General features: G+C 44.1%; 3 protein-coding genes across 13 annotated transcripts in view; 2 read left to right on the top strand and 1 right to left on the bottom strand.

The window, feature by feature from the left end:
* The window catches only part of LOC144276020 (N-acetyllactosaminide alpha-1,3-galactosyltransferase-like), a 63,564-nt gene extending 19,332 nt beyond the window's left edge, over positions 1-44,232 (top strand). For 3 of the 7 annotated variants that reach the window (XM_077835830.1, XM_077835831.1, XM_077835829.1), the window contains exons 2-7: positions 16,089-16,177; positions 16,536-16,606; positions 18,605-18,640; positions 19,532-19,597; positions 34,657-34,794; positions 43,470-44,232. In XM_077835830.1, coding sequence (XP_077691956.1) covers positions 16,172-16,177; positions 16,536-16,606; positions 18,605-18,640; positions 19,532-19,597; positions 34,657-34,794; positions 43,470-44,163 — 1,011 coding nt within the window. In that variant the 5' untranslated portion in view covers positions 16,089-16,171 and the 3' untranslated portion in view covers positions 44,164-44,232. Of the gene's footprint in view, positions 1-5,170; positions 5,200-6,058; positions 6,079-10,133; positions 10,298-16,088; positions 16,178-16,535; positions 16,607-18,604; positions 18,641-19,531; positions 19,598-34,656; positions 34,795-43,469 lie in introns of those variants that run through there. The other 4 variants (XM_077835832.1, XM_077835834.1, XM_077835833.1 and 1 more) reach the window with 4 other exon arrangements.
* Positions 44,233-58,567: 14,335 nt separating this feature from the next.
* On the top strand, positions 58,568-87,341 carry STOM (stomatin). Of its 2 annotated transcripts, none has more exons than XM_077836069.1 (7): positions 58,568-58,708; positions 69,316-69,416; positions 70,355-70,427; positions 72,018-72,100; positions 81,086-81,289; positions 82,044-82,178; positions 85,361-87,341. In XM_077836069.1, exons 1-7 carry the CDS (start codon positions 58,648-58,650, stop codon positions 85,553-85,555), a joined length of 852 nt encoding a protein of 283 aa, XP_077692195.1. In that variant the 5' UTR covers positions 58,568-58,647; the 3' UTR covers positions 85,556-87,341. The 2 variants fall into 2 exon arrangements, with proteins under 2 accessions (XP_077692195.1, XP_077692194.1); XM_077836068.1 differs by having other exon boundaries at positions 58,574-58,708; positions 69,313-69,416.
* Positions 87,342-90,256: 2,915 nt separating this feature from the next.
* On the bottom strand, positions 90,257-143,605 carry GSN (gelsolin). Of its 4 annotated transcripts, none has more exons than XM_077836012.1 (17): positions 143,519-143,605; positions 109,716-109,917; positions 108,635-108,789; positions 106,982-107,143; positions 106,405-106,554; positions 105,728-105,817; positions 104,365-104,497; positions 102,023-102,111; positions 101,032-101,247; positions 100,146-100,279; positions 99,377-99,467; positions 97,784-97,954; positions 96,664-96,838; positions 95,399-95,523; positions 92,173-92,250; positions 91,387-91,447; positions 90,257-90,646 (listed from the first exon to the last, which is right to left on the bottom strand). In XM_077836012.1, the coding sequence occupies exons 2-17, from the start codon at positions 109,906-109,908 to the stop codon at positions 90,477-90,479; spliced, it is 2,193 nt and encodes a 730-aa protein (XP_077692138.1). In that variant the 5' UTR covers positions 109,909-109,917; positions 143,519-143,605; the 3' UTR covers positions 90,257-90,476. The 4 variants fall into 4 exon arrangements, with proteins under 4 accessions (XP_077692138.1, XP_077692140.1, XP_077692137.1 ...); XM_077836014.1 differs by lacking the exon at positions 143,519-143,605 and adding an exon at positions 140,941-140,988; XM_077836011.1 differs by lacking the exon at positions 143,519-143,605 and adding an exon at positions 131,043-131,176.
* Positions 143,606-144,179: the final 574 nt, after the last annotated feature.

Below are 144,179 nucleotides of genomic sequence, written 5' to 3'. Positions count from 1 at the left end.
ATATTGAACAAAACCGGCCCCAGGACCGACCCCTGGGGCACTCCACTTGACACCGGCTGCCAACTAGACATGGAGCCATTGATCACTACCCGTTGAGCCCGACAATCTAGCCAGCTTTCTACCCACCTTATAGTGCATTCATCCAGCCCATACTTCCTTAACTTGCTGACAAGAATACTGTGGGAAACCGTGTCAAAAGCTTTGCTAAAGTCAAGAAACAATACATCCACTGCTTTCCCTTCATCCACAGAACCAGTAATCTCATCATAAAAGGCGATTAGATTAGTCAGGCATGACCTTCCCTTGGTGAATCCATGCTGGCTGTTCCTGATCACTTTCCTCTCATGCAAGTGCTTCAGGATTGATTCTTTGAGGACCTGCTCCATGATTTTTCCAGGGACTGAGGTGAGGCTGACTGGCCTGTAGTTCCTAGGATCCTCCTTCTTCCCTTTTTTAAAGATTGGCACTAACTAATGGGGTTAAAGCTAGCAGGAAAGGCCAATTAGCCGTAAGCTGCACCTGCTGGGGATCTAAGGGGCAATGCTGCTAACTGAGAATGAAGCTCACCAGGGCAGGAACAGGTGAGGCTTCTATAAAGCCTAAGAGTTGAGGCTAGCTGCTGACTGCAGTCACACTCCTTAATGCAAGGTAGAGCCCATTTAAATCAAAACCCAAACCCAAGTCAACCCTATTGAAGTCCTGGGAAAGAGCAGTAAAGGCAGAGAGTACAGAGCTGAACTGCTGGTTTGAAGGTCCTTGGATTGGAACCCAGAATACAGGGTGGACCTAGGTTCCCCTGGAGGCGACTCAAGGAACCTTATTCCTCCAGACCTTCTCAACGTTCTGTGCCAGCAGCTTACTTCTACTTTAGTGAAGGTTCATTAGCTCTGTATGGGCCAGGGGTGGGCAAACTGTTTGGCCTGAGGGCCACATCAGGGAATAGAAATTGTATGGTGAGCCACAAATGCTCACAAAATTGGGGTTGGGGTGACAGAGGGGGTAAGGGCTCTGGGGTGGGGCTGGGGATGAGGAGTTTTGGGTGTAGGAGGGAGTTCTGAGCTCAGATTGAGGGGGATCGGGGCTGGGGTAGGGATGCGGGAAGGGGTGCAGGTTCCAGCTGGGGTTGTGGGCTCTGGGGTGGGGCTGGCGATGAGAGGTTTGGGGTGCAGGAGGATGCTCTGTGCTGGGATCAAGGGAGTTGGAGAGCAGGAGGGGGATCAGGGCTGGGGCAGGGATTTGGGGTGCGGGGAGAGACTATGGGGTGCAGGCTCCGAGGGGCGCTTACCTCAAGCGGCTTCCCGGAAGCAGTGGCATGTCCCTTCTCCAGCTCCTAAACGAGAAACTGCCCCAACCCTCGGAGAGGGGCCATGAGGCTGCTTCCAGGAGGTGCGTGGCGTGGCCCACAATCCGGCACCCCAGCTGGAGCACCGGAGCGGGGCAAGCCCCAGACCCCGCTCCCCAGCGGGAGCTTGTGGGCAGGCTTAAAACGGCTTGTGTGCCAGAACCGGCCCAAGGGCCGTAGTTTTCCCATCCCTGGTATCCATAGGCTGTCCCTTCCCCACAAATCTCCCCAGTGCCTAAATAATTTAATCCAGACAGGTTCTGCTGTCTGATTGCAGATAGTGGGTCTGACCAGCACAGGGGTATACTTCCTATGTCTACTTCTACACCATGGATCCATCCTTCGATGTGACAAGCTATACATGTTTTAGTTTGGCAATCATCTGTGTGACAGCGGTTGAAGGAAGGCATAACTTCACAGCAACCTGTGCCAGCAAAGCGATAGAATTTCTATAAAGGGCCCCATTACTGTGATTTCGGAGTGGCTCACAATCTTTATTGTAGTGAACCTCATAATACCCCAGTGAGTTAGGGAAGTACTATTAGCCCCATAGCACAGATGGGAACTGGTGAATTGCCCAGTGTCAGACAGGAGAGCTGTGGTAGAGCAGGAGATTGAACCTGTGTCTGCCAAATACAAGGCTAGCCCTGGAACAACTGGATCGTCCAGCCTTACACTTTTGGCTTGTGTATAAAAATGAATGTATCTTCCTTGTTGGGAAAGCTTTACAATATTTTTTAATTTTTAAAAATGGAAATTATAGTGAATTGTGAAAATCAGACCTCTTTTAAAAATGGCCGGTAGTTCTACCAGACAGAGACTGAATAATGCTGCATCATTAATGAAACATTGAGCTTGCCTAAAATGAAAATGAGTGGTTTCTATGACACCAATAGGGGAAAAAAATTAAATAACACAGATATCTGGGGTTTTATTAGCTAAAAATATAGAGACACAAACACAAAATGAATATGATGGTAATCCTCAAAACTATGAATGTACTGGCTTTCAAAGAAAGAATGAGACAAAGTCACTTGATATGGTATACATCTTCAAAGTACATTAGGACCAGCACAGAGGACGCAGACCTGAGGTCTCTAAATCAGTGGTTCCCAAACTTGTTCAGCCGCTTGTGCGGGGAAAGCCCCTGGTGGGCCACGCCGGTTTGTTTACCTGCTGCGTCCACAGGTTCTGCCGATCACAGCTCCCAGTGGCTGCGGTTCGCTGCTCCAGGCCAATGGGAGCTTGGGAACCACGGCTCTAAATCAATAGTCTTCATTTTCAGCAGAACAGTTGTGACTTCTCTTTGATAAAAGGATACCTAGGTGCGACAGCTATATTTTATTAATTCAGAGGATCATTTAGAGACTGGGAGCAGGAGGAAATTTTAGTACAAAAATGTTAATATATGGTTGTAGGAATTTTGTTAATTGAACCTTCTGATCTGCTTGCAGCATGCAAGCCAATAATGTGTATTGAGGCAGGTTTTATTGTTTTTATTTCCTGATAACAGCATGCTTTTTTGTTCTCTCATTAATAGTCTGTATTTGTATAATGGTCTTATGCTGTAGATTTTATTTTTGGGAGTTGATGTCTAAGGTAAGGCTTGGGAGGTGGATAGATTAGATTTGTAATGACGTGAGATTCTGGGCATTTCTGTATCTGTGGTGAAATTCACACATCAATGTGCAGGGGCTCTGGCACCTTCCTCATTCCCGTACAACAGAAGTGCAGTCTTTGTACTGTGTGGCAGACGGCCTGCTATGAACAGAGGGCCTCCACATCTTCCCTGTGTGTTTTAGCAGGGCTCCTATGCCACTTCCACACAGCCCAGCACAGAAGAGGCCTAAAGTGAGGGCTGCAAACCCCCAACAGGGGTCATCATGTCATTCCAGCATAGGGCCCAGAATAGCTGCTGAACAGAGGCTGCAGAGCTATTCTATTTTATATAGGTTCTGATACCCTACACCCTGCTCATGTGTTGGGGTGGATTCTCTAACCCTCAAGCACCATATATAAGCCCCTTCATTTTCAGTTTAAACCGATTTTTACCAAAAAAATTCCCAGGTTTCAGAAAAAGGATTTAGTTTTTTCTGATTTTCACCCTACTTTTGCATCATTCCAATATATAAAAATAACTTGTTTTATTAGGAAAATACAATCCACTGTGTGAGATCTATGTATTATAATATATTAATCTGTGTGTACGTGCAAAGCTGCCTGTTGAAGTAAGGCTATGTATTAGTTTAGAACAGAGGTGGGCAAACTACAGCCCATGGGCCGGACCATTCTGCCCGGCCCGTGAGCTCCCTGCCGGGGAGGCTAGTCCATGGCTCCTCCCCTGCTGTCCCCCCTCCCCTGCAGCTATGCCGCCACGCGGGCAGCACTCTGGCCCGCTGCTCCTGTCGGGCAGCGTGGCTGGCTCCAGCATGGTGAGGGGGTGGGGAGCGGGGGGGTTGGATAAGGGGCAGGGGGTCCCCAGGGGTAGTCAGGGGTCGGGGAGCAGGGGGAGTTGGATAAGGGATGGGGTCCCCAGGGGCGGGGGTGTGGATAGGGGTCGTGGCAGTTGGGGGACAGGTAGCAGGGATGGGGTTGGATAGGGGGGTGGGGTCCCGGGAGGGGTTAGGGATGGGGGGTCCTGGGAGGGGGCGGTCAAGGAGCGGGGGGGGGGGTTGGATGGGTCAAGGGTTCTGAGGGGGGTGTGAAGTGGGAGGGGGTGGATAGGGGGTGGGGGCCAGGCTGTTTGGGGGGGGTACAGCCTTCCCTACCCATCCCTCCATACAGTTGCGCAACCCCAATGTGGCCCTCAGGCTAAAAAGTTTGCCCACCCCTCGTTTAGAAGATACACACAATAAACAAACAGGTACGCATGCAAGTTCTGAAGTGCATATGCAGCTGAATGTACTGATTAATTTCACGCCTATCATGTACACATTTCAAGCTGTTAGCAGATAACGATTTAAAGATTTTACACACTAAAATGGGAAGAAAATGAAAATCTGTATGAGAATATGTTTCAGAACACAAGGAAGTATTCGAAAAAAATTAAAAAAACAAACAGGCGAAAAGGATGAAGTTGAGTGTATGAGCGGCAAATGGTGGGGCCCAATTATTAAATGTAAATATTTATAGGCTAATAGTTCTAAGTCTACAACAGTAAACTGTTTATTAAAATGAAAAGTTTTATTTGGGGATTAGAGATATATTATTTTCTTCAACTCAGAGGTGGCCTTGTGGTTTGAGTTCTGTTTTAGTTCTGCAGCAAACAACACTGATAAACAGAATTTAAAGCATTAATCTACTGAATACTTTTTTCTCCTGTCTTTCTGTCCACCAAAATAAACCCCGATATTTACCCAGAAAAATTATTAATAGACTTTTGCACTGATTTTCACCTGTTTTTGGTGTAGTGGTAACAAACACTGATAAATTCCCAGGAAAAATTAAATAAAATCAAAACTTAAAATGAAGGGCCCTAACTACATAGTTTCATGAATAAGACTCGTATAATCGAGTTTGTGGATTGTGTGAATTCCACCCACAGGATATTAGTTACTGTCTACTCTCAGACACCTGGTGCTATGCAGCGTGGGGCTTTTTCCAAGATTTTATTTATTGATGGGAAATTATGCTCTCCAGCATAGCCTCATGAATTACATCTCATTTTCATTCATGAGGAGCAGCCAGTAGCCACACCTTCCCGGGGGAAGGATTAAAGGCAGGATCCTTGGAATCCAGGCCTCATCATCAGAATATAGACAGAGCTGAGCCGCAGAGGCAGAGTAGCAGGCCGTAGTACGCGGTCTGCGATGGGTTGGGCTGCTTCATTTAGGAGGAAGATCAAGGATTCAAGAGTGGTAGGAAGAGAAGTCTCTGCTCTGGGGCATGGGGATTGGGGTTTGAAGAGTCTGTCAGATTGTGTGGGGGTGGGGGTAAGAGAGAGAGAGTGTGTGTGTCCATCCCTGACATTGCTTATCTACATAAACACAGATGATACCATGCTTTTCAGGCAAAATATTGTTGTTAATTTACATAATACATTCATGTTAGAATCACTCAATAATAAGGCTCTTTGCACGGTTTCATTCTGAAGTAAAAATAGACTTCTTATGAAAATTCTAACCAGGTTAGGATACACCTGATAACACCAATGCTCCCCCACAAAATATATATTTCTCCATTGGATAGATATGTTGGCTGAGAAAGATGAGAGAGAGAGTGCATTGCAGATTGGCAGCAATGGCTGCTTATGGGAGAGATCATTTATATGCTAGTAAACAAAGCAGAAGGTTTTGATGAGCTCTGGAAAAGGGTTTTAAATGATATCAGAAGGGAAGTAGCTGACAGAAATAGAAGCAGATGAGCAGGGCCCCATAGGGGTGTATTAGAGCCAGGGAGTGACCCAGCAACCAGGCATGCTTTTGCTTTATATTGGTGTAAAAGGCTGGCAGTGTTTGACTGAAATGATCAGTCCTGTTGTCAGGTGTGCACCCGGCTGGGAAAGGGAGAGAGGGTATGCTGGCTGAGCAATCTTGAGGGAGGAAGCATGTCTAGGAGCAGCCAAGCCCAAAGAGAAGGGGAAGTTTGAGCTGACCATACATAACAGTGTGGCCTGCCCCTTTAAGGTCCTGGGGCCAGCCAGCCTGTTCAATTATCAGACGGAGCTGGAAAAGGATTATATAATTTCTATAAAGGGCTGAGAGCCTGCACTTGAAGGGGAAAACCACAGGAAGCAGGTGGGTGCCTATTGCTGATCCTGGAGTAAGGGGGCAAAGATGCCACGGGAAGAGGCCTTGAGGTTCCTGCAATCTGATTTTGCCAGGGAATAGTTCTGTTATGTTGTCAGTTTTGTGTGTGAAGAATAAAGTATTGTCCTGAGAAAAGGGCCTGAAGTGACTTTTAGGTGTGGTGTTAGTCTTTCCTGAGCTGGGGAGGCACGCCAGTGGTTTACGGATGCATCTGATGAAGTGAGCTGTAGCTCATGAAAGTTTATGCTCAGATAAATTTGTTAGTCTCTAAGGTGCTACAAGTATCCTTTTCTTTTTACACTTGCTTAGTTATACAGTGACTTGGGAATGGAAAATACTGATTAGAATATTTAACTAATCCCCTTTATCCAGTACAGGAAGCTTCCTTGCACTGTTTTTTCTAGTGCCCTCTAGCTGTTGTTGCTGAAAAATAAAATTCCTAATTAGAACTAATAAAATATCTCTACTTTATGAAGTGCCTTGTGAACAGGTGCCTCTGAGCACCCAGCATACTGCAAATAAACTATACAAATCAAAAGACAACATGACACAATATCTAGTACACACGGTGCAGGAAATAAGACAATCCCACTATTAGTCCTAATGAAGGAAAAACAGCTCTTCCAATAAATGTTAGTACAGAGAAAAAGTCATTTCCCTTTAACTTTGGGGCTTTTCCCAAGCCAAGCATGAGGAATGTGAAGCAAATTGGAATGGCCTAGTGATTCAATATGTGTTGTGCTCTCCTGCTCACATTGAATTTACAGAGAGAGTGCCAATGGAAATATCTACACAGAGAAATTAAGCCGATTTTACTAGTCACAATAGCCAGAAGCAAATATATGAGGAAACAAAGCCACAAATCTTACTATACACAGCCTGCAGTTAGTAAACTGCAGCCTTGTGAAATATCAGGTAATTAATTAAGACAAAGGAGAAGACTTTTGGGGGCTGCATCTTGCCTTTGTAAAATCAGAAATGGGATAAGTTGGATCTGTGTTCAGTTGATTCAAAACCCCAGTGTTGAGGTGGGTTTAAGTAACTGGTTCCATGTTTGGCTCCTTGGTGCTCAGGCATTCTGTTCACCAGGATATGAGAGAGAGGACCTTGCCTTTGGATGTTTGAGGCCACAATCCTGCAAAGACTTACATACATGCTTAACTTTACTACCATGAGTAGTCCCACTGAAATCAATTAAACTTACTCATGGTTGTAGAGTTAAGCATCGTTGTAAATCTTTGCAGGATTGGGGCCTCAGATCTCTGTTGCTGTGCTCTTGGGCTTGAAAACTTCTTTAAAAGGTGCAGTAAAATAAAACCTACGATATCAGCTTCTAGTATCTATCTACCTGTGTGTCTGGCAAAATGATATTCTGTAGGGTTTCCTCAAATGGTTGTTTCAATTTTTGTTTTGTTCAGTGGACTCTATCATAGAGGAATCAGTCCCCTCTGTGAGGGTTAATTCATAATAGAAAAGGAGCAAAAAATGCCCTTCTCATTGTGAAGTATTTAGTCTACTGCCATTTAAAGCTTTCCTTTAATGACTGCATCATATTTCTGATATCTAAATTGACTATATTTAGCTGAGAGTGGAACCATGTTCTTTTTATCCCAATCCAAGAAGCACTGTGTTGTGGCAGAGTTTCATTTTCTGAAGCCATGGGACAGCTAAGAAAAGTTACTGACTCTAAGTGACTTTTTGGTCCCTTTCTACTTAATTTATTTGTAGTATGACTGCCAGTTTAGCACTATTTCTTGCTTTGTTCTCTTTCCCTGCTCCATCCAGTAGTCACTTTCAGGATCCTTCTGTGTGGAATACGCTATGTTCTCCTTTGTACAGGACCAGAACCTGGAACACCTTGATTAGAACTTTGCTACCATGATTTATAGACTCTTAAACGTTTTTGTGCCAGAGAAGGAGGAAAAACAATAACAAAACCAATTCTATGCAGCCAGCCAAGACACATTCTGGGGAAAATATGCAGGAGCAGTGGAAAAAGTCCTTCAGTTGCAGATACTTAATTTCAAGCATAAAACTAGCTGATGCTCTAATTTATTAAAGTCCACATAATCATCCCATGTTTGTTAAAATATTTAAACACTACGTATTCTACACTGTGTGGAAGGCCTTTCCACCTATTTGCTATCAATATAAAATAATATATTTCAAGATCTTAAATGTATTACCTCTTCAATTAAACTTACTCTTGTTCTACTCTTCCCAGTAAACTCTAATCACTGAACAGTATACATCACTACCAAGTTAAAAATCATTTTCTGTTAAATAACTCCTTTTTGCTTACACCTTAGATAATATACATTTTAAAATGTAATTTGATTTCATTATTAATGTTCATTTAATTTTTTGTACTTCTCATAGGTCTTGGTCCTGCAATTGGATCTGTACGGTTGCTTTCCCTTCCTCTCCTAATGTGTCCTTGGCTGCATATGGGCAGACTCCTGTACTAGCATAGAACCCTAATAGCATTTTATGCCAGAAAGAAAGAGTGCCTTTGCAGATCTGACTATAGGTCTTAGCAAGGGCAATGGAAAAAACAGACCCGTCATCTTTGCTTTCTAGCTCTTGTGCTTTAGCACAATGCTGTAATGTTTGGGTTACAAATCCTGCATGGAAATATTTACACTCAAACAGAAAACCTGCTTCCACTAGAATTTTAAGAGAAACACAGGATAGAAACCTCTTTTGATCTTAGATTTTATAAAACGTAAATTTACTTGGCAGTGTCCCTTTAGTTTTATAATAATCCTTTACTAGTTTATGATGGAAGGATTATATACCAGAACAGAAATCCAATAAAAATTCTTAGAGATATAGGAAGCTTTCCTGGAAGTATCTGAATGATCCTATTAAATGCATACTCCGCCCCTTGCCATCCCTTACCTCCCCCTCCTTTCTGCCCACTTCTTTCCCTCCCGGTCTCTATCCCCCTCCTTTGAATTTTGCATCTATTATTTTTCTTCATAATTTTTCATTAACTAATTGGATTTTTAAACACATTTTGATTGTAAATTATGTAATATAAATTGATTTATATTTTGAACATTTATGTGAATTGTTTCAAGTATAGCTAAGGCTAGGCAGAAAATGGGTAATATGGTATGAAGTTTATTATAGTGTTTTCAATTTATATTTTAAAAATTAATAAAAAGTTAATAGAAAAAATCCTTTACTAGCTTAAATTTGTGTCCCTTTTAAAGTGAGATGATATTAGAGTGTAAAAAGCTTAAGTTTTAGAATTTTTTTGTCATGAGTGATAACATGTGAGATCATGCTGTAGTTTTAGTTGTCATCGTAAATGGGTTCACAGCCAGAAATATATGTCTAAAGCTCCCCCCAATTTGTCTGAACTTTTGGGGTTTGGATAAAACAGAATCCAGTGAGGAATCACTTCATTTGAAAAACCAAACAAAAGAGATTTTGCAAAAATAAAAAAAGCCCAATTTGATCATTAATATTTTTCTTTTTTAATGATTAAATGTTCTTTTGACTCTTATCCTGGGAGTTACTGAACGTCTCTTATTTAATTGGCACCAAGGGCCCTCCATTCCTATTTAAATCATTGAAAGCTGAAAGTGCTCAGCACCCAGAGTCGGAGGTGCTCAGAACCTTGCAGGATTAGGCTTTTTAAGATTGTTGTTTTATTCTGTAAATAAAGTTTTAAAAAGAATGAATAGGCAAAAGCAAAACCAAAAGCATCTCTTGGAAAACAAGCTAAAAGCACCCCCTCAAAACTTATTTTCTAGGAGCTCATCAAAGCGTACCAGCCAATGTAATATTTTAGGTGAGAAAGGAAGGGTGCCACCTTCAAATGGTTGTCTTTTCCGCCTATCTTATTTGCATTAACAGAAACATGACATGTCACTTTTTGCAAGCAAAAACCAGGAAATGTGATATATAAAATACCAAAAAATATGAAGCTCCTATGCCTGTTTTTTTTCATTATTTTGTATCAAGCAAGGCAGCGTGGCTAATCTTCACTTCACCATTCTGCAGCACAGCAGGTTACTGTAGAAATGTTCAAAATCCTGTGTTGAGAGAAATTCCCCCCTCAAACAACAGAACGGGGCTTATTTTTGTCAGAAAGGACTGGAACTTTGTTTCCTTTTATTTCCGTCCTGCCTGGTTCAGGAAGTGCAGAGCTCAACAGGTTATTTTTTTTGCACAGAAAAGTCCAGCCATGTGATATGTATGTAGTTGAACTGCTAAATTCTTCTGCCTTATAGGGAGATTTTAATGTTGCTATTTGTTCTGTTAAGAGCCTAGTTTTGCTTGTGTGTGTGTGTGTATGCTGAGCTATATACTGCTTTCTCGCTGTGCTGTTAAGGGGAACAATGTAAGCCTTCAAGGTCTTTTTTTCCCCAAGCCTTAAAACTGACTCATTTGATAGAGACAAGGTGGGTGGGGCAATATTTTGTAGAGATGTTTTTAATAGCCGTAGAATTTTTTTGTTTAGCCTGCTAGTCTTGCTGTGAACGGAATATGGCCATTGCTTGCTGTACTGACTTAATATTAAGAATACAGATTCTGGGGTCTAAGTTAGAGCCTTTCCTTTCTGTGGAAAATGCACGTATTTATTATTTTATCTGGAAGTACAAACTCAGTGAGATGAAAAAGTTTCTTAAAACAACAGTATAAAGAAATGGTGGCATCAACATTCTTTGGGCCAGCTATCAGGCAACAAAAGTCAGACAGATATCTGTCCCAGAATTGACTACATTTGCAATCATTTCAGTGGCATTAACAGTTATCAAGATTATCATTCACATTGATATACCTTGCTGCTACTTTGAAAAGCAGCAGCTGTATTCACCTCATCTAGCCCTTGCTGCTGACAACAGGAGATACTCTACATTGCTCTGGGCATGCTCTTAAACTCCCTTGGAGACATGGTACATAGCCGATTAGATGGCCCTCTCCCTAGGCACTCTTCTGAGAGCTAAGGAGGGATTCTTGGCTGGAACATGACAAGAGAGTGAAAACTTGCTATGACAGGTCAGAGTCTAACCCTCACCAAACTAGAAATGCAAACACACCAGTTGCAACAGAAAAAGCCATCAGCACAGATGTGTACAGCAGTGAAGAAACAATCCAAACCACAATATTAGTGTGGCCATTGGACTGTGTGTTTGCAAAGCAGTTATGGGTGTGTTTTATGTTCTGTCACGTAATCCCTACTTACAGAAATACAGCAGAGCTTCTACTAAGAGGAAAGGACTTTTTTATTTTACAGATAAAATCACTGTAAAAATGAACTGTAAAAGGTCTGTCACTACATGTAAAATATCAATGAAACACTAATTGGTATAGATTGCCATATGCTGATTTAATAGTCTTTCAAATCTATGATAGGTTTGATGTATAGGATCGAAGATGCCTTTATAGATAGGTTATCAATGTATGATACTTTACTGTTTCTATTAGGTAGGACACCTTTCTCCCTGTCAAGATATTTTTGTTTCTATTCTGATTAAGATGGCTAGAGACATCCCAACAATGCAAGCATTTGTTTCTCCCTTAAAACATTTTTTTTAATAATTAAATTAAAAATTCTTTGGAGTGATGCAATCCTAAAAGGAAGCTTTCAGAGTAGCAGCCATGTTAGTCTGTATTCGCAAAAAGAAAAGGAGTACTTGTGGCACCTTAGAGACTAACCAATTTATTTGAGCATAAGCTTTGAAAGCTTATGCTCAAATAAATTGGTTAGTCTCTAAGGTGCCACAAGTACTCCTTTTCTTTAAAAGGAACCTGTGACTTAGTTCCGTTGAAGCTCGTCAGTCAGTACCAATTTGCTGGTGGACAGGGTAATGATACACCAAGAAAGGGGCCCTTTTGGGCCAGGAACATTTTGTAAAAAATCAGATACAGATTTATGTTGCGATTATCAAAATTTACAGACCTGAGAATCACAGAATCGTCTCATGATCAGTACTTGCCTCAAGGGACAATAAATCTTGATGGTTACTGGCTGGCAGTGTTTTCCTATTCAGGTGTTGATGTTGCTGAGAAAGGATTCTGACTTCTGCTGATTCTTTGGGGTCTGGTGATTGGTTAATTTACTCCAATATGAAACATGAGAGGCTCTGTGTGGAAAAGGATCTGGGATATGAGCTGAGCAGTCCTAAAGGAGGAGTACTATGAGCAGTTGCAGAGGTTTGAGCTAGTCCTTACGATATTTCGTTGTTCTTTTTTTAATAAAGCCAAAATCCAAGGAGAGGCTGAGCTTGGCCTTTATGTAATGTGTGGACTGTTTGTAGAAAAAGTTGGAAAGCACTTGCTTAAAGTCACCAAAATATCAAGTCTTCCCATGCATCCTTACATCCATTCTGATTGCCTTAATCAAAAATAGCTGCAGAGTTCTATTATTGTAAACTTCAAGTGTGTAACAATTTTCTTGTAAAGAGAAGAGGTGAATCTGGAAGTACCTCACAGAATGACCAGAAAGCACAAGCCCCATCAGTGTTGGACTGGTGGTGCTCTAAACCTAAACAAATTAATAAACTGAAATCTCCATTCCTGGACGGGAACGAAATTGAACATGTTTTTCAGGAAGATGCAGCCTTTTGTATATTTTTATCTGGTTTGACAACATTGCTCTGTATTCTTCACTTCTTGGGAAGGAAAGGGAGAAACTTAAGATCAGATCACCAAACCTATGTTTCAACCAATCATCAGACAAGAGTTTAAGATAAATCTGTAGCAGCATCTCAGGGCTTGTCTACACTTACAGTGCTGCACCAGTGCCACTGTAGCACTTAGTGAAGACGCTACCTACGCCGATGGGAGAGCTTCTCCCATTGGCATAGGTACTCTACCTCCCTAATACGCAGTAGCTATGGCAAGGGGAGAAAACGGAGCTGTTGAGTGAATGAATGTCAGATAGAAACTGCTATTAAAATCTTTTTTTTTTTTTGGACTTGCTCTAATTTTTTAAATAGTTGTGCCGTCTGCTCAGGTTTCAGTGATACCGTGTTTTAGTCTCAATCTTTTCTTTATAAATCATAGAGGGTCTTAACTGTTCATTGTGCTACAATACTGGATAGCTGCCCAGGGTTCAATTTCCTTTCCTATCTTGTAGCTTTCTGCAGAAACCTGCAGAACAAAAATTTCTGACTCCTGTTGTCTGCAGCTGGGACCACAGCAAGTCTGGAGTAGTACGGGGGGAGCCTGTGCTACTATAGGTGTAGAAAGCTGATTTTCTTTATTTTTAACCAGAGATGGTTTTTGTCTAAAATTGGAGTTGGGCATGAGCCACAAAGTTTGGATCTGGATTTGAATCTGAATTTCTCCAAGGTTTGAAGACCAATCTCTAATCTGGATTTTGAGCTGATTTGGGGGTCTGAAAAGTTTTCTAGAAGTGAAGTCAAGAGGTGACAGGGTGTGTTGTGGGGGAGCTTTTCTGGACTGACGGAGCAGTGAGTGGTGGTGCTGTTGCTCGGTGATGTGCTGTCAGCATCTGAGGAAAGGATTCCCACAAAACACCCCCACCCACAAGCCTCTGGTTAAACCCCTTTCCCAAGGAGATGGTCAGGGAAGGACTAGGAAATATTTGTTTTCTCAGCCAAACACACCATGAAGGAGGCAACACCGCTAGGACAACATACTTTCTAAGTCCATTTACAGCAAGTGTTGCTACTTTGTTCTGGAAGGAAAGAGTGAGAATCTTGACAGTATAGGACCTTGTTTTGTGTGTAAATAAAGACTTTGTAGTGGTTCCAGTGCATCTTCTTCGCAGAAGAGTTTCTAGAAATACTTGCTACTTGGTGCATTATAAAGGCAAAATATTTGCTCTTAATACATTTGAGTCCCAGTGATGAGTCCTTTCTAGCAGAGATCAGATTGCAGTATCCAGCAAGGGAGTGACCTCCATCAGAGGTAAGAAAATCACTCCAACAGTCTCTTCAGACTGGTAGTAGTCTTAAAAAGGGGCTGTTTGCAACATATTGTTAAGGAAAAGTTAGCACACGTGACTCCATTTTGGTTTGGGGCCCACCATTGTCTAAAAGCAAGCACATCATGCACCGGGAGGAGTGTTCCTTAGATACTGCATTCCTGTGAAAATCCTCCTCCTTGTCTCCAGCCTGCCTTGACTCCCGGTATCTGTTCTTTGTCTGTCCCTAACTCCCTATCTCCTGGCCTTTGATGTGAGGCCTCCCATCCTGATAATAAAAGTTACTGATGCATTGCTTTAGGACCATGCTGTGTAATTAACATACTAGTTTAGCACAAGGAATGCACCAAGCAGGGATAGGTGGTAGATAAGAAAAGGGTTTGTTTATTGGCTAAGGTTTCCGATGCACGAGGGCAACATGCTTTGCTAAAAGGTATATAACCTTTATATAATCTGTATTCGGGGTCCCCTCCTGACTAGCAGGGGGGCACCACGCTCGAGCGTAATAAACTTAGTGTTTTTTGGGAACTCTGCAGTAGTGGACTTTGTTCATGTGCCTCAGCCTAGATTCGAACTGGGCGTGTCCTATCAGGTCACGCACACAACTGCTGCGAATTATACCTGATAGGTCACGTACACAACTGCTGCGAATTATACCTGATAGGTCACGCACACAACTGCTGAGAATTATACCTGATAGGTATAATTCGCAGCAGTTGTGTGCGTGACCTGATAGGACACGCCCAGTTCGAATCTAGGCTGAGGCACATGAACAAAGTCCACAACTGCAGAGTTCCCAAAAAACACTAAGTTTATTACGCTTGAGCGTGGTGCCCATCAGGTATAATTCGCAGCAGTTTTGTGCGTGACCTATCGGGTATAATTCGCAGCAGTTTTGTGCGTGACCTATCGGGTATAATTCGCAGCAGTTGTGTGCGTGTCCTAACGGGTATAATTCGTAACAATATCTAAAGCAACTATCACTGTGGTATCTAAGTGAACATATATGTTGCTGCTTTATTGAAGTGCAGAGAGCTCTTTGCAGCTTAATACTAAAGTATACTTTGTTTGCATTATAGACTACTGAGCATTCAGTGGCATTTATCGGATTCCAAGTTGCCATCCATCTATGGGGCTTTCCCCTGGCAGAGCCTGCATTTATGGTGTTTGCAAAGGCCTATTGCCAGTGTATTTCCTGAAATGCAGAAGTGACCAGACATGTTTCATCTCCATTATTCACCAATGACTGAAAGTGTCACTACACTTGACTGGGACCTTGCACTGTCACATTTCAGCTCAGAGGGAATTTTTCTGAGTTCCATTAAAGTAGCTTGAAAGATATGGCAATAATGACTGAAAGAGACTAAGGTGAAAGTTAAAATTGTTAAGGAAAACATTGCTTCCAGTTGGGCTCCCCAGAATCCAGAATTTTCCTGAAAACTGTTGGTTTCATACTTTTGCTTTTGCTGCTGCTATGGTTGGTAGCGTGTCCCACCTCTCATAAGCCCTCCTTTATACCTCCTATCTTCCATGGATCCTTCTTAACTTTCATCTCTGCATCCTTCAATACTTGAACTACTGTTCCATGTTTGCTTTTTTGTTTGAATTGTATTGCAAGATTCTAGACTTATTCTCAATGTCATATATGGCCCTATATAATAATTACCACCTTTGACTAAGAAGCCTACTTTGATTTTCCTTTCTGATATGTTAAATGACCACGGTAGGAATAATTATATAAACAGATAACATATTGACACCTGAATAGAAAAAAGCACTATTAAGCAAGAGTAAACTCCACCTAATTACACTAACCTTTTGGAGACTCTAAATAACAGTGCATATACACCCGCCGAGGCACTCACTTAGAAAGTGCAAGTGTTCTGATCTTGTATTGTGCATGTGTAAATCGTAGCTGAGCTGCCAGAAATTGGCTGCTTCGGTTTCAAACTGGCATGAATTAGCAGTACTTTATCTCTCTGTTTTAATCAGAAAAGTAACTCAGTCTGGGAATTTAAGGGCAGAAATGGAAGAAGCTGTGGAATGTTACTAATCCTGTAGGGAAACTGAGCTTTTTTCTTTTACATAGGGCAAAGAACTGAAGACTGTCAATTGAAGCCAAATATCGAATATCAGATATAGAATCCTTGACTGTTGTAATCCCCAGACTTGATGGAGGTAAATTTGTTTTGTATTTTAGCTTGTGCTATGTGTAGACACTCTTCTTTTGTTCTAAGACTGGTGTTTGTATGCTTGCAGGGTTTTGTTTTGGTTTAGCTCCTGTCAATTAGGAATAGTTTTAAGCTAAACCACAAATAACCCTCATTTTAAACTGAAATAAAGGTCCACATAGCCTTATGCACTAGTTTAACTAAATTGGTTTAAAACCCAGTTTAAGTTAAATTGGTGAACTTACCCTTGTTTGAGAGAGAGACCAATTTCTCTCAGACTTTAGACATAGTTGTACATTTAATGCATCCTTTGCTTAATTTAGTCTCTTATAAACTTTACTAAGTTCTTCTTTTTCTCCCATTAGATAAAAATGTCCCCCAGACGAATGGCCTTTCTAATATTTTGCTTTGGGAGTGGAGTTGTGTATTTTAACAGGTAAATTTTAACTATAAAACCAGGATTAAATGTGTGTTATTGTACCACTGGGGGACTTGCCAGCATCTAAAAAGTGAAAGATCTGATCCTAGGTCTTGAGGAAAACACTCAGCTTCTACTGACTTCAGGGGCAAATGAGGGCTTGGCCTCTTGCAGATGCAAAACTGTAGTTATTTTATAGAGTAGTTTGACTAAACTCACACACACACAAACAGAACCTGTTTTGACCCTTTAAGATGTGTGGTTAGTTCATTTCTCATTTGAATGACTCCCTCTGCTCTTCTGCGTTCCCACTGCAACTGGAAACACCAGAACACAATCACCTGGGGATAAGGTGGGGAGCTCTTCCTTTCTTTCCAATAACAAGAAGAGGGATTGGACATGCTCAGATGAATCTCTTCTACTGTTCTCTCCCTTGCCACCTGCATTTACTTAATTCCTGTTTCTAGTCCTATCAGGAACTCAGAAGGGAAGAGATACATACAAAAGAAAAATAATTGGTTAGTAGGGAAGAGAACTGAATGCTACTGAAGCTTGTAAAGCACTAGTGTTATAAAGGTTCAACTGGGGTGTGTGTGTATCCACTGGAAGTAGATACACAAATTAAATTTCAAAAATTAATAAAAACATATTATTTGCAGGTATCACAAACAAAAGCCCCCACTCAGGCTAGGGTTGCCAATTTTGGATAGACATATTACTGGAGATTTCATCATATGACATAATCTTTAATTTCTGGAGACTCCAGGACAATCCTGGAGGGTTGGCAACATAAGTTCCCTGTAAGCTACACAGCCATGGCCTATTAAGTACTGCACAGGTGCACAGAGAACCCGGGGAGGGCACCCCTCCTTCAGCTCCAACCCAGTCCCGGACCTGCTGGGCTGGGGGGAGGGGTGCCCCTCCCCAGCCCCGGAGCTGCCACAGCCAGGGCACCCCTCCCCAGGCCCGAACCCAGCCCTGGACCTGCTGCAGACGGGCGCCCCTTCCCTGGCCCGAACCCAGAGCCCACACCCCCAGCCGAAGCCCTCACACCCCTGCCCCAGCCAAGAGCCGCCTCCCACACTCCGAACCCCTCAGCCCCACCCCCACCACATTAATTTTGTTATGTGCACCAATATGGAGGTGTCAGAAAGCATAAGCTTTCGTGAGCTACAGCTCACTTTGCTGTAACTCACGAAAGCTTATGCTCAAATAAATTGGTTAGTCTCTAAGGTGCCACAAGTCCTCCTTTTCTTTTTGCGAATACAGACTAACACAGCTGTTACTCTGAAATAAAACACTGCCATTTTTGCCTTTGAAAATCTTCTAGTGGCTCCAACTGTGATAGACATATAATAAGAGACAGTCTCTTATAATAGTTCAAAATGTAAACAGACAAAAGTTGGGTTAAAGGAAGTGCTGCTATCCTTGTTCTGCAGTTGAGAACCTGAGGCACAAAGATTAAGCGATTTTGCCCAAGGTCACATACTGCCAAGAACTGAACTTGGATCTCCTGATTCCTAATCTAGTACCTGAACTGCAAGACTACCCTGTCTCTTTCACTGCCTTAATGAGAGTTAGCAGCTGATAATGAAAAGGAAAGCCAGCAGCATTTTTCTTTGATTTATTATTTGCATTACCATAATCAGCCAGTTTTCCGCAAACCAGCGTACACCTCAGTTGGGGAATTTCTGCCCTAGTGGTCTGGATGAGGAACAAAGAGTCATTCCCCAGCCAGCTCTTCCACTGACTTGCTATATTATCTTAGATAAATCTCTTGACCTTTCTGAGCCTCAGGTCCTCCCTTTGTGATCTTATACCTCACACAGGGAGGGACTGGTGGAGGTGGGCACAAGGTCCCATTGCCTTTACTGTGCCATTTAAAACTACATCCAAAATACAATGTTCTTTTACATACACAAAAAGATTGGGTGATTTTAGTTGTAGTAATTTTTTGTGAGATGAGGGGCAGAAATTTCCTTAATTTTTTTAAAAAAATGATTTTTTTTGTTTTAGCGGAGACTGGACTGTCCCCTGGATGTACCGTGACAAGTAAGTGCATGCCATGTAAAAATTTTATGAAGTATTGCTACTGTGTTCTTTCTCTTTGACTTGACATTTTTTCCTTATACAAATGGCCAAGTTTGTGCTACTATGAAAAATACATTATACCAGGTGCATTGCTGTACAGTGCATTCATTTGAGAAGTTGATATACTCCTTTCTAGGCTACAATGCAGCTGACCCTCTGCAAATGGGAGAATTTCATCCTGAGTCATTAGTGAGAGAAGTACTACATATTTTGATTACATTTCCTTTCAAATTGCTTTTAGTCCATTTACTATACAGCAGATTGAGCGTGTGTCCTTGGATAAGCCACAGTATGTCAGAAATAGGTGTATCTGTACTATAAATCGTAAAATGCCCTCAGAGAGAGACGTTGGAACCTTTGTGAACAGCTTTAAATTATCCTAATGCTTTCATCTATTTGGTCTGAAATAGATTCAATATAATTTTCTGCATTTTAACATAGGAATAGATCAGTGTTGAATCTGTATACAGTAAATGTATTGATTTTTGCACCCTTCTAACATGCCTTCGTTCTAGTAGCACCATCTCAACCAACTGCCTTCTTCCAAGCCTGTTAGTATCATAGGGACATTTCTCTGCCATGAGGGGTATCTAGTGAGATTGTGTAGCACGAGAGGCTATGGAAACATTCAACAAGTTCTTCAGTGAAACAAGCCTGTCATTTCAGTGACATATATAATACAAGGGTTTCTCCTGAAACTGGGTCACCTGTATTGTAGCGTGATATACTGCACTGCTTTAAGACACTTGGCTGGCTTTGAATTTATTCTAGTGGGTCTGTTTTGCTGTCTCTGCTACCTACGGTGGCTTTGGTTTGGTTAAACATGATTTTCCTTTTGTGTCATTCATACAGAAGCCAAGAAATCACTATATCGAAAAATCAAACAGAACACTGGCTGACAAATTGGTTCAATTGCAGGTAAAGTTACTTCATAACCGGCAACTAAAACCTATATACACATGAGTAACCTCGGTGGTGACAGTGTGTAAGGAAATGCAGGTGGAAAATCTCTCATGGAACTCTAAGAGCAGCTCTAGTGTTGTTTACTTGTATTAGGTTGAGAGCTTATACAGCTAGTGTAACAATAACACAACCAGATTTTCTAGCCCACAGTTGCTCCACTCCTAACTCCCTTAGCATGGGACAGTCACTAGCAGGCAGAGCCAGCATAGCTGGCTCCTGGAAAATCCTCCCCACAGCCTCTGCTCCAGAGGACAGCTGTAACTTGCTCTAAGGCCATGGTAGAGGCAGAGAATCAGGGAAACATAACTGGCTTCTTGATGGACTGCTGGGCTTGAAGCTGAGCACCATGTAAAATTATGGGTGTGGGAGTTCCAGATGGCCATCAGCTTCTGTGAAGTGTTTGAAATAGGAGTAGCACTTCTACAAGGAGTTTGCATAGTCAATCTGCTCTCTGTATTGTTCAAGAGCTATGTTTCATTTGCATTTATGCACCAGAAATTCCAGATCCCAGAGCTCACTTATGGGAGGAAGTACTCATTTAGATTGTTTTTTGTAAAATTATTGTTACATTGTGGTGTTCTGATCCATAATTCACCACACCTTAAAAAAAAATCCACAGTGCATATAAAACATCTTAGTACTGAAATGATTTACTGCAAAATTGGTTGAACGTTTGGTTTTTATTAGGGCCGTCAAGCAATTTAAAAAAATTGCATGATTAAAAAGACTAATCGCGCTGTTAAACAATAGAATAGCATTTATTATAATATTTTCTACATTTTTAAATATATTGATTTCAATTACAACAGAATACAAAGTGTACAGTGCTCCCTTTATATTTATTTTTGATTACAAGTATTTTCACTTTAAAAAACAAAAGAAATATTTTTTCAATTCACCTAATACAAGCACTGTAATGCACTCTTTATCATGAACGTTGAATTTACAACAGTAGAATTATGTACAAAAAAAACCTGCATTCAAAAATAAAACAATGTAAAACTTTAGAGCCTGCAAGTCCCCTCAGTCCTACTTCTTGTTCAGCCAATTGCTCAGACAGACAAATTTGTTTACATTTATGAGAGATAATTCCGCCAGCTTCTTGTTTACAGTGTCACCCGAAAGTGAGAACAGGCGTTCACATGACATTGTTTTAGCAGCGTCACAAGATATTTATGTGCCAGATGTGCTAAGATTTCATATGTCCCTTCATGCTTCAACTTCTATTCCAGATGGCATGCATCCATGCTGATGACAGGTTCTGCTCCATAATGATCTAAAACAGTGCGGACTGACGCATGTTCATTTTCATCATCTGAGTCAGATGTCACCATCAGAAGATTGATGAGAAAACTATAGAACCCAAACCTCCAAAAAAGAATCAGAGTGTTGCTCTTTTAAGATTTCTGAAAGCATGCTCCACACCTCGTCCCTCACAGATTTTGAAAGGCTCTTCAGATTCTTAAACCTTGGGTTGAGTGCCATAGCTATGTTTAGAAATCTCACATTGGTACCTTCTTTGCATTTTGTCAAATCTGCACTAAAAGTGGTGTTAAAACAAATATGTGCTGGATCATCATATGAGACTGCTGTAACATGAAATATATGGCAGAATGTGGGTAAAACAGAGCAGGAGACATACAATTCTTCCTCCAAGGAGTTCAGTCACAAATTTAATTAACGCATTATTTTTGTAATGCGCATCAGCAGCATGGAAGCACCTCTGGGATGGTGGCCAAAGCATGAAGGGGCATATGAATATTTAGCATATCTGGCATGTAAATACCTTGCAATGCTGGCTACAAAAGTGCCACACAAATGCCTGTTCTCACTTTCAGGTGAAATTGTAAATAATAAGCAGGCAGCATATGTCCTGTAAATGTAAACAAACTTGTTTGTCTTAGCAATTGGCTGAAGAACAAGTAGGACTGAGTGGACTTGTAGGCTTTAAAGTTTTACATTGTTTTGTTTTTGAGTGCAGTTATGTAACAAAAAAATATATATTTGTGAGTTTCACTTTCACAATAGAGATTGCACTAAAGTACTTGTATGAGGTGAATGGAAAAATACTATTTCTTTTGTTTTTAGAGTAAAAATATTAGTAATGGAAAATTAATATAAAGTGAGCACTGTACACTTTGTATTCTGTGTTGTAATTGAAATTAATATATTTGAAAATGTAGAAAAACATCCAAAATATTTAATAAATGTTACTTGGTATGCTATTGCTTAAGAGTGCGATTAAAACTGTGATTAATCGCGATTAATTTTTTTTAATAGTGACTAATTTTTTTGTTAATCAAGTGAGTTAACTGTGATTAATCAACAGCCCTAAATGGTTCGTTTATTTTTGTGACCCTTACTGTCTCTTTGTGTCTTCACCTATACTGCTGACAAAGAGCCAAATACATTGCAGCTAGATGACTGGTTTCATGCTAGGTAAGGAAAAATCCTGGGAACACATTTTACAGCCATCTTAAATTCCAAGTATGCTGGTCACCACCCATAGCAGTTTACTAAGGCTCAGCAGGATACCAACTAACGTTAACTTTTTGAAAATCTGATGGTGTCATGTGGACAGAGTTCCCGTTTTATTTCTGTCACTATATCTGGGCTGGTTATTGTCCTAGGAAGCAAAGTTTATAAAGGCAACTCTGAGGCCACTTGCAATAGTCAGGTGACAAAGACACAGAGCTTGAGATTCCAATTTATAGAACTGTGCTAAACAGCTTTTTTGGAAAAAGACATAGGACAAGTGTTTTACATTTTTTCTCTCATGAAACAATCATTCCATAAAATACATCCAATAATTCAAGCACATGCTATGAGTGAATATGTAAATATTTAGGCTTGGCAGAATGTTGAAATTATTTTAAAAAAAATCATATACCAGTGTTTATATTTAAGCATTTTTTATTTTTATGCATTTAAATTTGCAGTTGTGGGAAATTATGGCTGGTTCAGACAAATGGGGGTTTAGACAATTTGATGGAGTTGATATTCAAGAAGTTAAAGCTTTATAGCCATTAAAACACACATTGTAAACATCACATGTCAAAAGATAAATATTTAAATTAGCCTTAAATCGAACTCTAAAATTTTCAAGCAGCATTTTTGTCTATTTGTAAATTCTGATTATCAGTGGAAATATTTTTCAGAAGTTTGTATGTGCCCAGTGAAATCAACATGATTTGGAAAATGGCATAGAGAGTACACTTAAAAAGTTTGCAGATGATACCAAGCTGGGGGGAAGGGGAGGGTTGCAAGTGCTTTGGAGGATAGGATTAAAATTCAGAATGATCTGGAGAAATGGTCTGAAGTAAACAGGATGAAATTCAATAAGGGCAAATGCAAAGTACTCCATTTAGGAAGGAACAATCAGTTGCACACATACAAAATGGGAAATGACTGCCTAGGAAGGAATGCTGCAGAAAGGGATCTGGGGGTCATAGTGGACTACAAGCTAAATGAGTCAACAGGTAACACTGCAAAAAAAAAAAAAAAAAAAGCAAACAACATTCTGGGATTTATTATCAGGAGTGTTGTAAGCAGGACACAAGAAGTAATTCTTCCACTCTACTCTGTGCTGATTAGGCCTCAGCTGGAGTACTGTGTCCAGTTCTTGGCACCACATTTCAGGAAAGATATGGACAAATTGGAGAAATTCCAAAGAAGAGCAACAAAAATGATTAAAGGTCTAGAAAACATGACCTGTGAGGGAAGACTGATAAAACTGGGTTTGTTTAGTCTGTAGAGGGGACAAAACTGTTTTCAAATACATAAAAGGTTGTTACACGGAGGAGGGAGAAGAATTGTTGTTCTTAACCTCTGAGAATAGGATAAGAAGCAATGGGCTTAAATTGCAGCAAGGGAGGTTTCAGTTGGACATTAGGAAAAACTTCCTAACTTCCAGAGTGGTTAAGCACTGGAATAAATTGCCTAGGGAGGTTGTGGAATCTCCATCATTGGAGATTTTTAAGATCAGGTAAGACAAATACCTGTCATGAATGGTCTAGATAATACTTAGTCCTGCCATGAGTGCAGGGGACTGGAATAGGTGACCTCTCGGGGTTTCTTCCAGTCCTATGATTCTATATTTAAAGACTTATCAGGTCTTTTTCTCAAGGCTAAACATGCCCAATTATTTTACCTTTCCTCATAGGTCAGGTTTTCTAAATCGTTGATAATTTTTGTTGCTGTCCTCTGGACTCTCTCCAGTTTGTCCACATCTTTGCTAAAGTGTGGCACTCAGAATTGGACACAGTACTTCAGCTGAGACCCCATCAGTGCCAAGCAGAGCAAGACAATTGCCTCCCGTGGCTTACATACAACACTCTTGTTAATGCATCCCAGAACATTGACCTCTTACTATTCTTCCTACATTTCCTTCACATCAGGATAGTTTGCAGTTGTTCCTTTAATAATGTGTTCTTGAAAAACTGCAAGGAGCTCTCCTGAACTCATTTTCCCCTTAAATTTTCTTCCCATGGGACTTTACCTACCAGTTCTGAGTTTTTTGATATTTGCTTTCCCTTTTGTCCATTGGCCTTATTCTGCTGCTCATTCTTTTTTCTTAAGAAGCATTAAATCATCATTTCAGGATCACTTTCACCCAAATTGCCTTCCACTTTGCAAAAAGACTAAACTAAACATTCATCTATAATGAGTAGCTTATTGCAACATATTCTTCCTTTTATTTCTGTTATCCCATACAACACTTAGTACTCTCAATTCGAATGTAGTTGTTCCTCTTCCTGTTTTTCTGGGATGAAATAAAATACAAAATAAATCTGAATTACTTACAGATGCTCCCCAACTTATGCAAACGTTCCATTCCGGAACGCCTAGGGTAAGTTGAAATTTGCGTAAGTCGGAAATGTATCTCCGGCCATTATGCAAAAAACAAAAGAACCCCAACAACTCCTATTTCTAGATTACGGAAGTTTTTTCATAAGCTTGGATTTGCGTAAGTCGGGTTTGCATAACCCAGTGAGCGTCTGTACAAGAAAAGTAAAAATAGTATAAATGGTGGAAAGTAAATGTAGTTAATTTTTTTAACGTTTTCAATTTTAATAATGGAATAAGGAACTTTAATGTGATTATCTGGACGCATCCCTCTAACTATAAATCTTAATTGTATTTGGGATTCCCTCCAAGACCTCTTCTACTTGGCTTCCCAAGAACTCAGTTCAACTTCAGATTTTGTCAGTCAGGTTTCTTTAGTCGGCGTACAGCAAAGCTATGCTGGGTTGATCAGACTCAAATGCTTGGGGTACATCAAAGATCCCAAGTTACACAGAAATCTTCCTCCTTTAGATAACATTGACATTGCATTACTAAACATTATATCATATGTTTTGCAGTTTGGGGATTGACTTGGTTACTTTGTAGGAACCAATCTTGCTTCGTCCACACGCTGTGGCAAGTTTACCTCATGCTACATTCCAGGCTTATCTTGTCCATTACGAAAAGTAATGAGGTGTTCCTCCTAATCTTATCTAGTACAGATATCCTATCTCTAGCCTATTGATCCATTTAATTCTCCACCCATGCTTTCTGAAAAATGTCCTCATCCATATTTAATTACTCATGTCAAGCCAGGCCTACATACCGTATTTTAAAAAATATTTAGGTATTTATTATAAAAAGAAAAGGAGTACTTGTGGCACCTTAGAGACTAACCAGTTTATTTGAGCATGAGCTTTCGTGAAGTGAGCTGTAGCTCACGAAAGCTCATGCTCAAATAAACTGGTTAGTCTCTAAGGTGCCACAAGTACTCCTTTTCTTTTTGCGAATACAGACTAACACGGCTGTTACTCTGATCTGATGAAGTGAGCTGTAGCTCACGAAAGCTCATGCTCAAATAAACTGGTTAGTCTCTAAGGTGCCACAAGTACTCCTTTTCTTTTTGCGAATACAGACTAACACGGCTGTTACTCTGAAACCTGTCATTAGGTATTTATTATGTTGCATAATTTAATATGCAGTTTTCACAGTTCATATTTTGCAACTGTTTGCTTTAGGTTTTTTGAAATTGGGACGCATAACCATGAAACATTGCCTAAGAGGAAATAAATATTCCCTATTCAGAACTTTACAGTATAAGATGATGTGGATCTATGTACTGTTACAATAATTGGGCCTGCAATTTTACCCTAATTGTGAGCTCAACTGTAAAAAATGAGTAGAAGTTCATAAAATGTCACTATAGTCTATAACAAATGTTGATGGGGGAAAAGGTGCAAAAGAGACACACTGAAATTAGCCCAAATAAAAAGGCCTACTAATATAAATCAAGGACTGTGTTAAGATCATGCTTGGTAAACAAGAAAAGCATAGAACTGGATCTCAATGAACCAAAATTGGTGCATTGAAAATTAGGCCTAACTGGTAGACAAAATGAGAGGACGGGCTAGTCCACGCATTCCTCCCTTTTTGGGTCCTCAAAAATAAACTTTGGAAAGAAAAGTGAACCATGATGCTAGCTAACTGAAAGAAGAGGAAGGAGCCAGCTTCACCATCATGGCTGCCACCCCACAATCTCCTGGGACCCCAGACCAACTTTCATTCCAATCTTGAAGGATGTCCTGGCCAGAGAGAGGGAGGCAAGTTACACTGCCACTAGCTCCAGCGAAATGCCAAACACCATCAGGCACGTGAGACTCTCGTCCCTCCTTCCACATGTCCTTTTCCTTCCCTACCTTATTTCTTCTTTTCTTATCTTTCCTTTATCCTTCTGTATAATAAGAGGTTTCAGAGTAGCAGCCGTGTTAGTCTGTATTCGCAAAAAGAAAAGGAGGACTTGTGGCACCTTAAAGACTAACAAATTTATTTGAGCATAAGCTTTCATGAGCTACAGCTCACTTCATCGGATTCACTGAATGCATCCGATGAAGTGAGCTGTAGCTAATGAAAGCTTATGCTCAAATTAATTTGTTAGTCTCTACAGTGCCACAAGTACTCCTTTTCTTTCTGTATAATAAGAGTTTGCCTTAACCAGCCAAGATTGCATATTTTGCAACACTGCTGTAAGCCTGTGTGACGATGTGACGCAGCAGGGAGGGGGGATTGTTGACCTGGGAATGTGCCCTGGGGATGGGAGACCTGAGAGCCTGTAACCTGAGCCAAGAGGGGGAGGGGGAGGTAACACCTCTGCCCAGGAATGTGAAGACACGCTGCAGAAGGGAGCCTGCTGGGGGGGGGTTTAGTTTCAGTTTGGTGCTGGGTGGAAGAACGCAGGGAACCCCAGGGCTGGGGTCTAAGCTCCCTGCTCCCCCAGAAGGACTTGACTGAGGGGTCCTGGTTGTACCCACAACCTCTGTTTTGGACTGTGTTCCTGTTGTCCAATAAAGCTTCTATTTTACTGGCTGGCTGAGAGTCTCAGTGAATCCCAGAAAGAGGGGTGCAGGGCCTGGACTCACCCACACTCCGTGACAGCCTGTGCTAGAAAGGCAGATGAAAGCAACAGCCTAAACATTCCAATGCTGAAAGGAGTTTGCCAGGTCTTGAAGTGGCTGAGAAGACAGTGTGCTGTGCCTGTTTTATTTTTTCCAACGGTGAGGTTGCAAATGGGTCAAAACCAGAGACAGAATCTGCATTTTCTATCTTTGCTGTTCTTTCCTTTTCCCTTTTGTGTGTGTTTCTTTTGTTTTCTAGGAAACAGGATTGGACTTTAACAAGGGTAATAACAGCTCCAGCCCATCTCAACTAACTTTACCCCAAAAGGGATAGTGTTTAATTTGTAATGAAAGAAGTGCTGGGGCTCAAGCAATTTTTTTTTTACTTTAATAACTGACGCACCAAGCCCAGAGGTGCTGGGGCTATGAACTGTCAAGCCTCATGGCACAAATTAAGCACTGGTTATTTCCATCTAAAAGACTGTCAAACAAAGGGGATTTTTTTCCTTCTAAAAACTTGTCCAATTAAAGGAAATGAAGGATATTGTTAAAATTAGCTGTACTTTACATTTCAAATGCTTTAACTGTTTCTCCTTTTCTATATCCTTAATGAAAGGTTAAACAGATTTTTATGGTGTATTTGCCATGATACTAAGCAGGCTGAGGTCTCTTGTTTGACACTGTTTAACGTTGGACAGTGACTAGGTTATGTTAACACCTTTGACTTTTTGGTTCTCTTTATTCCATCTAAATTAATATAACAGTACTGACATCTCAAATCTTTCCCTCTCTTGTATATAAAGCTACGTAACTTTGACTATTTCTGTAGAATGCATCTTTAAATCTCTAAGGACTCAGATTCTAGAAACAGGAAGCCTTTTTGTGTTCTGTGCTGATTGTTACAAAAGAAAAGTGCACGTTGTGAGCTCTTATGGATATTGGGTAAAATTTTAAAAGGTTTCTAAGTTGTTTAGGAGCCCAAGTTCCAATTTTCAAAAATGACTTAGGCACATCGGGTTAAATTCTACTCCACTGAAGTCAATGGGAGTTTTTCCATTTACTATAACATGGCCAAGATTTCACCCAAGTGCCTGTGTCACTTAGGCGCTCTTGAACATTTTAGCCACTTTATTTTTGTGGTGCAGTCTCTTAACCTAAAATAAATCATTTAGACTGAACATACGTTTTCTCTATGTATATAGAAACATAACCCCCTTGACTGAGGGAAAGAGGCAATGTATTTAACAACACCATCCATCAATTAGATCAGCTCCCAGAGGAGTTAGTGTGGTTGGGCAATTGAGACACATTCTGTTTTCTATGCACACAATTCTCTGGAATTGTACTTGTTTAGATTAGACTGCATGACCATTCCAACAAGGACAGAAGTATTACATGAAAAATTCTTCCCAGAAACTGAACTGTCCATTTACCTGAGCTACTGCTGGCTGTGAGTTTGGAGAGTGCAAAGTTCAGCAAAGAAGGATGTTTTTGTTTTTTTGGAAAAGGGGAATCGGTTGTGTTGGTCTAGTCATTGCAGTTTTCTCCTGTTTAATAATGGAATTGTGATTTTTTTTTTATTTTTATTTTTTTGCTATTTTAGTATTATCTCCCAAAAACACAAGACAGCTGCTCATCCTAGGCTCAAATAGACAGTAAGGCAAAGTTGGAGAATAACAGAGAGGGCACAGTTGCCAGGATATTCTTAGAGAAAGTATGTGAGAGAGATTGTTGGAATTCTTCTGGGGTTGAGATCCAGTCCCCTTTGAAGAGGTCAGATGAGAAAGGAGCAGTATGCTCTAGTAACTAAGAGGGAAATGGAAATAACAAAACTTGGATTCTGTTCTCAGCTGCTCACTGTGAAACCCAATGTCAATAGGACTTGGTAGCCTAAGTTAATTAGGGCTCAATTTTTTGAAAGTACTATATTTAGATGTCTAAAGATGCAGATAGGTTCCAAGTGGAACTTGTCAATAGCACCTACATGTCCAAACTATAATTGATTTCAATGGGAGTTCAGTGCGTAGGCAGTCTGAAAATCTCACAAGACATTTATCAGCATCTTTAAGCAACTGCTAGATACCTTTAAAAACCTGCTCTTACATAATTTTGAAAACTTTACCTGTCAGCATGGTGCCTTAGTTTCCTCATTTGCAAAATAGATTCTAAATACTTATTTTGTAAAGCATTTTTAGAGGTGCTCAGTAAGTGTATGTTTGTTATAGAGTGAGAGAACATGTGCATGCACCTTCCCTCACTTCTGGCAGCTCAATGATAAGAAATTTTACAAGCGTGCCTTTCAGTGTCTATCTGTGGCTAGATAGGCCTATGAGCAACATGGTCCCAAATACAGAATGCTGATATATGGGCCCACTCTTCGCACATTCCTATCTTGATATTGATTTGAAAAAAAAAAGTTCTGTTTCCACTGAAAAACAATCTCACAGTACAAAAATATCCAGCTAAAATTAAGTACAGACAGTCATAACAGTGAGAAATGTTAGCCAGATGAACATTCAGGTTTTATTTCAAGTTTGATGCTTTAGGGGAGACTAATCCCAGGCAACGTGCTTATGAATAAAACTGTTCCTCATGTCTCCAAATTATGTGCACAGAGGCCTACTGCCAATGCTTAATGTGATGTGGAACATCTGCCCTGCAGAGACTAAAGCCTGGATTCAGCAAAGTACTTAAGTATCTTGCTGATACAGGGTTTACCTATACACTCCTATAGTTAATAGGGATGGCAAGTATGTATTGCCACACTTGTGGGAGAGACTGGTGCACAACAGTCACCAAACTATCCTTGACAGATAGGGAACTTGAAACCAATGGCATGGGCACCATGATGATTGGACAGCCTCTATTTGCTGCAGCCTTCATCCACCTTCACAGTCGTAACATTACACAACAATTTCACTTCCATTGTGCAGTTATCCTCCCTCTGTTCTGCTGTTAGGGACTTCTTGGATCACACTTTGTCTGGAACCCTCGCCCTTGACTGTTGTGCCATGGGTAGCTCTAAGGGAGTACATTACTCCAGGCAGCATCGCTCTCTGGGTCATTGAGACATGCAAGCCTCTCCACCACTAAAAGGTGGTGATCCATGGAGAGGAAAGAAGAAGTCCTGGACAGGCATCTTCCAGTTTTTGGGAAAAATAATATTGCACAAGTCAAAAGTCCGGTGGCGATCGGTGAGTGGCGATGGGAACAGGACAGTGAAATCCGGAAGTTCCTAGTTACATACTGACACACAGGCGGTGGGTGTATGATACAATCATCTTGCTCGAGGTTTGAGGCAGATCGAGCATCTCGGCAGCTGCACCCACGACTGAGCAGTCCTTTTTAGGATCCATTCTGCTCACCCCACATGGGGAGGGGGTTAGAAAAGGTACCCTAAAAATAGTCTTGCCTCTGTTTTTCCTGGCTGGATAGCCGCATCCAGCAGGATCACCACGTCAGCGGTCGAAAATGTAAGAAACTCTTCAACTTTGGAACTTACGTACCCTGATGGACAACTCGAACAGCGACCGACCAGAGCAACATACAGCCATTATTGCTTGTGAATTGAGTCAGTTTAACATCGGTATTGCTGCTTTGTCCGAAACTAGAAGAGCTGATGAAGGACAGATGAGGGAGAAGAAACAAGGATACACCTATTTCTGGAAGAAAATCTATCGATGAATCTTGATTGCATGGAGTGGGCTTTGCTATAAAGAACAAGCTTGTAAGGTGCCTCTCTGAGGTACCAGTTGGCATCAATGAGTGGTTTATGACACTCCGATTGAGGCTCACCAAAAATCAACAGGCAACTATTGTGAGCGCCTAGGCACCAACACTGGATGCCGATGAGAATGTAAAGGAAGATTTTTATTCTCAGTTGGAAACCAACTTATTGGCGACCCCTACAGAAGACAAGAACATCCTTCTGGGGGATTTCAATGCACGTGTGGGACGAGACTCAGACCTGTGGAATGGAACAATCGGGAAAGAAGGAGTTGGCAAAAGCAATTCAAATGGAATTCTGCTCCTGACCGAGTGTGCTGAACATGAACTTATTATTACGAACACTCTCTTCCCACACAAGGAAAAGTTCAAAACATTTTGGAGATATCCACAGTCAAAGCACTGGCATCTCCTCGACTACGTTATAGTTTGTGCCCGAGATCATAGCGACGTACTTCTCACAAGAACAATGACAAGTGCTGATGGCTGTTGGACTGATCATCGCCTTATTCGAACCACAATGAAAATTAAGATCGCTCCCAAATGGAGGCTGCAAAAGAAGCAGGTCAGGCGCAAGTTGAAGATTCAAGATTTGAAGGCACCTATTAAGCATGACCACTTTTTTCTGAGAAGAAAAGCTGCCATCAGAGTTTCCAGAAGAAATTGAGGAACACTGGAGCCAGTTGAAAGCTGTAATCATCAGTGCCTGTGAGGAAACCATAGGCTACCAAACCAGAAAACATCAGGACTGGTTTAATGAGAATGATGCTGAAATTGAGCAACTCATTAATGAGAAAGGAATGGCATTTTGTGCTTGGCTGAATGACATAAATTGTAATATAAAGAGAGAAGCCCATGCCAAGGCCCGGGCGGAAGTCCAACATAAAACCAGAGTACTCAAGAATAAATGGTGGACTGAGAAAGCGCAAGAACTCCAACATCTCACGGACATCCACAATACATGTGGTTTCTTTAGTGCCACCAAGGCTGTTTTATGAGCCAATTTGCCATGGTATGAATCTTCTTCTCTCTAAGGATGGAACCACACTTCTGAAGGACAACGAAGCCATCAATTCTTGCTGGAAAGAACATTTTGAAGCTCTCCTTAACCGTAATTCTATGGTTGCAGATGAAGTCCTCGAGTAAATCCCTCAACGACCATTTAGGGATGAGCTCAGAGACCTCCTAATTTGTCTGAGGTACACAATGCCACCAAGCAGATAAAGAACAACAAGGCAGCAGGTCTAGATGGGATCCCCACTGAAATTTTTAAAGACGGTGGACCAGAGCAAATTCGGTAGCTTTACCTGCTTATCCTTAAAATCTGGATAAAGGAGGAGATACCCAGTGAAATGAGGGATGCCCTGATTGTCACTCTCTTCAAGAAAGAGGATAAAGCAGATTGTGGAAATTATCGTGGTATCTCCCTCCTAGCCATTGCAGGCAAAGTTCTGGCGCGGATCCTTGCAACTCGCCTTCTGCCCCATCAGAAGAAATTTTACCGGAGTCACAGAGTGGTTTCTGACCATGTCGTGGAACTGTGGATATAATCTTCAAAGCACGGCAGCTGCGAGAAAAGTGTCAGGAGCAAAACCAACCACTGTACATGGCTTTTATTGATTTAACTAAAGCCTTTGATTCAGTGAATTGCCGTGTCCTCTGGACTGTACTCTCTAAGATTGGATGTCCCGATAAATACATCAATGTCCTAAAATTGCTTCATTATAACATGAAAGCGATTGTTCTGAGCAGTACTGGCTCCCAGAGCAAACCTTTCAAAGTACAAATAGGAGTAAAACAAGGCAGTATCATCGCTCCAACCATGTTTGTGGTTTTTATCACCGTCATTCTTTACCTAGTTGCTGGGAAGTTTACCGCTGGCGTTGAAATCACTTACAGAATGGACGGAAAGCTGTTCAGGCTTAGCAGGATGAAAGCCAAGAGTAAGATCTCCACAACATCTATTGTGGAATTCCAGTATGCTGATTACAACATAATCTTTGCCCACTCTGAGAAAAGATCTTCAAACTATCTTGAATGTGTTTGCCGATGCTTACGCATGTCTTGGTCTCACTCTTAATATCAAGAAGACTAAAGTGCTCTATCAGCCCTCTCCAAATAAGGTATTACACGCCCCATTTATCAAAATCAATGGAGTGGCACTGCAGAATGTCGATCATTTCCTCTACCTTGGAAGTCATCTTTCATCCAAGGCAGATATTGATGCAGAAATTCAACATTGCCTGAGCTGTGCCAGTGTAACTTTTTCTTGGTTATGGCACAGGATTTTTGAAGATCACAACATTCGAACAGACACCAAGCTTCTTGTTTATCATGATGTTAGTCTCCCAACACTATTGTATGGGTCCAAAACTTGGACAACCTATAGACACCACTTGAAAGTCCTTGAGAGGCGCCATCAACGCTGCCTCCGTAAGATTCTGAAGATCAAATGGGAAGACAGGTGCACCAATATTAGTGTCCTGGAAGAGGCAACGACCTCCAGTATCGAGGCAATGATCATCTGTCAGCAATTCCGCTGGACTGGACACATTGTCTGGATGCCAGACCATTGCCTCCCAAAACAGGTCCTGTTCTCTCAGCTGAAAGAAGGGTACCGTAACGTGGGTGGACAACGGAATTGATGTAAGGACTTATTGAAGGACAACCTAAAAACGTGTAATATTGACATTGACACTTGGGAGACACTTGCCCAGGATTGCTTAAAATGGGGTGAAGTCCTACATGATGGTCCCCTGCATTTTGAACTTGTTCGCCAACAAGCTGAAGAGGACAAGAGACACAGAAGGAAGGAGAGACTGACTTCCAGTCATGGTCAACAGCCTCCTGTTGAGCCTGAAAACATCTGCCATCTTTGCAATAGAACTTGTGGTTCAAGGATTGGTCTTATTAGCCACCAGACGATCCATAACTCCCATGGAAGATGATCATACTCGGTAACGAGTGATCGCCCATCATCATCATTACCACACTTAAGATAAGAGCCAAGCAGCAAATTACTTTTGGTGGAGGAAGGGGAGGGAGAATCTCACTGTTGGTCAGGGTGAGTCATCTGCTAAGGAAATAGTGCTGTCTCTTCTTTGATCTCCACATCTATTTTCTCCCCCTGTTCTGGCCCATTCACCATAGTGCAGCTAAAACTATCTTGCCCAGTACTGACCACTTCACCTAGTGGATCCCAGTTCTTAAATCTCTCCATTGGGTTCATGTCTCATTCTTCAGCAAGATCAAACTCAATCTCACCATAGAAGTCTTATATGGGGCAACCCCTTGCCTACTTCTTGGCTCTCTCACCACTTCCTCTTGTGAATGGATTGATTGGGATTTAATTAAAATGGTCCTATCCGTAGCTCTGGGCACATCATACACTGAGAATCTGTAACCTCCTCAAACCTGGAAAAGCCTCACTCTTCCATTATGCCACGCAACCTCACTCTGTTCTGTGGGCTAGCATTTCCACCCTTTTACTTTTTAATTTGGCTTATGTTAACAAACTACAGAGCCCCCTGGAATTTATAAAATGAGGGTGCTGCTCAATTGCCCAATCATTTGCTTTTTTGTTGCATTCTCCACTGCCCTCTGTGCTGATGTCTTATTTTCTTCTTACATATCTTTAAAGTGCCTAGCCCACCTAAAAGGTGCTACGGAAAGAATAAATAACATACAATGTAAACAGAACCTGAATAAATAAAATGCATAACCTACAGTCATGTCTTGCCACCCATCCTAAGACTGCAGAACTGAGTAATGTAGAAACATTTCTGAAAATAAGGAAGAGAGAATGCAGAAATCACCTGTATCTATATTCTTGGGGGACTCACTTCCTGCTAACTTTTGGTAATCTGTTGGTTCTTTCATTCTTTCACGCAGTGCGCGACCAGAGGTATCAACTTTGACTGACTGGTCTGCCCCAATTGTATGGGATGGTACATTCAAGAGATCTGTGCTAGAAGACTATTATAGCAAGAGAAACATCACGGTGGGTTTGACCGTTTTTGCCATCGGGAAGTAAGTACTGCTAGTTACTACTCTGGACTTATTTTTAAACCTTGGGATTGCTACAGAAAACCAGCATGCTGTAATTTACAGCAAGGAAATTAGAAGCCTTTCCACTGTTATAAAATGCTTAAATGTGCACAGCACTTTTTAAAACGAACAAGGAGATGTGGTCCCATCTGTGCGGAACATATAAGGTTATGAACAGAAATATCAGGGCTGGCATTCAGATTTGGATGAAAGAGCAGTACAGGGGTGTGGAAGAAGTAGGTTTTAAGGAGGAAAGGATGGAAGTATATCTTAGAGGACAAGAGGAGGGACTCCCAAGGAAGAGTGAGGGGAAAAGCAGAGAAAGAAGGCAGTAAGGCTTGGGAGGAGCAACAGGAGATGAGAAGAGGTGGATAGTAAGATGCCAGGTGAGGAGCTGACAGCTAGCAGTGTTAAAAATATTTAGAAGACTAAAGTCTATATTTAAACTTCCAAGTTTAAGATGCTACATTTTCATAACAATACTTAGGATATGTGTGCATTTTTCAACTTTAGAGTGCTTTGCAAACATTAGCTATTTCTTACAATACTCCTTGAAGCAAGGGATCATTGTTCCCACTTCAAAGATGGGGGAACGGAGACAGAGAGGTTGTGAGTGCTCAAAGCCACAGAAAGAGCGGGTATCAGAACCCAGTTTAGAACTCCATTTCTTGGTATTCCGTCCTGTGCTGTATTCAGAGCTCATAGTTCGAGTAGCCTGTTGGGCTTTTTATTTGAGCACTGTACAGTTTACATAAATTGCCCATAAAGTTGCCACTCCCAGCATTAGAGAAACTTGCTGAGATTTTTCTTTCTGAAATTGCTTTTTACAGTACTTTACAAAAACTTTTGCTAATAATGCAAAGAGCAAGTAAATTATTGAAAATGAATTAGGGATGGCACTTCCAGTATAACTACTTTGGCTTTAGCCAAAACTTTAATTTCTGAATCAGCATGGCATGGTCCAAAGTAGCCAAGCAATAATACCCTTCCTCTTCTTGCAGTTCTGTACCCCCTCCACTTTCCATAAGGAGACATTTCTCAAAGCATGATCTCAAAAATCCAGATTCTTAACTCTTCACTTGTGCTATCTTCTAATGAGCTATCTAACCCTTTGACACACACACAACAATTGGACTCAGTATTACTGCTCCCGCTGTCATTTGATTTTTTATAAATACATTAATATATGGAAAATGAAGCCTAATATTTAAGGCATTTCTCCGGTTGACTTGAAATTTTAGTCTCTTTTAAAAATTGCTGAATCCCTCTCCATGTCAGAATAAACTGAATATTGCATGCTGGACCATAACAGGCTACATGCCGACAAACCCCTATTAACTACATTGGGCTTGCCCAGGTTTGAAGATTGCATCAGGTTTGGCTCACTTTTTTCCTCCCTCTTTCTTCACAACATACTCTAATGTAAAAAGATTTCAATTTCATCTGTACTTATTGTGGCATATATACAGGAGCAGAGGTGGCCAACGTGATATGGTTAATGCAATAACGTAAGGGGCTCATATTGAGAATACAAGAATATTTTCCATAATATACCTTATAACCATCTGTCTATATTAGCTTATGTGCCACAGGCATGTAAGAAGAACATCTGATGAAAAACAGAGGGTAGAACTCTTAGAAGATTTCCTTTGTATAGAACAGTGGTTCTCAAACTTTTGTACTGGTGACCCCTTTCAAATAGCAAGCCTCTGAGTATGACCCGCCCTTATAAATTAAAAACACTCAATATATTTAACACCATTATAAATGCTGGATGCAAAGCGGGTTTGGGGTGGAGGCTGACAGCTCGTGGCCCCGCATGTAATAACCTCACGACGCCCAGTTTGAGAACCCCTGGTATAGAGTATACACAGCACTTGCATGTACCCCACTTCTTAAATATTATTGTGTAAAACGAAATTGTATTTACCTGTTGGCATACTATAAATAGCAAGTTTTAGAAGGTAATTATAACTAAACTGTAATGTTTTCTCTACTCAGAAATTCTGCATTATTTGGCTCAAAATCAAAAACAAATTTTTTTTCTTTTTTGATTTATTCAAAATATGGTTGCCATTTTTTAAAATCAACCACTATTTCCTCTTTTAAAAAAAACACCAAAAGCTCAGACTTCTAAAAGTTTAGAACCTAACTTCTGGTTTATTTTCCACTATTTTCTTGTTATTCTAAGAAAGTTTTCTTAATTATTCAGTCTGTTACATGTTGACATGGATATGTAACACTTTTCAAGCACACACAATTCTATATTATGTACATACATTTATATACCCACTCTTTATATATCAGACATGCAATGGTTGAGACAATCTTGAATCACAAGCACCCAAGAAGTTTAATTTTCTCAGACTGCACAGTTTGGAGTTTATTATGAAATATTACTGGACCAAATTCAGAAGTGACAGATGGTAGATGATGCAATTTACACTGAGAAGACAGAAGGGTGGGATTGTAGCAGGAGCAGCAGACTGAAGTTGTAAAATAATGCAGCTTCCCCAGCTCATCTTGTTTTGAGAAGTGTAAGATCCAGTGTCCATTCTTCCTCCCCTGACTTTCTTCAAATCCTACTACTCCTGTTTTATAGTTACTGTTCAGTAGTTCTGAGCCATGTCAAGGTTCCATAATCATGAACTGGAACTTTATTAAAGCCAAGTGATTTTTAAAAAGGCAGGACTAGTGTAAGAAAAGTCGATGTGGAGTCAAAACCCTCCCCTTGCAAAAACCTCACTGTTTTTCTATACCCATCCCCTCTGGAGGAGTTTGGAGGCCATGGCCCTTCCGAACCTTAGAGGTCTTCATAGAGATAGGAGTCATCCTGCAGGAATACCTGCCACTCCGCTTGTCCGCTTCTCCTCCCAGACAGACGGCTCTAGCAGGAGCCATACTAAGATTGCATGGGGCCCTCCACAGCTCTTCTTTAGAGAAGTAATTCACCATTATTTCCTGTAATGTATATGACTTGGGTAATATCCCTTTAAATTGTTTTTGAAACGTCTAGGGGTACAGTGTCTTCTAAGTTTCATAGAACCCTGCCAGAGTACGAGTATATGTAACTAGGCCTTGCATGTTGTATATAGTTGGTGTAAACAGTTATTTTGATCCCACCATGCCTGTGTGGTTCCTTCCTGTTACGTTTCTTGTGTAAAGACCAAAAGAGAACACTAATCTGCTGAAATCTTGCATTCTGCAAGGCACAGTGCTGTGCAAAGCAGCACCTTCCTATCTCCACTCCCTGTTGCCACACATCTCTGAACCTGACAGAGGCCCTTCCATGTGGAATGGAAGGGTTCCCCCTTCTAGGCAGAACCAAATGAGACACTTTGGATGAGGGTTAAATCTCCACTGTATTTATTTTATAACATGAGCATTAGATGCCAGTGACTGCAAATGATACAACTATGAATGCTAGCGTTGTCCCTCTGAGATGTCTGAAATTAGTTTACCCCTAAGAACTCCAGCAGAGCACTTTCCCTCACAGGACTGTGCTGAAAAATTTTGTCCCCAGGACAATTCCAAAGCCTCCAAAGACCTGATTCAGGCAAGAAAATCAACTGCCATCAAAGAAGACTAGTGGCCACTACACAAATTGTCCTCAGTGTTTTCTCCATAGGGGAAGAAAACTCATCTACAAACAGTAATCACATACTTATTAATTAAGACAATACAGAAACAGCAACTGGTATCTATAAACCATATATTGATCAGATATCTCTAATAGATTATATATGGGCTGTAACTACATTTGATGGAGGAGAGAAACTGCCTCTAGAACACTCTGCTTCAACACAGTACTGTGGCTAATAAGCTGACTATTAAAAAACAAAAGTAAAGAGATCAGAATTCAAGAAAAGATTATGTAAATACAGGCTCTGCCAGGGACATAAAGGAGTGTTAATACTGATGCAAGAATTTCAGCTTTGGGAATAGGTGTGACCCTGAACTTCTACAGAAGGCAAATCTCTCAAACTCAGTGGAATTTTTGCCTTCATAAGAACAAGGGATTGGATTTAATAAAACTTATTTAACAGCCCACAGTTATCTTCTGAACATGCTAAAATTCAGCCCCTTGGCTGCTTCTATTTAACAATTTTTAAAGCAGATAAGGACAGAAAAATTATGTAAATTTGTTCACCAAAATCTATTCTCACTTTTCCAGGGAAAAAATTAAAACCTCTCTTGGCTTTCTTCTGTTTCTTATTGTTACAGGTATAGTCCAGCACCCACTTTTGGCCTTTTGTCAAACTGCTGTAAGGGGAGCCAGCTGCTGAATCTCATGTTTTAAGCCCTCAGACTCTTAATGGAGCCACGGCTATGCCCCTGTCTTAGGGTCTCTGAGCACATTCTTGGGGTGCAGCTCTCAGGAGGCAGTGTAACAAAAAACCTGGTCACTCCCTGGAACCAGTGCTGAGCCCTCAGACTGCCCCTGCAATCTCTTAAACACGCCCTCTCCCAGAACTCCACCATGTGAATCTTCTGATTTACCATTTATAACTTCAAGAGCTATGGGATAGGTATAACGTGAAACATAAGACACTTTGCACAACATTCTAATGTGCTATTGCTCTTTAATAGTAAAAGAAATAGACATCTATACAAAAATAATAAACATTATATGCATTTCCTGCCTCAGTTTCCTCACCAATCCAGAGCATTCTTTGGGCTTGTGTCAGGGTCCTCTCTGAGATCCAAGATCCTTCCCTGGCAGCTTCATAACTTCTGTTCCAAGACAGGGAGCCTCTTCCCCCTAACCTTGGGGTTCTCAAACTGGGGGTTGGGACCTCTCAGGGGGTTGTGAGGTTATTACAAGGCAGGATGCGAGCTGTCAGCCTCCACCCCAAACCCGACTTTGCCTCCAGCATTTATAATGGTGTTAAATATGTAAAGAAGTGTTTTTAGTTTAAAAGGGGGGGGGGTCACACACGGAGGCTTGCTATGTGAAAGGGGTCACCAGTACAAAAGTTTTGAGGACCACTGCCCTAGCTCATCTTCTGTAACTTTGGTCCATCTGCTCCTCTTCTCCTGCCCAAAATTTCCTGTGTGCCTCTGAGTCGTCCCCCTTGAGTCCTTTTAATAACCGCCCACTTTGTCACCTCTTTTTGTCCTGCTTGGAGAATTTCCACTCTCCAGACTAGCAAGCTCATTGTCCCCAAGGTGTTTCCCCTTGAATAGCTGATGACCCTACCATTGTCCTTGCTTTGGCAGAGACATGACATGACCCTGCCAGTCTATGGTGGATTCCACATTTATATAGAGGCTTTCAGTGATACAGCAATTTTCATAGTAACACCTTCATAATATCAACCAGAAATCACGAGTACAGACAGATTTCCCAAACTGTCCCACTTATCAAGTGTATAATTAAGGGAGGAAAAAATCCTGTTGAGTTGTTGTTAGAAATTTATTGCAGTCACAAACTAAACTTCCAGTAGCCAATTCTTCCTAAAATGTTCCCACTCCATCTAGTGAGGAATTTCTGGCATGGAAATTCTTTTATTATTACCCTCTCTGGTGGTTTCCAAGGAATCTGTTTGAACATTAAGCAGATAATTCAAGCTCGTTAACAAGATCTGAAGACTGCAATCATTTTATCCCCCACCTGCTGTAAATTCGGGCTAAGTCACTTTTCGGTCTGTATTTTTCAGCTACAAGCCAAGACATTAACATTTTTGATCAATGGCAGAAGTGGTTTTCTGAATATACAGAAGTATAAAGTCAACATGTTCCCTTTAAATAGGTTTTGCAAGAGCTTTTTAAAGTTCAGGGATGCTGTCTGGATTCAAATGGAGATGGCTGCAGATGCTGGCAGTTTCTTTTGATACTTGCATTTTAACATGGCAGGTTTGCTGCCTTAAAAACAGTTGTTTGTTCTTAGAAATTATGAGGCATGAAAGCAGGGAGTCTTGTGTTCCAGTAATCTATACTGTTGTTCCAATGAGCCACTCTATCCCAGAAAACAAAGGTCAAAGACATATGGTTCCTGAGAACCTTTTCTGGAGCTACACACATTTATAGATACATTTTAAAATAAAGGGCTTTATCCTGTTCCAACTGATATGAATAGGAGCAGAACAGGCCCAAAGAGGAGCAACTAAAACTATAGTAATTTTTACAGTTTAATAAGAATAAAGTAGAATGATGATGCAACTTTACTTTACTTCACTAACTACCCTAACATTAATAATTAAGTTATAAGTTAACAGTTTGTCATTATAGGTGGAACTGGTAACACCACCAATTAATAAAATTGCCCAACACTTCCCATTATAAAACACTGTTTTTAGCACCACATAACTTTACCAAATTTAAACTGTTTGGGCTGCAATTTTCCATGCTAGCTGGAAATTTTGTCCAAAATGTTTCAGCTGTTTCCAGGAATTAAGCTTTGTAAAAATGTTGTTTTGCCCATGTTAAAAAAATGTGGTGTCCTTTTCTTTGAGAACGTCTTGCACTTCCATGGTTTGGAGGAACTTGAAATTTGGCAGGAGATAGCCATTGTGTCATCGATGTGCCTTTTGCTAATCCATGAAAATCTACCCAAATTTGGACACGTTATCAGCCTTAGAAAAACTGCAGTTCGTACATGCTAAGTAGAGATTTGCTAGAGCTTTACAGCTAAAATCTGAAGATTCGGTCACATTGAGCATGCTGCAGACCAGGGCTATAGGTGGCTGATGAGCTGCAGGCCAAGCTGGGTCTGGTACTTGAAATGAAAGCAGGGAAACTGTCTCCTGTATTCAGTGGTCCCCCAGCTGGCGCCCAGGCACTGAGAAGGAGGAAGTTGCCTCATTAAAATACTCTCTGGCTCTGAAAAGAGCCAGACGGGGGGTAAATTGGACAAGCAACTTGAGGTAGTTGCGGGGGGGGGGGGGAGGAGAGAAAAGGAATTGAGAGTTCGGGGGAGGCTGGAAGCCAAGGGAGGAAATTGGGGGCAAATGACTGAGACTGGATGAGGAACTGGTGGGAGATACTTGGACTGGCTAGGCAAAGAGTGGGACTGGGAACCAGTGGGGTAGAAGTGAGGGTAATAAATCTAATGGTGAGCCAGTGTGTGTGTGGGAGAATTGGGGCTGGTTGGTCAAAAAGATGGGGCCAAGGAGCTGATGGGAGTTGAGTGGACACTGAGATTGGGACTTTGAGATGAGAAATGGGAACATCAGTAGGGGGTGGGAGGGGAGCTGGCTGCGCAAGGGGACTGGGATAAGAAGCCTGAGGAGCAGAGACTGGGACCACCTAATGAAGAGACAGGACTGAGACAGAAGAGCATGAAACAGAAGAGGTTAAGCTTTGGGGCAAATGGGCAGAAGAGTCTATGCCCACTAAAGCCTGGAATGGAACCCGTGATTCTCAGTGTTCTTCTGCTGTCAGCAAATATCTGTGAAAACCACTGGCAAAAATATGTCTCATCCCCCTCCTAGTGCTGGTCCACATAGAGGATGACGACCTACTACCATCAGTCACTCTGTTAGACCAAGTAGCAGAGTTCTGTGTGGTGGATCTAAAGGTTCCAGTTCTAATGATCAAACATGAGCGTGTGAATATGATGCCCCATGATGGAATTTGTTTTTTCAATTTGCTTTTTTAAATACCTAGGAAATTACACACACAACCTATATGAAAAGAACATTCTTAAGGTTGCAAATCAGGGACTCAGTAGTTAAGAAATGCTAGGACCCCTACTCCATTCAATGCACAGGATGGATCTGCTCAAGGGAAGAACCAGGATTGTTTAGTAAAGGAGGTAGGGGGCCTACAGACAACAATCTAATTAGTTGGAAGATATGGAGAGAATGTGGCAGGGTATTGCAGGAAGAGAAAGAACAGTTTCATGGTTAAGGCAGTTGAATGGGGCCTGGGAGAATTAGATTCTATCTCTGCCTTTACCACAGAGTTTGTGTGATGCAACTCTCTTAAACCCAACTTGCCTCAGTTGGGTCCTCATTTTCTGGGTGCCTGTCTTGAGATGCTGGGGTCTGACTTGCAGAAGTGCTGAGCACTCACATCTGTAAATGAAGTCAATGGAAGCTGTGCTTTGAACGTATGAAGTGCTACATAACGCTTAATACTCTGAAAAATAATTTCTAGAAATTGAAGGATTGTCAACATGGTGCGTTAGTTTGCACCAGAGGGGTGTAAATTCTAGTGTACACTACTGTGTTATGCACTAACCTGGCCCAGGCGGACCCTGCTGGCATGCACTAAAAGTTCCCAAGTGCAGCATTTCTCAAATTGGGGTCCACGAGGGTATTCCAGGGGGTCTGCAGGCCACGCTGATCAACTCCTTCCACTTCCTCCCAGCATCTCCTGCAAGCTGGGAAACAACTGTTTCCCAGCATGCAGGAAACGCTGGGAGGGCGGGGAAGGGTGCGTAAAGAGGCAGGGAAGAGGAGGGGCGGAGCAGGGGTGGGAAGAGATGGGGCAGGGCTGGGGCCTTGGGGGAAGGGGTGGAGTGGGGGCCTTGGGGGTCTGCGGCAAAATTTTAAATCAAAATGGGGATCCTTGAGTTGCTAAAGTTTGAGAACCACTGCTCTAAGGGAATACTGTTGAAACAGGATTACATTAACATGAATTTGGCCCACTGACTCTAGTTTATTCCCCAACTGTAGATAAAGAAAGTTAATGATTTTCCCATTTTTTTCTAGGTATCTCGATAAGTATTTAAAAACCTTCTTAATATCTGCAGACAGTTTCTTCATGGTTGGCCATAAAGTGATTTTCTACGTTATGGTGGATGATCTCTCGAAAATGCCTTTGATAGAACTGGGACCCCTGCGGACATCTAAAGTATTCCAAGTTAATAAAGAAAGCCGATGGCAAGATATAAGTATGATGCGCATGAAGACCATAGGGGACCTTATTGAAAGCCACATCAAGTATGAAGTAGACTTTATGTTTTGTATGGACGTGGATCAAGTTTTCCAGAGTAACTATGGTTTGGAGACGCTTGATGAGTCTGTAGCACAGCTCCAAGCTTGGTTTTACAAGGCAGATAAAGAGAAATTCACTTATGAGAGAAATCCCCAGTCAACAGCTTATATTCCGTTGATGCAGGGGGACTATTATTATCATGCTGCTGTCTTTGGAGGTACTCCTCTTCGTGTTTTCAACCTTACCAGGGAATGTTATGAAGGCATTAAAAAAGACAAAGAAAGGAACACTGAGGCAATATGGCATGATGAAAGCCACTTAAACAAATATTATTTTATAAACAAGCCTACTAAACTGTTATCTCCGGAATACTGCTGGGATTACAAAATTGGCAAAAATAGTGATATAAAAAATGTAAAGTTATCATGGATGCCAAAGAATTATGATGAGGTCAGAAGTAACTCCTAATTTATAAAAAGAAAAGGAGTACTTGTGGCACCTTAGAGACTAACCAATTTATTTGAGCATGAGCTTTCGTGAGCTACATCCGATGAAGTGAGCTGTAGCTCACGAAAGCTCATGCTCAAATAAATTGGTTAGTCTCTAAGGTGCCACAAGTACTCCTTTTCTTTTTGCGAATACAGACTAACACGGCTGTTACTCTGAATCCTAATTTATAAAGGATCCTGGGAGAGTAGCGTTGGAAAGTCTAATCTGCTGTAGTTCAGAGTCTGATCATGACATGACCAATAGATGGTAGAAAAAATAACATTTTTTTAAAATGTAGTTCCATAAACTGCAAGATAAGCCAAAATGTATTCCTCATCTTTTTGAATAATTTACTGATGCTGGAGAATTATATGTAAATATAAAGTAATTTTAGAACATATCGGTAGGGGATGGAAAACACTTGACCTTGTTTATCATGAAAAACACATCCAGCAGAGATTTGGTAAAAATCTGATTTAATAAAAATTAATTTATGCTAGCGGGCAAGGTGGAAAGGAAAATACTGGGTAAAAAATTTACACTGATTAGATCCACTGCTGCTGTCCAAGTCTTCTACACATCTCTTCTCACTTTCATAAAAGGAGAAGATGCCTTTGACTCAACAGTAGAAATCTCTCAAAAAAGCAAAGCTGTCATACTGCTTTGAGTTTGCAGTTATCCATTGTCTGCCTACAGTGTGATTTCTCAATGTCTCTGGAGTATAACACTGTGTTTAGAAAGTTACGTGTTCCTCTGTTATTTGTTATAATCAGAGTGGTATGGTCTACAGCCTGAGTACAGATCAGGGACTGAGGAGCAATTGAGTTCTAAGTACTGATTTGCTGTGTGGCTTTAGGCAACTTGCTTATCCTTTCCTCCAATTTACCCTTATAAAATGGGAATATTACAATATATACCTGCCTCATAGAGATGCTGAGGATTATTTGATGTTTCAAAGGCACTATTACATCTCCTCTTTTGAACAAGAACAGGGCACCAAAGAGATGGAAGAAATGATTGCCCTGAATCAACCTCCATTCAGCTAAAGGGGGATTGAGTGGCGTGCAGTGGAGGGGAAGAGTAACCACTGTAGAGAGATTCTTGTAGTATGAGGTCTAATCACATGACTCCTATTTATGTTGATCCTAAAACGCCACCCACAACACTTTGAAAATGTACTCCTAAGTGGCTAAACCATCCAGAAACAGGCTACAGTCCCTGAACATAAGAATGGCCATACTGGGTTAGACCAAAGGTCCATCCAGCCCAGCATCCTGTCTACCGACAGTGGCCAATGCTAGGTGCCCCAGAGGGAGTGAACCTAACAGGTAATGATCTAGTGATCTCTCTCCTGCCATCCATCTCCACCCTCTGACAAACAGAGGCGAGGGACACCATTCCTTACTCATCCTGGCTAACAGCCATTAATGGACTTAACCTCCATGAATTTATCCAGTTCTCTTTTAAACCCTGTTATAGTCCTAGCCTTCACAACCTCCTCATGCCAGGAGTTCCACAGGTTGACTATGCGCTGAGTGAAGAAGAACTTCCTTTTATTTGTTTTAAACCTTCTACCCATTATTTTCATTTGGTGGCCCCTAGTTCTTATATTATGGGAACAAGTAAATAACTTTTCCTTATTCACTTTCTCCACACCACTCATGATTTTATATACCTCTATCATATCCCCCCTTAGTCTCCTCTTTTCCAAGCTGAAAGTCCTAGCCTCTTTAATCTCTCCTCATATGGGACCTGTTCCAAACCCCTCATCATTTTAGTTGCCCTTTTCTGAACCTTTTCTAATGCCAGTATATCCTTTTTGAGATGAGGGGACCACATCTGTACGCAGTATTAAAGATGTGGGCATACCATGGATTTATATAAGGGCAATAAGATATTCTCCGTCGTATTTTCTATCCCTTTTTTAATGATTCCTAACATCCCGTTAGCTTTTTTGAGTGCTACTGCATACTGCGTGGACGTCTTCAGAGAACCATCTGTTTTTCTTTCAGTGATGTTCTCATTCTATAGTCCATCAGGTTAGGGCACAAGCAGCTAGATTTCTCTCTGCTTTAACAGAATGTTTGCTTAGAACAGGCATTCCATATCTGTAGCTTCCAGCAACAGAGAGATTGCTATCAGCTCTCTGGAGATTTCACTGAGCCTTTGTTCCATTCCCTGGCTCCAGCATTTCACTAAATTGGACTCTGCAACTGATCCTCTTCATATGCCAGAAGTACACCACAAGAAGTGCTGTGGGAATCAGTGCAAAGGATGCTGAGGCACATTTGAAGAGGTCCATTAGGAGCTGAACATGAGATCATGGTATGAAAAGTAACTGTTTTAGCCCTGGTCCAGAAAATGACCATAAGAAAGTTGATGTGATGACTTCATACTACTGTATTTTTATATACTATATTGTGAAATTATTTTTATCACCAAGAAACTGTGAAATCCTAGCAAAACTATTAAACGGAATACTAGAAACATGGGAAGGATATAATATTTCTTTTGTTTTGTGGTGGAGCGTGAGTTTTTTGTTAAGTAAAGAAGTTAATTCCTTTTACAAAATTTCTTGGAGATTTTGGGGCTGCTCTTTCTTTATTAAATGGCATCAGTGAGGCCTTATATCTGGAAGGCTGATATGTACCATATTAAAATAGAATCATGTTGAGAGATTTTCCTGTGTATATAGATACTTGTATGGCTTCCAGCACCATAGTACCTGAGCACCTTAAATGGATATTTAAAAATACTGTTGACTTGAGTTTTAATAAGCATGGAGTGATGGGAAGCAGGAAACACCCTCAACAGTGTCATTCTGGGACTGGATCTGGAATACAGATGGGAATGTTTGAGATAATATTGAGTTTTGTATATAGTACTAGATTTGGCTATATGAATTTAAGGGCTTAAAATCATCTTCTAACAGTTACTGAATTTAGGTTTCTTTTTTTAAAAATTCTTCCTAAAATACAAATTGACAATGTTTTTTAAATTATTTGCTTTATTTTGATGTAAATCTTGAATGTTAATAAATATTCTTATTTTATCAAAAATTTAGTTTGGTTATTATGTATTTCTGTTAAAAGGTGTTTTGGAGGTGGATGGTGACCTGTATGACCGATTACCTGTAAACTATCACCTGATGGCTGTCTGTCCTATGTGCCATGAGTTTTTGGGTCGCAGTCCATTTCCGACTTGACCAGGTGATCACACCACAAGAATCTCCATCACAATTGATACCCTTACTGGCAATCTCATGGCAAGGGAACAAAATTTAATAGCCATGGAGACTGAACTACTCTGTCATGCCTAAAAGTGGTCATTCTAGGGCAGTGAGTGATGTAGGGAAACCTACACTGCTATGGGCTACACTATAGCTGTTCTCTGGACATCACTTTGAAAAGATGTTATTATATAACACCTTTAGCCAGCCCTGAATTCAGTTTTTTAAGAAAATTAAAATAAACAGGCACTGGTGACTGGTCCTGTTTAACCTGCCATCTTATGGGAAATGGCAGCGGAATATTTATTGCATTACACAATAGTACCACCTAGCTGTCAGTCTGGGAAAGTACACAAAATTCGCTGGAGATTCCCAAGGCCCGCTCTCTGTGCATCTTGGGAATTAATTCTGCACCAAAACCACACAGACATGTTTAAAAGAATCCTAGTGTTTCCCCTCTATGCAGCTAAGTACTGCACCCAGTGAGAAAATTTTACATTATTTAATACTATATGCAATGCAAAATGGATGTCAGTACAGTGCTTTGAAGTAGCCTGTCCTGCACTGTTAAAATGTATCGTTGTTCATGGCATCTATAGGGTGACCAGACAGCAAGTATGAAAAATCGGGACAGGGAATGGGGGGGTAATAGAAAAAGCCCTGAATATCAGGACTGTCCCTATAAAATCAGGATATTTGGTCACCCTAGATCCAGGGCCGAAGGCCTCTGTTGAAACACTCAGAAAATGTAATATGTAAATGACAGGCTTTCATTGCTCAACCTGTATCATAACAATGGGTCAATGCCATCCAGTGTGACTTCAGGTGTGCGTTTAGGTTCTGTTACTGTGAATTGTCTTACTCTTTGAAAATGCCATTAATGACTAAAATAAGCTTTGTATAAATACAAGGTCATAATTAAACCTTGCTAGCATTCGAGTCTTAATCTTGGGCTACATTACAAAGTTAGCTTGGCCTAAGTCAATTTCTAAGACACACAGCATTGACACAAACAGCCATGTGCAATATATAAAAGTCAGCAGTAGCTTAATCTCCTTTAAGAGGATTAAATTAAGGTGAATAAAAGACACTTTATTTCTGAAGGAGAAAGCCCACACAAGGGTTTAATGCTCTTTAAATTCACACCTACAGTTAGTTCATCTTAACTTTTCTGAGTGTCCCCATGCAGACATGCTCAAGAATAAATTTTCCCTACATTTGGCGAATACCATAAAACTTAAAAAAGATCAAAGTTCAAAAAGATGTTGTGATCCTATCCAGTAAAATGCAGGGAGCCATTGCTTAGAGGCTAAGTTATAAATGATGTGCACTATATATAAAACTTAAAGATCAATTTATCCTACCAGTATAGCTTACTGGTTTTATGTACTGCCATATGCAAATCATAAAATATTTGGAGTACAGCAGAACCCAGTTTATCCAATCTTATTGGGACCAGAGCCAGATTGGATAATCAAAAATTCACATAAACTGGAGAATGGAAAAGTGTGAAGCTGCAGTGCCATCTAGTGGCCATAGGAGAGATTGCCCGCTTCTGGACCTGCGTGTGCTGGCTCTTCTATTAATAGAGAGAGGCAGGTAATGGAGGGTCAAATAAACGGGGTGCTACTTTATTTACATAGGACACTCATATTATGTGTCTTGCAATGATATACAATCAGAATAAAGAATACTACCCACACTGAATTGCATCCCTCCTTAAAGATCCTTTTTATTAGCCTTCCACCACTGCTTCCTACATACTGTAATGATTACATATTAACTTAAAGTAAGAAGGCGGTCACACAATCTTTTGCTTTTGTAACGCTTGTCTTTCCCAAGCCCTCCCACCCTTTGTTTGTGTCCCTTTTTGTACTCTAAGGGTATGTCTACACTGCAATTAGATACCTGTGGCTGGTCCATGCCAGGTGTCGTGGGTTTGGGCTAAGGGGCTGTTTAATTGTGGGTTCAGGCACGGGCTGCAGCCCAAGCTCTGGGACCCTTCCACCTCTCAGGGTCCTACAGGCTGGGCTCCAGCCCAAGCCCCAATGTCTACACTGCAATTAAACAGCCCCTTAGCCCAAGTCTGAGTCATCTGGCATGGGTCAGCTGCAGGTTTTAATTGCATGTAGACATACCCTAACAGATTGTATACTTCTTGTGTAGTAGTTGGATTTTATGTTTGTATTTTATATAATTTGGAATAAAGAATAAAGAGATAATAATGTAGCATGTATTAAATGTATTAGTGTATGATTTGATTATATTTTGCCAGCCACCCTTTTTGAATGGTAGAAAGGAATGGCCTAATAGGACATTTGGTAAAGATGCATCAGCCAGAATCTGTGTCTGTACTGATTTCAAAAGCAGTGACAGACTTTAAAGGGTCACCAATTTGTTGTAGATGTAGCATTTTAAAATAAGGAAAAGAATGCAATGATTGGGGTTTTTTTGCATTGCAATTTGATGTTCCTGTTCAAAATGTTCTGTGTAAATTAATTTTGTTTTGTGTGTGAATGAGAAATGTGTGTGTTAAAAGATAAGTATGAAGGCCATCACTGAGCCAGATGTACAAGGGAGGAACCAGAAACAGACGCAAGGGCGCCAAGACACTGCAACATGCCCCTATTAAAATGTCAGAGGCGGGCAGATGGACGACTCTAAAGATGAGACAGGCACCTATCAATGGGGACAAAATAGCTGTAATAAAGAATGAAAAGAACAATTTAAGAAAACAAGCACTCGTCAAATAACAATTGATTACAGCATAACAGTGCAAAACTCATTGGTCCCAGTGAAGGAAAATCACTATAGAAACAGGGGGCCTTGCCATAAAACTTTGGGTTCGTCCTGCCAAGACTTCCCCGGAGCATTGTGTCATGACCAATGGAACCCGGCTCCTCCCTACCAGTGATCAACCTAGCTGTCCACTAGGTTGATCCAGACTCTGGACTGGTAATTATAACATCAACTGGTGGGTGTGTGTGTGTGGTAACTGAATGCATATGCTGATTGTTGTATCTTCAATAAATGCGACGTATTGCCTTTTCCCTTATAAAAGATCCTGTGTGGTTTTTATAAGCATAACGTTTTTGGTGGAGAATTGCTTTTTTTTTTTTTTTTTTTTTTTTACTGAGCTATAAACCATCACACACTTACAGTGCTACAGAAACACCTTATTACATATATAGGTATTGTTATTGAGTGATATTGCAAATGTTAAATACATGCATCTCATGTATTAGAACTCTTCTGCCTTTACTCTGTATGTAAATCAGCTCCCATAATATTGTATTTGTTTAGACCTGAGTTTTCTGGGCTGAAATTGATAGTAGTAACAGCTATAATAAACTCACTTGCAGTTTAGCAATTCCAGGAATACCTGCCCTATAAAGGCTTCCCCATATCATACAAATGGGCTCCTGGATATTAGCGGGTAAAGAGTAGTAACATTGTTGGCTAATTCCAATACTCTATAATTATATTAACCAAGGGGAGCTTCCTTCTCATACCCCAGTCTTCCATGAATCTCAGATTTTTAAAAAGACCATTTTTTTCTAGTCTCAGAGCAGTTAAGTGTGTTAGGATTATTTAAGCGTAGATGGTGCAGGTAGCAATACCTATAGTTAAGGTTGCTCAAAACTTTGCAGAAGACCCTCTTTTCAGTTGCCAAACTTTAACCATTTGAGTTCATATTTCCATGTCAGAGGGTTGTTTCAGAGTGAATTGTTTTGGAAAATTTCAGTAAAAACTGTTCAGCTGCTTCTCAGACTGAGATTAAGGAAAAATACATTGTTTTGCCATGTTAAAAAATTCTTACAACTATTTTGTTGAAAAATTCTAGTACCTACATGACTGGAAATTTGCCATAGTGACAGCGGTGTGCCTTTTGTTGCCTCCATGAAAATCTGCCCAAATGTGAATAAGTTATGAGCCTCTGAAAATTTCAGTTCACGCATACTCAGAGATATGCCAGAGTTTAGAAGCCAAATTCTCTGAGTATTCTGTCTGAACTGAGCATGCTTAACTCTTCACATTGCCTATGTGTGACTGGACTGATTATGCTCCATCCTGGGGCTGCCGGGGGGCAGAACATGACTTTCCTTGCAATTGCTCCTCCAGCTATAACACTGGGTACTGGAAATGCAGCAGGGAGACTGACTCTCTGGTGGTCTCAAAGCTCCCACCCCCCACGGTGACACTCAGGCAGCACAAAGAAAAAGGATGATGCACTCTTACTGGTACCCAGACAGCGTCTCGGAGAAAGCAGCCTTGCTGGAATGCATAAGAGTCAGAGTTGAGAAGGGGCTGAAGCCAGAGGGTGGTAATCGGAGAAGGGAGAAAGGGACAAGAGCCACAGGTGAGGGAATAGATAGGAATGGCGGGAGGGGAAGGAAGCTGTGTGGACTTCTTGATTTTCAGGGTACTCTGCCAATTGTTTTGGTTTTGGAGAGATCGTTGAATGCTTTAGTTCACATAGTCAGTTTTTAATACTAATTAATATGTCCTTAAAACGTATATACTTAGAGAACGTGATCGATTCTTTTTAAAATTGAAATAAATTTATATTTGTAAAAATCAGTTTTCAAGAAAATAATTCTTACTTACAAACATCAGCAGCCTTCTTCAAAAGCATCTAAGTAGAAAGGATAAGTTGAAAGACAGACCTATGTATAGATAAATGGAAGTAGCTGGACATGTTTATTATTGCATGCCTCTCTTAAGTATTATATGTTTAGGAAGGATGAAAACAACATATTTGACTAATATGATAACATAAATCACTTCTACACAGTTTAAAGAAAAAATATATACATACAAAAACAAAATATTGATTAGACTGGTCAACTTTCTAGCAATTACATGGATGTAAAAACAACAAGGAATATTTGTAGCACCTTAGAGACTAATAAATTTATTTGTGCATAAGCTTTCATGGGCTAAAACCCATTTCATCAGATGCATGGAGTGGAAAATACAATAGGAAGATATATGGATGTAGTACATGGTATGGGACACCTGATGGCAGCAACCATCCACAGAACAACAATACCTTTGTGTTCATCCCCAAGTTTTTCCATCACCAAGCAGTACTACTGAAGTCACTGGCAAAATTCCCATTGACTTTAATAGGAATGGGATGAAATCCTCTTTAAGAAATCAGATAAAAGGCTTTCTACTCTAAAATCCTTGAGCAAAATGCTGTAATAAATATGTATTAGTTTGTAGCTAAATGCATGAGATGTTAATGAGACTCCATACAACAGCTTGATACTTTAGTGTTCATGAAGTGTATTTTTTAAGCTTTACTAAGGTGAAAATGCCCAAGCCTTAACTACTGATATTGATTTTAAGAGGATCTAGCCGTTATCTGCTTACTATTCATTGCGGAAACTCGCTCTAAAGTAAATCATCAGCTCACAGTATCTATTCCTTGTATTTCAGCAGCATCCTCCTTTACCTCTTAACCTACTGAGGTTACTGTTAGGAGTTGTCCTTTCCACTGGTCAACACTTTCAGCACAGTGATCCCCTACAGCACAGATGCTCCATTTTCTCAAAAGAGATCAGCACTGACAACTTCTCAGAAGTCCAAGGGACTGCACTTAATTTGTACAAACAAAATAGAGAACACTGCAGTCTCCTTCATCTTTAATATGGTGGTGTAGCCTCTTGATACTAAATGCCACAATATGCAGCGTTCCAGTCTGCTGTAAGATCTGTTCTGATCAAGATGCAGTAATGTATGTTGGGACTTCTGGTCTCCATATTCAAGATGAATACAGTCATAGAACTCGCTGCCCTAAACTGTTAGGCATCTGACTATCTCATGTTGATATCCTGCTGTAGCTGCTCTCGGGATAAAGAGACATACAGTTTCCAAGGTTGTTTGTCTGACATCTTTTGAAAGAAGAACTACAGGTAAGTTTACACAACAGTAAACTGAAAAACAGCATAGAAGCACTACCAGCTTGAGAACCCTCCCTCGGTGACAACAGCTATGAACATATTAATCAAAGCTCTCTAGAGACAATATTCTTAAGCATATTAGTAGTGGTGGTCAGAAAAGGGAGATTCAAAAAAGTTAACAGGACTCAAGGACAATAAAATAGATTTGGTCTTTGTTTTCATTTATCCCTGATTTGTTCTGAGGATTTTTTGCTACTTAGAACTAGTCTGGAATCTGCTAGCAAAGTGATGCAATTAGAAATTCATGCCAACTGATGATGAGAAGGGCTGTTTATCAGGCATCTTAGGCCCGGTGGGAAAGAGTTTTACCATTATGCTCTTGCAGCGATGCTGTTCATATCATCTTGGGATTCACATGCTTCTGAAATAAAGTTGCAGTGGACAAAAAAAATCTTTCATTTTAACTAAAAAAGAATGTAATTTCTCTTGCCCATATATAGAGGAGAAGCTTACATATCACTTACCATGCATTTGTTCTACTTAGCTACAAATCACTCTACATAAACAGGAAACTCTAGTCCCCATGGCTTTATTAATCACATAAAGGAAAGCAAAAGCCAGGGCATTTCCAAGGAAAGATTCAAACAAAGAGGAATTATTATATATTATAGTTCACATTAAGCCTTTGAATTAACCTAGTAACACCCACCTACTGTATAGCACTGTTCATCCATATAGCTCAAAATACTTTCCAAAGGAGCTCAGTATCATTATCTCAGTTTTGCAGATGGAGAAAACGAAGCAAAGTTACCCAGTAAGCTAGTAATTATAAACTGTAAATATAATGATGCCACACAATAAATATATGTGTATGTTCCTTCCCCACTTTCATAGCTGTGGAAAACGTTTATTCCCCATAATCCAAGAGTGATTAAAGAATAGTCACAGGTCACATATAGCCCTCTAACAACTTCTAATGCCAGGACTCAGCCTTGAAATGTTTACAGGTGTGACACCTTGCACAGCAGCGTTGCTACAGTGCAGCATCTGAGTATGTAATTACCTGCTTCTATGGCTCTATTGTTGTTACCATGGGAGGAATCTCATAGGAAAGTTGCAAAGATCATGGCTTTGTTTTCTGCAAAAAAAAAAGGGGGGGGGGCGATATAGGATCAGCACTTTACTACACTAAGCAAGCAGTGTCTCCAGCAGCATCTCAGTAAGAGAGAGAAGCAGCAAGAGCCTCATGGGCCACTTAAGGCCAAGACCCTATAGGTGGAATTTTCAAAAGTGCTCAAGCTGCCTTAACTCTCCTCCCATTTAAGAAAACAGTAAACTCTTTTTCCCTCCCGACACCCTGCCGCTGACTTCAGCGGGAACAGTGTTACAATGCTGAGCACTTTTTTTGAAAATCCTATCCTAAATGGCCATGGACTCTACGTAAAAGACAGACTGAATGACCAAGAGCCCACTCCAAGCCCCCAGAGAAACACCTTACTTCTAGCAATATCTCCCCTGAGCCCATTTATCCCTCTGCTGGAAACAACATTTACTATTAAACACCCAGAAATATTCATTTTCATATTCAAACAAACTAGAGGCTCACCCACCTTCCCAGGGAATTTCACAGCCTGTTTACTTTCAGTGTTCTCATATTCTCTTTGGATTGGTTGGTTTCTTCTCTGTCCTCTCCCTTTCTTTTCTTTTCACCTCATGTTCATGTCCCTGACTCTGCTCCTCTCACATACTTAAGCTTACACCCTTTCAAATTTATCTCACTTTTTTCACCCCTCATCAAGGGGGCTCTGCTGTTGTCCCTGCACTTTCTTAAGAATCTCTCCTCTTCTAATGGCCCAGTGCCCATATGCCTCTCCTTTTCCCTTCCCCTTAAGGCCCATTTCCCAACTGCCTCATCTTTGTCAGCTTCCTACCACGCCCTATGGTCCTTCAGCCCATTTCCCAGCTCACTCAACTGCTGTCACCTGCCCCACCACATTGGAGGGCCCCTCTGCCCAATTCCCACCCAGGAAATCGTAACTGCCACAGAATATTCTGGCCTGAACAATTCCATCCTTTCCCCAACGGTCACCCCAGGTGCGCTGCCCGCAGTGTGAATAGTAACTGGATAAGAGGGGGTATTAATTAGGGTGACCAGATACCCCGATTTTATAGGGACAGTCCCGATGTTTGGGGCTTTTTCTAATATAGGCTCCTATTATCCCCCACCCCCCATCCCGATTTTTAACACTTGCTGTCTGGTCACCCTAGTATTAATCCACCCTCACATCTCAGTAGCAAAATAATTCTTTCTGGCTGCTCCCTGCAAACCTGTCTCAGCCTTGCCTTCCCTTCCAGCCTGCACTGAGCTCCAAGGGTGACTACCCAACACGAAAAGTGACAAGCAAAAGGGATAACTTTTAACAGGGACACGGCTTCAAACCCAACCCCAGAGCACCCAGGATATGCCCCTCAAATCCCTGTATCTCTGTCAGCCCCATATCCCTGACAACCTCATATTCCTGTAACCCATATCTCTGCCCAGGCCCCACATCCCTGACAGTACCCCCATAACCCTGTGTCTTGTCAGTCTCCACCTATAGATGCCTCCCATATCCCTGCCCCTCATAGCCCTGTATATGTCTCCCTATATCCCTGAAACCCCATGCCCCTGCCTCCTATTGTCCCCCATCTCTGACACCCCATCTCTGTCTCCCCATATCCCTGACACCCCATACCCCGCCTCCTATTGCCCCCATCCCTGACACCCCATCTCTGTCTCCCCATATCCCTGACACCCCATACCCCCGCCTCCTATTGCCCCCCAATCCCTGACACCCCATCTCTGTCTCCCCATATCCCCGACACCCCATACTCCCGCCTCCTATTGCCCCCCATTCCTGACACCGCATCTCTGTCTCCCCATATCCCTGACACCCCATACCCCCGCCTCCTATTGCCCCCCATTCCTGACACCCCATCTCTGTCTCCCCCTATCCCTGACACCCCATACCCCCACCTCCTATTGTCCCCATCCCTGAAACCCCATCTCTGTCTCCCCCTATCCCTGACACCCCATACCCCCACCTCCTACTGCCCCCATCCCTGACACCCCATCTCTGTCTCCCTCTATCCCTGACACCCCATACCCCCACCTCCTATTGCCCCCCCATCCCTGAAACCCCATCTCTGTCTCCCCCTATCCCTGACACCCCATACCCCCGTCTCCTATTGCCCCCCATCCCTGACACCCCATCTGTCTCCCCATATCCCTGACACCCCATACCCCCACCTCTTATTGCCCCCCCATCTCTGAAACCCCATCTCTGTCTCCCCATATCCCTGACACCCCATACCCCCGCCTCCTATTGCCCCCATCCCTGACACCCCATCTCTGTCTCCCCCTATCCCTGACACCCCATACCCCCGCCTCCTATTGCCCCCCATCCCTGACACCCCATCTCTGTCTCCCCCTATCCCTGACACCCTATACCCCCGCCTCCTATTGCCCCCATCCCTGACACCCCATCTCTGTCTCCCCCTATCCCTGACACCCCATACCCCCGTCTCCTATTGCCCCCCATCCCTGACACCCCATCTCTGTCTCCCCCTATCCCTGACACCCCATACCCCTGCCTCCTATTGCCCCCATCCCTGACACCCCATCTCTGTTTCCCCCTATCCCTGACACCCCATACTCCCGCCTCCTATTGCCCCCCCATCCCTGACACCCCATCTCTGTCTCCCCCTATCCCTGACACCCCATACCCCCGCCTCCTATTGCCCCCCCATCCCTGACACCCCATCTCTGTTTCCCCCTATCCCTGACACCCCATACCCCCGCCTCCTATTGCCCCCATCCCTGACACCCCATCTCTGTCTCCCCCTATCCCTGACACCCCATACTCCCGCCTCCTATTGCCCCCCATTCCTGACACCCCATCTGTCTCCCCATATCCCTGACACCCCATACCCCCGCCTCCTATTGCCCCCCCATCCCTGACACCCCATCTCTGTCTCCCCCTATCCCTGACACCCCATACCCCCGCCTCCTATTGCCCCCCATCCCTGACACCCCATCTCTGTCTCCCCCTATCCCTGACACCCCATACTCCTGCCTCCTATTGCCCCCCATTCCTGACACCCCATCTGTCTCCCTCTATCCCTGACACCCCATACCCCCGCCTCCTATTGCCCCCCCATCCCTGACACCCCATCTCTGTCTCCCCCTATCCCTGAAACCCCATACCCCCGCCTCCTATTGCCCCCCCATCCCTGACACCCCATCTCTGTCTCCCCCTATCCCTGACACCCCATACCCCCGCCTCCTATTGCCCCCATCCCTGACACCCCATCTCTGTTTCCCCCTATCCCTGACACCCCATACCCCCGCCTCCTATTGCCCCCCCATCCCTGACACTCCATCTCTGTCTCCCCCTATCCCTGACACCCCATACCCCCGTCTCCTATTGCCCCCCATCCCTGACACCCCATCTCTGTCTCCCCCTATCCCTGACACCCCATACCCCCGCCTCCTATTGCCCCCCATTCCTGACACCCCATACCCCCGCCTCCTATTGCCCCCCCATCCCTGAAACCCCATACCCCCGCCTCCTATTGCCCCCCCATCCCTGAAACCCCATCTCTGTCTCCCCATATCCCTGACACCCCATACCCCCGCCTCCTATTGCCCCCCCATCCCTGAAACCCCATCTGTCTCCCCCTATCCCTGACACCCCATACCCCCGCCTCCTATTGCCCCCCCATCCCTGACACCCCATCTCTGTCTCCCCATATCCCTGACACCCCATACCCCCGCCTCCTATTGCCCCCCCATCTCTGACACCCCATCTCTGTCTCCCCCTATCCCTGACACCCCATACCCCCGCCTCCTATTGCCCCCCCATCCCTGACACCCCATCTCTGTCTCCCCCTATCCCTGACACCCCATACTCCCGCCTCCTATTGCCCCCCATTCCTGACACCCCATCTGTCTCCCCATATCCCTGACACCCCATACCCCCGCCTCCTATTGCCCCCCCATCCCTGACACCCCATCTCTGTCTCCCCCTATCCCTGACACCCCTGTGCCTCACTCCATATCCCCGCACACCCCCTCACCGCAGGGGGAAAATGAGGGGCTCCCCCCAAGGCAGCCGGAAACCAGAGGAGCCCCGAGCTCCGCCCCGAGCCCGGCGGGGCCGGGGCGGGGTCTGGCGCCGGGGCCGGCCCCGGGGCGCTCAGGGCTGAGGGAAGCGGCGGCGTGGGGCCAGCCGGCGGAGCGGAGCGGAGCGGAGCGGCGGGTAGCGGTTCGCAGCGGACGCGGCTATGGCGGACAAGCAGGGAGCGAGAGCGGACCGCAGCCGGCAGGTCCCGGACACTTTCAGCGGTGAGGCGCGCGCGGCTCGCCCCTTCCCGCGCAGTCGGGACCGGCCCCTGCGGACCCAGGCTGGTGCTGGCAGGGCCTCGCGCTCCGCGCCCCCTTCTCCCCTCAGGGCGCCGCCTGCCCCGCTGGCCGGTCAGGAGGGGGCCCGTGTGACCCCGGGCCCCGCTTGCCAGGGCGGCGGGGGGGGGTCTCGAGGGGAGCCTGCGGTCCCCCCGGTAGCCGCTCCCTGCGGGGCGCACCCAGGGCAAAGTTCGCTTCAGACGCTTCCCGGGCAGGGCCTCGCCGCCCTGTGTCTGGTTCCCCGGCTCGCCCCTTCCCTCCGTCGCCAGCCTGGAGACTTTCCTCCGGCCATTCAGGCCCCAGCAGAGACGGGGCGCGGGGGGGGGGGAGGCAAATACAGTACAATGCCGTGTTAAACAAATAAAGGGAAAGCTTCATTCTTCTTCTGCAGAGTAAAGTTTCAGAGCAGTATTAGGTCAATGCTCCGTTGTAAACTTTTGAGAGAACTGTAATGTTTTGTTCAGTTATGAACTTTTCAGAGCTACGAACAACCTCCAGTCCCAAAGTGTTCGTGACTTTGAGGTTCTGCTGTATGCCCAAGAGCAAAATGTGTGGCACAGGCCTCTTATAAGACTGGCTGCCTCAGAATGGGGTACACAGCAAAAATGGAGGAGCCGGAGGTTTGAAATTGGGTTAAATTTTTTAATAAATCTAAAGTTTTCACAGTTCCTCGTATGAGGTGTCAACTTGTGAGTCTGGCTAGCTCAGCTGATAAAGCATCAGACTTTTAATCTGAGGGTCCAGGGTTCAGATCCCTGGTCAGGTGATAAACTATATCTTGCGGGGGAGGGATAGCTCAGTGGTTTGAGCATTGGCCTGCTAAACTCAAGGTTTAAGGTTTAAACCTCAAGGTTCAGTCCTTGAGGGGGCCATTTAGGGATTTGGGGATTGGTCCTGCTTTGAGCAGGGGGTTGGTCTAGATGACCTTCTGAGGTCCCTTCCAACCCTGATATTCTGTGATTCTATGAACTTGTAGTAATGGGAATAAGAAGGTAGGGAAAGGGGTTCGTGTCATTAGCAAATGACCAGTAGAATGATGTACCAGTTTTGCAGTTTTCTTTTGGATAGTAAATAACATGGCTGGATCACTAAGAAGTGAAATAATGTATAATTAAGATCCTTGTCAACAAAGCTAGTTCCCCCTTAGGGAATTCTAACTGTAAATGAGAATAAGAAGAACTGATTTGTTTGCGCCATTAAATGTGTTTGGTATTAGCAAAATGTTAGATGGATGATACCGACTAACCAGATTATTCAGTATAATAGTGGATTTTAAAACAACAAACTGTTTTATTAAGGATGAGATGGTGAAAATAGCATCACGTGCTTATAATTTAGGAAGCGGCTTATGGTTCCACAGGGTTGGTGGGATGTGAAACAACTCTGACAGCAAGATTTTCAAAATAATCATAGTGGAAGTTCAGAGAACTTTTATTTTAACCAAATATTAATTTGTGCGTACACACATACACGCTTGCATCACTAGAGACAGATCGGTCTTCTTCAATTTCCACTTTTTTCCTCTGTTTCTCAGTGGTGCTTTATATTATTCGTTTGGGCTATACTAGAAAAAGTTAGAATATCCAACATTCTTTGGTCTTTTGGGTGTCATTGTCATATATTATCTGTTCTTATCACTTTAACATCTCATATGACCTCTCAGAGTTGGTTTTCAGAGGATGAACTCAATATAACAGATATTTTCCATGTCTTATCATCCTACAATACTAATTTGACTACTGAAAACCAGTTTATTTTGTTATTAAATACATGATGTAATGGAGATTGAGATCGCCAGAATGTAACTAAATATGGGTTTGTTCTGCACTGTAGCCAGTTTGGGGTGGAGAGAATTATTCATAAGATTGTTTAAATATAAAGGTTTACTTGAGCAGTTAGTGTTGTGTAAATATCAGCATGCCTGTTTGTATCGTTAGGCATGTGACCAACGCCTAGTTCTGGTATCCACTAAAAGGATCTATATAATTTTTTGTGTATCTTGGATGTTAATAACTCAACCAGTCATTTTAAATAAGTGCCTGGAATAAGATTAAGTGAATATCTCTCTTACCTTTTCATATTCCAAGTCATCAATCATTCAGAAGTTACTGTATGTTTTATGTTCTTATGGAGGCTAAGATACCGGCTGTAAATTATTTTTGCCATCATAAATGAAGTATTTATACAGTAAATTGTTACAACTTACTAATGTCTATAATTATTTTGATTCAGTACAATTTGCCATCATTAAATCCATTCGTTGCTTCAGCCATTAATGCAGAATGGAGTATTAATTGCTTAACTGTAACCAAGGAGAAGTAGAGAAGCTTGTGTAAAAGGTCTGTTTTTGGCACTAAGGGTACAAATTTGTCTTTGTCCTTTTGATTGACAGGATCATACCCAACTGGCTAGGAGAGGCTCAGTAGTGGTAATAGTTCACTAGAGACCAAAATAACAAACTTACGCAAGGGAACAAAGAACAAACCCAGTAGTTATCAGTGGGTGTGCCACAATAGGATGGAAGCGTCCTAGAGGGACAGATACTCAGTCCTCATCTGCTTAACTTTTTTTAGAATTGATATTCGTGAAATGTGTTGAACTGACCTACCTGGAGAGTTAAGTCATCTGTCTTAAGTACAGGTACAGCATGGGCAATACAAATGCAAGTTTCTGCCCCAACACTGGCTTATAGAGAGACTTTCTTTTAGGGATGAGTGGATAGTTCAGTCCTTACTTTCCTATTCTGCCTTGCTGCTAAGGGGGTAAATTGGTGCCAGTGGTGGTGGCTTTTGTGGTATGGACAACTCTCTATTCTTAGCTGGACTGAGACTGCCAAACTTGCTATATTGTCTAGTGGTCAGAGTATTTCTGATCCTGAGGGGATCCTTAAATCTCTGAATGCTGACCTGACTTCTTACTCATGTTTACGGTCCCATAACTCTACAAAACCCAGATGTGATGTTACAAACAGAGGATGACTGATTTTTAAATAAGGAGTAAGCAACAGAAGACCAACTGTTAATGAAACAGACCTTGTTTTCTTGCAAATGTCTCTTCTAATAAACAATAGACAGAAATAAAATACAAAACAAATGGTATCGTTTGTAAATAATATGTATTTTGAAAAGTTACAGGAGACATCAACAGCAAGCTAAGAATGCTAAACAAGTGATATGGTATGGAAGTGGTTCTCAATCAGGGGTACGCAGAGGTCTTCTAAGGGGTACATCAACTCATCTAGATATTTGCCTAGTTTTACAACGGGCTACATAAAAAGCATTACCAAAGTCAGTACAAACTAAAATTTCATAGAGACAAAATGAGAAAATAAGCAATATGTCAGTAACAGTGTGCTGTCACACTTTTGTATTTTTATGTCTGATTTTGTAAGCAAGTAGTTTTTAAGTGAGGTGAAACTTGAGGTACGCAAGACATATCAGACTCCTGAAAGGGGTACAGTGGTCTGGAAAGCTTGAGAACCATTGTGGTATGAAATGGCCCAGAAGCTGTTTAATGGACATGCAGGATCTGCCTTTCAAAGAATTATGCACTTTTGACAAGCAAGTTTTTTTTTTTCCCCCTCTTCACATGCTGAAGATGTATCTACACGGAAGAATTAGAATTTGTATTACAACAATAGGTGAAGTTTCACCTGTGCTAAGCTGCTAGCACACATGGGACTCCGGTACTTCTGCCTGTGAATAACTCTGCTCTGAGGAGGTTGACAGCACTGTTGTAAACAGCTTGCTGTTGCTGGTGCAGCTGAACTATTGCTGGTAGTTGCTGTAATACAGGTACTGACTTTTGTAGACCTTGACCGCTCTAGAGAGTTATGGCTCTGAAAAATGATTCAATTCTGTAAGCGGTAGCCATGGTGGCAGATGGTACTCAGGCATTTTTGCCAGCATGTAAAACTACTCTCAGTTTTTGAGTCTCTTACTGTGGAGGTTTCAGAGTAGCAGCCACGTTAGTCTGTATTCGCAAAAAGAAAAGGAGGACTTGTGGCACCTTAGAGACTAACACATTTATTTGAGCATAAGCTTTCATGAGCTACAGCTCACTTCATCGGATGCATTCAGTGAATCCGATGAAGTGAGCTGTAGCTCACAAAAGCTTATGCTCAAATAAATTGGTTAGTCTCTAAGGTGCCACAAGTACTCCTTTTCTTTTTACTGTGGAGGAATTATCTAATAGGTTTTCTTTGTTCATTATAATTAAAGTCAGTTTTTCAGCAGTTGCCTAAAAGATTCCTGTATATTAAAGCTTAAATATGTATGCTGAGCAATAAATGATAGTGATCATACAGTGTGTGTGATTTTTTTCTTCTCCTGAGATGGAGTGGGACAATATTTGTCCTGTCAGGTTTGACTGTGTAGTGATATGGAAATGTTCATTCCTACTAATATTTCATATGAAATGCTGTTGAAACTTGTGTATGATTGTGAAATATTTGACTAGTCAGAGCACTCCTTTCCTGATGAATCCTGTGATAAATGGTAGGAATTCCTAAATGAGCTAATTCCAGAGCGTTAATTGGGTATAAAAAGCCAAGCAGGGCATGAACTATCTCTGTTTTGAATGGCCTCTTGAGCTCATCCTGACAACTTCTCTTGTAATCTCATGAGCATCCTATCACTGAAATATGCTATTAAATATTGTTACAGCAATAAAATACTGACGAAAACAACCTTTCTGCTCTCACAATAAAAGTGTGTTTGTTCAGGTGAATTCCATTAGCATTGCAGAGCTGTATTCTACCCAGTTTTATATTGGTTTGACTTTGGATAAATGAATTAAAACATTCTGTTTTTAAATGCCTTTTTAAAAAGAAGGCTGAACTCTCAAACACATGTTCAACAACTTCCATCCAGAAAAGATCTTTCCATAACCTCTTTACTGGTAGCTCTGAGAAGCAGCAGTGGGACTGGAAGTCTGATTGTGGGAAAAGTTTCGTAGGATTTGGGAAGGGTAAAAGCTTGTCTAGTCATTGAAAAATCTGATTCTATACAACAACAGATTGCTCCTTAGTAGGTTTAAGCCAAAACCTTTTATGATCCTTTTCAAAATCTGAACTCACAAGCAAAGACTAAATACACTGGGTCAAGACACAGTTGAATAACCCAGTGATTGCCCAAGAACTACAGGAAATTGTTTGCAGGTTTGGCAAACTGTATTTCCTTCTTGAATATACAGGCATTTTGTGTCCACTATACACAATTTCTTTGTGGAGGAGAAGGAAGAGGAAGATACAGATGTTACATTTTGAAGGCTCTTAGAAACTAGAAGGGCCAAATTTAAGAAGGACAGATTGCAGCACTTTAGCTGCTGACATATATCATATCTACATCCAGTTCTGCATCTCCAGTAAGATGACATAAATGACTGTGAACATATGGATATCTATTATAGTTAGTTTTTGGTAACCTACTTCTCAATATATAACTAAAGTGATAATATAGTAAATAGAGTAACAAAACTGCACAAGCTGATTTTCCCACCTTCCCTGTCTTAATAGAAAAGATAATCAAATTCACCAGCTTTACAAATTGATTGAAAATTAAGATATTCAGCATAATTTGACATAGTGAGCGGGGATTTATGTAATCAGTTAATCTAATAAGTAAGCGTTGTAGATAACATGCACTTGAGGTAGTGATTATGTGTGGGTGCGAGGACCACAAACCTGTAAAATTAGCTTCTAGCTGTGTGTGTTTTCTGTCAGATTTTGGAGACTGTGGCAGCTTGTGGAAAGAATCTAAGGCAAAATCCTCCTCATATCTTATATGATAATACTCCCCTTTGGTATTCTCCCCCTCTCCCTGCAGGCAAGAGTGGCTATCCCCTTGGCATTCCCTTCACAGGAGTTCCAAATGTATAGGGAGAGCAGAATATTGAAGTTCAGTACAGTGACACCTGTACAGGAACTCATCCTTATTAGGCAACTACTTCGTATAAGATGTGGCCCAAAATATACTGAGTAAAATTCTTTTCCACCTCCTGTTTAAGCAGCCAATTTTTGTCACTTTCTTGATTGGTTGCATAAATCAGATTTCACTGAACTACTTCGTGGAAAAAAACGATAAACTTGCTCTGAATTTGCAGAATTCAGTCTCTCTCTGCTCACCTGTTTCTATTTGGGAGAGACTCCCTCTTATTTACTAGATACAGTAAATCCATTACTGTACCAATACATTTATGTGACCCTCCATTAACCGGATCTCTGCACTAACCGGACAACCAGGACTTCAGGGCCAGAAGCAGGTGATCTCTCCTGTGGCCGCTAGATGGCACTGCAGCAATTTATTTGCCAATTCTCCAGTTTACCGGATTTTTAATTATTCTATCTGGCTCCGGTCCCAATTAGATTGGATAAATGGGGTTCTCTTGTACTGAGGTTTAAAGTATGGATTTCCATATTTTGTATGATAAAGCTAAATCCTTTATTTTAGGTTAGATTGCTGTGTGCTGGGGACACTGCCAATCACATTGACCAATATTGTTTCCTTCTGCTCCCCTGTCTGTATCCATCTGTTGACTTTTATTTTATGCTTAGATTGTAAGCTTCTTGGGGCAGAGAGGTTTATTGTATTTGTACAGCACCTAACACAATGGGGTCCTGGTCCATGACTAAGACTCCTAGGCCCTACATTAATACAACTAATAATAATTTGTTTTTGATGAGCTTTTATATGGTGCTCACTGCTGCAGTAGCAGGTGATCTCATGGACCCACAGGTTAATCCTCACAATATGCCTCTGGGATGGGAGGAGTGTCATTTTACAGATATGAAAGTGAGGCAGCTTCAGTCGCACCAGGGAGGCTGTGGTAGGACAAGGAGCAGAACCCAGTTCTCAGAATCCTGGTCCAGTTCACAAACCATTCTTCCTCTCTGCCCATTTCTAGCTCATTCCATTAATCTGTCTTGATCCGATTCTCTTGTTCCAGTGGAACTGGAACTCCATTCTACAGTTACCTGTGCTGAAACCAAAACATGTGTCTTTATTCATCTGCTGCTGCTTTCATCCTGGAACCTAGTATGCTGCATGCCTTTTTTCTTAGCAGTTCTGTTGTCGATTATTTGGTGGGCATTTAGTGAAAAGAATCATTTGTTCTTTGTCACTCTCTGCCAAGCACTATGTTACTGTAGTTAGAATCTGTTAAAAGTGTGTGGGAGGTGGACTGAGTCCAGGAGTGAATGGTGTATATAAAGCTGTGTGAAGTCTTTTTTTTTAAATCTACTTGATCTCAGGACATGTAGAGTCTGTCCAAGCAAAAGGCACAGGGCTGAGACGGGGCACCAAACATATCACAATATCATCTTTCTTTTTCCCCCTGTGACTTTAGTGCCACCAATTGGTATTGAAATCGCTGTCCCAGAGACCCAGTCCAAGCCTGACCACCTACACTGCAATGAAACACAACCCCTGAGCCTGAGAATTGTGAACCTGAGTTAGCTGGCATGGGCCAGCTGTGCATTTTTAATTGCATTGTGAACACACTCTGAATGGCCAGTTTTTGACAGCTTGTTGCTTAATAGTTTTGTGCACAGTCGTTTATCATTTCCTTGATTACCAAACTGCAGCAATAGTTTCTTTGTCCTCTATATGTCCCCATTACCCACAAATAACCTTATTACTCAGAGCTACTAAGCAACAGGTCATGTGATCTTTCCTTCAAGAAGCCCTGAATTGGTATTGTGAGCACATTCTTGAGCTTGAGCAAACTTGTCTTTGATGTTTCTTTTCATTCTTGGCTAAGGACAGGAGGCTAATCAGTTCATCCCACCTTTCTGAGTAATACTGGATTGTGACGTCCATCCCCCATCAAGAGCAAGCTAGTTACATGGTCTTAGCTGAAAGGCCAAAGAATACCTCAGAGCTGATCTGTTGACTGAAGGTGGAAACTAAACCTCAGGGCTTCTTTTACTGACTTCCTGTGTGAGGTTGGTCAGATCAGTTTAGGCCTAAATTTTCAAATTTTTGGTGTCTCAATTTTTGAGACTGTTGGAGCATGATTTTTTGGAGGCACTGAATAGATGCAGCTCTTACTGATTTCAATTGGGGTTCTGGGTGCTCAGCCCCTCTAACAAGCGGGCCCTAGTTGTCTAAAGTTAAGTGCCCAAAATCAGTGGACACACTTGAAAATATACACTTTAACCTCTCTAAGAGGGCCCCGATCTATGAAAGGGAACCATACTTACCTGCAGGATTTGATAGAGCGGGGAGCAGGGAACATGCGGGTTAATCCGTTGTGAAGCTGTTGAGTTACTTTGCTGTAGGAACTATACATAGGGCAGGGGTGGCCAAGCTGAGCCTGAGAAGGAGCCAGAATTTACCAATGTACATTGCCAAAGAGCCACAGTAATCAGCAGCCCCTACATCAGCTCCCCCCACTGCTCCCAGCGCCTCCTGTCCACCGGCAGCCCCACTGATCAGCGCCTCCCCTTCCCTCCCCGCACCTCCCGATCAGCTGTCTCGTGGCGTGCAGGAGGCTGGGGTGGGGGGGAGAGAAGCGAGGGCATCGCAGGCTCTGGGAAGGGGTGGAGAGGGGGCACAGCCTGTGGCAGAGCCAGAGGTTGAGCAATGAGCACCCGCACCAGCACACTGGAAAGTTGGCGCCCGTAGCTCCAGTCCCGGAGTCGGTGCCTGGACAAGGAGCCGCGTATTAACCTCTGAAGAGCCGCAGGTGGCTCCGGAGCCCCAGGTTGGCCCCCCCCGATATAGGGAATTGTAGTTTTGTTGAGTACAGACAATAATCAGTTTTGTGTATCTTGAGGGGAAAGACACAGAAGTCTTCAAATAAAACCCAGCTGAAGCTGATAGGTTCTCTGAGAACTCCAATATCTGATTAGCACAGTCCATGGCTTAATAAATCCCAGGTCCTGTGAAATGGATTGAAAAGCGGAGTTTGTGTAGAATGGCAATTATGTCAGGATAAAATGACTTTTTGTTTACACGTTTCAGAGTAGCAGCCGTGTTAGTCTGTATTCGCAAAAAGAAAAGGAGGACTTGTGGCACCTTAGAGACTAACACATTTATTTGAGCATAAGCTTTCGTGAGCTATAGCTCATGCTCAAATAAATGTTAGTCTCTAAGGTGCCACAAGTACTCCTTTTCTTTTTCTTTACAGTTGAGCATGCACCATCTTGATGTTTGTGGAATATAGCAAAACCCAGAAGCATGGTCCAAAGGAAAGTCGTATGATTTAGATGTTAAAGGATTGTGTTCTGTGTATCTTAGCAGAGACATCTTAGCATTATGATTTTTTTTTATTTTATTTCATTATTTATTTTTGTATAGCTGTTCTTGTACTACATGTCAGAGCTTTTGTTTTTAAGGATTTTAAAGGGCTCAGGAGTTGGGGTGATGGTGGGGATGCGTTTCAGTGGCATGGTGGTGATTTTAATCTGCTAGTATTAATGCACCCTTTGCCCATGATCAGTTTCACCGTGGGAACTCCACAGTTGGCAACAGAGACTTTTGGCCACTAGTTGAGAATCTTAGCTGGAATGGTAGGGAACTTCCTCTTCAATGAGTGTCCATTTTCACTGTCTGCACCTGACAGCTCAGCATCACACTGGTGGCAGTTGGCAGACGCTTCTCAAGCCCTGAACCATTCAGAACTACTGGCTCTTGTTCTTCTTTGCTCCAGGAAGCCTTCTTCATGAAGTGTGGGTGAGAGAGAGAGCAGCCATTTCACAGCAGAGGACTAGCATGTATTACTCTAATATGAGGACCCTTCAGCAGGAAAGTGCTGAGCAGGATCATGTCCTTTGCTGAGGGGTCAAGATAGCTCCCTAAGCATTGCATCTCATCCTACTTTCTAGAATATTTTTTGATAGGACAGCTCTGAGAATGGGCATCTTCTCTGGTCTTCAGTGATTTTGGGGGTGGGGGGCAACTGCAGCACTTTGCACCTTCTGTGGTAAGTTACTCAGGATTCAGTGGTGTAAATCACTAGAATTATTTGCAGAACCAACTGGTGTTTACCCCTTTCTTTGGCAAACATAGCAATCTTGCCTCTAAATCAGCCTGATAGACAGGTTTCTATTATTACTCCACAGTCTCTCTTGCAGAGAGAGAGGAAATTGATTTGGGTAAAATATTGCAGTGCCTTAAATTTAATCTTTATATCTTTAAGGTATGTGGATTAAACATACTTCAGTTCTGTGTTTTCATTCATTGGCCCAAATTCTGCTCTCAGATAGGTTACATTAAAGGCATTACATCTCAGAGGTTTATAAATTTTATAGGGAGTAATAAAATAGGAGTCCTTGTAGTTTAACCTTAAATGAATTATATTAAAGGCATTACATCTCAGAGCATTACAAATGCAGCTTTAGTGACGTCACTGGAAGCAAAAGCAGAATTAAGTCCATAATGTGGCCAACATTCTCTAATTCTAATGGGGTTTGGCTTTGTCCTAAGGGATGTTTCTCATGATGCCTTATAGCATGGAACATGTAGTTGTATCTTTAAATTGCAATAATGTAATAGAACAAAGATGGTTCTGCTTTAACTATTAAAATATCTACATTTCTCTTTCAGAAGAGATCAACCCTGGCCTTGGTGTGTGTGGATGGCTGCTAGTGATCTTTTCATTCTTCTTCGTCCTTATTACCTTTCCAGTCTCAATCTGGCTGTGCATAAAGGTAAAGACATTCACATGAAAGCTTGATCTAAAGTTTAAAAGGTACAGGATGTTTCCTAATAATTTAACAACATTGTCCAATTTACTGTTTTGTCTCAAAACCCAGCTGTTCCTGATCCCTCTTACTTTGACCATAACACATGGTTTAGGACAGTCCTTAACATCTCAGGGTATTCAAGCACAAGAATTGCCATGTTTCTGTAATATCAGTCATAAGGCTAATTTCAGTGGCATCTCAATTACTGCTCTGTAGGAAGGAAGAGGAGAGGGAAAATGCTGAGAGGTTGCAGGAGGAGAGAGGAATCCCAAATTTTCATCCCTGTCTAAACTGCATTGGAGGGTCAAAATAATAGCAAGAACAAGTATTAATTTTGAAGATACACTCCTTACATTTATAATGGAATGACAAGCATTTACAAGGTTGTGTCATCACTCAGCTCCCTGAGCTTGGGGTTTCTGGACCCTGGGGAAATGCTAACTTCTGCTTATATTTTGGCTTAATCTAAATCCACCATGCATTTTGAATGCATTTCAATTGGGGCAGAGGAAATTATAATCCTTTTATTAAAAAGAAAAAAACACGACACAATTTGAAAATTTAGAAATGAAAAGGCCATTAGACCCTATCTAGTCCATCTGCCCGCCTCAGTGCAATAGTGCTCCTGATAGTATTTCCAATGTTTTGTCCCCCTCCAGGTGACAGAGCTGCCACCTCTATCCTTAGAAAATTACTCCACTCCCCAAAAGATTTAATCCTTTAGAATATTTTTAGTATATGTTGCTTAGAACAGGTGGGGTGAGGACATGAAAAGTATGCATGATATGTTCTGCAAGACCAGAGACTGTTCAGAGTTATCCTTAATATATTTGAAATCCAAGATATTATATCTAAATTCTTGATGGAGACTTTTGTGTTAAACATCTGATTTCTCATTACAGATCATAAAGGAATATGAGCGAGCCATCATCTTTAGACTTGGACGCATCGGAAGGGGGGGAGCAAAAGGACCAGGTCAGTCCTGTGTAGGATCCAGTATAAGGCATGTAATTCAGTTATAGGATGATCTGCAAGATGAAAGCACATTGGCCATGTAAAGGCACTTTATTAGCTTGATACTTTTTTTTTTAAATTGACCCACCAGAATGAATGAATGAATGGATTTCTTTGAAATTTAACTCAAACAAATAGGCATTGGGTGGCCTATCTTAGCTTAAAGTAAATGTTAATTGCCTAGAAAATAAAATATTTCAAAATTATATTACATGTCAGGTCCCCTGGAGTTTAATGGTGGTAATTTTCTGAGCAAAACTGAAGAAATTTTTATTTCCCTCTCTAATTTATTGGAGGGACTGTATGGTGTTGGACGTGTCTTTCAAACTAATTTCAGTAAAACTCCTCTTATCAAGTAGCCCCAATTATATCTAGTGGAGTTAAGGTCTTCAGCTTACATTGGTTAAATTGAATAGTTCTTTGTTTATACAGAGATTCCCTGTCCCCCAGGCTATTTGGATATATAGAATTCTACTCTTTACAATGGGTGCGATTTCTTTTGGAGCATGCTCTACCTTTAGGGTGCTCAGGGTCTGAGGGCTAACTTGCCTAACAAATACATAAAAATTATAAATTGTTGTAATTTTGTAGGGAGTAATACAATAGGAGTCCTTGTAGTTTAACCTTAAATTAATTCCATTAAAGGCACTGGATTCATAGCCCTTGAGAATGAAGGCTTCTGCTTATCCAGTGAGTAGTATGTTACAGGCAGTGACTCCCTAGCTTCCCTGTCTCCTCCTTACGAAGTGAGCCTCATCCAGCCCTCCTTGGGCTATGCATATTTTTAGGGGAGAATAGGGAACAATGTATGAAACAAGCAATCTAATCAAATTAAGGCATTTTTTTGAAAATTAATATGTGGGGTAAAGTTTTCAAAAATGCCTACATGACTTAAGAGCCTAGATGCTTTTGAAAATGGGACTTAGGTTCCTAAGTCCCTTAGGCACTTTTGAAAACTTTATCTGTGTATTTTAGAAGTGTGCCAGGACCTTAAAGGATTACAACATTGATTTCAGCTGTCAAGCCTAATGCTGGGAATGAGGAGCGGCAGCACTCATTTCCTGTCGTATCATCCCACAATCTTGGTGCTTCTGGAATGTTTCCCCATGTCTGGCACATTGGAAGTAAATAATGACATCCCCTCCCCGGTGCCATAGAATGTTAATAACGCCTGCCTCCAAGAACTAGTTCCTACAAGTAGCCACTTGGGACCAGATTTTCAAAAGAGCTCAGCTCCCTAAACCAGAGTCAGATTTTCAGAAGAGTTGAATGCATTGTCACACATTGTTGATATCTCTTGAAAATCCTAAGTGAGAGTGCTAAACTCTTGAAAATCTGGCCCCTAATAATGTCTGAACCCAATTTAAGATCCACTAACTGCTCTACAAAACCCTGGTAGTAAAAAAAATCAAAAGCTGCCAGGATCTTGACAAGTATAGCAGCACTATCTAGAAATGTTGAATTAGGATGAGATGATCACAAATTGCTGCTAAAATAAACGTGTATAAATGGTCCACTGTCTCATTGTGTGGGATGGATTTTTGTGTACAGGTCTATTCTTCATCCTGCCCTGCACAGACAGCTTCATCAAGGTGGATATGAGGACAATCTCATTTGATATACCTCCTCAGGAGGTAAGTTTTCCCTTTTATTAAGTCTTCTTTACTTATTATCAAATGTAAACAGAGTTCAAAACTCTGTACCCCTTTCTTCTCTTTCAGGTTCTCTGAACCCCCTTACTACTTCCTGATTTGCTAGGAGATGTTTTTCAAGGAATTCTCCCCAGCTATTACACTATTAAAATCATAGAATCACAGAATCATAGACTATCACAGTTGGAAGGGACCTCTGGAGGTCATCTAGTCCAACCTCATGCCCAGAGCAAGACCAATCCCAACTAAATAATCCCAGCCAGGGCTTTGTCAAGCCTGACCTTAAAAACTTCTAAGGAAGGGGATTCCACCACCTCCCTAGGTAACGCATTCCAGTGTTTCACCACCCTCTTAGTGAAAAAGTTTTTCCTAATATCCAACCTAAATCTCCCCCACTGCAACTTGAGACCATTACTCCTTGTCCTGTCATCTGCTATCACTGAATAGTCTAGATCCATCCTCTTTGGATCCACCTTTCAGGTAGTTAAAAGCAGCTATCAAATCCCCCCTCATTCTTCTCTTCTGTAGACTAAACAATCCCAGTTCCCTCAGCCTCTCCTCATAAGGCATGTGTTCCAGACCCCTAATCATTTTTGTTGCCCTTCGCTGGACTCTCTCCAATTTCTCCACATCCTTCTTGATGAGGCCTCACCAATGTCGAATAGAGGGGAACGATCACGTCCCTCGATCTGCTGGCAATGCCCCTACTTATACACCCCAAAATGCCATTGGCCTTCTTGGCAACAAGGGCACACTGTTGACTCATATCCAGCTTCTTGTCCACTGTCACCCCCAGGTCCTTCTCTGCAGAACTGCTGCCGAGCCATTCGGTCCCTAGTCTGTAGCGGTGCATTGGATTCTTCCGTCCTAAGTGCAGGACTCTGCACTTGTCCTTGTTGAACCTCATTATTTCTTTTGGCCCAATCCTCCAATTTGTCTAGGTCCCTCTGTATCCTATCCCTACCCTCCAGCGTATCTACCACTCCTCCCAGTTTAGTATCATCCGCAAACTTGCTGAGGGTGCAATCCACACCATCCTCCAGATCATTAATGAAGATATTGAACAAAACCGGCCCCAGGACCGACCCTTGCGGCACTCCGCTAGATACTGGCTACCAACTAGACATGGATCCATTGATCACTACCCGTTGAGCCAGACAATCTAGCCAACTTTCTACCCACCTTGTAGTGCATCCATCCAGCCCATACTTCTTTAACTTGCTGACAAGAATACTGTGGGAGACCGTGTCAAAAGCTTTGCTAAAGTCGAGGAATAACACGTCCACTGCTTTCCCTTCATCCACAGAACCAGTTATCTCATCATAGAAGGCAATTAGATTAGTCAGGCATGACTTTCCCTTGGTGAATCCATGCTGACTGTTCCTGATCACTTTCCTCTCATCTAAGTGCTTCAGAATTGATTCCTTGAGGACCTTACTACCATGAAAATCAGGCTCCATGATTTTTCCAGGGACTGAGGTGAGGCTGACCGGCCTGTAGTTCCCAGGATCCTCCTTCTTCCCTTTTTTAAAGATGGGCACTACATTAGCCTTTTTCCAGTCGTCCGGGACTTTCCCCGATCGCCATGAGTTTTCAAAGATAATGGCCAATGGCTCTGCAATCACATCCGCTAATTCCTTTAGCACTCTCGGATGCAACGCATCTGGTCCCACGGACGTGTGCACGTCCAGTTTTTCTAAATAGTCCCGAACCACTTCTTTCTCCACAGAAGGCTGGTCACCTCCTCCCCATGCTGTGCTGCCCAGTGCAGTAGTCTGGGAGCTGACCTTGTTCGTGAAGATAGAGGCAAAAAAAGCATTGAGCTTTTTCCACACCCTCTGTCACTAGGTTGCCTCCCTCATTCAGTAAGGGGCCCACACTTTCCTTGGCTTTCTTCTTGTTGCCAACATACCTGAAGAAACCCTTCGTGTTACTCTTAACATCCCTCGCTAGCTGCAACTCCAGGTGTGATTTAGCCTTCCAGATTTCATTCCTACATGCCCAAGCAATATTTATATACTCATCCCTGGTCATTTGTCCAATCTTCCACTTCTTGTATGCCTCTTTTTTGTGTTTAAGATCAGCAAGGATTTCACTGTTAAGCCAAGCTGGTCGCCTGCCATATTTACTATTCTTTCTACACATCGGGATGGTTTGTCCCTGTAACCACAATAAGGATTCTTTAAAATACAGCCAGCTCTCCTGGACTCCTTTCCCCCTCATGTTATTCTCCCAGGGGATCCTTCCCATCAGTTCCCTGAGGGAGTCAAAGTCTGCTTTTCTGAAGTCCAAGGTCCGTATTCTGCTGCTTTCCTTTCTTCCTTGTGTCAGGATCCTGAACTCGACCATCTCATGGTCACTGCCTCCCAGGTTCCCATCCACTTTTGCTTCCCCTACTAATTCTTCCCGGTTTGTGAGCAGCAGGTCAAGAAGAGCTCCGCCCCTAGTTGGTTCCTCCAACACTTGCACCAGGAAATTGTCCCCTACAGTTTCCAAAAACTTCCTGGATTGTCTGTGCAACGCTGTATTGCTCTCCCAGCAGATATCAGGATGATTGAAGTCGCCCATGAGAACCAGGGCGTGCAATCTAGTAGCTTCTGCGAGTTGCCGGAAGAAAGCCTCGTCCACCTCATCCCTCTGGTCCGGTGGTCCATAGCAGACTCCCACCACGACATCACCCTTGTTGCTCACGCTTCTAAACTTAATCCAGAGACTCTCAGGTTTTTCTGCAGTTTCATACTTGAGCTCTGAGCAGTCATACTGCTCCCTTACATACAGTGCTACTCCCCCACCTTTTCTGGCCTCCCTGTCCTTCCTGAACAGTTTATACCCATCCATGACAGTACTCCAGTCATGCGAGTTATCCCACCAAGTCTCTGTTATTCCAATCACATCATAATGCCCAACTTTGCCAGGACCTCCAGTTCTCCCTGCTTGTTTTCCAGGCTTTGTGCATTTGTATATAGCACTTGAGATAACCTGCTGATCACCCCTCATTCTCAGTATGAGGCAGGAGCCCTCCCCTCTCACACGCTCCTGCTCGTGTTTCCTCCCGGTATCCCGCTTCCCCACTTACCTCAGGGCTTTGGTCTCCTTCCCCCGGTGAACCTAGTTTAAAGCCCTCCTCACTAGGTTAGCCAGCCTGCTCGCGAAGATGCTCTTCCCTCTTTTCGTTAGGTAGAGCCCGTCTCTGCCTAGCACTCCTCCTTCTTGGAACACCATCCCATGGTCGAAGAATCCAAAGCCTTCTCTCTGACACCACCTGCGTAGCCATTCGTTGACTTCCACGATTCGACGGTCTCTACCCAGGCCTTTTCCTTCCACAGGGAGGATGGACGAGAACACCACTTGCACCTCATACTCCTTTATCCTCCTTCCCAGAGCCACGTAGTCTGCAGTGATCCACTCAAGGTCATTCTTGGCAGTATCATTGGTGCCCACGTGGAAAAGCAGGAAGGGGTAGTGGTCTGAGGGCTTGATGAGTCTCGGCAGACTCTCCGTCACATAGTGAATCTTAGCCCCTGGCAAGCAGCAGACTTCTCGGTTTTCCCGGTCAGGGCGGCAGATACATGACTCAGTCGCCCTGAGGAGAGAGTCCCCGACCACCACCACCCGCCGCCTCCTCTTGGGAGTGGTGGTCGTGGAACCCCCAACCTTAGGACAGTGCATCTCATGCCTTTCAACTGGTGGAGTCTCCTTCTGCTCCCTTCCCCCAGACGTATCCACTCCCCACAATGGTACCTGTGGAGAGAACATGAAAACGGTTACTTACCTGTATCTGCGTTGCTGGTACATGGACGTTCCCCCTTCTTCTTCTGGAGGTCACATGTTGCCAAATTCCTTCACCGTCCTCCTGTCCCCGCTGCGCAGCCTGCTCTGAATCTTCAGAACCTTGTGCCCGTAGAAGCATATCCTGACGTCTGTCCAGGAAATCTTCAGTTTCTCTTTTGCAACGCAGGGTCGATACCTGTTGCTGCAGACCTTGAACCTTTTCTTCCAATATGGAGACCAGCTTGCACTTTGTACACGCAAAGTCGCTTCTGTCCTGTGGAAGAAAGACAAACATGGCACATCCAGTGCAGGTCACAACAGCTGAACACTTCCCATCCATATTACCTTCCTACTACGAGCTTCCTCAGGAGATGCAGTAATTACTCAGAGAAGCCATTAGGGTGTAAGCCTCAGTGGGCTCACCCCAGGCAAACTCCTGCTGTTTGCTGCTCTGCCGTCCCCCGCTGGTTCCCTGCCGCTCAGCTGGTTCGCGGAGCGCCGGCTTTTTTAAACAGCCAGGCTCACCTGAAACAAAACACTCCCAACTCCCGCCCTTTTCAGCCAACCAATCTGTTGGTGTTGATCAAATCAGTTTTGTAAGACATGCCAATGGAACTATGTGTGTTGGATTCTGAGCAGTGTGATCTGACACATTCAAAACTCTTTCCTTATGATGTTACTGCTCCAACAAGTTTGTAACTAATGTATTCTGGGGTGTAAGGGAAGCAAGTGAAGCTGGCCAAGCAGACCACATGCCCCCTCCTCCTCCATGACCCTTGCCAAAGGCCACAATCCCTTAGACATGGACTCTACTTTTCCCAGCCCTGCACAGTGCAATGTGTTTTTATCATCATCTTAAAATAACCTAATATTATAAGCAGCCTCATGATTTTATTTTGTACGTCATTTTCCCTTGCCAGAGATCATCTCTCCCTAAATCACACTTTGTTGTATCTATCCTTGACTATAAACTCCTTGGAGAGAGGAGGTATCTTTGTTCTCTCAATTAAGTGCCAAGTGTGTGTCTTGCGCTGCTTACAAATATTAAAAAATAATACAAACATAATAGATCATTAGAACTTGGCTTGGAAAGTCGCTGCAGCGTACCATTCCCACGGCAATACAGATATAACATTTTAGTCCAATTAAAAGCATGCAATGGATGCTCAGCAAATCCATGTCTCATTCAGTTAGCAACATCCATAAGAAAAGCAATCAATAAAGCTGGTGCCAGGCCAGATGAAATCCGTTAGGACTTCTTGCTGGCAAAACTAATTTCTTAAGTAGCCAGGTGATGGGAATGGTTCCTCGCAAGCTTTTCTAGAGTAGTTTTGGAGTGTTTTTCCCCATTCCTCCAGTTTACCAGGAGAGCCAAATTCAGTGCTTTAACAATTAAAAAAAAAAAAAAAGTCATAACCTTGCTGCAGTTTGTTCCTACTATTCAGAGAGATCACACTGCTGAAAGATCCCACAAAACCCCTGAAGAGCCATATTTACCTCTTCTCTTTTCTTGCATTTTTTTTTTTTTTTTTAAGGCTGGCTGCTGCTTGGGAAGTGCTGTTTTTAAGCAGCACCATTCCAGCTACTCTTTTAATCTTTGTGGAGGCATCTGAATGCAGAGCTCTGTGTTCCTTGGCAAACCACAGTATTTTCCTCTCTCCTTTGAACCCGTTAAGAAGCGATACGAACACTTGGTCCTGAAGACGAGAAAGGGCTTCTGCCTCGGGTCTGGTTAAGTTGTCGTATGAGTGCTTGCAATTTACGTTGTATTTATGCACATAGAATGGTAGAGCAATTTAAAACCACCTCATCCAGCCAAGGTCAAAACTGTTTTATGCTCAGAGAGGAAAGAGCACAGTTAGGTATTGTGTTGAGCCTTCCTTTTCCTATGTATGCACTTTTGTAACACGTGCTTTAAAGAGTAGTATGGAAAAAGTCAAAGTCCGATGTAGCTGTAGCTCACGAAAGCTTATGCTCAAATAAATTGGTTAGTCTCTAAGGTGCCACAAGTATTCCAGTCCTTTCTCTGTGTAAAGTAGGTGATAGTGGTGTTATAAACTGACGTAAATTGGTTGCCTCTTGCTATACTTGGAGTGCTGGATTAGGCAACATGTAATTGAGCTATTTGTCTCCATAATGTCCTACAGCTATAAGAGTGCAAAAAGGATTATTCAGAAGAAAAGCATCTGCAGTTGCAAAATACTTGCAAGGATTGTCAGTGGCTTGGGCATTGACTGGCAGAAACCTCTCTCTGTTGTATAACTTTATAAGGCAAGGTATCTTATTTGGGGGTTGACACTTCTCTCTAAAGAAGCTGGCACTGGCCACTGCTGAGATAGGGTCACAGGCTAGGTTGGTTTATATGGCCATTTCCATTTTGTCAGGTAAGCACTGACTAATGGCATTGTCTTCTGTTTTACCCACACCTACATGGAAATTCCTGTTTTGAGGCATTCCTTTTAAAGAGCAGAGTGAAAAAAACACTTCCTTTTTTCCTATCTGGTTACTAAGTAGGTCACCTACTTTATTCTTGTTTTATATATTGACACACACAGTCAGGTGCATCTTATCTGATGAGTGTGGTCTCATAAGTAATGTACCATGGATGTGAGAATCACAAGCACCCTATATCTGCTATGAGATGGCATCCATGTTATAAGTGACCTCCCCACATATACAAATATCAAACAAGTCATCTGTCATTACATGTTATTTTGATAGTCTGCTTTTTTGCTCTTAACCAGAGAGCAGTTCTTAACCATGTGCAAATTGAATGGTCCAAACTCCTACCTTTGCATTTAAACAAAAACATAAAAACCTTGGAGTATTCTCAGCCCTATTGCTTTCTGAATGTTCTCAGAGCCTCCCCTGCCAGAAGGACGTAAGGATTTGGGCACTCAATGATGTACATTGCCTCACGCTACTATTCAGTCCAGGGTGCTAATATAAGCTTTTGCGCACACGCTGATATATGGTATCTGTCCTTTTATCTTGCAACTTTGCTTATGACAGATTAGTCTGCTCTGCTTTTGGGAAATATCCTGGAACTAGCAAAGCTTCCCATCTGCAGGACAGGTATATTTAGTGTAAATCTCTCTTTTTAATGAGTGGGGTTTTTTTGTTTGTTTACCTATATGGGGATTTTTAACACCTCATGATCTTGAGGTCAATAACACCTTATTGCAAACCTAGCAAAAAGTTACTTTTCAGTGACAAGCGGCTTGACCTCAAATTCCTCCTAGTCTAAAGGAGTTTAAGCCTGAGATGGTTCATTCACATATGTGTATATATAAATATACATACACATGTGTGCCCCTACATATTGTATTCTTTTGAGATAGAAACAACCTACAGTTTTAGGACCCCCTCCTAGCAGACTCTGGATTGTTCCCCACATAGTATTACCAGCATATAGTTGTGAGGGATAAAGATATAAATTTAGGTACAGACCTGAGTAGCTCTTAAATACTTTACTAAATTACCTTTAACCTTGGGAGAAACATTGTGACTCTTGATGCAATTTTGAACAAAAAACAGCTTTATTATTTTTATGGATTTTATTACAAATTAATAAAAGGCAACCTTAAAATCAAAACTCCTACCTACTATAATTTTTACTGAACTAATTAAGGATTAAACAGCACAAGTATCAAATCAAAATTACAGTTAGAATGGAATCAACTATTCACCAGCTCATTGAATGAATACAATCAAGACATGACTCATGAAGTTAATGTAACACATGATCAGTTTTATACGTACACTCCCTGGAAACCTAAGGAGGTTCCCTGTTACTAGGTGACTTCTACAGCTGACTCATTCCCTGACCAGTTTATTTCTACTGAGGTGCACAGTGATTAACAGCCTGTAAGTTCCCTTTGGGAGCAGAATAGTTTGCACAGACACATTTGTATTGTCCAGGTTAACACAAAGTGATTTAAAATAGGTCTTAGAATTTGGATATGCATGTGCTATTTCTTACATGCATACACGCACACATACTTGCTCATTCACATCTTAGAAAGCATTAGAGGAAAAATCATAATTGGGGTGATAGGCTTCCCTGGCAAACCACAATAGGGAAAAGAAAAAGTTCAAATAAAAAACAGAGAGTGACTCTTCAGTTCACTGGTCTTCAGAACATCAGAGGCAGGACTGCAGTTCAGGGAACCAGAGGATGTTGTCGCTGCTCGATACTTTATACTGGCTGGCAGCTCCTCCAGGCACTTGGCTGGTCAGGCTGACATGGTCTGTCCTTTCCTTCCTGGGAGAAGGAGAAGCAGCCGCCCTTCTTAGTGTTGTGATGGCCAAGGATGATCACACAATCTTTTGCATTTACCTGGATCTTAAATGTTGTGATTATAGCCTGCTCCACCCCTTGGCAGCTCCCCAGAACTTTTCAGAGTATATCAGGGGTTACAGGTCTGGCTGAGGGTGGGACAGCTTGACCTCTGGCCAGTGCGAAAAGTCCATCTCATATGGGCAGTCTGAGAATATATGTCACCAGACATGCTCCAAAAATATCAGATCAACAGGAGATAACCCCACAGCTGTGCTTTTGGCTCCGCCCCCGGTACCTTGTCTGGGGAGATACAGATTGTCAAGTACCTCTGGGTTTCTATACGTTCTTGATGTGAACAGTGATGTAATAGCTTCTTGTTTCTTATTTCACGTATACTTAGGCCTGGTCTACACTGGGGGCGGGGGAATCAATCTAAGATACGCAACTTCAGCTACGAGAATAGCGTGACTGAAGTTGACGTATCTTAGATCGACTTAGAATCACTTACTTCGCATCCTCGCGGCGTGGGATCGATGGCCGCCACTCCCCCGTCGACTCTGCTTCCGCCTCTCACCCTGCTAAAGTTCCGGAGCCGATCCGGCGGGTAGTGTAGATGTGGCCTTAGACTCATCCATATTTCATTCCCTTAGTATTCCTTAAAATATTCTGGGCTTTTTGCTGGCAAAGCATTGGAGCGCTAACAATTGGTGACCTCATTGGATGAAGGTCATCTCAAAGCAAAACACCTGTCAGATTCTATTAATATAAATCCTACTTAAGCTTAAAAGAAGAAGAAAAAGTTTACAGAACCTAAAGAAAATAGAAACTTATAGACTAGGCCTCGCTCAAATAGGCGTCTTTTTCATTCGTCGTTGTTGTTCTGCTTAATTATTAGCCTTCTTACCTCCCTATAGATCCTTACCAAGGACTCTGTGACAGTTAATGTGGATGGAGTGGTTTATTACAAAGTTCAGAATGCCACCCTGGCTGTTGCAAATATCACAAATGCTGACTCGGCCACCCGGCTCCTGGCACAAACCACCCTGAGGAACGTTCTGGGGACCAAGAACCTCTCTCAGATCCTGTCTGATCGAGAAGAAATTGCACACAGCATGCAGGTATGAGCAATGTTGGGTGCATTGCTTCTCAAATCAGAAAAGCTGAACTATAGGGCTATGAGCCCCTTGCAGGGTCAGGCTTGTACACCAGTACAGAGAAGAGCTGAGCATATCTAGGTGAACCTTGGATTTGGGGTTTTGTATAAAGTTTCCATGAGAGCTGTTGCAACAGCATACAAATTTTAAAAGGAGCAAATAAGGCAATAATGGGCTAGTGACGCAATGAGATCTAGTTTTTAGCTTTAAAAATTGTAAGTGGGAGGGTGGAGTAAAGAAAAATAATCCCAAAGAGGGAAAACTACTGCCTGACTCTTAATAAAAAGGTCCTGCCCTGAGCTGTGAAGACAGCTGCAGAGGGATGCTAAATTGTGTTCATAGACCCTGGAGAAGACCCTCCACAGCTAGGTGCAGACAGAATCTTGGGACAGAGGGAGGACCACTGTGCTGATCCCAGTTGTCTGAAGGGTGGGTTGCACCAGTATTTTAGGCCTATGTTATAGTTCGAAGAGATGACCACCAGTTTGTGCACCCTTCCCAAAATGTTTGCTATTACGTGGATCAACGATGACACAACAATCAGCTAAGCGCATCGAGATCCTCAGATACAAGGAGTAGTCCGAGTATTAATATTATTGACTCTCAATTCATGTGTTCTGTGTCTTTGTTTAAACAAAAAGTTATTTTTTTTTACCTATGATTTTTGTAAGGTAGCCAAGTAAATGAATCTAGCATCTTTGTCCTGCCTCTTTAACAGGTCACACTCGATGAGGCAACAGATGAATGGGGGATTAAGGTGGAACGTGTGGAGATTAAGGATGTGAAGTTACCAGTCCAGCTACAGAGAGCAATGGCTGCTGAAGCAGAAGCTGCCCGGGAGGCAAGAGCCAAGGTAATACAGTAGCTTCAACATACTTTGTGTTTTCATCAATAACTTCACGTGAAACTCTCTCTGAGGATGGAGATCTTCAGCCAGACTAGCATGGGGTATGCAGGGCAAAATTTGTTGGTAGAGCTGTCTTTGGAAGCCAGAACTCATCCTGGGTCACACCATCTGTCTCACCTTTGTGAACCCTGAAATCCCTACTTTCCCCCCAAGAGCAAGTTCTGAAAAACTTAAATAGAATGGAGTCTTGAGAGATCATGTGATCTAGTGGCTGAAGTGTGAGACTATCATGACTTCTGCATTGTTTCCAGCTCTTCTATTAACTTACTGTGGCTTTAGCCAAGGCCCTTATATTCTGTCTCCATTTCTCCATTTGGAAAAATATATATATTTATATAATGCATTAGGGAGGTCATGAGGCTAAATGTTTGTAAAGTACTCTGCACTCCTCTGCATTTCCGCAGCCCTCTTAATCCATTTGGTTGTGTTACTCCCTTTTGCTTGTAATGCAGGGTGGGAAAATCTGATGTAAAGCATTTTAAGATCCCCTAAGATTTTTGGTTTTGATAGGTGGAACTCAGCCCTGTTGCTACCTCAGGGAAGCTTTCTCACTTGAAAGGACCTTGTGCTGTGGAACTTGCTCCCTCTGGTGGTTTCCCGATCCTCTGGGGAACCCGGAAAGCATTTTGTGTGCTCTATATTTACTGGAAAAGAAAAGGAGGACTTGTGGCACCTTAGAGACCAACAAATTTAGTTTCGTTTCTAAGGCTCCACAAGTCCTCCTTTTCTTTTTGCGAATACAGACTAACGGCTGCTACTCTGAAACCTATATTTACTGAGGTAGCTTGAATGTGAAACTGCAGGTTGTGTTTAAGAATTCCAGTCTGAGACAGTGGCCGATGCAGCTGGCCCCAGGGACTCCAGGTCCTGGGGCAGTCAGAGCAGCCGCTGGCCCCCCAGGGCTTCCTCCTCCCGGCATGGGCCAGAGCGGCAGCGGGGCCTCTCCCCCCCCCCCCCCCACACCGGGTCACCTCCCCCCACCCCAGTGGGGGCCGGAGCAGCGGTGGGCCTCCTGGGGTTCCTCCCTCACAGCAGGCCCCCAGCTTTCCCCGACCCCTCCCGCCACAGCAGCCTCCTCCAAGATTCAATGGTGAGTATTTTTAGTATAAATCATGAACAAGTCAGGGGCCGCAATTTTTTGGTTTTTAGCCCGTGACCTGTCTGTGACTTTTTTACTAAAAATACTCATGATTAAATCGCAGTCTTAATTATCATATACAAACAGAGGAGAGACTCACACCTAGGGAAATAGTTAGTGAGCCCTCTTGAGCCACTTGTATAGTCCTGTTTAAAAATTGTTCAGACTCTCTTATATTTCCGTGGGGGAATAAAAAGAAAAGCAAATCTGTATTTCATTAGACCCTGGTGCTGTGAGTTATGGAAGGTGGACTTGGGAGGGCAGCTAGAAAAAGACCTTGGTTCTAGGCAATAACTTGTATGTTCCAAACGATGATTCCTAGACCTGTTTTGCGGTAACTAAACAGTTTGCAATCTGCAAATAATTTAACTTAGTTTGGTGGTTAAAAGGATGGAGAACCACTGCAAGAGTAATCAGAGTGGACTAGATTATATAGAAAGAAGTATCCTCCACATACCTACCTTGCCCCACTCTGGAACCAGTACACTATAATTCACCATGCCACCACCCTTATCCTATCTAGTCTGGCTTCTGTGGGTTTAAAGGGATCTGGTATTGATGCACAGTCTCTGATCTGGACCCCCGGTGGGATTACTAGCTGGTGAGGTCTATAATCGTGAGTTCTGATGTTGTTGGTTTAGCTGTTTAGTATGTTGCAGTCACCCTTAAATCTGAGGACAGCCACTTTATATCTGCCTCTTAGCTTGTTTCATAGCTTGATATTCAAAGTGAATCTTAGGTCACTGAAATATGAAGATAAGTTTTATTCCTCTCTATCCCATCCCTCCCAGGGGCATCTAGCAGTAAAGTCCATGAACATGCTGCTTTGATTTAGCTTACAGTAGGAGTCATGTTTAATTTATAACTTTATTGCAGTGGATTCAGGTTTAATTGGCCCCTCCTGGCTCCTCTGCTCAGGTTTCTGTAGTACAGTTTCCACAAAAAGTGCCTACAAGGTGCAGCAGCATGTGTTATAGTCCCCTCTGCTGGATGCTGAAGGGGGTTGTTTGGCAGGGTCCTGGCAGCTGTTTCATAAGTAGGGCCCTACTAAATTCACGGCCATGAAAAATGCATCACAGACTGTGAAGTCTGGTCTCCCCTCATGAAATCTGGTCTTTTGTGTGCGTTTACCCTATACTATACAGAGTTCATGGGGGAGACCAGTGTTCTCAAAAAGGGAGTTGCAAGGTTATATTAGTGGGGGGTCATGGGTATGGCCACCCTTACTTCTGCGCTGCCTTCAGAGCCGGGTGGCCAGGGAGCGGCAGCTGTTGGCCGGGTCCCGAGCTCTGAAGGCAGCACCCTGCCAGCAGCAGCAGCGCAGAAGGAAGGGTGGCGACACCATACCACACCACCCTTACTTCTGTGCCGCTGCCTTCGGAGCTGAGCAGCCGGAGAGTGGCGGCTGCTGACTGAGGGCCCAGCTCTGCAGGGCTGACTGAGGGCCCAGCTCTGCAGGCAGCAGCGCAGAAGTAAGCGTTGCAATACCACACCAGGCCATCCTTACTCTTGCATTGAGCTGGCGGTGACTCTGCCTTCAGAGCTGGGCTCCCGGCCAGCAGCCGCCGCTCTCCAGCCGCCCAGCTCCGAAGGCAGCGCTGCTGCCAGCAGCAGTGCAGAAGTGAGGGTAGCAGTACTGCAAACGCCCCCCCCCCCCCATAAACACACACACACACCTCCTTTTGGGGTCAGGACCCCTACAACACTGTGAAATTTCAAATTTAAAAAGCTGAAATCATGAAATTTTTTAAAATCCCATGAACGTGAAATTGACCAAAATGGACCGTGAATTTGGTAGGGCCCTATTCATAAGGTACAAATCTCTTAGGTTGTAAACCAAATCTGCACAAAGGGTGCCCAAAACTTTTGTTTGAAACTCTCCCCCTTTTTAGCACTGTCTTGTCTTACAGCTGAAGAGACTGAAATGGTCAAACTAGCCTCCATTTTACACTCTGGTAGACCTGCTGTTTCATGCATTTTTCTTCCTCAGGTAATTGCGGCTGAGGGTGAAATGAACGCCTCCAGGGCCCTGAAAGAAGCCTCTATAGTTATTTCAGAGTCCCCTGCTGCCCTTCAGCTTCGCTACCTTCAGACTCTGACCACAATCGCTGCAGAGAAGAACTCCACCATAGTCTTCCCCCTGCCCATAGACATGCTGCAGGGCATCATAGGTGGAAAATGCTAAACTTGTTGGGATGTAGCGGAAGAGGGATCTTCCCCAGCAGGGCTGATCTGTGAAACCAAATTAGCTGTTAAAGCTTAAAGCAATGTTCGCAGAGGGGATCTTTAAGGGGGCCTTTTTTGTGTGTGATACTTGAGTGTGTATGTGAATGTGACTGATCAAAATCTTCTGCAATTTATATAAACAAACTCTACTCTTAATTTAAAATAGATGCTTATTTTAATGTTCCTGTGGATCACAAGCTTTTGTTACCTGCACACACATCCTGTTTGCAAATGGTATGACCACTTTGTGTGACAAGCTCAGTTTTGGAAGAGCTGTGAGATTATCACTCACCAGAGAAGTGGTTACCTCTCATCAGTCACACACACTCTCTGAGGTGATGTTCCCTTTAGAGAAAAGGGTCCCTGGCACTGGGTGTGGAGGGAAAATGGCCCCTTACCACTTGCTTTGTGGCCAATAGCTTTGTGAGTTGGAATCTCTTGGAAGCCACACAGACTGCTCCTTTAGTTCTTCCCATTTGCTCAAGTAAAACAATGTGTATACTCAATATCTCTGAAAATCAGGTCGGTGGCTTCTTAAAATGGAGTCTTCCCTCTTGCAAGATGCAGCAGTTTGCCAGCACTGCTGAAATGAAACTTTCCACCCCTGTAACAGCAGAAAAGGTATGAGCACACTATAGTTACGGATACGTTTGTATACGCTATCCAGTTGTCACAGTTTGTGTGGCTGTCTATTGATTAATGCCTTTTTTTAAAGCACTTAAAATGTCTCTGGATCTGCCTTTATTTGTGCATCCTCTTTTTCAAGGAATGTTCCTTTTTAAAAAAAAAAAATTCTGAGTTTCATTTGTAAATAAGTAGCCTTTTTGGTCTTGATTTTAAATATGCTTGTAAACAATTCGAAGTGCTATATGTTAGTCCTAAGACTTGCATCTCTTGCAGATAAGGTAATTTTAAAGTCTTGTACTTCATTTTTTATAAAAGATCTATACACAGCTTTTCTGTCCGGTAGAGGAAATTTTTGGCTATTTTTATGTGTTTTCTGCTGAAAAGCAACATTTGACATTTAACACTTACAGTTGTGATTGCATACTATGTGAAGATTTCATAACCTTTTACATTTTGTCTTGTTAATCTTAGTGCAGTGTATGTGTGGTACAAATTAAACATTTCTGTGTTCCAGTGATAACTATGCTAGCAGAGTTATCTTGTTTTAAAGAATCATGCAAGAAAAGACAATTAGCTATTTGGTCCACCATTTCAAAATTCAGTCAACTCCCCTCTTTTTCTGATCTCAAAATTGGATTCCTTATTTGTAGTTTGGATTCGCTTTGACTCCCTTACTAATGTAATACTAGAAGTTTCATTGCTTTGATTTTTACAATTGGTTTTGCTCTGTGCAGTGCTACTAGTTTTACAAATCTGTCTCATCTGACAAAGCAAATGATCACAACAGAGAAAGCAAACAGGAAATAAAAATTCTCACCGTGATTTGCTAAACCAGAAGCTCATGGATTCTTCAGTTCTGCTAATCCTTGCCTTCATGTGCATATCTGTGAAATGCACAGCCATATCTTGCACCTGTTTAGCAGATGTAATTAGAGATTGTGGTGAGATGTTGAGCCAGATTCTGCACTGGAACAACTCCACTGAACTGGGCCCCTCATCTTTAAGTATCTTTAGTTGGCGTGCAGGACAAAAATAAACATAAAGAAAATGATGCATGGATTCCAGAAGTGCCCTTGTTCTCACACTGCCCTTAATAAAGTATGTATTTTCTTGTTTAATCACTTCTCAGGTGTGATTCATTTTGTGTTCACATCACTTCTATAGTAATGGAATGATGAGCCAAAAAGCACCTTTTGTTCTTGACCAGCATTTTCTAGATGAATTCTTGTTGCCCCACAAACTGACTATGTGCATTAAGAACCCTTCTTGGAGCAAAAAGAAAAGGAGTACTTGTGGCACCTTAGAGACTAACCAATTTATTTGAGCATGAGCTTTCATGAGCTACAGCTCACTTCATCGGATGCATACTGTGGAAAGTGTAGAAGATCTTTTTATATACACACAAAGCATGAAAAAATACCTCCTCCCACCCCACTCTCCTGCTGGTAATAGCTTATCTAAAGTGATCACTCTCCTTACAATGTGTATGATGATCAAGTTGGGCCATTTCCAGCACAAATGGGTGGGAGGAGGTATTTTTTCATGCTTTGTGTGTATATAAAAAGATCTTTTACACTTTCCACAGTATTTATCCGATGAAGTGAGCTGTAGCTCACAAAAGCTTATGCTCAAATAAATTGGTTAGTCTCTAAGGTGCCACAAGTCCTCCTTTTCTTTTTGCAAATACAGACTAACACGGCTGTTACTCTGAAACCTTCTTGGGGCACTCCATTCTACGTTGTGCATGACTAATGGTCAGTCTTCTTCTACCTACATGCTATGAGTCAGGATTTCCTGTACGACAAAATGTAGTACACAATCCTTTCATGAGGGCTTATTAGCTGTAATACTGGCGATGTAAGTGGTGGAATAGTCCAGTTTTGGTACTGTGTAATTAAGCAGTATGTAACAGCTCCTTTCATTTGTAATGGACCGTTTGACTTACTAGGATATTGGAACATACAAAGTCTAATTGGAATGCACTTGAGTGCCTGGCATTTGTTCTGCAGCTGTAAGAATTAGCAGTTGAGCTCTACTTGCCCTGGCTAGTTGGTAGGGGATGCCATTAGTTCTGGAGTCCAGTAAGAGAAATCACTGTGGGCAGCTGGGAAAAGGCTTTTAGGGATTTGTGAAAAGACGCAGAGAGCGGCTGCATGATTGCACAGACAGTAACTTGGTGCCTAATTCTAACCAGCACGGCTCAAAGTTCAGTACTAATGCTGTGCATGACCCTTTGTTTGCACCTTCCCCCTTAGCTCACTCCATTGTTTCATACAAATGAAAAGCTCTTGCTCCTTTCCTGAAGTGTCTGTACTCCTGAAAGGAGTGTAAGCCAGGGCAAACTCTCCATATAAACCACTTCTTGTACAAGTTGATACCAAGAGGTGACAGCAGCAAATTAAGAGAGTAACAAATGATTTGTTTCACTTGTAAGGAAACACACAACTTTTCTGTGTTTTACAGTGAGCTGGAGCCCGGATCATTCTTTTAACAGGGAGGAAACACAGGACCAATAAAGCTGAATATAGTTCTGCTGAGTAGCAGTTACTATGCTGTTTTAAAAACTAAAGGCCAACTGTGGTGTATCCGCCTTCAGAACTAAAACCTTATAGGGACTTTATACTGTTCTCATGTAAAAATGACAGAATAGATTTTCTTTGAGAATTGAGAGGGAGGGTCCAGTCTGATGCAATTGCAGCCTGAGTGAAACGGTCATCCCCAACATGAGATCATACGCAGGCATGCTGGCCTCCCCTCCACTTAATATTCTGCTAGGACATGTTGCATTTCCAGACTCAAGAACAGCTGTGTGAAGGGGAGCCATGATAACACAGCACCATTCCTTTCTCTCTAGGTGAACAGTCTTGGCTACTTTTTTATTTGCACTTTATATCCAGAGATTCCGTCTAGCCTTGATTTTATCAGCAGCTGCTTTTAGCATTAGCCTCTACTGTTTCTTCCAACAGAGATCTTGCTACAGCTTTCCCCAGTGGCACATTCTTTATGGAACCAGTATGCTGCCTTTTTTGAGGCCTTTTCTGTAATACCAGAGTGCTGTAGGCTGAAACCTGCAGAGCATCTCTCTTGTGGCAGAAACTGCAACATGCTTTTGCAGGCAGCAATGCTAACAGCTGTTGATGATAAAAAGCCCAGCTCAGATAATTCAGTCTCACTCAGTTAGTAACAAGGCCAGAGTGGTTATTCCATTCAGCTGCATTTTATGGCAATGAAACCAGCTCTCCTGGGAGTACCAACGAGTAGCAACATATCGGATCCATAGTGTAGCTGCATGGTATTGTTCTGTCTGCACGGTGCAAGCCTCGGCCCTGGGGTTCAGCATTTCACTCAATACATGAAGATGCTTTTGTGTGTAGTGCTGGGGTTCCAAGCCTGCTACGAGCAACAGGTTAATAAAATGAACAATTTCCTGCAAGGATCTAGCATTAGTTCATTAAAACATCTAAAGCAAGTGGACCAAAGAGGCAGCTTCTATGATAGCGGCAAAGAGTCCTGGGGCATCTTATAGACTAACAGACGTATTGGAGCGTGAGCTTTTGTGGGTGACTACCCGCTTCGTTGGTATTCACCCACGAAAGCTTATGCACCTATATGTCTGTTAGTCTATAAGGTGCCCCAGGACTCTTAGTCTGGATCTGTAAAAGTAGCAAACACGGCTACCCCTCTGATACTTAGCTTCTATAATATATTCCATAATATATTCCTACCAATTCAGTCCTTTTCCACACACTTAGAAGCACTGGAATAAAAAAAACCCAAAAACTTTAAAAAGACCATAATTTGCTTCCCAATCATTGGCTAGTTTTGTGCAATAATAAAACATTAGTAACAGATCTGCACCAACAGAGGGACCTCACAGGTGGCAGCTAATGCATTTGTGAAAGTGGCACAAAGAAGTTTGTGTTTTTTTAAGTCTCTATTTCAAGATAGTCCAAAGTTTAGACCAACGCTGCAATACAATTTCTGTTTAACCCAGTTTTCTTCCAAGTAGCTGAAACAAAACAAACAGGAACAGTTTTAGTGTTCGCATGTTTCTTGTAAGCTTTATTGTATTAAATACCATGTTCAAAGCAGTGGGTAAAGTGGTAGGACGACTCATGAATTTCTTTAATTATTGCACAGCTAGTTGGCTATTAGAAACAGTTGCCACATTAATGTGCCTCCTGCAGGAGGAAGTAGCTCTGTAGGCATTGAAGGCACCGAACTTGCTCTATTTAAAAAAGGATCCTCTTTACTTAGGCAGCCAGCTCTGCCATGGCCCTCTCCAAAGGATCAACAGTCCAGTAATCATCATCCCAGCCCAGGAACCAGCCAGAGAAGGTGGGAGGTTCGAATCCTTGCTTGATGATAGCGATAGGAGTTCTCTTATCTCGGTTGGCAGGATCAGTCTCAATGTACCTTTTAGCTGCGAATAGACAAGAAGAGCCCATAATCCATATGGCATCTCCATATGGAGTAATCAGAGAAAGAGTCTCTAGAAAAGCTAAAGGTAAAACAGAGGCATAATGTCAGGCTGGCTCTAGTTTCTGAAATCTTTTTTTAAAGAGGGGACACTGCTCATGGGGTTTTATCTAGGGCTACTGGCAGCCTGTCCCAGGAGCTGCTTTCAACCACAAGCCAAGCTGCTGGCAGGGTTCAATCAAGGTTATAAACTGCTCTTTTCACATGTGATTTACATGACTCTCCCCCAGTGAACATTACTATTTAAACAGCAAAGCGCCATCCTATCCTGTCAGACACAAAGTGATCACTTAACTCCCATTAGGGACTTAACCTTCCATTAAGAACAGCTGTTTGCCCACTGTACTGCTCAGCTGTGCATTTAGGTGTAGGGCTTACAGGGCAGGCAGCTGAGACAGAAAATTATGGGTTCTCTCAGTCACAAGTAAAATCATTCATCTATCCTAAGGGTTATTTTTTCACTGCTGGAAGCTGAGGGCCCTATGCATGAAAACCAGTAGCTCCTGAGGCAGAGCTACAGGGATCCTTCCAGATTCCTACAGACATAAGTGACTCCTTGTAAATGTACTCGTCTGTCAATTTTATGCTGTCATGAACTCGTTCAAGCCTCTGCTCCACGTGATCAAACTGGAGGTGGAGATCAATAGAGAATAGTTATTTAGGAGAGGGGCATGTGATTGTTACCGGATGTCACAGCCTCCGTCTTTTCCTCGTCATGAGCCTCATTTCCAATCCAGACAAAGACCTACAGATTCAAAATCAAACAAACAGCGTCAGCCTCTATCTGGAGTGAAACAGAAGTCTGAAAAATGTCTCCGGGCGCATAATACAGAACTTTAATAAATCCATGCTACTTTGACTGAATTACTCATCCCGGTAAACAACGTGAATGCTACTGCTGGCGAAGTTTAAGAGAGAGCTTCTGGCCAGTAATAAGTCTTCACTGCGGGGACAATTACATGCTGATCTGATACTTGGGAGAATCCGCTGGTGTTTGAACTGCATCTTTACACTGAACAGCTACAGTGTGCCCCTCGCCAAACTGCCTTTTGGTTGACCAGGGCAAGGCAACCAAGAAGCCGTCTTTTTTTCCTTAAGAAACCAGTAGCCAATATAATTATTTGTTAAATGCTGATTACATGCTCAGTCATATACAGACAAGGCATGGGACCAACCCCTCACGAGCAGACTGTGCTAGGATCTACCATAGCCTGTCTCCTTTCGTTCACCATCTGACCAAAGGACGTGGCAGGTGCCCAACTCTACCCTCAACCTTTGGGTTAAAATGAATATAGTGTAATATCTGATCCATCCTCTGTTGGGTGAGTTGGTCCCAAACTTTAGGGGGGTGGATTCCATGATCTTTTCCTTTCTAATTATTGTGACTGTCAGTCTCTCACCCTAAAGCCACATGGCCCACATGCAATATCCTCTCTTTGCTTCCCTCCTAGTAAATATATTTGGAGGTACCTGGTCCCATGTGTCAAGGATCATAACATCATCTGTAGCAAGGTCATCTTGGATTAGCTCTCCAGGAACCTCTTCAATCTGAAAAGAATGAAGTTAGAGGGGGATCAGATTCTTCAGGGGGAGCCACCCAAGTTTGCATCATTTTATGTCACATGGGCAAACCAGCTCATGGAGGCACTGATAAATACCACTGGGGAATGAGGTGTGTGATGGTACAGTCTATCTCCTTACGGGCAGTGGAGCCTAAGCATCAGCCCACCCCAGTCACGTGACCTGGCCCTTTAAGATTTTGGGACATCTGAGGTGTAAAAACATGTACATTCCATCTGTGTTAAATTATGGCTGTGAAACATGGACATTCAAACAACCAAATAATAAAGAAACTACAATCCTTCAAATTAGGGTGTTATGGAAGAATTCTGAAAATATGGATAGACCACATAACCAATTAAAATGGACTGGGATTTGTAGGGCACATTTTAAGAGGTTCAGGGGGCAATGCATTCTTACAGGTACTGGAAGGGAAAGTTGATGGCAGAAGAACACAAGGCAGAAAATGATCTTGGCTGGACAATGTGGTAATCCTGGGTGGATCAAAAGGTGTATTCATCCACAAAGAGATTAGCAGAGGATTGTACAGACTGGGCTACCATGGTTACAAACCTCCAATAATGGACATGACATATAAGAAGAGGTGTGCAAGGACCTAGGAAATACTAGAAGACAGGAAGAGGTCCTGGGAATAAAAAGAAATTGGGAAGAAAACCCATTACTGTCTCTTTAAGGGTCTGGGACCAAAGGCCCTGCAGAGTAGGTGGGGCAACACTCCCCTCTCTCCCAGCCAATTGGGATGAGCTTTGGGAAGGGGATCAGCATATATGCTGCCTCCTGGCAGGCACCAGGGGGGACCTGGTGGGAGAAGGTTGGCTTATTTGCCTGCTGAATCTGGCAAACTTGAGATCTAATTGGAGGTAAGGTGTCAGCTGAAAGGGAAGCTGGCTAAGGCCCTACAGTTGGCCTAAATCACTATCTCAGCCCCAGGGAGAGCTTGGGGGGAAGGAGAGACTCCTGTTCCAAGGAAACAGAAAGGGAGAGAAAAAGGCTGCCTGCCTGAAGTACAGCCCAGCTGCTGCCAACAAAGCTGGGAAGGGCCTTAGGAAGCTCCTCAGTAACTGCTTGGGAAGAAGTTGCATGAGGAGACAGAGCTCTGAGTGGGAACAGTGGAGTCTGCCTTGTGAGGGACACTGACAAACAGGGAAAAGATAGGAGTAGCCCAGGGAAGTGGCAGTGGATTGGAATGAGCAGCCCTTAGCTGCACAACACAGGGTCCCTGGGCTGGAGCCTAGAAGAGCAGATAAGTTCCCCTTCTCTCCCAGTAAGAGAGCATAGCCCATAAGGCTAGCTTAGTCTTTGCTGTAACACAAGGAAATGACAAGCCTGCATTCTGTCAGACAGTAGTTTAAGCAAATTGTCATAAGTATAGTCAGCCTGGGACCACAGGCTAGATAAATGGCCTAATAGTAATGCTTAGATTTTGGGGAACTAGGAACAGTTTGCTTAATAGCAGAAGCTGAAACCTAATGGTAAACAGCAACCGCAAGATCATGGAAGTAAAAACTGCAAATCTGCTCAAGCAAGAGGTGACTAATATAATGAGCTAAATGTCATTAATGTATTAACCTATAGGATAAGTAACCCCAATATTGTGAGGGTGAGGAAGTTAGATTTGGGCATGTGGGGCAGGGATAGCTCAGTGGTTTGAGCATTGGCCTGCTAAACCCCGGGGTTGTGAGTTCAATCCTTGAGGGGGCCATTTGGGATCAGGGCAAAAATTGGGGATTGGCCCTGCTTTGGGCAGGGGGTTGGACTAGATGACCTCCTGAGGTCCCTTCCAACCCTGGTATTCTATGAAAGTCTAAGCCTTTACATGAATAGTCATAATGATGTTCAGACCCTATAATAGGGCAAATTACCATGTAGAAAGGAACTTTTCTTATCATTGTCCGTGTTCCATCATTTGCCCCTTGTACTCTCTTGTTCTCTACCACCAGTCTTGGGCATTGAGAAATGTGGACCATCAGATACATTTGGCATGCCAGAGACAATGCTGGTCCTTTGTCTCTTACCACCAGGGCCTCCAGGATGGGTGTAATTATGCAAATCTAAGAGCTTATGCGAAGAATGATACCAGAGACAGGAATATTACATTATTGGGGATATCTGTTTATGTGGCTTGGAGCTTTTCTGGATTTATTCCTTATTTTAATACAAGTCTCGGCTTTCCCCTCAGTTGGCATGTCCTTGCCATACGCCCAAAGGGTCCCTACAAGCTATTGAACTCATGGGTTTTAGTTCTGTGTCCCCTGATTCTGGGACAAGAACCACATTACCTTTGGATCAAGTGGCCATCACTGCACGTACTATTGACTATTCAAAAGGACTGGGCAACAAGAGGAAGCACAAGCATTAGGATTTAAAGAGGCAAAAGACAAATTGGTCCCAGATGGGAGCTGAAGGCCTGGCATACAGAGCATTCAGCTTTGATCTTTTTTCCTGTTACCCCAGAGGGGCTGAACTGAGAGAAGACCCGCCCAGAAGGCCTGGCCATGGAAGCTGGAGATTGCTACAGCCCAGGATGACAGATGACGGGGGTCTGGCACTAGAGAAGAAGTCCAGCAATGCCACAGCATGTCCCAAAGGGGTGCTCTGGTGGGGACAAGGTGCATTAGCATATAAGGGAGGGGAAATTTGCATGGTACCTGATCACACACCACCTAGCTGGCCAGTGTTACCAGCCTTTTTCTTCCATAGAAACCAGTTCGTTCACAGTTCATGCAGTTAAACAGAGTTTAGTCTCTGGTGCTGCTTAGTCATTCACACACCGCATTCTCCTAATCCTAACACCTGTCACTCAGCAAGTGCTGGAGTTAAAGCCAAAACAGCCTGACCACCAGCCTCCAGCAAAGGAGCCCTAGCTTGATGCTGCAGGGATTCAGTGGAACGGGAACAAGGCTTTAGAGCTGGCTGCTTTCTTTGCAGCAGAGTGGCGCTAATACGCTCCTTCTGCAGAGTCCCCTGGGGAGGAGCCCCCTGGGCATTTGTTGGGGAGTGGCCTGGGAGGTGGAACTGTAGCCTACTGCCTGGCTGAGATGGGTTTTCCCCAGTCCTGGCTGCTGGAGGATTGATTCCTTATGAAACGCCGCCTCTTAGTCCATCACACACTCACAATGAAGCGTCCGCTCTTGTTTGAGCAGGTAAAGAGGCGAGGGGGGTTAACGTCCATTTTCCTGTCCTTCAGCCGGGGGGAAGTGCGATACACTGCTTTTCCACCCAGAGCTTCCCAGAAGCTATCTGTAAGAGAGAGGGGTATGCTGATGCTCCTTCCATGTACACCCGCTGTCAGGCCACTTGGGGGCTTCCCGCCCTAAGACCTCGCTAATTCCCTCTGCCTGCCTGAGACCTGGCTGGACAGAGGGCCATGCTGCTCATGCACAGAGCATGGCCAGGAGTGTTTGCTCTCCTTATGCCTACAGCAACCCCCCCCAGTGGCCACTACACACGAGTATCGAAAGGTGCTCTGGAGTGGTACACTGCACAGGTGCAGAATGGCCAAACTGTGCCCAACCTTGGGGCTGCAGGGGCAGGGGGGCAGGGAAGGACCCCTCCTGTGCTCCCTATAACATGCTTTATCCAAAACAATGGGACATCAAAGGCACATCCCTTGCCCACCCACAGACCGCAAGGGGCTACAGCAGAGTCAGATCATGAACTCCAGTGACTTATGCTTCAGTGGCACATCTGCTCCCGAATACGTCTGCGCGGGAACGCTGCCGCAGCCGAGGGAGTCGCACGGGATCCTTGACCTGGGAGGGCAATGCCACGGTCCCGTGGTAAAGCTGATGATATCAGAGCACATGATATCCCCAGCTTCCTGCTTGCACGTTGATCAGGTAGTCAAGAGGCTAGAATCTTTGTATCTCAGGGAAGGGGTGGGGTTGACTTTGTCCCCTGATTAGAATTGGCTCCAGCCATGACTCTCCCCTGGTGACTACCAAAGGCATCAGGAGGGGAATCTGTTTTTAGCAGCAATGAGATGGGGTGAAGCAAATATTTAGGTCCCTGCCTGCTATACTGACCTGATAATTTGCAATGGGTGTTCAATGGGTCCCCAAAGCAACCTTCCCTCTTTTGGGTGTGTGCAATTTTAAAACTGCTCCTACTCCCATGGCCTCTCCCCGATAAGCCAGAGGCCTCTTCACTTGAATATCTCCTGCTGAGTGGCTGGACTCCCCCCTGTATGAAATACCCTTATCTCTTTCAGTGCAGAGCCTGGAAGGATGAGCTTCCCTGAGGCAGAACTGCTGGTCACCTCTCTGATTGGCCTTGATGTGGGAATCCCAAAGTAAATACCCATTGGGCAACTGCCAAGGAGAGGAAGAAATTGCAGCTACAATGTAAGGAATCTGTGTGGCCCAGTCAGGCCTCCCTCACCTGGCTCGCTGCCCTCAGCAATTTGTACTGGGCGAGCTCCCAGAATCTTCAGCAGCTCTTGTGCCCCAGATATCTCGGTGTCGCTGGCTGCTTGGCCAACCCAAAGGTAAGCAGCGGAGGGAGTTTTCAGGACAAACACATCGTTTGAGTTCAGTTCACTGGCAACAGCATCCAGCTGGAAAGCAATAGCACCATAGCTATCAAACAGGTTGGTACTTTCGCCACTGATAGATATATAAGGACTATGATCAGCACCCCTGGCACTGCTGAACAAACTTTAACCATCCACTGTAAAAACATCAATGACTAAGGGATAACAGTCAAGCTGCCGAAGCAGAAAGATTGTATAACAAACATGAGAAGATTAAATAGGTGTGTATGTGTGGCATGTGACGACCTGAAGCCGGAATAGGTAGGGCTGGGATCTTGCCAGAGCTCACAAACAACAGCAGGATACTTAAGTACTCGGAGGGGAGACCTCCACAGAACAAACTCCATGCTGCTGACATTGGTGATTCTGTAGTTGGCATTTTTCCCCTGGGTCAGTAATGAACCAATACCCTAGCATGGAGCTAGGAGGCTGCTGGAGTATTTATGACTAATGAGCAAGATTTATTTTTTTATTCTATTTTATTTTATTTATTTTGCAAGAATAGGGGAATGAACCCGAGTCCTGGCTCAAATTCTATTTGGATACAAGATACTTCTCACTTCCTGCCTTTAGCTGTTAAGTGCCATTGTTGTGTGCTGTTAAACCAACTGCTGCATCCCATCCCAGAGGCTGATGCTCTTCAAAGGTGCATGAAAGTCTCACTTTATATTAGTATGCAAAGTCCTTTGGGCACTGTGGAGAAAAGCCCCTAACAATATAAAATGGTATTAATAAACTCATGGGACCAGAGTGATTATTACTACTCACCCATGGGGAAAAGGGGAAGCTCTTGATAGCTTATCTAGACACCAAAGTTTGTTTCAATTCAGCACAAGTCCCACAGAAAGTTTAACCTGGCCTTGCCTCTGCTCTCAGAGGGAACGTGGTGTGACAAGATATAAGATTTTACATTCCAACTGCTACGTGTGAACCCACTGTTCGGGGTTTTCTGGCTTTCCCATCACGTACCTCCACTGCTCTAGTGGCTCCAGAGGTGCTGGACCGGACCTGAAACAGCCGTGTTGCAGCTGGTGCTGTCTGGCCTCCATCCCTGGAGGTTCCACCCTTGTAGACAATCAAAGGTTTCCTGCCAAACATGCTCATTAGATGAGCTGGCTCTTTTCCCTGTACCACTCGTTTCTGGGGGGAAGGAAACTCAGTGTCACATATGAGATGATGCAGATCAGCCAGGGATTCCCAAATAGGCTGCTCCTTTTCACCCTCCGAGCATGCCCTCACTGGGAGCAGGGAACCAAACCACTGCTTCTCACACAGAAACTGGTGTGTGGGTAAATTAGGCCCTCAAAATTGCATAGGAGGGACCTCACATATGGCAGCCTGACCTAGAGTGACCAGATGTCCCGATTTTATAGGGACAGTCCCGGCATTTGGGGATTTTTCTTATATAGGCTCCTATTACCCCCACCCTGTCCCAATTTTTCACATTTGCTGTCTGGTCACCCTAGCCTGACCCGACTAGCAGCAATAAACACTAGTGTAAAGAGAGTTAGGTGCCTTCTAGCTACACAGCTGAACAGCCACCTCATCTTTACTGTTCTTTGTCAAGTCCTTTGAGTGGGACCGGGGCCACCTGATGTAGATGCAGCTATAAAAGTCCCTTGTCACATTGCAGAAACCACCTGAAAAGGTGGCTTCTTGCACCGCAACTGAAGAAGACACTAACAGGATCATAACAGGAAGCAAAGCTGGTAAGGGCTTAGTCAATAACTTTTACTGGGCTCCTGGCTTTGCTTGGCACAAAGCCTCTTCCAAGCAGCTCTGGCAGGGCAGGGTGTGCAAAGGCTGCTGCACCATTGCTGGGGTCTGGTGGCAGAGAACTGCATGGGGAAATGAACGTGCAATCAGGCCCATTGCCATCCAGTATCATAGGAGGAAATGGACCCTCACCACAGATATGATGTTTGCACTGAAGAGGATCCTGAAACCATCATGGGATGGATTTCAGTCACCACCTCTCCTTTAGAGTCATGAGAAATCTACGAACCACGCGCTCAGGGAACTGATGAGTTACACACTTTTTTTCCCCCCTTTAAAGACAAACTGCGTGTTTAAGCTTCCTGCTGCAAAACAGTCACTTCCCTGAGCCCCTCAGGCCTTTCACTTTTGGTGGGGGAGGGGGCAGTGGAAACCCTGGGCAATTCATTCGGCTCTTGGGAGCTCTTTGCCTCTTTCTCCCTGGTGCCAGAGGCTCTCCTCTTACTCACATTTCTTTTCCCTTGCACTTTGATTTTTAAATACAGCCAAGAATCCAAACAGATGTCTATGCTGACTCTGGAAGTTTGCACTTCAGATCAGTACAGCAGCCTACAGAAAGGGAAGCTAAATATATCCAAAGTTTTTCCTCTCCTCCCTGCCAGCAAGCAGCGTCAGCTACCGACACTTTGCACCAACTGTCATGATGCAAACTTTATTCACCCCTGAGCATTATTAACAGTGAGGCACAGAAGGACGGCGTCCCTCACCGGAGTGGGGTGCAGGAAACTGGCTTGCCATGGCAAAGGCACACATGTCATTAGTTACAGAAGCGGTGAGTTTATCTACCTGCACAGGGCTGCCTCCCAGCTCTTCGTCCAGCTGGACGCTGAGGAAAGCGGAGGTTGTGATCTCATCCTGGGAGGAATCTGCACCCTGCCTGAAAAACAGAACAAAATCTAAGTCCTCAGATCACAGTGAAATTTCCTAAGCCCTAGTAGAGAGGTCAGGAAAAGGCAAGGGACTCCTGGTTGTTAACCGACTTGCACAGCATTTCGCTGTAGGTGTGGAGAGGGATCCGCTAACAGACAGAGAATGGAATGTTTAGGAAGGGAGATCAATGCTTTTCAAGATGAGCAGGGTTTTCCAAGTATCCACAGTCTTCCATTGTGCCTAACCCTGTGGTAGCTGATTTAACAAACAGCTGCTGTGGCTGTTAGCAGGAGCCACTACTCAACCTCCACACTGTGAACGCTCCCTTAAGATTTCAGCTGCACAGCTCATGATGGTGTGTAAGCCACATGAGAGCGCTCTCCTCCCCTGGCAGTGGCTGCTGCTTCCCCAGTTCCACTGGGGCCTGCCTGGAAGGCCCAGTCAGTGTGTCTGATTCCTTTTCGCACTGACCCCTTCTTACCCCCACATGCCCCAACCCCTACTATCCTCCTACTAGTATTTGGCCTTCAGGGGGAGCCTCTCCAGGGAGAAATCTAATTTCGGGTGGATCCCGGGGTAAGTGGCAGCCCATAATGATATGATCTCACAGCAGTGGACTCCAGTCCCATGGAGTTACAGTGCAGGGCATTTGCTTTTTGGCTCCTCTCCAGAAAATCCCTCTTACCATGTATAGATAATTTGTCCCATTTTTCCACCGTGCTTGTAGTCGTACAAGATAATGTAGCTGTCCCCGCCATAGAACTGGCCATACAGCGAAGGATTCACGGGCACTTTAGCAGAGCCTTCTATTCTCCAGATCTACAAAACCAGCAGCAAGAAGGGGGAGGGGAAATACCTTCAACCAGGAAATGTGAGAACAGAACAAACTGTGCTACATTAACAAGGGGCTTTTTTTCCTCTTTACTTCACATATTCAACCTCCTATGAGTCATGGCCCTGCAGTGCCACCTGCCGGGGAAAGGTGGTAAAACAATGAGCTCTTCCCACAGCCAGTGACATACAGCTTTGTGCAAAACCTTCCCAGAGAGGCCCAGAATCAAGGCAAAACTTGCCTGGTTTCGTTACAAGCCCCAGACTTGGGCCAGATACACCAAAAGGCGCAGAGCCCTTGGGGTAAATGTGGGGCCGAGTGCCTGTGGGCTGGGTGACTAGTCTTCTTGCTGGCTTGGTGGTACCCAAGAGTTTCTCCAGCCTAGGGCGACCTTGGGCTGAGCTTTCAGCCGGGCTGGTCCCCCAGGTTTCCAAAGGGGCAGGCATTGGCCAGGACCTCTTTTCAGTTGGAACTGGGATTGCACAGCAGAGAGAAGAGGATGCCTCAGCGTTTAGCCCTTCTGAGCACAACCTCAGCCTGGCTTTTTTGCACAAACCCAGGAGTCCAGGTGGAGAGGGGAGAAGCTCTCTTGGGCAGTCCCTCTGCCGCAATGCACTCCCAGACTGTCACCCTCCCCTTCTCCCCTGCCAGGAGGCAGATAATGGAAGAATCAAGAGGAGACAAAAACTGGATCCTGGGGGTGCTGGTGCCTCCAGGCTCCCTCCATGCCACCTCCTACCTGTTTCTTGCCAGAGCCATCGTCCTCCATGCCATGCTGGGCAGCCATGGCCGTGGAGTTGTGCAGCGTGGCGGCGTCGAAGGGCACCTTCTCAACCTGGGCGATGTGGCTGGAGATGTAGGCCGTGCCCAGCCCCTCCGTCTGGTCCCTGTCCCGCCAGTTCTTGAAGAATTGCTTGAACAAGGGGGTCTCACCGCTCTCAGGCAGGACTTGGATCTGAAACGAGGGAGCCGGCCTGTCAGGGGGAGTCTTGCCCGGAGCCTGGCAGGGCTGCAGTTCTAGCCAATCCCAGCTGTAACACGGGCTTCAGGAAGACTCGGGGCCGTACAAATCCCTAGGGCAACTCCCCAGGGCAGGATTCAGCCACAGAGAGCAATCCTGGGGCAGCCCTGAACTAATACGTCGCAAACCCACAGCCAGCCAGCCGGCCGCCTCTGAAGTGCCCACAGGTCTCACTGGCCCCATAAGGGGAGATTTGGCAATCATTCCCTCCCACTATCACCAGGAGAGAGGTGCTGTTCTACACACCCCACTGCGTGACTCTCACAGCATTTCCACCAGCAAAGTGACCACTGGCTGTGAAGCATTCATTTGCACCCGGCCCATGTGTCTGTTCAAGTCTGTTTTAAGCACAAATCTACCTGGAAAGTCTGTGCTATCACAATAAAACCATGGACCTCAAAAGCGTGTTCCACTGGTTACCACAGCACAGTGGGGCTGGGAGAGAAGGAATCTCTCTTAAGAAAATGCTGGAGAAGCCATGGGGCAAGTCTTCCCCTAGGGACAGGTTAGTCAGCGCCTCTTCATGCCCAATGGGAGTCGTTCTGAGTCCTTCCTGGGCAGTTTCTCTCTGTTTCTCCTGCTGGCCCTCAGACAGACTGAACCACCGCCCCAGGTGGCTGGCTGAGGAGAGTTTGAGGTGCACCCTCAATGGTATCTGAGCATCAGCCCAAGGTCAGGGTATGCAGCCGCCCCCGCCGGCGCTACTTACCTGGGTGTGTTTGGGGTACCGCATCTTGGAGATGAACTCGGAGGCAGTTTTCAGAGCTGCCTTCCTCTCGTCGGAGTTGGCCTTCTTGCCTTTAATACGAACAAAAAGGGCAGGGTTGATGATTGTTCAATAATACACTCTGATTTAAAAACAACCCTCTCCCCCCCCGCCCCCCCGATTTCCTTCATGCCCACAGTGGAAAGCAAGTCACCCGTCCACAAGTTAAACCCCTTCCACTGCTGCACTGCAGTAGGGCTCCACCTGCAGGTGATGAAGAAAACAGCAACCATCTGTGATGTAGTGAATGATTAGGATCACCTGGGATAGCTCATTAAATCAATTCTCTGCCATTTCTGGGGGCCTCCAGCCCTGGAGCTCCTCGGTCCCTCCTGTCCTCTGCCTGTGGCACAGGCTAGTTTAGTCTCCTGACGGCTGTAATACTTTGGCTGGTCTGTGTGTGGGGGTGGTTGGATGGTGTTGGTGGCCTGTGATGTACAGGTCAGACTAGAGGGCTCGTGGTCCCTTCTGGCCTTGAACTCTATGACTCTATAATTGTACGTGCCAAGTCCTATAGCATTTGGCCCAGTGACACAGTCTAAACTTCCTCCCCCTTGCACCATCCCAGTCATCCATGATCCACAGCCCAGTGGCCTGTGGTCAAACACTTGTAATGCTCTGACGGGCACGAGCCCCACAGCCGGAGAGCCTGCACTGGCTACCCCCTGCCTTGCAGGATCCAAGAGAGGGACAGTCAGCAAGACCCTCTCCCCTGGTGCTCAGGCATCAGGATTGCACAGAGGGAGAGAGGAGACTTGCATAGCTCATAGATATTTCATAGATTCATAGATATTTAGGTCAGAAGGGACCATTATGATCATCTAGTCTGACCTCCTGCACAACGCAGGCCACAGAATTTCACCCACCACTCCTACAAAAAAAACCCTCACACCTATATCTGTGCTATTGAAGTCCTCAAATTGTAGTTTAAAGACCTCAAGGAGCAGAGAATCCTCCAGCAAGTGACCCGTGCCCCATGCTACAGAGGAAGGCGAAAAACCTCCAGGGCCTCTTCCAATCTGCCCTGGAGGAAAATTCCTTCCCGACCCCAAATATGGCGATCAGCTAAACCCTGAGCATATGGGCAAGATTCATCAGCCAGATACTACAGAAAATTCTTTCCCAGGTAACTTGGATCTTACCCCATCTAAAACCCATCACAGGCCATTGGGCCTATTTACCATGAATATTTAATTACCAAAACCATGTTATCCCATCATACCATCTCCTCCATAAACTTATCGAGTTTAATCTTAAAGCAAGATAGATCTTTTGCCCCCACTACTTCCCTCGGAAGGCTATTCCAAAACTTCACTCCTCTGATGGTTAGAAACCTTCGTCTAATTTCTAATCTAAATTTCCTAGTGGCCAGTTTATATCCATTTGTTCTTGTGTCCACATTGGTACTGAGTTTAAATAATTCCTCTCCCTCTCTGGTATTTATCCCTCTGATATATTTATAGAGAGCAATCATATCTCCCCTCAGCCTTCTTTTAGTTAGGCTAAACAAGCCAAGCTCCCTGAGTCTCCTTTCATAAGACAAGTTTTCCATTCCTCGGATATCCTAGTAGCCCTTCTCTGTACCTGTTCCAGTTTGAATTCATCCTTCTTAAACATGGGAGACCAGAACTGCACACAGTACTCCAGGTGAGGTCTCACCAGTGCCTTATATAACGGTACTAAAACCTCCTTATCCCTACTGGAAATACCTCTCCTGATGCATCCCAAGACGACATTAGCTTTTTTCACAGCCATATCACATTGGCAGCTCATAGTCATCCTATGATCAACCAATACTCCAAGGTCCTTTTCCTCCTCTGTTACTTCTAGTTGATGCGTCCCTAGCTTATAACTAAAATTCTTGTTATTAATCCCTAAATGCATGACCTTACACTTCTCACTATTAACCATTTCCACATGAGTGTCCCCCCTGCCACAGGCAGACCCGCATGCCTGCCGGGGCGCCGTATACAAAGATCCCTGCATGGGTATCCGTGAATCTAAATGATCTACCCTTCCACTCAGAACTTCTTAACATTTTCTGCTAAGTCTCCCTCCTGAGACCCCCCCTTTGGGCGCCACATTGCAGCAGCCATCCCTCCACCTGAGGAGCTACAGACGAGATGCCCTTCTGAGCCCGTGTGCTGTTCCTTAATTCCCTGGAGGAGCTGCAATTGACTGGCACCATGCACTCCCTCCCCACCCCCTACTTGCAGGAAGCAAGAATCGAATATAGATCCAGCGCACGCCTGCCTTTATCTATTTCTCCTCCCTTCCCAGGGTACCTTTCCAAATGAAGATTTTCCCATCAGAGCCATGGTCCAGAATGAAGCAGTCGTTGGAGTCCAGTGCAGCCTGGGAGAACGGATTCTCGTCTGCAACCAGAGAAACTGCCATGTTCCCTGCACCATTGGAGACCTGGGAGAATGCAACACGAGGATCAGTTCAGAGACACTGTGTGGAAGAACCTGGAGACCTTCTCCCCTCAATGTTCCACAGCTACATGAAGCAGTTGGAGGCGGACGTCATGACTTGGGTGCATTGGTTTCCTTCACGCTTCCTGTCCTTCAAACGTGATGTTCTTGGCAGAGCAGTGATGTGATACGAAGGTGGTCTGCTCCACAGATTTCAGGGATTTCTCCCACTACTGCAGCTTCCTATGAGACTACAGAACTGGTGGCCCATCTCTCCAATGTCCTCACTGCAAATGCAGCCAAAGAGGCCTTTTCAGCAGAACTGTCCTGTGCCCCAAGGACTGGACAGGGCCATTTCGGCATCCTGATGACTATCCTGAGGAAAAGCCCTGGTGGGTTTGCTGGTCCACGTCAAATGAGTTTGGTGGACTCAGACTTGAGTTACTAATGGACAAGTGTTGACCTCACAAAACCACGTTCCATACTTGTTTACTAAATCACCCCCCAGCAGATTGAATGGCCATGGACCCAAACTCCCTTCTCGCCCCTTGAAGTGGTCTCTTCAGGGCAGGGCTGAGGGACACTGGCAGGTCCCTGTGGGCAGTCTGCCCTGCTGTTGCCCACACTGTGGCTAGCCAGAGCACTGAACCTCCAGAGCTGTTGAGCCAGCCTGCCCAATGGCGACAGAGGAGTTAACAGAGTTGGGTCCCAAGCTCATTGATTCTAGTTCATACCTGACATCTCCCTGACAGGACACAGGAGCGCTCCCTCTTCCCCCCACTAAATACAGCTGCTACACTGATTCATTTCACATCACTTCCTTCTCTCATTGACAGCAACTGCGTGCTCTCCCAGTGGGCTGGCATGTGCGACATTTCACCTCAGTTCCTGAAAATTCCAGCTGTCACATGGAAGTCAGTAAGGCCTGGTCAAGGCAATAAAGTGATGGTGGCCACTTAGATGGTCTTGCTGTAAACGTTCTTTGCTAACATTTCATAAATAGCTAGCGACACTAGTGAGAATCAGAGTACCTCTGCTCTGCTCCAGCTCTGTCTAGTTAGAACATGTTAGACAAACACCTTTCAGTGATGGTCTAGGTTTACTTGATCCTGCCTTAGCACAGGGGGCTGGACTAGATGACTTCTCAAGGTCCCTTCCAGCCCTACATTTCAATGATTCTATGATTCCACCCTTTGCAGGGCTCCTTTGTCAGGAGCCATCTGCTTCTTGTTACCTTATACAGCTTAGCCAGCTTTCTATTGGATGCATCAGCTTTGAGGTCATCAGAGGCTCCTTCTGGCAGATTGGGCTTAGGTCCCAGAACCTGAGAGAGAGGAAAACAATCTGCTAGCTATGTGTGTTGATCCAAGAGAATTTCTGCTCCCCAGATGCTCTGAACACACACACACACACAAAACCACGCAAGAGAAAACTGTAGGTCAACAACATCAAAACTGATATATTCTGATCTCCAAACTGGGCTCAAATCCCAGTTTTCTGTCCCTTGCACAATAGAATGGTCAGCAGAAATAACACTAGTACTGTGCACTTGGATAGCCCCTTCCCTCTGAGGACCTCAAAGCACTTCACACACGTTCATTAATTCTTACACTGTGGTGCAGGAAACAGATGGGGAAACTGAGGCCCAGACAGGCTATACGACTTGTCCAAGGCCACACAGCAAGTCAATGGCAAGGCCAGAGTTAGACCAAGATATCGTGACTCACAAGCCTGCGCTGTAGCCATTTGACAGCCCTTCTCCTGCCGATATTGTACATCGACATACACATTCTGCACCGCACACGTGCGTACAGGCCGTCCTTTCATCTGGGTGCCCCGCTCATCGCCCCCGCAGCTGATTGCACAGAGAGGACTTCGCTGTGACGTTCGGTGAAATACAAAGAAAGTGACCTGCAGCATTTGCTCCCGCTCTGACCCTTCCTCCACGACATAGACTTTGGCACGGCCGCTCCGCTCGTTATCCCGGATCCCCTTGGCCACCTGGGTGGCCTTCATCTGCTCAAACCGATTGCTCTTGGAACCGCACCACTGGTGGATGTCCTGCAGGGCACAGACAAAGAGTACGGCATTTCAGAGAGCCCCATCCCAGGAACATGAGGCTTCTTTAGGCAGCATAATGCAAAGAACACCCCAATGGCTGGGTTAACAGGGCTGAGCTAAGCAGCAGCGGTGCATTAGGGCCTTTTCATGCAGGCAGGAAGGGGCAGCCTGCAGCAGCATTTGGTGAGGGGTTGGGAAGCGTGGATCTAGGGGGCTGGAGTCCCACAGCTCAACAGACCAGGAAAGTACAGCTCACTTTCCAACGTGGCAATAGAGAGTTAATAGATCGGCTGTGCAGTTGGTGAAATCACTGGTGACCTAGGGGAGCCTCGCACAGCTTAACACAGACTAGGAAGAAAAACGGCCCGCCAAGACATCCCCCATTCCCCAAAGATTTGCCAAACGTGTGTTTCACTAGCAGACTTACACTGCCCAGATCAAGGATGAAACAATCTCCGTTGTTGAAACTGTCCCAGCTCACAGGGACCTCAGTAGCTCGAACCGTTTGTCTGCCTTTGATCTGAAGGACTCTTTGGACAGCCACCTCGTTGGGAACCACATGCTTGAAGCCAGAAGCCACTCCACCAGCCTTGAAGAACAAAGAAGATGGTAACTCCTACTCACATGCTTGCCCTGAAGGAACTGAGAGACTGAAGTTGTTGTGTCTGTGTCAGAGGTTCTCATCTCCCAAGGGCAAGTGGTCACCCACAGCTGCCTCAGGGGGCAAGCTAGTCCCCAGTCTCTGTCTGCACATATCACTACATCAATCATCATGCCAATCCCCGGAGCCACTTCTCCAACATACGCAGGGAAAAAGATGCAAAGGATCCTGGGACACACCCAAGCTGTGTAAAGCAAGCCTCTGAATATGAATATAAAGGGGGTGAGTGGGAAGTGGAGGAAGCCTAGTTTATGTTGGCCTTTTTATTGCACTATGTGGAACATGCGCCTTCACCTACTCCCAGTTGCTCATACTCTACCATTCACTCTCACTGCTGCTACGAGAAAGAGTGAACAGAAAACAAAGTGAATTCAAAAGAGGAAGTTACAAAGACCATATCAGGGCCAAGCTGGGAATAGTACTCACAATTCCCGACCACCCAGCTCATTGCTCTAACCACTAAAACATGCTGCCTCCCTTTGAGCAGTCTGTCTCTGGACAACTGCCTATCACACATTCTTTCACTCTCCATACAACACGCGGTAAGAGAAAACTCACCTTTTTGCTACCTGTCCTTTTCCCTGCATTTGTCCAAGGTGAGGTTTAAAACACTTTCAAAAATGATACATCCACAGATTAAAGGTCTATATCTGGCAGAAGCTTCTGTTCTATTCTTGGACAATTTATGCAGTAGGTTTCAGCCATTCCCCAAAAAGTGAAACCAAATTAAAATGAGAAAGGAATGGAAACTACTAGGGTTACGAATAAGCAAATAAAAAAATTGTAGGAAAATCCTGGACAAGGAAAAAAATAGCCAACTGCGGAAGAGTCTGGTGTAATGTTGCTTTGCTTGTGCCAGTGGATAGCTAATGTGGATGACTATTTCTGGATAATCTAATTCCACCCCCTCCTATCCCACCATTTTGCACCACTATGGAAGAATGATTCCACAATGCTTTCCCCCACCTTCCCGTAATACTACCGATGATAGATGCCAAGAGAGGTAGGAGAGGAAATGTGGTGGGCATGGAAATAGTGATACTGGAAAGGCCATAGCTAGTTGGGTAATTGGGGAGGGGTACAATCAACGCACAGGGCAAGACATCTGCCATTAACTTAGATTTCTATTTCCCAAATCAGTTGCAGACGCCTTGGGGCAGCTCCCTTCTTCCAAGAAAAACAAATCTCCAGTCCCTACAATTGCATGGGGCTTTCATTTCTGTCTCATCGAATCCAGCCCAGGCTCTCTTACTAGGAGTTGCTGTTCTGTACCCTGTCATTGAAAACATCTGGTGAGGAATTTATTCCCTGTGATCGACAAGAGGGCAACTCTTACTTCTCCTCGGTGACATGGACAGGCTGGGAAACCTTTCTACTCAGATTCAGACCTGCTAGGCTGGATGTCCAGCAAATACATACTTTGTACTTCAGGCCGGATTTGAAGTATCCCAGGAAAGTTGAAGACTCATGCCCTTGCACCTCCCGATGCTGGATAGCCTTTCCATGAAGATAATCGTCCATCTGGACAGTGAATATGGCAGCTGCACCACTTTCATCCTGACTACAGAAATCCCCTAGAAATCAAAGGAAGACACCGCAGAGTGAATGCAGGGCCTCTGCCTTCTCATTCGCTGTTTCACCCTATGCAAACAATTCCCTCGAGGGCTAGTTTCCTGAAAAACCTCTACTGCCAGATATTTGATTACAGCCAGGTAGGGACTGAGTCTGTAAAACAGCTATAGTGACACTGACCTCCTTTGTAAAGCGCTTTGAGATCTACAGATGAAAAGCTCTGGATAAGAGCTAGTCGCTACTACCACTGACAGCCTGGCCAGCTGACTTGGCAAGAAGATGCATTCAGTCTGCCCAAAAGTCAGGCAATCTAGCAGACCCTTAGGGGGCACTAGTGGATCAACAGCCTGGCTCTGCAGACTGTCAGCAACCCTTGAGAATCCCTCTCTCAGGTTATCTGGCATTGCTACAACATAGATATGACAACGCACTAAACTAGAGCCCCGTTTCTCGTTAGCAGGCTACACCACTTTACAGCACCACAAAGCTGCTGTGGGGATGCGTGTTTTGTATGAGAGCTCAACTGAGGTCCCGTCTGCTCTATGTGAGCATTAAAGATCCCATGGCACTTTACAGAAGTGTAAGGGTTTGTTGTAGAGTCTGAACAACATTTTCCCTTCTTGTGGTTGTGCAGGGCAATGACTAGTTGCTGCCCTCCACTCCAGAGGTGGCTGCATGTCAGTAGTGCAGCATTCAGAGAAAGCGTGAAACATTTTGGAATGAGAGGCGCTATGGGAATATAAAATTACATGACCTTAATAGTGCCACTTTTGCCTTCTTTTCCCTTGTGGCAGGACAGGTTTACCCAAGAGTCCTGGACCAGTGAGAGGAACACCGTGCAAGAACTTTCACCTTCCCAGGTTTAGCTCCAGGAGTTGGAAGAACTGCCAATTTCCATTAAGACAGAGACAAGCCCCTCGGACCTTACCTAACCAGAAATGCAGGTCATACTGCAAGTTCCCACTTCGTTGTTTGACGGTGTTCAGAAGCAGATAAGCATCTCCGGTGAAGAAGTCTCCATACAGGTTTTTTGGCACAGGTACCAAATCAAATTTCTCAATCCGCCAGATCTGTAGGCCCGGCTCCTTTCCAGCCTTCAGAAACTCAGCGTGTTCCACCATGCTGACAGGCTGGGAGAGGGAAATGAAATAGAGATTTCTTAGGCATGTGCAGTACAATGAAGCTCTTGTTAAACTAAGACTGCTTTTCTGGACTCCTAATTACTGCAGTTCCAAACAATTGGAAAGTTTCCATTGGTTCTCGCACTGAAATCGTCTAAGGAAAATCTTTGTTGACCTTTATTACTTTCCAGGTCCACCCACCTCCATTTCCTGACTTCCTTCCTAGCCTCTTTTTTCCTCTAGTCCCTGTTCTCTGATTACTGTCTCCCCGTCCGTTCAGCTTTGCCGTTACTCTTCCTCTGCTGATTCGCCACTTCTTTGCATGGAAGGGTGGAGACAAAAGACATGGAAGTTCCCTTTCTATCCGTTCCTGTATATAAACATTCCATAAGTTGGAAGGCTCCAGGGAATATATATATATTTTTTCCCCTTTCATCTATATATTTTACATGGTTTGCAAAATCACTGTTATATTTCCCTATAACATGTGTGATCTATCAGTCTCTCACTGGCAAATGCTGGGAGTCCTATCATTGCTAGGCAGGGAAAACCATGGCAGAGAACAATGTGACATTGGCAGGGAGATGGATAGGTGACCTAACAGGACTTTTACAGCCCTAATGTTTACACTTCTGTGATATTATGATGCACGATTTACTCCAATGCTTTTATGTGGCTTCTAGGAATTATACTAATAAATCTCTACTCCTGACAGCTGTTGAATCCCTTCAAGCTACCCTGTACCTGGCAAACTTTGCAATTCTAACTGGCCATTGCTGCCTCTATATTATTATTATTTATTAAGCACAGACAATGTATTATCGCTTCTTTTGAGACCATAAAGTTCTAAGGCTACAACTAGAAGGAATTCAGGATAGCAATATTAAAAAGAAATAAATCAATCCTGATGTATTTTAGATTAAAGGAAGGGCCTGTGTCCCTCTACCAGGGCAGGCGTAGCATGCCTCTGAGTACTAGAAACTAATAAAGGCAAAGAGGAAAGAAATAATATTCCATCATAAGCATCCAGTACTTTGACAAAGAGGAAAGTTCTCAGCAGTTAATGGACAAAAATAAAATTTAGGCTCAGCTCACAAGGCAGAAATACAAAATGCTGCAGACTGGAAAGCAAGACAGCAAGTTAGCTGCTGAATCCATATCTAAACTGAACCCTGACATCAAATGGATACTTAAACCAGTGCCCTCTTACAGTTTCTACTCCACTGCCTGCACAGTGCAGTTAGGGAAGCATAACCCTTGCAAGTATTTTCTTAGCAGAGGAAAAGTTTTACATTGTTTAATTATATGACTGATCACTTACCACAGCTGAAAGAACAGCTGCTGTAACAAGATAGCCGAACCCTGCCACAGACACAGAGCTTCCGTAGCTTAACCTCAGAGCCATTGTACAAAAGACTGTGAGAAGAATGCAACGCTAGCCCTGTTTGCACTGGAATTTAAGAAGCGTTTTTAGCAGCAAAGGGGTTCTTCACGCTTTCACCTCCAACAGAAGAGGGACTGAGGAGTCCCAGCTCCTTCTTCGTTTCCCTGTCAATAAAGACTGCATAAGTCGGTGCTTTATCACAAGGAAACACACCCAGATCCCCCTGAAATATAAGGGCGTAACATGCCTTTGCACACGGTCCACTTGGAGGCCACACAGATTTATTCTGTACAGTCATTTATGGAGGCTCAATCCCAAAAGACAGTAATACAGGACAATATGGTATTCATTACAGCGGGCGGTGCAATAATGGACAAATAAACTAAATATTTGGTCAACAAGCCAATAATAGGGAGAGAGGCTTCAGCAATGGAGACAAAAATGGATCAGCTGAGAACTGGAAATAGACGGAGAGTTGATGGGGTGCTGAGGAACAAAAAGGTTGTTCCAGATGGCAAGGCCTGTGGAGGGAAAGATTCTCACACCAATGTCACTGAACTGTGGGAAAGGACAGAGAGTGCTAAAGGGAGCTGGCTGAGTGATCGGAGGGTGAGGATGATTTGTTCATATTTCCCTGTACATATAGATAAGCAAGAAGCAACATTTGGCAAATGCTTTGGGTCTCTTGCACATGGATTTAAGCCTCTACACAAGCTACAGTGAAATTGGTGTGGAGCAGTGGGGTTCTAGGTACAACAACGAAGGACCACTCGTCTGCTGGCAAAAGGACTTCTCTTGCCAGACAAGGTGGGAGAGCAAGAGCTAGCTCAATAATTTCACACTGTATGCTGTTAGGGATTTAGCAAGATAACTGTGACATGCATCTAGCAGTCTTTGGGCTTATTGAGTTCAACTATAACAGTGTAGAGTTGGCATCAAAAGACTCAAGAACCAGGCCTACTTTCTCCTGCCATCCGGTGAACAGAGCCAGCAATGAGCCTGCTTCATCCAAGCAGCATACAAAACAATAAGTGCCCTATAATAATATTTCTCACTGATTGCACCACTGGGCCACATTAGAACTGTGTGTGTCATATGCCCCTCAGGTGGTCCATTAGAATATAATAGCCTACTACCGCTACCACATGATGGAGTTACTCCTAGAGTTCCAAGCGCTGCAGGTGATGCTGAAGGATCTGGGATCAAGCACTACTGGAAACCCACGCAGAGGTTTGTTGTAACCATGCTGTACAGTCTATGATGGTATGGAGATCAGACGAAGAACACTGGTAGGGAGGAAATGAATCTCTATATGTGTTTATACTGCAGGCTCCTTGCATCTAGAGCGGAACTGAGTGGAATCTTCAAATTCATTACCTAACTTTCTGGGAAGATACTTAAACAAGGGTCTGCTGCTCCTCCCACCCCCACTGAAGTCAGTGGCCAAACTTCCATTGACCTCAATGGGAGCAAGATGAGGGACACACACACACACACACACACAGGAAAGCATTCTCCTCTCCTCATGAGAATCGTTTTCGATCTCTCTCTCTCTCTGTTTTGCTAGAACATTGTGTTTTTCATTCCATAGTTTCCGAGCTGGTGCTCTGTGTCTGGACATTTGGCTATTAAGTATTTCAGATCTTGGCAAGCTCTTGCTCAGTTAATAGACCTTTGACAATAAGTATCAAAACAAAATTTCCTTGGAAGTTCTCAATTTTTAACAGAGAATAAAAACAATTTATTCATCTGGCTGGGCTTGGACGGGTTTTTTTCCCGTCCCTGGGGAGGGAGCTCACACAGAGCATTAAGGGTCTGAAAAGCAGGAAACATTTGCTGGAATCATAAGTGTTGGCCAAGGCAAGTTGAGCAGTGCTGGGAAGCCATCAATGAATGGCTCTTACAGCTGTTCCATCTGTGGTCCACCCAAATCCAGAGGACTACACTCAAAAACAAATTAGTAACAATGTTGGAAGGAGAGACAAGTCTCTTGCAGATGGAAAGATAGTTTCAAGTATTTATTCATAAACATTTATACAGTGCCAAAACTTTGCATGCAATTCCACTGAGACTGAGGGAAAAAGACCCAGGGCAAAGCACCTAAGTAATTCAGGAGCCTATGTCCCATTTTCAAAAGTGACATAGGCTCCTACACCCCATAGACTGAGGCTCTTAAGTCGCTTAGGTGGGTTTGAAAATGTTATCCCTAGCCCCTGTCCTGCAGAGCTTACAATATCAATTAGACAAGTGCAAAGCATGAAGGTAGACAAAGGAAAGGGGTAAGGAAAGGAGAATGAAACAAAATAATGTGACCAACATAGTGAGAAAATAATAAATTATGGTGCTTTTCAGACATAAGGAGTACACGTAATATTCATGTGCCTACTGCTATCAGCAAATGTAGTTATGCCTTTAACTGGAATCGCTGAAAACTGAGCTTTGGTATGACGGGTTCAAAGCTTGTTGCATGAGTGGTTTGAGCATTGGCCTGCTAAACCCAGGGTTGTGAGTTCAATCCTTGAGGGGGCCGTTTGAGATTTGGGGCAAAAATTGGGGATTGGTCCTGCTTTGAGCAGGGGGTTGGACTAGATGACCTCCTGAGGTCCCTTCCAGCCCTGATCTTCTATGATTCTATATGGCAGAAGTCAATACATAGATTATAGAGAAGATGATGTCACTGGTGGAAAGCATGGCAAAGAAGTGGTGTGAAGCAAATACTAGTATAACCATCCAAATCACCTTCACGACTGATGCAAAGTAAACCCAACATCTTACACACAGGAAAGGCATTCTAGGAGAGCCAAGCTCCGTAAACACAGGGCACTGAATACACAGTTTCAGTGCTGGGGAATTATCTGAACGAGGCTTGGCTGCTCAGGGATGAAAACAAAAGCTTTTAAGGAAAGAAGCGCCCTGTGTTTTGAACAAACAGCAGAAGACAACTGCTTATTATGGAAGCCAGCTGTTTGATTAACATCTCAGTAAGCATGACAGGTCTATTCAAGAACATCTTATAAATGTGTACCTTCCTACTGAGATAAGTATGGGGATACGCTCACTAATTACAGCGCACGGTGCCCCAGACACAGAGTGAGCTTTAGCTGTCTGATGGCTCAGTGGCAGGATACATCAGTCTTCCAGTTTGGAGTCTGCTTTTTCAAAAGAAGTTTTCAGTGACCTGTGGTGAGGTGTCCACCCTGCACAAGTAGTGAAAGGGTTAATGTGGGCCCCAAAGGCCAATTAACTCACCTGGCTGAACCTGGAGGGTGCCCTGGGTCTAATGAAAGATGAAGCCCAGCTGGAGAGGAGCTGGGTGGAGCTACAAGGACAAAAAGTCTGGCACAGAAGGGGTTGTAGGGGGAAGAATTGTGCAGGTGCTCTGTGGGAATTAGAGTCAGGCAAGAGCTGTGGGAAACACTCCTGCAGGGCAAGGAGGAAGCGTGTGTGGGGAAAGATACCTGAAGGCACAGGACTGGAGCAAGCTCCTATGGCTGACCCTGATAAAGGGCAGAAAGCAGACCTCTGGGGAAAAGCCCTGGGAGACACTGCTCAGTACAAAGAACCCAGCAAGGGGCTGGGGAAAAGGCCTGAAGAAAGGCTCATGGTAGGAGTCCAGGGAGGCCGAGGCAAGGTGTCTGATAGAGCAGACTGTGGCTGCTTCCAGGGTCCCTGGATTGCAACTCACTGTGCAAGGTGTGCCTGGGTTCCTCCTTCTGCCACTGGGAAGATGGTGTGAAGCCCCTGACACAGAGGGATAAGGATGCTTTAAAGCCCTGAGAGAAGCATGTACGGACCGCGGGTCTGATGCCCAGATCTGAGGACACTGGATTTTTGTGCTGGACTTGTTGTTACCCTAGGAGGGGTGGAACTAAAATGTGACCTGACTGAGTTGCAAGAAGAGGCAGGAGAGAGGAAAGAACCGCTACGCTACACCCAGCTGTGAGTCGGGGAATGCTAGTGATGAGAACACTCTTCTACACCAGCGCTTCTCAAGCTATCTGAGGTGGGGGACTGGCAATTTTTTTTTCGAGAGTGTGCGCAGACTGGCAGCCGATGGCTCGCAGACCAGCACCGGTCCGTGGACCACCACTTTGAGTAGCACTGTTCTACAGTACGTGATTGCTGCGGAAAGGTAGACTGGCTGCCCTGGGTCCTGAGGGCTTCCACTGAGCACTAGAGTGATGCAGTTTAGGCTCCTTTCTGTCCCAATGCTGTCCTTGCCAGCATGCCCCAATTCTCTTCTGATTAGACTCCCTCCAGGAAAGGGGTATTCCGTCTCCTGGGCCCACTTACTTCTTGGCCACTCCTAGTGGCTAGGAACCAGGGGTCCAGTTGCAGTGGGGCATTCTATGAGGTGGGTGTCTGTGCACTAGTGACTAGACCAGAAATGCGGGACTCCGATTACAATGTCTCTATCCCTTCTGGTAAAAAATGTGACCTATCCTCGATATTGATGTAACGAACACTTGTTAGCGCATTGGCTGAGGGGGATGGGCCCAATGTCCCCCTACCGTATATCTTCTCTGGCATGCTGTCCAGTCTCCTTTCAGAACTCTTATGGGACACAGCTCCCATCACTTCTCTCCAGAGACAGTTCCACAGAGTAAAGTTTTTTTTCCTAGCATCCAACCGAAGAGTACCTTTTCTTTAGCCCACCCCACTACTCCTAATGATACCTGCTTTTTACCTCCCTAAATAATTCTCCCTCTGGGCATTTAAGCCCTTCATATATTTGCAGACTGGAATGCTTTACACCCAGCTGTCCTGCAGCCAAGCTACATAAGAATGGCCATACTGGGTCAGACCAATGGTCCATCTAGCTCAGTATCCTGCCTCTGACAGTGGCCGGTGCCAGATGTTTCAGAGGGAATGAACAGAACAGGGCAATTTATCAAGTGATCCATCCCCTTTTGTCCATTCCCAGCTTCTGACAGTCAGAGGTTCAGAGACACCCAGAGCATGGGGTTGCATGCCTGACTATCCTGGCTAATAGCAATTGGTGGATCTATCCTCCATTGAGGATATGCTCATACTGATCCCCCATAAACCTGATCTTTCTTCACCTTACTCATTTTTGTTGCTCTTCTCTGAATTCTTTCTAACTTGTCTCTATGTTTCTGGTAACGTGTCTGGAGCTGACTCTGACATTCCAGGCATGGTCTCACCAGAGCTCCTAAGTGATTCAGTTATGTAAATAAAAACAAAATGGACAGAGAAGAGCTATCACTGCCCAGATTCATGACATGATCTCTGGGCACTTGTAGTCCAGACTCGCATCTGCTCACTTTCCCTGCTGTATCCCATTGCAACATCAATTACAGGGAATCGACTTTCCGATGACTCTAGTCTGACCTACCCCGGCATCTCTAATTCAAACACTCCCTTACTGCCTCGCAGCAAACACCACCTATAACTCCTACTGCTGCTATCCAAAACCTCCTTTTAAAAGGTGATAACAGGCCCTGGAGAATCATCTGGTGTTTAGTGAGAAAGGGGAAAATGCTGCAGCCAATGCATGAAACAAGATAGTTTTCCCCTTGACTCAAGCTTCTGATTTACACTCGACCACAAACATTTCAGCAGGCTCACCAAAGCTTAAGAAATGCACAAATTCTACCAAGACATCCACTGATTGGTGATATTGCCAGAGCACTGCAGAGCACAATATGTGCAAAATAATAAAAATATTCTAACGGTTTCCAAATTAAAATTCACGGAAGTAAGATTCCAGTTTAATAATTACCCTGGAATAAGAGGACTGGCTATTCAAAGAGTCAAATATTCACGTTTATTAAAAAAGAAACAAACAAAAATTTGCACACCGGTCTTTCCTCCAAACAGCTGCAGCTCTGAAAGTGGTAAGACTTGGAGGACAGTACTTCTACATCTCAGCCATTCCATGAAGATTAAGGCTTTTATCTGCCTTTATTTACTCTTAATGCATGGTAAGGCAGCGGACAGAGGTGGAAAATTACTGTTCCACATCTGCTTATAAATTGGTAAAAACAGTATGAAACAGGGAGAAAAAGCACATCCGTTTGTTGGTGTATAGATTTAGCTGAGAGAAGTGTCTGTGTTTCAGGAAGAGAAAGGGAGGGGGGGTGTACTTGTATGTAAACAAAGTTGGAAGTGGCGGTATAAGCATCAAAATTAGTTTTCCCAAACAGGTAGGAAAACACTCAGTTGTGTTTCTTAATAAACTGGAGAGAAAGGAACCAAGACTCCATAGAGTTAAAATTGCTTTGTGCAACAGTTTACATTACTATTCCGTGAGCACCTATTATTGTTACAGACCTTTTTGAGGAGAGAAACACCGCATTTGAAGAAGGGAGGATTTTTAGGGGGTCCAGTTAAATTGGGCTAGTGTACACACACATCCCCATCATATCACAAAACCTCTAAAATGTCTGCTTCTTAGTTGTTTACGCTTCTAGGACTATAAGGGCTTTTTTTAAAAAAAATAAATAAAGTAACTGCTTTTTTTGGTAAGAGCATTGAAATGAAGTTTCAGTTCCAGTAGAGACTGTATTTCTTTAGTGCATATGGACAACACATAATAACTGCTCTGCCAGGTGCTAGAGTGCCCTCTTTCTATAATGCACCCAAACAATGAATCGCTGTGTATCTCCTTAGGAAAGGGGAGACCCAACTCTATGATAACATTCATGGCTGAATGCCAGCAGGACAGTGGGGTGGGAGGAGGTATTGTTTTATGATCGCTGTGTGTATATAAAGTCTGCTGCAGTTTCCACGGTATGCATCCGATGAAGTGAGCTGTAGCTCACGAAAGCTTATGCTCAAATAAATTGGTTAGTCTCTAAGGTGCCACAAGTACTCCCTTTCTATTCATGGCTGGTTACTCCAAGCAGCTGGAGACACAGTAAATTACCACACCATTTCTGCTGTGGCAAATCAATATGACAACCCATGTCAGTAAAAGCTCACCAGCTGAGGGCAGCACAGGCCAGCCCACAATATTTAAAACAGAAGTTTTAAAGTTTTAAAAGCTGTAGCTCACGAAAGCTTATGCTCAAATAAACTGGTTAGTCTCTAAGGTGCCACAAGTCCTCCTCTTCTTTTAACTTTAAAAAAATCACTTGACTTTTTTTCTTTCCTTGGATTTTAACTGTTTCTAGACCTTGAAAACACTACTCTGTACTGGTCCTAGCAGGCTTTGTGTAAACCTGAAAAGTAACTGGACTAACCAGCCACTTAATTTATTTCCATCTGAGCTTTATTGCTGTGTCTCATTAGCAAGGAGTAAGAGCTATAAATTACTTCCCTTCTATGAAGCTAAGTAATAGGTTGATATCAGAAATTTTGGCATCTACACAACTGCAGTGAAGAACTTGGAAGTAGGTAAATTTAAAACCTCTTTTTAGCTGGCTTTGTTGGTCGGCACCTGGCATGCTGTCCAGTCTGCACAAGATCGGCTACAATATGCTGTTCTTTTTGCTTTATGGTGCTTGCTTCTTTAACTGGAGTGCCCTCTCTTTCAAACCTGGGACTCATGAACTGTCTGCCCTGCAGGCAGAGGGAAGGCTGCAATCTAGTTGTTAAGCTGATTGCTTTGCATTTTAAAAAGAGAAATTAACTCTTAGCTAAGCAGCCAGCTTCTCCTTTAACATCCCAAAGAAACCAGCACACTGTGCCCAGAAGCCCTTATCTTCTGCAGTGCAGGGAATTCCATTTACAATGAGGAGGAAGCTGAGGGTTTGGTTTTGTTAAACAAAGCTGTGCTATAAGCAATGCAAACAAGGCCACTGTCTGGCCCTAATGTAGAGGAATGCAGACTGAATTCCCCTAGCCAAAGTGGGACCACAAGAAATCACGGCTGGCTACATGGAGATGCTAAAGGAGGCCTCACTCACTGCTGGAAGAAAGCTGAATGGCAGGGAATGTTCAGCCATCACAGAAGTGAGTTACACACTGTCACGCCTGCACTCTTCCCTCCCTCATCCCTTGTGCTCTCTCCACACTTAATTTGGGTCTCTGGCTTCTCTTTACCCCAAGCTTCAGGAGATACCTGATTGCTTCTAACAGAGGAGGACCCTCCCCAGGGCAGACTGTCAAGGCTGGGCTTTGCACAAGCGGGGGAGGGGAGGCGAGGCAGGCGGCAGACTAGAGATTTAACCCCTACACTAGTGAATAGCCAGCCTTAGTCCAGTAGGTGTACAACCAACACTCATGCTGCAGTAACTTCACATTGCACCCTGAAGGCCCATGCCTGCCTTTGCAGTTAGCCAGTTCTCACGCTCTCTCCCCCGTATTACAGCACCAGCAGATTCGCAGGGCTACGTTTGCACAGCCCTGTGTTGGGAGCAGTGCAGAGATGCACACACCAAGGGAAGCCTTAGGAACTGTTCTGTCTCAGGGAGCTGAGGGGTGCACATATTCCTTTCTGGAGTGCAATACAAACCCCTCCATGCAGTTTGTGTGCAGGGGATGCAGAGTCCTGGGCCCACCTCCTCTTCACCCCCTCTGGGGCATTGTGACAATTCCCATGTCAGTGCATTGGAAAGTCTCAGAGAGCCACTCTGAATGGTAAATGAGAAACAGTCACTGCATTCTCTCTGCCACATATCCTGAATCCATCTGGTATGGGCTCTGAGTCTATTAACCCTTTTCCACCAGAAGTGGGGACTTCCCAGCATGCAGCACATCTGTGGCCAGGACAAGTAGATCTGTACTAAAATAAGGCTTTTCAGTTCAGAAAACTTTACCCCAAGTTGCATGTTGGAACAAACCCTAAAACCAACTCAAAATTCAGCCAAACCCACTGCCTTCCTCCTTTCTTTGCACTGAAACAAGGAACCAGTGAGATCAGCATGGTGTTAACACAAGCCCATAAGTTGATACTAGGTTTGCTAGAAACCTTTTGAGGAACCTGGTCTGAGTTTGTAATGAAAGCTGAAACCATGATAACTTGAGCTTGGCTGGAACATTTTACAGAGCTCTCACCATGAGTTAATCATGCATTACATTTTTCTTTCATCACTTCGCACTTTGCATTGTGAAGAATACAATTAACTACCTGGTTAAAATAATAATGGTAACTGGCACTGCGAATTATTACACGAAAGCTTATGCTCAAATAAATTGGTTAGTCTCTAAGGTGCCACAAGTACTCCTTTTCTTTTTGCGAATACAGACTAACACGGCTGCTACTCCGAAACCAGTAATAACACTGGGTTCAAGAATAAAAAGGTGACTTGCACCAACAAACATACTTGTCTGAAAGTCCTGCCTGACAAATGCTCATAGAATAATGTTTCCTTAAAAGAGGGATTTTTTTTTTTAAACTAGTTACACAGGAGATGTAATGTTCTTGTCTGTCCTATACATGTTCCACCCACTGGAAAAAAAGCCTTAATTACACATTTGCATGAATGGCTTCGCTAATATTCTGGAAGTCTAACATATTTTTGCCTTTTGGCTTAGTAAATGCTTTTACAATGTGGCTGATCCATTTTATCCAAAGGGACCAGAAAAGCCCTTGAAAAGCCATCAGCGTCACACGTATAATTACTTATGACCAGCAATGTGTTTTCTTTTAATAAACTGCCTATGGAGCCTACTGTTCCACAGACAGTCGGGTCCTACATTATTTTACATTGCCTAACCTCTTACTAGTAACCCTTGCTTGTAGTAATTCCCCTGCTGCATTCCTGTTTGCCTTGTTACTTGAAAAGTCCATACTTTGCACATTGGTTTCTACTCAGCTTACAGGTTTACGTACATGCTTTTCAAGAGTATCATTCCTCTAGAAAGACAGGAGGGCAGTGTTGTGTGGCACCATTATTGGGAATAACCCCTGGCTGGCTTCACAGACTTACTGTCTACCCACTAATGCTGCTTTCCATGGCTATAAATAGTTATTTAGATAAAAGGCATCAAGAACAAAAAGCACAAGCAGCCTATCTCAGTACTTCCAGCTGCAACTGACCAGCTGGTTTGGAAGGCATAAGAGGAAACTCTTTGGCAAGCATTTGGACAGGCATCTAGCCTGGGTTATTTTCCATAATCCAGTCTCTAGGTAGGTTCAAGATCTAGATACAGAGATGCTAAAAATTCTCACTTTTCTTCATAGCCGTTCTACATCTGTGACTGGTGAAAAGCCTTGATGAATTTGCACAAACTGTGGGAATTTGTGGGATCAGCAAAGTCTCTGCAGCTTTAAAGAAACGCTCGGACATGCCACAAGACCGTATAGTGGGAGAGAGCATTTCAGTACAATATTAACAGCTGATGACACTGCACCCTACGAACAGTCAGAAATATTTGTCTTTATTTTTTTTTCAGCTCTTTGCCAAATTTGCATATAGCTTGAGTGACTAAGTCTTAAGTCAGCCACTGAAAAGGCCACAAGATCTATTTCAGCTTTATCACCAAGGTGACAAGCATTGAAAAATATCTGAAACAGTTGATTAGATCAGCCTATGGTCTCCAGGCAGCATTAAATTCATACACACGCAACTAAACACCATCCCCACGCTGAGAAGCTTGTAACAAAAGCATCATTAGGACAATCACGGTGACTCCATAATCTATTTTTGTTTTGTCTCTCACCATCTGAGGAACAGCACTGCCAATGGCAAAAAGAAAAGGAGGACTTGTGGCACCTTAGAGACTAACCAATTTATTTGAGCATAAGCTTTCGTGAGCTACAACTCACTTCATCGGATGCATACTGTGGAAAGTGTAGAAGATCTTTGTAAAGTGGAAAGCATCTGTGGAAAGTGTAGAAGCATGAAAAAATACCTCCTCCCGCCCCACGCTCCTGCTGCTAATAGCTTATATAAAGTGATCACTCTCCTTACAATGTGTATGATAATCAAGTTGGGCCATTTCCAGCACAAATCCAGGTTTTCTCACACACACACACACACACAAACCCACTCTCCTGCTGGTAATAGCTTATCTAAAGTGACCACTCTCCTTACAATGTGTATGATAATCAATGGCGTTCCTAGTATTGGCTGCTGCTTATGCTCCCAGCCAGAAGGGTGGTACGTACAATACTACTTTTTCCCCTTAGCACACACAGCCCAAAACTTTTGTTGTATTTTTTTTTCACATTTGAAAAAATTCATACTAATGAAAACCAACACCCTAGCGATATATATAAAATGAACAGTACAGAGGTACATTTAAAACGAAATTCAGGACACTGATTAAAGGCAGCTTTCTTAGAGGCTCACAACGTTCAAGTAGACGGTGTCCTTTTAACAGCTCTCCCCTCAACTTTAAATCCTGTAGAGAACAGGTTTAAGTTTCCCACCCCCAAAGCACAGCAATATCTTTGTCATGGGCAAAGTTGGTTTTTGCATTCAGAGATTAACATTCCCATGGAAACCTTTTAACAAATGAGAATAGCCAGGTGAAACAGGCCAAATTATTATATGCATATTCTGGGCACAGTCAACCTGTGGAACTCCTTGCCAGAGGATGTTGTGAAGGCCAGACCGTAACAGGGTTCAAAAAAGAACTAGATAGGTTCATGGAGGATAGGTCCATCAATGGCTATTAGGTAGGATGGGCAGGGATGGGGTCCTTAGCCTCTGTTTGCCAGAAGCTGGGAATGGGCGACAGGGGATGGATCACTTTTTGATTACCTGTTCTGTTCATTCCCTCTGGGGCACCTGGCACGGGCCACTGCCAGAAGACAGGATACAAATGTTCTTTGCCTCATGATTAATAATTCCAGCTCTATTCTGATATTTCCAGCAACTACAAGGTTTTTGCTGCTGGCTTTTAGTCACTTAAGAGAGACCCACCCATTAAACACAAGGTTTCAGGAGAAAGTGCTAACGTTTAAAATCTCAATTTAAGAGCCTGATTCTCTTCCCACTTGCACTGTTGTAAATTAGGAGCAATTCCACTGAAGTTATACCAGGGTCAAACTGGCATGGGAGAAAAGAACTAGATCCTCTGTGAACATTCTAGGACCACATATAGGATGAGACACATCCATCTGACACAGTCACACCCAGCTGAGAATCTACTGACTCAACCACAAAGCCCTACCCTAGTGAACACAATAAGTAGGAGTTCAGTCATGCTCTTAAATGCACAGTACACACACTGCTATGGAACTTGGAAAGCCAGCTGCTTTCTTTTATTTGTGAGCAAACAAATCCTAAATTGAGTACTTGTGGCACCTTAGAGACTAACAAATTTATAAGCTTTCGTGAGCTACAGCTCACTTCATCGGATGCATGCAGTGGAAAATACTATTTTCCAATGCATGCATCCGATGAAGTGAGCTGTAGCTCACAAAAGCTTATGCTCAAATAAATTGGTTAGTCTCTAAGGTGCCACAAGGACTCCTTTTCCTTTTTGTGGATACAGACTAACATGGCTGCTACTCTAAATCCTAAATTGCATTCAAATGCAAATCAGTGCTAAAATGCTGAGTAGGTGTTCTAGTTCACACAGAGTCACTAAGCGATACACAAAAGGCATGACATGGTATGTGGCCCACAGGCCAATAGGTGTGACCAGCCTGGTGCAATTACACAGAAACAGGAACGTCAAATCTCTTTAGTATAAGATGAGCAATGATAAGAAAGAAAAGGCTGCAACCTGCTTTAGTGCTCTTGCCTGTCCCAAAGATAGCAGCTGAGGCGTTATGCAATCTGTCAGAGGAGAGCTGGCTCTTTCTTCAGAGAAGGAAGGAACATCTTTGTGCAAGTCTGGATCAGGTTTGAGGTAAACAGATGTTCTCTATCTGCACTGAGCCTGTAACATTTCTTTTAAGAGAGCTGAGAGAGATGGAGGTCCTCATTGTCCACAACTTTGCATCTTGTGTGGTCATTTGCACATATGCAAAGGAAGTGAGTATGAAGCTACCGTGGCATGATGTAAATGGTGACACAACATGCAAGTCCATGGAGAATCAGACCCATTGTTTTCCATACTGTCTTCCAAATTCAAAGAGACTCCCCACTTGGAAGGTTCTCTGTTCAGCAATTTTTTAGACTTCCATGATACTTCCTAAACATTATCACCTGTGAGCTGATCTTATGCCCCTGACCATGAAATTTTAATACTGCCTTTTATCTGAATGCAGATGATTTCCCACAGGACCTGAAGTGTTACTGAAGGAGTGTCACTAAAATGTGTGTTGATGGCAGGGCTCCTCAGCACCTCTGAAAATGCATCTCAAAAGCTGAGGTTCTGACAAGCGGTGGCCACTTTTGGCCCAGAAGACTTGCTCTAGGCCACAAAGGGAGGGTGAGGCAGAACCAGGAAGAGAGGACAGATCTCCTGACTTGATCTCAAAGACCTGTACATCGGCCTCAAGACCTTCTTTCCCTTCCTTCACATCACTTGCTGAATTCTAGCTTTCAAGCAGGCACTAGTGCCTCATCAATCGCTAACGTGATCAGTGATTGCCACCTTTTGTAGTGGTAAACACCCATTTTTTTCATGGTTTGTGTGTATAAAAAGATCTTCTGTACTTTCCACAGCATGCATCCGATGAAGTGAGCTGTAGCTCACGAAAGCTTATGCTCAAATAAATTGGTTAGTCTCTAAGGTGCCACAAGTCCTCCTGTTCTTTTTGCGAATACAGACTAACACGGCTGCTCCTCTGAAACCAGTGATTGCTTTGGTTGTGAATATCAAATCCTACCCCCTCTTTACACATGAAGCACACGCTTGTCAATATGTTTAATAAAGGAAAAATAGCTTTGGATGTGGGTTCACTCAAAAATCCCAGACCACACTCATGCTGAACAGTTATTCTGCATTCCTAAAGTGCGTGTGCGTGCTCACACATCCATTTAAGATTGTTTGTCCCTGATTACAGGTGTAAACACATCTTACTGGAACAGTGGCGAATTAATGATTTTGCTGCCCCTAGGCCCTGAAATGATTGCTCCCATCCCATCCCATCCCACCCCCCCCGCCCCAGCAGCTCCCCGCTGTGGTAAGTATGTAAACAAGAATATGTCTTTGGTTTAGTAGCTCAGGATGATTTTGCACTGCAGACAGATTATGCACAACTGACCTAGATATGCACATTGCCAACATGCTGAGGATAGCTCTCGTCTTAGAGGAAGACATATGTACCCAGTGAGATACAGTTCTCCATGTTAAAAGCCAACAATCTTGCCACGTCATAAACCACTCTAAGATTAGGTGACAATAGCAAAAAAATAAAAGCTCCTGAGATGTTGATGTAGGAGGATGACACAAGTGCCAAGGTTCTACACAGCATCCACTGGAAGGAAACTGGCATATGTTCATCCCACCAGCCCCCAGTCACACAACACAAACAGGAGCAATGTTTTGCAGCCTCAGGCGACTACTTGCTCTCCTAGTATGGTAGAGCTGGCAAAGCTGTACGCCCCCCAATAGCACAGACATTCTTGTTCAATTCACAAACTCGCTGACCAAATCAATGAACAAGTAATAAATGATTCCTAAGAAAAAAAGGAACTGGAAACCATAGCAGAAGTAGAAAGAAAAGGAGTACTTGTGGCACCTTAGAGACTAACCAATTTATTTGAGCATAAGCTTTCGTGAGCTACAGCTCACTTCATCGGATGCATTAAGTGGAAAATACAGTGAGGAGATTTATAAACACTCAGAACATGAAAAAATGGGTGTTATCAAGGAGTGAGATGACATGCAGTCTGCACAGGCCCAAAACAGGGTTTTTCACAGTAACTGTAGCATAAAACACAAACCTGACGGATGCAAATTGTTCAGACTTGTGAGCTCTGACAACAAACCACTGTTATCGGCCTATCAAGGGAGAGAGAAATATAAGCAATTCTTACGTTTGTAGAAGATCTATTTGTGATTAAAAACATTTAGCTGTAACTTTGTCGTATCCCAGTAGAAGTCCAGCTCTGAGCACTAGTGCATGGTCCCTATTGTGCCCCTATCCCAAGGGCACACAAGCACAAGTGATCCTTTCGGATCATCGTCCCTGCTTTTGCTGCAGGATCTTCCTTCCTCAAAAGCAGCATTTAAAAAGTGGGGGCCAGGATTTACCCAGTTGCTTTTCAGGGTTTGTCTTCACATGGAGTTATTCTGGAAGAGCGGTATAGTGTAGTCAGTGTAACTAGAGGGGCAGTGTAGTCCACTGAACAGTGTCTGAGGCACAGCCCATACTATTTGGGTTTTATGCCTGGGTTGTCACTGATGGCAGGTGAATCAATTTAGTTCTTCGTGCCTCTTTTTTTTTCCCCCCTCTGTTTTGTTGGTAAGCAATTTGGAGCAGGGATTTTCTCTTGCTCTTTTTGTACAGCGCCTCGCACAATGGAGACCCTGATCTCAGCTGTGGCCTCTGATTAAAATGCAATACAAACAACTTTTGTTGTAAACCAGATGCTGCAGGTTAGCTTTTGTTAATCCTTATAACAGGTGGCTCATCGCTCCTGAAACAAAGTTGAAAGTAAACATTTTCAGGCCTTTGTGGGAGAAGAGGCTAAATTACTGCCTCTCCATCAAGGGAATGTGGTTACACTGGCTCCTCAGTGCAAACACTACTTATCTGTCAGCACATTTTTCCACTCACTGCAATGGTTGGGACAACGGTGAATGGCAGGAACATCAGATTTCAGAGTAGCAGCCGTGTTAGTCTGTATTCGCAAAAAGAAAAGGAGGACTTGTGGCACCTTAGAGACTAACACATTTATTTGAGCATAAGCTTTCGTGAGCTACAGCTCACTTCATTGTGCATCCGATGAAGTGAGCTGTAAGCTTATGCTCAAATAAATTGGTTAGTCTCTAAGGTGCCACAAGTCCTCCTTTTCTTTTTGCGAATACAGACTAACACGGCTGTTACTCTGAATCCTTTTCTTTTTAGGAACATCAGAGGTGACAATTCAGCCCACATTCTGAGTTCTACCCCAATTCACAGCCAGGGACCTTGCTGAACAACCACACTCAGAACTTTAAAAGAGGTCGGATGTGCTTTTAGAAAGAGCTGAAGAATCTTCCACCAATGAAAAGTCAAAGGTGACCCTGCTCTTTTCCAAACCCCTCTACCCTACAAAATCGGCTCAATCACAAATGAGATCCAGGGTTGTGTTCCAAACATGGTATAACATGATTTTCTCACCCTGAGTGGAAAGGAAAAACATGTTTTAGCCCTTGAGGAAATTACACTAACTTGCTGACATAAGTTGATGAACATTGTGTTCCTTAACATGTTTGGGGGAGTTTCTGTCTACATTAGTAATAACACTCTTGCAAAACAGACGGGCAACATTTTTAGACCTGATTATTTTTATAGTATAGAAATGGTATTAAATAGCCTGGTCTTTCAGAAAGAGGATTAATGGATTCCAATCCACTGCATGTAAACCAGTTTTATCTTTCCACTTAATATCCCCAGATTGTAGCTGGCTGACAGGGCAAAATCATAATCCTACAATGAGATACAAAGACAAAAACTAAATGCTCCCTGTGGGCACTTAAGTTCCTGTGACAGTAACTGGGTGTGTTTTTACTAATACATACTGACATATATGACAAGTCTATTGTTTAATCTCTGTCACATTATTTACACCAAAACCTTGACTTTGTTAGAATGTATCCTTTTAAATAATCAGGTTCATATTTGAAAAACTTTTGTTACCAGTAGCCAACATTATTAAAAGAAAAAGTAACATTCTAATTTATTTTTCAGCCTTTATGCTATTTGTTTACATCTTTCATTTCATTCAGTTTGGACAGTCAAACATCACAGAGCTGTTGTGGTGATTTATAAAGTTAACGTTTTCATGCCGCTCTGAAAATACAAAGGACCACAAGAGTATATTTTATCAATTCTCTCCCCTGATATAACAAATCTAGACACAACTACTGCATTCATCATACACATTTGAGGAGCCAGGACTGGAACCCTTGTTTCATTGCAAAAAGAGAGTCCATCACAACTTGAGCTAAAGAAACAGTCCCTTACCAGCTAGCTGATAATCTCTGTCAGCCAGTCACTATAAGGCAATATCATTAATACATAAACAGTATACTACCTAGTTCCTCTTCATATCAAGGTGTGTAAAGTTCTCTTTATGGTGATTACACAGATAGCTCTTGAGGCTTTTTTTGTTTGCTTGTTTGTTTTTTAACATGATTCAGACTTTTGGGATTGAGGAACCAAAGTGTTACTCAGATCAGAAAGCGAGAGAGAACAAAGCCCTAATGATTTTGATTTCAGCTAGTATTTGGGGCTCTGTCCAATCTGAAAGATCTGACTTCTTTTGGATGATTCACTTCATCCTGGATTTTATATATTTTGGTTTGAATTGTAGCTATCATTTTTGTGTGTGGAAATGTTTGCTAAGCCCGTATGTTTAAACGTTGCCGGATGATTTCCCACTGACTCACCGACTAGCTCCTAATATAGACAAGCAAGTCTCTCTCCAGTAATGGCTGTGCACAGAATAGAAACCTCCATGCCCGAGATCAATGGGGAGTCTCCTGGGGGAGCAGGGTGATCAAAAACCCAGATCGTCCTATAGACTGGGGCAGGAGGGGTGGCTATCTTTTCAGCTAGGTAGGAAGGAACCAGTTTTCTTGAGAGTCCACAGAAGCAAGTTCTTTTCTCACCCCATTACTTCTCAGAATTCTGTCAGGGTCACTGACTCCTACTGTGAATATCCTGCACGCACACTTAACTGGATGCATCTCAATGTAGTTCCAAATGCAGAGAACAACTGTGTCTGGACAGAATTACATACAGTACCACAGCAAGCTACTATTCACACTCCATGGAGTGATACTGACTAGCTATGGATTGATGTGATGTTTTGAGTTCCCATATTGCTCCACAAAGCCATTCTAGCATAACCTTGTGACATATGCTACAACGAATCCCCTTAAGAGAAGCTGATAGAACTGCAATTAGGCAGATTAGTCCCTGTGGAAGACAGCCAAATGTTAGAGCTTTCCTTTCCCCTCAGCCTAGCGTTGTGCTAGTCTCATAAGTTATTTACCTAGGTAAGGTGTGTCCCTAGGACTTTAATGTTTGTACAGATACTAGCCAACCTGTTCCCTTCCCTAGCTGGATGCAGAATACCCATAACCCCCAAGGTGGCTGCTATTGCTTAATACCATTACTAGACACACCTTCAACATCTGAATGAATCAGGTCAAAGAACAGGCAGTTAAATTCTAGAGATCGGTTCTTAAAAATGCTTATAGCCTAGGTAGCCTTGAGATAGGTGCTCTAGGCTTTTGAGTGCCTGACAATGCTGCTAGAGGGCACTGGGAAATCAGTTAATTTACTAATACACCTGTTAAGAACCCACCCTGAAAAATAATCCTATATGAATAGAGCAGGTACCAGTATAAAAACAGCTCTGCAAACAGAACAGGTACAGATGAGTACTAGTAGAAGAGGTATAAAATAAGCTCTTTTGGGCGGGGTTCACATCTTCATGTGTGTTTGTACAGCACTTTACACAATGGTCCTGACTGTAGCCTCTGGTGCAGTGGTGAGCTGGAGCCAGTTTGCATGAGGGACAACTGGTTCTAAAAGGGCTTGTAAATTTAACAACCGGCCAAAAGTGGCACCTTAGGCACCGATTCCATGGGTGCTCCAGAGCTGGAGCACCCACGGGGAAAATTTGAAGGGTGCAGAGCACCCACCGGCAGCTCCCCACCCCACGCCAGCTCACCTCTGCTCCACCTCCTCCCCTGAATGTGCCGTCCCACTCTGCTTCTCCGCACCCCCCCTCCGGCTTCCCAGGAATCAGCTGTTCGCGTGGGACACCGGGGAGGGCTGAGAAGCAGGCGGCAGCTTCGCACTCAGGCCCAGGGAGGCGGAGCAGAGGGGAGCTGGGGGGGGAGGGGCGAGGAGGGCTGTCCGCACCGCAGCAGGTAACCCCGGGGGGCGGAGGGGCTCAGGGGAACCACTTCCCGCCCCAGCTCACCTCCGCCTCCCTGGGCCTGAGCGCGAAGCCGCCGCCTGCTTCTCAGCCCTCCCCAGCATACCGCGCGAACAGCTGATTCGCAGGAAGCCGGGGGGTGGCGGGCGGAGAAGCAGAGCGGGGCAGCACGTTCAGGGGAGGAGGCGGAGCGGAGGTGAGCTGGGGCTGGGCACGGGGCAGGGAGCTGCTGGTGGGTGCTCTGCACACACCAAATTTTCCCCGTGGGTGCTCCAGCCTAGGTCGGTGCCTAAGGTGCCACGGAGTCGGTGCCTAAGATGCCACTTTTGATGCGATCAGCCGCTCCCCCTCTTCCCCCCTTAGCTACACTCCCCCGCCCCTAGGAGCCAGAGGGACCTGCCGGATGCTTCTTGGGAGCTGCCCCAGGTAAGCACGGCCGGGACTCCCTACCTCGCCCCCCGGCAGGTCCCTCTGGCTCTTAGGGGCGGGGTGGGCACCTACTATGGTGGCCCACAAGACCCTCTCACCCGGTTCTGGGGGGGGAGGGGGGGTTGGATGGGGTAAGAGTTGGGGGGGCATCAAGGAACGCGGCGGGTTGAATGGGGCAGGAGTCCCCAGTGGGCCGAGGTGGGTCACGACCCCCTCGTGGGGTGAGGAGGGAACCGGCTGTTAAGATTTTGGCAGCTCATCATTGCTCTGGTGCAATAGAAAAACTAAATAAATAATGTGTGCTGGAACCGGTACCGGCTGAACAGGTACAAACGGAGGAGAACACACAAACACAGCAGTGCAGGTATAGCAAACAGCACGATCCAGCATTGTGCTCACGAAAAGCCTGACTAACATACTCTGCCAGTCAAGAAAATCTGAGATTGCATGATGTGGTGTAAACAACATACGCTTGCCAACATGACCTTTCAGGAAGCGGGGATGAAGCAGGAGGACGTCTTCTGGAATCCCAGGTCCTGCTCTGCATGAAGTCTGTGCAGTGGCTTGTCCCACTGACTCCTTTTGCTTTTACTTTCCCTTTTCCTGAAAAAAAAAAAAAAAAAACTTCTCTCCTCCATCTTTTCTAGGACTCTGCCTTGAATGGAGACGTGAGCAGCAAATCAGTGTACGAAGCAGAGTAGGTATAACGGGCAACATGCTGCATTTCAGTTCCCCTCCTTTCTGTCTTACCCTCCATTTTCTTTTTCACAGTGCTGCATTAAAAGCAATTTTCCGCTCAGAGAACTATTTTGGGAAGAGGGATATTTTTCGCTCAGACAAACCCCACAGGCCATGCTGCCTGATTACGGAGGAGCAGCCTGACTTCTCCATTGTTGACCATGCAGGAGGGAAAAGAAGTTACACCGGCTGCATTTTAAGGTGGCAGCATTCTAGTGGACATGTCCAGTAAGTTCCAAGGGGATGCTGCTTTGAGATGGGTCTTGGTGGAAGCAGAACTAGGATCTAACGAATATAGATTCCCCCTCTCTGAGGTCTTCGGCAGGGTAGAGGGCATAACACGGGTTGCAGAATCTGTTTTGAAACAGCAAGACTGCTAATACTATATATTTGAACTATCTGCTGCACTTCTCCAAGTAGCTACATCTTGTCCTGAGCATTAAGTGTTTAACTTTTAACATGATCATTGTCCTGTGGACCCTTCTGCATCAAAAACATGTCAGTTTTATGAAAATCCTTGACATACTAAAACATCACGTGGGCTTGGTGCTGTGTGCCATCCCCATTCAAGGAGTTTTCTTTGTAAAATCTAGTCTCTGGTATCATTTCCAATTAACACAGGACCCAAATGCAAATTCATCCCTTTATGGAGAAGCTGATAACCATTTTAAGCTCTCTTTCTCTATCCCTCAGCCTCCTAAAATTGTTTGGTCATACTTTTGTTTGGAGTGATAAATGTATGATGATCTTGAAAAGACTGGGATTTTAATTTTATGTGGAGGAGAAGAATGAGAGGAGACATGACAGAAGTATACAAAATAATTAATTGCGCAGAAAAGATAAATCAGGTACTTCTACTTATCCTTTCTCATAATACAAGAAAAAGGGGACAGCCAATTAAATTGAAAAGCAGCAAATTTACAAATGATAAAGAGATTTTATGTAGAACATAATCAAAGAAATGTAGGGCTAGAAGAGACCTCAAAAGGTCATCTAGACCAGCCCCCCATGCTGAAGCAGGATTAAGTTAACCTAGACCATCTCTCACAGGTGTTTGTCTAGCCTTGTCTTAAAACCTCCAGTGATGAGGATTCCACAATCTCCTTAGGTAACCTGTTCCAATGTTTAACTATCCTTATAATTAGAAAGTCCTCTTTATAACAGCCTTTTACCCATTTGAAGATTATGTTCCCCCCCCCCCCCCCACCACCATTCTTTTTTTTTTCTAGACTAAACATGCCCAGTTCTTTCAATCTGTCCTCACAGGTCATGTTTGCCAAACTTTGTATCATTTTGTTTCTCTCCTATGGAATCTCCCCAATTTGTTCACATCTTTCTTAAAGTGTGGTGCCCAAAACTGGATACAGTACTCCAGCTGATGTCTAGTGGCACTGAGTTCCACAAGCATCACTGAATCAGGAGTTCAGGAAGATTCAAAATAGGATTAGAAATGTATACAGAAAATGAGAACATCCACACTGCATTTCTTAACTCTTCCTGTGGAGCATGATACTGGCCAGTGTCAGATTGAGGATACTGGACTAGACAGTCCACATGGCAATTCCTATATTTCTAAATACTGTATGAATGAACAAAAACTAACCTAGAACATCTGCTTTTTGTTGTCCAATGTTACTTAGTGTCTTACAAAAGTTACTTGATAATTCAGTTTAACAGTGATTTGCATTTGATTTTAATGAAAGATTCAGAAAACTCCACTCGTTTAAATGCAATTTGGTAACTCTTGCTCCATTTCAAAACAAGCTGTTTCTTGAGGTAGAAGTAAAAGTGGCGATACGTTGGTGTGTTGGGTGGCACATCCCTACTATCCAGCATGCTCCTCCAGCTGACAGTTATTGATTAGCTGCATTGATGTTCAAACTCGGATTATAAACCAGAAAGATCATATTTGTGAAGAGAATGAAAAAACAAATGTAACCACCAAATACATGGCAGCTATTTTAGGAATGGCATGGTTCCCACCAAAAGTCCCTAGATCAGATCACTTTCCTGCAGCAGAAAATAAAAAAAGAGTTGTATTCAAACCCATATAAGGCAGCATTTAGTCAAGGTGGTTCTTTAAAATATTAGTACTGCTTTCTGTATTGTCAGAGGACTCGTCGTCTTGTTAGCTTTTCTCTTTTTGCAGCAGTCGCATCCAACTTTCTGATGTTGGCAGACACACTAACAATTTGTGAGTTGCCTGAGATTTGCTTACATATTTACACAAAATATTTATAAAACAAGGTTTTATAATGGAAAGTGTTAGACAACCTGTATTATAGGTGGAGCTGACAGTAACACTGCTATATTATGAAACTCGCTTGTAGCATGTGTGACAAAGCTCTGTCCTTGCCTCCGTGGGTCCCGCGTTTCCTGGCGGATTTCGCTAGCCTCAGCAGCCTACTGTGACCCTCCACATAACCTTCTTTCTCTAGAGACAAGGGTCACAATCTACTGAGCCATTTTCATCATAAGCCAGCAAGGGAGGGGAGGAGAAGTTATCCTTCCTTGCACAGTCTCTGTTATCTCCCAGTCTCAGTGATTAATCAGGGGGCAAAGGTGGGGGGGGAGCCCGGGCCCACCATCTATCCGGGCTCCAGCCCAGGGACCCGAATAGTATCAGCTATGGTAGCTGACCTTTTAGAAACATGACATGTACAATTTCCTGGGCTACTTCCCCCACAGCAGCCCTCACTTCCTCAAGCTCCACTTCACCCTTACCTCAGGGCCTCCTTGCCTATGCCTGATATAGCGTGTACTACTCAGCCTCTCCAACAGCACAACTTCCTCCCACAGCTCCTGACATGCACCCCCACCTGACTGGCTGGGAGGCTTTTAACTAGTTTCAGCCAGCCCCTGATGGGCTTCAGGTGTCCCAATCAACCTAGCCTTCTCCCTGCCTTCTGGAAAGTTCTTAATTGGCCCCAGGTGTCTTAACTGACCTGGAGCAGCTTCCATTTCACTTAACCTGGTACCAAGGATTTGTTTAGCCTGGAGCTAATATATCTATCTCCCACTACTTTTCTATAGCCATCTGGTCTTGCCCCATCACATATTCTCCCCCCCTCACCCCCCATGCTCAACACCATAGAGCTGGGCAACTTGGGACGCCAGGCAGTATGCTTGTGACAGACCATCAGCGTTGCCATGGTGGCATCCAGCCCTGTGCCGTATGCAGAACTGGAATGGTTGGAGGGATAAGAACCACCTGGTGACCCTTGCATTCTTTTCCTTATTCCGCTGCATCCACTGGAGGGGTGCATGGTCTGTCACAAGAGTAAATCGCCGGCCTAAGAGGTAATAACGCAGTGTCTCCATAGCCCATTTGACAGCAAGGCATTCTCTCTCGACTACTGCGTATTTCTGTTCTCTTGGGAGAAGCTTTCTGCTTAGGTAGAGGATCGGGTGTTCCTCTTCTCCCACCATTTGTGACAGAACTGCTCCCAACCGCACCTCAGAAACTTCTGTTTGTAAAATAAATTCCCTGTTAAAGTCCGGGACTATGAGTACGGGGTCATTACAGAGGGCCGTCCGAAGGTCTGTAAATGCTCCCTCTCCTGCGTCGGTCCACTTTACCATGTCTGGACCTCGGGCCTTCACCATGTCCGCTAGGGGACTTGCCCTAGTGGCGAAGTGGGGAATAAACCGTCGGTAGTAGCCTACCACACCTAGGAACACACGGACTTGCTTCTTTTGGGTCGGCCGGGGCCAGTTTTGAATTGCCTCTAGCTTATTCGTTTGGGGCTTCACTATGCCCTTTCCCACAATATATCCCAGGTACCTAGCCTCTGCTAGCCCTATGGCGCATTTAGTGGGATTAGCAGTGAGCCCAGCCGCTTTAAGGTGCTCAGTACTGCCTCAACTTTCTCCAAGTGGGTTCCCCAGTCTGGCGTATAGATGATGACATCATCTAGGTATGCAGCTGCATAACTAGTATGGGGGCGCAGCAGCTTATCCATGAGGCACTGGAATGTGGCTGCGGCCCCAGGTAGCCCAAAAGGGGGACGGTGTACTGGAATAGCCCATCCGGGGTGGAGAATGCTGTCTTTTCTTTAGCTTCTTTGGTCAGAGGAATCTGCCAGTACCCTTTTGTCAGATCCAGTGTAGTCAAGAATCGGGCACTACCCAGTCGGTCAACCAGTTCGTCGATGCGTGGTATGGGGTGTGCGTCAAACTGGGATATTTCATTCAGTCAGCGAAAGTCATTACAGAGTCTCATGGTACTGTCAGGTTTAGGCACTAGAACAATGGGACTGGACCACTGGCTGTAAGATTCTTCAATAACCCCTAATTCTAACATTTCCTTTACTTCGGCCTTGATTTCTTCTCTTTTGGCTGCTGGGATTCGGTAGGGTCTCAATGTTACCTTGGCTCCAGGAATTGTGCCGATACGGTGATAGGTCTCAGTCGTCCGCCCTAGTTTTGTAGAGAACACATCTCTGTTGCGATTAATCATGTCTGCTGCCTCAATCTTTTGGATGATATCCTCACTTGCTCGTGTAAGTTATCCTCCTGGGGAAGGGTCTCCTGCATGACTAAGCATGCCTCTCGATCGTGCCAAGGTTTTAGAAAATTGAGGTGGTAAATTTGCTCCAATTTCCGGCAGCCTGGCTGCCACACCTTATAGTTCACCTCTCCCACAGCTTCGATTATTTCGTAGAGTCCCCGCCACTGGGCCAACAGTTTACTTTCTGCTGTGGGCACCAGTACCATCACCCGATTCCCTGGTTGGAACCGTCGAAGCTTCGCTTGGTGGCTATGATGAGTTCGTTGGGTCTCCTGTGCTCTCTCCAAGTGCTCCCGTACAATGGGCATAACTCAGGCTATCCAATCTCTCATCTGCAGTACATGCTCAACTATGTTCCTTCCGGGATTTGGCTCCTCTTCCCAGGCTTCTCTGGCTACATCCAATATGCCCCGAGGGTGGCACCCATATAGTAGTTCGAATGGAGAGAAACCCGTGGAGGCTGCGGAACCTCCCGGATGGCGAACATGAGGTAAGGCAATAGGGTATCCCAATCTTCCCCATCCCGGCTCTCCACTTTCCTGATCATGGCCTTGAGGGTCCTATTGAACCTTTCCACAAGGCCATCTGTTTGCGGGTGGTATACAGAGGTCCGTAGGGCTTGTACATGGAGCAATGAACAGAGATCTTTCATCAACTTGGACATGAAAGGTGTCCCTTTATCAGTCAATATCTCCTTGGGTAGCCCAACCCGGGCAAAGATCTATACTAGCTCCTTAGCTATTGTCTTGGAAGCTGTGTTGCGCAGGGGAACAGCTTCCAGGTACCAGGTTGCATAGTCCAGTATAACAAGCACATGTTGGTGGCCCTGAGCTGTCTTCTCTAGGGGCCCTACCAGATCCATGGCTATCCGTTCGAAAGGAAGAGGTATCAAAGGGCTATGTAACTGACACTCCAGACAACAGGTGCAGTATCGCCGGACATCTTCATGTACTCCTGTCCAGAAGAACCTCCGCAGGATCTGTGCCTGGGTTTTCTCTAACCCTAGGTGTCCTCCAAACAGGTGACTGTGGGTGAGACTCAATATGGCTTTTTTGTTTTCGTGGCACCAGAAGTTGTTGTATCTCTTGCTCCTGCATTTGCACCATGCAGTACAGGAGATCTTTCTTCACTATAAAGAAAGGTCTGGGACCCCGGACCTTCCCATCCACGGGTATCCCATAAATCTCGGCCACCTCTTTCCTGACGTTATCATATCTGGGGTCCTCTGCCTGGTCCCGCCCAAAAGTCTCTCTCCCGGGACTAACCTGCCCAAGCTCCCAGGGGCCGGCTTCTGCTTCTTCCAACGGCTCGCTGCCGTCATGGCTGGGGGCAGCTTCTGGCTCACCTTCTGTGGTGGAAGTTTCTCTGTTGGCTGCTTACGTCCATCTGCCTACTAGGGAGATCTTCTGGCCCTGGGTCAGGATCTGGGTTCCCAAGGCCTTTGCATCCTTCCTCTCTTTTTTGTCTTCCGGGTCTTTCGGGGGGCTGAGAACAGATCCTGAGAAAACTCAGCGAACACTGGGAGTTGACATTCCCTGGTGACTAGTCGCTGTCCTCAGGGTCCCCACCTCCCTCCAGCCTCTCCGGGGAGAGAAAATTATCAAACCCTGGATAGTCCCTCCCAATGACCACAGGATATGGAAGTTTAGGAACTACGCCCACAGTCACTTCAATGGGGTTTCCCTGAACCTCTGTCTCCACTGGGATGCTGGAGTAATGGCTCACGGCCCCATGCACGCACGTCACTGGTACACGTTTGGCTTGTAGCAGCTGACTATTTTTTACCAGCTTACCCGATATGAGGGTGATAGCATTCCCAGAGTCCACAAGAGCTGTAGTCTCTGCTCCATTTATCCTCACTGGCCTGGTGTAATTATGCGGAGCTAATGCGACCCCCGCGAGGTGGATAAGGGAGCATGAGACCTCCCAATCCCCCAAATTACATTGCGTAGGCTCCTCGGTGCTGGGACACTGTGCTTCTATGTGTCCCCACATGCATAACATCTATAATTGCTTTTAATCACTCCCCTATCCTGGGGGTTAGGGGGTTTAGTCCCGGGGTTCTCCCCACTCAGGCCAACCCCTTCCTTCTGGGGTCCTCACTGGTTTTCGGCCCCCCCCCTTCTTCCACCTAGGACTCCCCAGGGGTTTGGCTGCCCAACCTTCCAGGGTTGGGGTCGGGTGCTTGCTTCGAAAGGGGCCTTCCTTGGGTAGTTGGGTCAGTTCCCTGGCTGTCATCCATCTTTCTACCACTGTGATCATCTCATCGTACGTGGACGGATCGTTCTGGCCTACCCATTTGCGGAGATCTGGCGACAGTCCCCGCATGTAATGGTCGATGACCAGGGTCTCCAAAATCTCCTCCGGCCTGCACACCTCGGGCTGTAACCACTTCCATGCGAGGTGTAGGAGGTCAAATAGCTGGGACCTCAGGAGTTTGTTCTCCTGGTATTTCCACTCATGGAACCTCTGGGCCCTTACCGCTGCCGTTACCTCTGATCGTGCTAGGATCTCTGCCTTCAGACGGGTATAGTCAGTGGCATCCGTGGCAGGCAAGTCAAAGTAGGCCTTCTGGGCCTCTCCACACAAAAAAGGGGGGAGAATGCTGGCCCACTGCTCCTGGGGCCATGCCTCACGCTGAGCAGTCCTTTCCAATGAGAAGAGATATGCCTCTACGTCATCTCCTGACGTCATCTGTGGTAGACAACCAGTGGCCCTCAGGGTTCGCATCCCATCGGACCCCCGGGCCTGGGTGGTGAGGATCTTCAACTGGTCCACCACCTCTCTCAAGAGGGCACAGTCTTGGGTCACCTGGCTCATCAATAATTGATTGGTTTCCTGCTGTAGCCGCATAGATCCCTGTTGTGCCATTGCCTGAACCCGGGTGGCCTCCTGCTGGGCTGCCGTGGCTTGTACCAGAGCTCTTACCACCTCCTCCATTGTGGTACAAAGCAAACAAACAAAAACCAAAAAAAAAAAAAAATCCAAAACCCCAGTGCACTTTTATTTTTTAAACCCCTTTCTTCCGCCACACTGTGAACAAGTCCCACTCCTGACACCAGTTGTGACAAAGCTCTGTCCTTGCCTCCATGGGTCCCGCATTTCCTGGCGGATTTTGCTAGCCTCAGTGGCTCACTGTGACCCTCCACGTAACCCTTCTTTCTCTAGAGACAAGGGTCACAGTCTACTGAGCCATTTTCATCATAAGCCAGCAAGGGAGGGGAGGAGAAGTTATCCTTCCTTGCACAGTCTCTGTTGTCTCCCAGTCTCAGTGATTAATCAGGGGGCAAAGGTGGGGGGGAGCCCGGGCCCACCCTCTACTCCGGACTCCAGCCCAGGGACCCGAATAGTATCAGCTATGGTAGCTGACCTTTTAGAAACATGACATGTACAATTCCCTGGGCTACTTCCCCCACAGCAGCCCTCACTTCCTCAAGCTCCACTTCACCCTTACCTCAGGGCCTCCTTCCCTGTGCCTGATATGGTGTGTACTACTCAGCCTCTCCAACAGCACAACTTCCTCCCACAGCTCCTGACATGCACCCCCGCCTGACTGGCTGGGAGGCTTTTAACTAGTTTCAGCCAGCCCCTGATGGGCTTCAGGTGTCCCAATCAACCTAGCCTTCTCCCTGCCTTCTGGAAAGTTCTTAATTGGCCCCAGATGTCTTAACTGACCTGGAGCAGCTTCCATTTCACTTAACCTGGTACCAGGGATTTGTTTATCCTGGAGCTAATATATCTATCTTCCACTACTTTTCTATAGCCATCTGGCCTTGCCCCGTCACACATGCTTGAAAGTAGATGCTGCCTCCCCCTTCTAGGAATTAGTCCACAGAGGTCAACTGCCCACTACGGCAATTGGCTAATGCTGCCTCTCCTTCAGCTCAACTGGTAGAGGTCTGTGCTTTGGTAATGAAAGTCCCAGGTTAAAACACTTATGATGATCAAGGGTTGAGTTTAGGTTACGTTAAGATTAAAGTTGAAACAAACAGAACTCTCTGTAATTTCTGCCTTGCTGCTCTTTAGTCATTTAGAAACAGGCAAGTCTTGATTTCTGGTTCAGTTTCTCCCTCTTCCCTCCCAACACATTGATTGTCATCAGGCTGTGGAAAATAGCCACTCACTGTGCCATGTTTGTTTTACAAGTTAAACTTTATTATGGGGGAGTTTTTCAAAGACACAAGTGGCAGATAAATACCTAGCTCCCACTGTAATTCAATGCCAGTTGTGTCTCTGAAAATCTCCCCAGTAACTTTCAGATGCATATGAAAATGTTCACCTACAAACTCACTGACTGATCATTGCTGTTCAATGAGGTATAACTACATCCCACACTCTCCTGGGGTGCTTCCAGATAAGCCAGACTGTCTTCAGGCTGAGTACCACTGAAATCCATGGTAAAGCTCCCATTGACTTTAGTGACAGGATGATCAAGCCAATAGATGGTAGTGATAACAAACTAATTCTTTCAAATGGCTAACACTCAATATAGGGTCACTGTGACTCAGTGGCCAGCATTCTCACCACCAGGTCCAGAGGTCATAGTGTGGAGTCCATTCTAAAACTTAAGACTATAGCCACTACATACATTGCAGTGCTCTGCAAGAAGCCTGCTGAAATGCTAAAAGCCATCAAATGGAGGGATCTCTTCTGCTCATGGCACTTTATCAAAGGGACTATGGTGCAAACTTTCCCATAGATAAAATTAATAACTTGGCTGCAATGTCTAAGGTTGTGTGAGAACTATTCCTGGTCACACAAATGTGGCTTCACTTGCCTCGATGGTCATTGTAGACAGTATTTAACTCGTTACTTTGTAGAGTAGTTTGAGAAACCTAGAGGAGGAAAGATGCTATAGAAGCTCCCCTTTTTATCCTAAAGTAGGAATACCCTGTGCTGAGCCATGCCATGCCCCAGCAAAGGGAAGTTTTTTTGCCAATAAACTTGCATCATGCATAAAGCTGGCTATGGAGGATGGAAAGAACTGTAATTTTATCAGTTAGAGAAATAACAGACTCAGGAAAAAGAATGATGGTAGGATCCTTGTTAGCAAAGTTGGATTTTTACATCCAAAAGCAAGTTAACATTCAAAGCAATTTATTCAAAGAGGATCTACTTACTAATGAGGCCTCCTTGAAACAAGTCATCCCCATAACTTTTTTAACTCTCTTCCTAGGAAACATTTTAAATACGTTTAAGTGTATACATCTTTGAAATTTCTATTCAAATAGTGTTTTCAAAACATACATACTCCAGGCAAAAAAAACCAAACACAAAGCCCCCAGTATTCCCGGCACTAATGAGAACAGACTTGTGCTATTTTTACCAGTGTTTGGCATCTATCCTAAATCAGTTGTAAAGCAGAGGAAGATGACCCTTTACCCGCTGATCTCCTCTGCAAATCCACCAATACAATCTTCACAGGTTTCTTATTAAGATATCCAAGAACAGCAGTGGGATGTTATGGGTAGAAGCTTCTCCAGGATTTCTGTATCAGATTACACCAGGGTATTTTTGCCTCTGGGCAACAACAACATGCATCTTCAGTATTTTGAAAAAAATTGTAACAACATTGTCAGTGATTTTATGAGAATTAAAAAAAAAAAGTTTAATTCCTTGAAACATAAAATATATGATGATGTGTTGTTAGACTATGTAATGCCAAATCACACAGGAGGTGCCCTGTCATTAATCTCACATACCACACAAAACATAGGGATTTGGAACATACATTTTCTGTTCACCCCAGGGAATGTTTTACCTAAGCAAATATATTCTCTTTAATCTTAGACTGTAAGATTCTAGGAACAAAGAGCTTGTCTACTCCATGTACTGTACAGGGCTGTGTACGTTTTCAGCAGACTACAAAAAAGTAATTCTATTTTGAATCAGCTCTCCTTTTTGCAGTTAATAATTTCTCTCCCCATTCTTAGAGACTAACCAATTTATTTGAGCATAAGCTTTCGTGAGCTACAGCTCACTTCATCGGATGCACAATGTAGCTCATGGAGAGCTTATGCTCAAATAAATTGGTAAGTCTCTAAGGTGCCACAAGTCCTCCTTTTCTTTTTGTGAATACAGACTAACACGGCTGCTACTCTGAAATCTCCCCATTCTATCTATCTATCTAGGTACTTATACTGCACTCAACACTGTAGTAATAGGAAATACCTTATTGTGCCTCTGAAATCATCTCACTGATCAGCCATTAATATCAATCAGTTGGTGAAATGATACCATAGCTATTCAATCAGCTGTGCGGTATTACTGTATTTTCTCAAAAGGAGAATATTCTGTTTGCTTGTTTGTTTTTAAGGCACACAAAAAAACTGCTGCAGGCTTATATTTCCATTTCCACTATGGTTTGCCATCCAAAACCATTTCAGTAATGCCCCTTGATGTGGGTGTGTGCATATGCAAGCAATGACTCATAGTGACCTTCCATCTTGTCTGCTAGAATTTACAACCATATAAAATTCACAGCAGCAGCTATTACCCTAAAAGTACTACATAATTACCAAAAAGAACACCCCAAATATGCAACCAAAAAGCAGCCGGGTCCATTCTGCTGCTAAGATTGAAAACAAAATGTTATCTGTTAACAGTTGTACATCTGACTACATTTTAAGTGTCCTTTTGCTAATGAAAGGTTTGTTTACTGGCTATTTAAAATTATGTGTTAATATTCTTTCAATTCCAGTGAGTCACTCTGTTTAGTGTAGATGCAGCACCTAGGCTTCGCCATTGCCTGAAAAGTGGTGTACCAAAAGGCAAAGTTAGCTCTGCAGAGAGTACCATTAGTAACTTTGGGAGGTTCTGAACTTTTTGCACATGAGCTTTCTTTATTATAGATTTTGAAACAGTGCCAGAGCCTCAGGAAGGAGAGTTTATTTAAATATCAACATTCACCTCCCTTCTTGGTTAATGAGTAAGAATTCAGGATGCCTCCGAAAAGAATCTAGGGCTCAGTCCTGCAGGCTGCTGCGCACCTTTCCCTCCCCTGGGAGTCAGGGAGAGTGGAGGGCACCCTGCTCCCTGCCAGGATTTGGCCCCGCCCCGGCACTACAGATACCATCCGGTGCTGGACGGGCACCCGTGGAATATTTTACGTGGGTTTCTATTAGACACATCAAAGCAGCCACAGGATGAGGGCCAGCAGCTTTCGCCCCAGCCCCCTGCAGCGCATCAGGATTGGATTGGGTGGGTCCCTCCCGGCTGCGCTCACGCGCGTAAACCGGGGCGCACGGCGGCTCCCTGCTACCCAGGGACCCCACCTCCGGAGTCCAGGGTGCTCATGTGCCGGGGGCACACGGGCGCCCCGCACCCCGGTGCTCGGCTGCACCCCAGCTCCTGCCTTTCTGTGGAAGCTGCTGCGAGTCAAAGCCATCTCAGGCCTCCATCCTGACTCGCTGGCGTCCAGGGGGAGCGTCCCATTGTCCCCACCCGCGGTGGGTTCGGGCCCTTATTCCCCCCAAGACGGGACTGCAAAGACTCTTTCCTCCGCCCCCAGCAGCTGGGGAGGCGGGACTGACACGTCCCCGCTCTGCCCTGCTGGAACAGGGGAGCTGCTGCGCCCCGGACTGTCTCCAGCAGGGAGCGGCCAATGGAGACGAGCCCGGAGCGAGCGCAGGCACCGGCCTCCCCCTCGCCCGTGGCATCCCCCGAGCCCCTGCAGTGGGGCCCTCGTCGCGGACCTACCTGCAGCTGTTGCTTAAAGGCAGGAGACGACTTGGCGAGTTACTGCAGCGCCCGGCTGGCTGAAGGAAGCTGCAGAGTGGGCTGGAGCTGGGACTGGGGCGGGGGTGGGCAGGGACTGGGGCGGGGGCACCGAGTGATTCGCGGCTCTGTCCTCCACTGAGCAGCCGCAGGAGGGGGATGCTGGGGTGGGGCCGAGCTTGTCCCTGGGACTGGGTGCAGCAGCTGGGCTCGGGGGGCGCGGGGCTGTGCAGCTGGAGGCTCGCGAAGCTCGTGTGCAGTAGGGCGGGCTGCGCTGTGTCTGTGCAGCAGCCAGGACGGACGCAGACGCGACAGGAGGAAGCCGGTGAGGTTAGGTGCGTAAGCATAGAGAACGTGGTCACCTCCTGGTGCAGCAGGTGGGCTGAGAGGATGCTGGAGCAGCAGCCGCAGGTGCTAATAGGGTTCTGGCCTGTGATCCAGGGTCAGCAACCGCAGCCCTTTCCTGTGGTCCTAGAAGCAAAAGGACACAGCAACCGAGCTAATTGGATGTGAACTATTTGAGCCCGGTTCATTTCAGTGTAAACTCAACTGCTGAGGATGATTTGCATTAGCAAGGCCTGCTAGTGGTCTGAGTAAATAAATTAATGAGCTTCATCTAGGTTCCTAAGGGTTCTTGGATCCA

The sequence above is a fragment of the Eretmochelys imbricata genome, chromosome 16, assembly GCF_965152235.1.
Source record: "Eretmochelys imbricata isolate rEreImb1 chromosome 16, rEreImb1.hap1, whole genome shotgun sequence".
NCBI lineage: Eukaryota > Metazoa > Chordata > Testudines > Cheloniidae > Eretmochelys > Eretmochelys imbricata.
Note: the sequence above shows the minus strand (reverse complement) of the source record. Positions and strands in the feature narration are given on the sequence as shown.

Excerpts from the sequence above, each read along its gene's own strand:
- STOM (XM_077836068.1), top strand. The coding sequence starts at position 58,648 with ATGGCGGACAAGCAGGGAGCGAGAGCGGACCGCAGCCGGCAGGTCCCG. Across the intron at positions 81,290-82,043 it reads AAATTGCACACAGCATGCAG|GTCACACTCGATGAGGCAAC; the intron begins GTATGAGCAATG and ends CCTCTTTAACAG. Across the intron at positions 82,179-85,360 it reads CCCGGGAGGCAAGAGCCAAG|GTAATTGCGGCTGAGGGTGA; the intron begins GTAATACAGTAG and ends TTTCTTCCTCAG.
- GSN (XM_077836013.1), bottom strand. The coding sequence starts at position 111,313 with ATGGCTCTGAGGTTAAGCTACGGAAGCTCTGTGTCTGTGGCAGGGTTC. Across the intron at positions 108,790-109,715 it reads TGACCTGCATTTCTGGTTAG|GGGATTTCTGTAGTCAGGAT; the intron begins GTAAGGTCCGAG and ends TTTGATTTCTAG. Across the intron at positions 90,647-91,386 it reads GACGGAGGCTGTGACATCCG|CTAAAAGGTACATTGAGACT; the intron begins GTAACAATCACA and ends GTCTATTCGCAG.